We start from the raw sequence: 122,141 nt of genomic DNA, 5'->3' as shown, positions 1-122,141 counted from the left end.
GTGCTTGTGATTCCATATTTTGCTGCCAGTAGATCAGAACTTCCTATTTTGGACTTAAGCAAATGGGTAGATCCTTAGATAAAATGCGATTCTGAAAATCATCAGGTGTACGATAAAAAACAAAAAGATAACAGACGTGGAAATCTAATACTGCAGCTAGGGCGAGTGATTTAGAAACTCCCTCGTTCAAGGAAGGACTCCTGTTTTGTTTATCGTTTATCCAGGTATGCATCGCAGGGACTGGGACACATCAGGTACCCAATATTTGCTCACCGAGTCTGTGTTTTGCAATGTCTCCCTCACATACTCACATTCACTCACTCATTCATTCTTTCGTTCATTCATTTGTTCAACAGCTATTTTTTTTAAGTGCTGAGTGCTGGCTAGGACTATCACTCATTCCCTGGTCTAACTGACTTCCTTGTTCTCAATGTCAGATACTAACAAATCAAGGAGCCAAAACAGGGTGTAAAGAAATATTAAAACAGAAAAAAAAAAGAAATATTAAAACTAAAAAAAGAAAAGTTGATCTGTCATAGGTATTGATTGTCCCAGTGTGACCAGCTTGGAAAGAATAGGAGACTTTTGCAAGCAGCAAAGAGCCCTGGAGAAGGAAGTTGAGATTTCTGTATGAGAAATTATGGAGAAAAAAACAGAATGTTTTAATACCCAAAAAGTCATCTATAAGTTTCCAAATGGGGAATTTGTATTCAGCTAAGATCCAAATGAGTGATTTCAAGAAAAACAAGAAAGGTTAAATTTAACCCAGTTTCCTCCTGGAAGAAAGAAGAGGGGTAGTTCAGTACTGTGCAGAAAAGAGGATACCCTCCACAGATCTCTACTGAGGAGATAAATATATAATCCATAAGTATTGTAGCCTTCTAACTCGCTTTTGATATACCTATTCTTACAACACTTTTTTTTAAACGTTGAACAAAATATGAACCTTTTTTTTTTTTTGTGGCTGCACTGGGAGGCTTGTGGAATCTGTTCCTTGACCAGGAATCCAACCTGGGCCCCCAACGGTGAAAGCACAGAGTCCTAACCACTGGACAACCAGGGAATTCCCCAAATATGAATTTCTAACAAATGCCAGGCATTGCACTAGGTTCTGGGATATGATGGTGAGCAAGACATATGGAGTCTTGTTCTTATCAGGGCTTCAGAAGAAACACTAACCTAAATGTTCATCAACTGGTGAATGGATAAAGCAAATGTGATACATCCATACAATGGACTGTTATTCAGTCATTAAAAGAATGAAGTGCTGATACATGCTACCACATGAATGAATCTTGAAAACACTAAATAAAAGAAGTCAGTCACAAAAGACCATATATTTTCTGATTCCACTTGTATGAAATGTCCAGAATAGGCAAACTTGTTGACAGAAAGAAAGGTGGGGGGTGGGGGAAGAGAGGGAGGGGAGAATGGAGAATGACTGCTACTGGGTTTCTTTTTGGGGTGATGAAAATGTTCTGGAATTAGATAATGGTGATGGTTGTATAACCTTGTGCATATACAAAAAAAAAAAGCACTGAATTATACACTTAAAAGGGTAAATTTGACAATCTGTGAATTACAGTGCAATAACACACATACACATATATATATATGAGGTATCAACATAGGCAGTGACACTCCAGTGTGGTAGATAAGCCTAAAACAGTGCCTCAAGTAAGCAACACTCAATATATGTTTATGAAATGAATGAATAAGTGCTGTGAGAATTCAAGACCGTGTGCTGATGGAAGGAGACAGGCACAGACATAGTGATTCTAAGCCAAGGCCTAAAAGATGAGTTGGAGATTAGCCAGGGAAAGCAGGGTGGGGGTGGGGAATTAGCTGTGTTTCAGGAAGAGAAGAATGGCCCAAGCAAAGGGAACAGTATGTTCAAAGGAACTGAAAGATGCAGTTGAGCTGCAAAGAGAGGAAGTGGGAACCAAAGATGAAGCCGGTTCTCAGAGCTGACAAGAGAGTCCAGGGTAGCCATGAGCTGTATCCTGAGGGGATGGGGAGCTGTGGAAAGATTTATCAACATCTTTATGGTTAAAAATAGTAATGATTAATAAGGCCAAATGGTTAATGAGCCCTGAAGATGCCGCTGCTGCTGTTTAGCCACTAAGTCCTGTTCGACTCTTTGCAACCCCTTGAACTGCAGCCCGCCAGGCTCCTCTGTCCATGGGATTTTCCAGACAAGAATACTGGAGTGGGTTGCCATTTCATTCTCTAGGAGATCTTCCTGACCCAGGAAGATCCTGGGTCTTGCAATCCGTCTCCTGCATTGGTAGCCGGATTCTTTACTGGTGAGCCACCAGGGAAGTCCCAAGCACTGAAGATACCAACTTGAAAAATTAAGAAACTTATCCTCTTTAAAGTTGTCTGTATTTTTCTTAGCTTACATATCGATAAAGATATGAGTGGAAGACTGGATGGAAACATGAAACAACATAATGTAATCCTCTGGGGGGGTGGGAAGTAGGAACTGGAGAGCTTGGGTGATGAATGGGAAATGTTTCATTTCATTATATACTTTTTTGTATTTTAGTGTTTTAACAGCCTAAATAAAGAGAGGGAGGGGTATATGAAAAGTGTAAACTGCTGAAAGAAGCAAAACTGGACTTCTAAGCTTTACAGTGAACATGCTCATTAAGGCCTCTTTGGATGACAATTTCATTTTTTCTCTGTGCTTCCCAACGGGGTGAAAAAGATTAGATCTGCCTAATAACTGTATTTCTTTTTATATATAAATTATTTGCCCTTGAGGAATATATTCCAGTCTACTGGTTGTCCTGTCTCTCTCACATCTGGCACCACTGAATGGCTGAGAGTTTACTCTGCAAAGGTGAAGCCCCTGCTTTCTGCAATGTGACGACACTGAGCTTAAGTGGCCTGTGGGACCTTGAATGGCAGTCTTTCTCAGGCAATGTCCTTGTTATCTCCTCACACATTTATTCAGATGACAAATTTCCCCCTGAAATAAAAATATTAAGATATAGAGCAAGGAAAGTTCTTCATTCAGTAGCTTGATTCTGTCCTTTACATCTTAGAGAGAGTGACTCATGCCATAGCAACAGGCATCCACCAAAACCTGCAGCCTCAGATTAGTTTCATTTTGTCATTTGTTGCGTCAAGAATCCAGTATGTGTTTTGCTCCAAGTCCCTCCTGTGGGTTCTTGATTTACAGTTAATAGCTCTGCGGAGAGGTGGTAAGTCATTCTGGACACACTTGATGCAAGGATACCATATGCAAAAATGGCTCCAGCTAGACGAGAACCCTCTATTTTATTTTTTATCTTCACGTTCTCACTGACCCTGAGGGAACTGTTTCCTGGTTCTCTGCCAGCTGTGAACCAGGATTAATAAATCACTGACCCACCTACCGGAACAGTCAGGAGAAAGAGCTGACAAAATCAGCATTGCCTGTAATCAATATTTTATAATAACTATAAATGGAGTATAATTTTTAAAAATTGTGAATCACTATACTGTACACCTCAAACTTTTATAATATGTAAATCAACTATATCTCAATTTTTTTGGTTACAAATCAGCATTGTCAAAGCCATTTATTTGCCTTTGCAATGTGAGTATGTAACAGTGACGCAAAACCCCAGTTTGGAACATCACCTGGAAGAATGTAAGTCTGGGACTTGAAGGTTCAGAAAATAAAGGAAAAGTCTTGTTAGGGCCTATTCCTGGGGAGTAGCCAGGCTGGGGATGACCTCCCATGGCTTCTAGGAGACGACAAGTGTTTCCAAGTAAGAAACATCCTGTCAGCCCTCTCATAGCTCCTGGTTTTTTTTGTTTGTTTGTTTGTTATTGGCATTGTTTGTTTTATTTTGTTGGGGGTTTTTTTGGCCACACCCTGCAGCATGCAGGATCTTAGTTCCCAACCAGGGATGGAACCCACATCCCTCACACTGGAAGCCTGGAGACCTAACCACTGAACCGCCAGTTAAGTCCCGTCTCATAGCTCTTTAGTTTTTTAATCGTTTTACTTGAAAAGAGAAAACATAAAGAGAGAAAACCAGAATAATGACCAACCAAATGTATGTAGCAAGGAGCCAGAGCATGTGGGCACATCCACAAATATTTGTTGATTGATGAAGAGAGGAAAATTACTGGCAGACTTCAGGGCAGGTTTCCAAGCTTCCCAGATATAGAGAGTCTGAGGGGTCAGCTAACTCCACATTCTGCAGAAGGGGAAGCAGGGGACCGGAAAGATAAAGGATTGTGCTCAAACTTGCAAGGAGAGTTGCTGATAAGAGCCAGCCAGAGTCCTGGATTTCAGGGTTGGCCACATTATACCCTGCCTTCCTGTGGTGTGGCTAGCAAGTGACCTTCTGAAAAGACATTGTTTGGTGATAAGGGCCCTGCAGCCTGGTCAGCAAGTTGGGATCTGCCTAACAGGGGACTCCCAGTGCTCTTCCGTCTCTAACCCAGACTGGACCTTCAAATGCAGATCTCGGGGGAGCACAGTAGTGAAGAAGCAAGCAGAGAGCTCTGGACTTCTCTCCAGAGTCCCTACTCTTTCCTGGTGACACCATGGGTGGGAGGTGGAAAGAAGGCTTAAGGAGATAGCTAGGGAGGGGCTCACGGTCCCTCTCTAAAAATTCTTCCTGGACTTTTTCACTTTCAGGAAAGCAAACATTGGGAAAACAGAGCACCGAGGACTTGAAACCCAAAGTACTTTCTGTACCTAAAACCTATGACAAGCAGATTTTTAGAACTAGACAAAAATAAACTAAAGAGGTAGGAGTTGGGGAGGGTTTCAGAAATGCTTTGGCAGGGGCAGTCCTACTGGTTTTAGTGGGAAAGGAATTACCAAGTTACATGTTGACAGACAGACAGAGAAGTTCGGAATCTCTTTCTCTATCCACAATAAAACTTCAAAGTCTAAGCAGGTCCCTTCCTAATGAGCCCTTTTCAGCTTTTCTAGCTGTACTTTTTGTTACATCCTGCCATCTTCCCTAAGTTATAGCTATACCAGACTATTTGCTAATCACTTGTTCAGCGGACATCTACTTCTGCTTCATTGACTATGCTAAAGCCTTTCACTGTGTGGATCACAACAAACTGTGGAAAATGCTAAAAGAGATGGGAATACCAGACCACCTTACCAGCCTCCTGAGAAATCTGTATGCAAGTCAAGAAACAACAGTTAGAACCGAACAGGGCCTGGAGAAGGAAATGGCAACCCACTCCAATATTCTTGCCTGGAAAAGTCCATGGACAGAGGAGCCTGGCGGGCTGCAGTCCATGGGGTTGCATGACTGAGCATGTGTGCACGAGGGTGGAGGGAGATGGGTTGGTCCCAATAAAGTGGTAGAACTGAAAAAAAAAAAAAAGAACCAGACAGGGAACAACAGACTAGTTCGAAATCGGGAAAGGAGTATATTAAGGCTATATATTCTCAACCTTATTTAACTTATATGCCCAGTACATCACATGAAATGCCCAACTGGATGAAGCACAAGCTGGAATCAAGATTACTAGGAGAATTATTGCTAGGAGATGACACCACCCTTATGGCAGAAAGCGAAGAGGAACTAAAGAGCTTCTTGATGACAGTGAAAGAGGAGAGTGATAAAGCTAGCTTAAAACTCAACATTCAAAAAACAAAGATCATGGCATCAATTCATGGCAAATAGAAGTGGAAAAAATGGAAGCAGTGACAGATTTTATTTTCTTGGGCTTCAAAATCACTGCAGATGGTGACTGCTGCCATGAAATTAAAAGACACTTGCAAAAAATAAGTAAATAAATAAAAGACTCTCACTCCTTGGAAGAAAAGCTATGACAAACCTAGACAGTATATTAAAAAGTAGAGACAGAACTGCCAAAAAGGTCTATCTAATCAAAACTTTGGTTTTTCCAGCAGTCATGTTATGGGTGTGAAAGTTGGACCATAAAGAAGGCTGAGCACGGAAGAATTGATGCTTTTGAACTGTGGTGTTGGAGAAGACTCATGAGAGTCCCTTGGACAGCAAGGAGATCAAGCCAGTCAATCCTAAAGGAAATCAACCCTAAATATTCACTGAAAGTATTGATGCTGAAACTGAAACTTCAATACTTTGGTCACCTGATGGGAAGAGCCGACTCACTAGAAAAGACACTGATGCTGGGAAAGATTGAAGGCAGGAGGAGAAGGGGACAAAAAAGGGTGAGATGGTTGTGTAAACAGGAGGGAAAGGGGCAGGGCACAACTTCTGAAAGAATGACATAGCCTAAGGACACAACATAAACCAATTAGAATCAAATGGGACCAAGATTGCAGACAAGACTAGACCTTAATCCTCAATAAACAAGGGAAATGACACACCCAGAGGTGCCATGACAGTTCCATGGCACGGTTAAAAGATCAAGTGGTGGGCGGTGGCCCAAATCCTGGAAATCTCCATTTCAGTCAGTTTAGTCATTCAGTCATGTCCAACTCTTTGTGACCCCATGGACCATGCCAGGCTTCCCTGTCCATCACCAACTCCCGGAGCCTACTCAAACTCATGTCCATCGTGTCGGTAATGCTACCCAACCACCTCATCCTCTGTCTTCTCCTCCCGCCTTCAATCTTTCCCAGCATCAGGGTCTTTTCAAATGAGTCAGTTCATCAGGTAGCCAAAGTATTGGAGTTTCAGCTTCAGCATTAGTCCTTCCAATGAATATTCAGGACTGATTTCCTTTAGGATTGACTGGTTGGATCTCCTTGCAGTCAAAGGGACTCTCAAGAGTCTTCTCCAACACCAGAGTTCAAAAGCATCAATTCTTTGGCGCTCAGTTTTTTCTATAGTCCAACTCTCACATCCTACATGACTACTGGAAAAACCATAGCCTTGACTAGTTGGACCTTTGTTGGCAAAGTAATGTCTCTGCTTTTTAATATGCTGTCTAGGTAAGTCATAACTTTTCTTCCAAGGAGTAAGTATCTTTTAATTTCATGGCTGCAGTCACCATCTGCAGTGATTTTGGAGCCCCCAAAAATAAAGTCTGTCATTGTTTCCAGTGTTTACCCATCTATTTGCCATGAAGTGCTGGGACCAGATGCCCTGATCTTTGTTTTCAGAATGTTGAGTTTTAAGCCAACTCTTTCACTCTCCTCTTTCACTTTCATCAAGAGGCTTTTTAGTTCTTCACTTTCTTCCATAAGGGTGGTGTCATTTGCTGGTAGTTTGAACATTCTTTGGCATTGCCTTTCTTTGGAAATCTCCACCCCTTCCCCAAAATAGTTGCAATAATCCTCCCACTCATTAGCATATAAAATTACCCAGCCTATAAAAACTAACCACACCACATTTCGTGGCCACAGTTACCCTCTGCGATGGCCCACGCTGTCTGTGGAGTGTGCTTCTCTATCAGAATAAATCCACTTCTTAGCTATCACTTTGTCTCTCACTGAGTTCTTTCTGTGATGAGACATCAAGAACTTGAACTTCATTAGGTCATGAAACCAGGTACTGTGGGTTTTGGTTGGGTTTGAGTCCCAGCCACATGAGTTTAAGTCTCAAATTGGATTTGGGCTGGGTTCAGTACCAGCCGTGTGGGTTCGAGTACCAATCTGAGGTAAATGGTTTCAGCTGGTGACCCAGATGGGGCAGTGATAAGGTAAGAAAAGGTTGAGAGTCAGGTCTTGGTCCTAAGAGGTCCCTGGGACACTGTGAGCCACGTATACGAGGAAAATGCTCTGCTGTTGTCTGCTTATTTGTGACTGGCCAACAGTAGGTCCAAGACAGAATTATACAGTGTTCTTTGAATCTGAGGTTTTTCTCCTACAGTTTTTTCTTCTTGCTGATTTCTGTTATTTCTTCTGTTAACCCCAGAAGATTGCTTTTGTTCCCTGCCTCTAACCCTTACAAGTGTCTAAGCTTTATTCCCAATTTATAAACAACCTCCAGCTCATTGTCAACACCTTTGGGGAAGTCTTCATGCCGTCTTTGTGGCAACTTTTGGGCACTAACAACTGGTTGGGAGACTCCCTTGGAAGGGATAGCATCTAAAATCCAAAGTGCAAATCTTCACCAAATTGTGTGGTGGATTCTGACTTAAGGGTAAAATTTTGAATAGAACAGGAGTTACAGACATCATCTCTGGTTTGCGTCTGAAATGGGTCAGGAGGCATCAGTCCCAACCAATATTCCCCCTGGGTCTTATCCTCCAGGATTGGGAAAGATTTGGGCGACTGGGATTAAAAGCATAGAAACTTGTTAGGGTTTGTAATCACGATTGGCCACAACATGAGCTAGGAAGCCAAGAAAATTGGCCACTAAGTGAGTCCCAGTGTTATGATACTAAATTGCAGCTACATTTATATTGTAGAAGAAAATTTAAATGGAGTGAGCTTCCATATGTTCAAATTTTCATGGCCTTGTATTTAGACAATGAGACCCACAAAGGATTTAAGGTGTGAGTAGCTCAGAGGGATAAATGCAGTAAGGACACAAAAGACATTTTCACTGATCTACCCTATGGGGCCATCCAAAGGTTAAATCCTCTGCAAGGAGGAGCCAGAGCTGCTCCTGGCCTACTGGGAGGAACCATTGACTCAGGGAAGACACATCTGGGGATGAAAAGAGGCCCTGCCCCATATTCAGGAACCCCTTCTTTGTACCTTGAGTTACCCAAGGGGCCCATCCTTAGCTCAGCTAACACAGTCAATGATGCAGGTTACCAACCAACTGCCCCTACAGTTTTGCCTCAGAGAAGTTCCTGATGGAAATTGAGGAACAATGAGTCTCTGTACCTTTCTCAATGTCTGATCTAAGTTTGGCAGAGAACAAGATTGGAAGTTTTTTATGAAGATCCTGAAGGTTTTAGAAAACAATTTACCTGACTGGTGAGATCTTTTGATCTCATCTGGGAGGACTTACAGGCTTTACTATCCCATAGTTGCATCAAGGAAAAGCAGTGTGTAATACTGGCATGCAGTGCACCTTAAGGAGAATGATGCTGTCCCTGAGGCAAACCGCAATGGAATTACCAGCTGAATTCTATTGATAGAGATAGACAGGATCATTAACTGTCTAATAGAGGGTATGAAGGAATGTGGTTCACTGGAGAAGGGAATGGCAAACCACTTCAGTATTCTTGCCTTGAGAACCCCATGAACAGTATGAAAAGGCAAAATAATAGAATACTGAACGAGGAACTCCCCAGGTCAGTAGGTGCTCAATATGCTACTGGAGATCAGTGGAGAAATAACTCCAGAAAGAATGAAGGGATGGAGCCAAAGCAAAAACAATACCCAGTTGTGGATGTGACTGGTGATAGAAGCAAGGTCTGATGCTGTAAAGAGCAATATTACATAGGAACCTGGAATGTGAGGTCCATGAATCAAGGCAAAGTGGAAGTGGTCAAACAGGAGATGGCAAGAGTGAACATAGACATTCTAGGATTCAGCAAACTAAGATGGACTGGAATGGGTGAATTTAACTCAGATGACCATTATATCTACTACTGTGGGCAGGAATCCCTTAGAAGAAATGGAGTAGCCATCATAGTCAACAAAAGAGTCCGAAATGCAGTACTTGGATGCAATCTCAAAAATGACAGAATGATCTCTGTTTCCAAGGCAAACCATTCAATATCACAGTAATTCAAGCCTATGCCCCAACCAGTAATGCTGAAGAAGCTGAAGTTGAATGGTTCTATGAAGACCTACAAGACCTTTTAGAACTAACACCCAAAAAAGATGCCCTTTTCATTATAGGGGACTGGAATGCAAAAGTAGGAAATCAAGAAACACCTGGAGTAACAGGCAAATTTGGTCTTGGAGTACAGAATGAAGCAGGGCAAAGGCTAATAAGAGTTTTGCCAAGAGAATGCACTGGTCATAGCAAACACCCTCTTCCAACAACACAAGAGAAGACTCCACACATGGACATCACCAGATGGTCAACACCGAAATCAGATTGATTATATTCTTTGCAGCCAAAGATAGAGAAGTTCTATACAGTCAGCAAAAACAAGACTGGGAACTGACTATGGCTCAGATCATGAACTCCTTATTGCCAAATTCAGACTTAAACTGAAGAAAGTAGGGAAAACCACTAGACCATTCAGGTGTGACCTAAATCAAATCCCTTATGACTATACAGTGGAAGTGAGAAATAGATTTAAGGGACTAGATCTGATAGACAGCCTGATAAACTATGGACAGAGGTTAGTGACATTGTACAGGAGACAGTGATCAAGACCATCCCCATGGAAAAGAAATGCAAAAAAGCAAAATGTTATCTGAGGAGGCCTTACAAATAGCTGTGAAAAGAAGAGAAGCAAAAAGCAAAGGAGAAAAGGAAAGATATTCCCATTTGAATGCAGATTCCAAAGAGTAGCCAGGAGAGATAAGAAAGACTTCCTCAGCGATTAATGCAAAGAAATAGAGGAAAACAACAGAATGGGAAAGACTAGAGATCTCTTCAAGAAAATTAGAGATACCAAGGGAACATTTCATGCAAAGATGGGCTCAATAAAGGACAGAAATGGTATGGACCTAACAGAAGCAGAAGATATCAAGAAGAGGTGGCAAGAATACACAGAAGAACTGTACAAAAAGATCTTCACAATCCAGATAATCACGATGGTGTGATCACTCACCTAGAGCCAGACATCCTGGAATGTGAAGTCAAGTGGGCCTTAGAAAGCATCACTATGAACAAAGCTAGTGGAGGTGAAGGAATTCCCGTTGAGCTATTTCAAATCCTGAAAGATGATGCTGTGAAAGTGCTGCACTCAATATGCCGGCAAATTTGGAAAACTCAGCAGTGGCCACAGGACTGGAAAAGGTCCGTTTTCATTCCAGTCCCTAAGAAAGGCAATCCAAAAGAATGCTCAAACTACCGCACATTGCTCTCATCTCACACGCTAGTAAAGTAATGCTCAGAATTCTCCAAGCTAGGCTTCAGCAATACATGAACCATGAACTTCCAGATGTTCAAGCTGGTTTTAGAAAAGGCAGAGGAACCAGAGATCAAATTGCCAACATCCGCTGGATTATCAAAAAACCAAGAGAGTTCCAGAAAAACATCTATTTCTGCTTTATTGACTATGCCAAAGCCTTTGACTGTGTGGATCACAATAAACTGGGGAAAATTCTGAAAGAGATGGGAATACCAGATCACCTGACCTGCCTCTTGAGAAACCTGTATGCAGGTCAGGAAGCAACAGTTAGAACTGGACATGGAACAACAGATTGGTTCCCAATAGGAAAAGGAGTACATCAAGGCTATATATTGTCACCCTGCTTATTTAACTTATATGCAGAGTACATCATGAGAAACGCTGGGCTAGAAGAAGCACAAACTCGAATCAAGATTGCCAGGAGAAATATCAATAACCTCAGATATGCAGATGACACCACCCTTATGGCAGAAAGTGAAGAGGAACTAAAAAGCCTCTTGATGAAAGTGAAAGAGGAGAGTGAAAAAGTTGGCTTAAAGCTTAACATTCAGAAAACTATGATCATGGCATCTGGTCCCATCACTTCATGGGAAATAGATGGGGAGAGAGTGGAAACAGTGTCAGACTTTAATTTTTTGGGCTCCAAAATCACTGCCGATGGTGATTGCAGGCATGAAATTAAAAGTTGCCTACTCCTTGGAAGCAAAGTTATGACCAACCTAGACAGCATATTAAAAAGTAGAGACATTACTTTGCCAACAAAGGTCCATCTAGTCAAGGCTATGGTTTTTCCAGTGGTCGTGTATGGATGTGAGAGTTGGACTGTGAGGAAAACTGAGCACAGAACAATTGATGCTTTTGAACTCTGGTGTTGGAGAAGACTCTTGAGAGTCCCTTGGACTGCAAGGAGATCCAACCAGTACATCCTAAAGGGGATCAATCCTTGGTGTTCATTGGAAGGACTGATGCTGAAGCTGAAACTCCAGTACTTTGGCCACCTCATGCGATGTGTTGACTCATTGGAAAAGACACTGATGCTGGGAGGGATTGGGGGCAGGAGGAGAAGGGGACGACAGAGGATGAGATGGTTGGATGGTATCACCGACTCGATGGACATGGGTTTGAGTAAACTCTGGGAGTTGGTGATGGACAGGGAGGCCTGGCGTGCTGCAATTCATGGGGCTGCAAATAGTCGTACACGACTGAACAACTAAACTGAACTGATGAAGGAGCTTACTGTAAAACCTGTTAATTATGAAAAGGTGAAAGAGCTCCAACAGGGACAGGATGAAAATCCTGCAGTCTTCCAAAGGAGATTAGAGGAGGCTTTTAGGAAGTATACAAATGTGAATTCCTTCTCCCCTGAGGGACTGGCCCTCTTGGCTACACATTTCATAGTTCAGTCTGCCCGAGACATAAGCCACAAAAATCAGAGAGCAACTGCTGGCCCTTAGACTCCAATTAACAATTTGCTCCAGTTGGCTTATTCGGTTTTCAATAATAGGGATATGGCCAAAAATCCTGAGCACACCCAGAAAAATATGCAAGAGACCAAAATGATTGCAATGGCTTTGTCTGCTCAGAGACGACTAACTAGGAGGCTGCCCTTTCTGGGCCAATCTGGTACTAGCGGACCACAAGGCCCATGGGTACCCCTACAAGGCCAGTGTACCCTGTGTGGACAAATGGCACTGGAGGAAGGCCTGTGGTCAAGGTGTCCTTTGTAAACAGGCAGGGCGTTGGCAGAGGGAATTCTGCAGATGCCAGAGAGTGATGGGGGCCCCTCAGCCATTGATGGTTTTGCAATCAGAAGACTGTCAGGACCCAAGGCCAAAAGTAGATCTGCTAGAGACACTGTCTACATAACCAATGTCCAGCCTCAGGTGATCATTGATGTGGCTGGCCACTTTGTAGAATTTCTTATAGACACTTGTGCAACCTTCTCAGTCTTAACCCAAAGGATTGGAAACCTTAGCAATCATAAGGAATAGGTAATGGGGTTGTTAGGGAAGAAACAGGGATACACTTTCCTAGAGCCCATTTGTGCAATGCTAATGGCCAGTTGTTTTTACATTCATTTCTGTTTGTGCCTGATTGTCCTATCCCTTTAATAGGGAGAGATTTATTAACTAAGTTAGGGCCCACTCTGTTTCTGGAAGGGCAAAGGAACCACCCTCATCGCCAAATGATTTTAACAGAAAACAGAAAGTGACAAATTGAATCTGAAGTTGAAAACTTACTGGGCCCTGGAATGCAGAATATCGAAGTTCCAGATCTGGCCAAAGACATCCAGCCAGTGGTTACTAAACGAGATCCTCAAGAAATGGCTGTTCACTGTAGAGGACATCAGTCTCAGATTCCCAGGTCTGAAATTGGAAAAGGAAATCACCGAACTGACCAAGAAGCAAAGAAAGCAGCCTATATACCAACAGATAAAAACACAGGCAGTTTTAAAAGTCCTAGGAAATGCCACAGCCTTGCTATACCAAGGGAGAAAAGTGAAAGTGAAGTCTCTCAGTGGAGTCCGCCTCTTCGCAACCCCATGGACTGTAGCTCACCAGGCTCCTCCATCCAGGCAAGAGTACTAGAGTGGGTTGCCCTTTTGCTCTCCAGCGGATCTTCCCAACCCAGGGATAGAACCTGGGTCTCCCACATTGCAGGCAGACGCTTTACAGTCTGAGCACCAAGGAAGAAAACTGGGCTAAACATAGGGGTTAATAAGTCTAAAGGGATGGTGTGTGTTAGATGAAAAGATTATAATTTCACAACCTCAGCAATGGAAAGTAATCAAGGCTTTATATGAAACTACTCACTAACAATGTGAAGCTCTTTGGAAAGCTCTTTGGAATTTACTATAAAGATTGTTTGTGGAAAAAAAAAAAGAAAAAAAAGCTTGTTTGTGGGTAAAAGAATGAAAATGGTGGAGGCCCAGATTACCAAATCCTGTGACAGGTTACAAAATAATCCTAGAACAATGCCACGCCCTCCTGCATTATGTAGACCCAGTCAACACCAAGAAAATGTGGAAAACTGGCAAACTGATTTTACTCAGATGCTCAAGTCCAGAGGATACAAATATTTATTGGTAAAGGTAGACACAGTCACTGGATGGGTAGAGACTTTTCCCACATGGACAGAAAAGGAGTAACAAAGAACTCGATGAAGAAGATAATCCCATCGTTAAGATTACATCAATATATACAAATGATATTGAACCTCTCCTGGATTTAAGAATTATTTTGGAAAAATTGTTTGGGTTCTTAAGATCTCATGGCTGAAATTCTGGAATAGGTACTATGAGGTCTCTGTGTTACTGTGTTCATATGTGCCTATATGTGTTATAGATGTGTGAGATTTCCAAAAATTCATAAAAGAGCTCATTTAATTGACTTAAAGGAAATTAAATACTCATATAAATACTCAAAAATACAAAATAATCTGGCCAGAATGAGTTTCAGGCTCATGTTATCTGAAAAATGTTCAGGGTAAAACTGATATATGGTATTGAAAGTGGTTTAAACATTTTGGTGTGATTAATATAGGCAAAGAGTTACACATGATCATGATTTTCTAAGACTGGATTAAATTTAGTTGGGTAAATGGATTTTGTTAGGAATAGGCTAAGACAAGACTGGATTTGGTTTGTTTCTCAGAAGTATTCTTCAAATGCTAGGTTGACAAACAAATTGAGATGAGTTTCTCAGCCTGTAAGTGATTTATATTTGCTTTTGAGATCTTTAGGGAAAAAATCTTTAGGTTAGGGAATAAGTATTGTCTTCCAGTGACTTATGATCTTGTCTGACTAAAAACTAACTTTGGGATGTTTTAGAGGGCTCCTGAGGTATCTCAAAGAGAAGTATTTAACTAAGGTTATTTGGTATGTTATGTTAAATGTGATCATTTCTAATTCTGGTTATTGTAACCAAAGTTTATTGTACACTGTAATCAGATGTTTGACCATGTCTTTTGAGTTTTTTGTCATTTATAGATATTTCTTTACACTGGTGCTGATACAAAAATGCTTCATCATCAAAAAGATACATAGGAAAACTAAGGAACCAGTTACAACAGTTCTACATCAAGATGCTGGCTATGTAGGGATTTCAGCCCATGTGGACTAAAACAAGGGCCTCCAGGCAATTATAGAAGATGGACCTTTGCCCTTCTTCTTCCCATAAGAATATGGGAGTAAAATCTCTGAGGGGTGAATGTAACAGGAGAGAAAGGGGCAGGGCACAACTTTTGAAAGAATGACATAGCCCAAGGACACCACATAAACCGACTAGAGTAAAATGGGACCAAGATGGCAGACAAGACTAGACCTTAATCCTGAATCAGCAAGTGCAGTGACACACCCAAGGTGTGTGACAGTTCCAAGGCACTGTCAAAAGACCAAGGAGTGGGCAGTGCCCAAATCCTGGAAATCTCCACCCCTTCCCCAAAATAGTTGGAATAATCTTCCCACTCATTCATTAGCTTTGAAATTGCCCAGCCTATAATAACTAACTGGGTCTCTGCGATGGCCCACGCTGGCTCTGGAGTATGCTTCTCTATCAGAATCAATCCACTTCTTACCTACCACTTTGTCTCTCACTGAATTATTTCTGCCACGAGACATCAAGAACCTGAGCTTCATTAGATCCTGAAACCAGGTACTGTGGGTTTTGACTGGCTTTGAGTCCCGGCCACGTGGGTTTGAGTCCCAAACCCTGGTAAACGGTTTCAGTTGGATGGCATCACTGACTCAATGGACATTAGTTTGAGCAGCTTCCAGGAGATGGTGAAGGACAGGGAAGCCTGGCGTGCTGCAGTCCGTGGGATCGCAAAGAGTAGGACACGACTGAGTAGCTGAACTACATCCTAGGGCTTCTCAGATGGTAAAGAACCTGCCTGCCAAGCAGGAGATACAGGTTTAATCCCTGATTGGGAAGATTCCCTGGAGAAGGAAATGGAAACCCATTCCTGGGTTATCTTTCTGTCTCCTGCCCTTGACTCTGGCTTGCAGTTTTTCCCTTTCCTGGCTCTTTGAGCTGATACCCTTCTCTCCAGAGCACTCTTTAGCTTTTTTGATGGAGAATTGGGAAGTAACGGTAAGGTAGGAAGAAAGTCCAGTGCAGGAGTTTGGAGGCCAGGGCTGGAGGAGATATTTAAGGACTGGGTTGTGTGAGTTTGTCTGATATCGTGAATGAGAAAGAAAGCAAGGGATTTTAGGGAGCACTACTGGTGATTCTGTGTTACTTTCTGGGTGTAGGGAATTACAAGTAAGGACCTTGAATTGTTTTAGGAACTGTTTTTGCTTTCATAGAAGGCATCCTTTTGATGTAGACAGCACTGGGGAGCACGACATACACTTTTTACCTTTATTCATTGAACCAGTATTTATGGAGTGCCATGTGCTTGCTGTCACCATGCAAGGCTGAACAAAACAGACCTGGTCCCTGTCCTTCCAATGCTTGAAAATACTCAATAAAAAATAAATATTGCGTTACAAACTGATGTGTATATTGAAAGAAAGGAAGAAGCCACAGTGTTGTGTGTATTAATTGGGGAACTGTTTTATGTCTTTGGAACACATCCTGCTCTTCACACTTTATAATGCTGAAGTACCTTTTAAAATAGAGGACTCTATCAAAAATCCTAAAATTATACTGTAAAGCTCAAATGTTACTGTCTTCAGGGTGTTATGTCAGGTCTCCCACTTAAGCTGCTTTCTTCTGGCACATTGCTTTCATAAAAGACAGTTCTGCTACAAGTGGATACTGTTGTGTCCCTGTTTACCCACACTGTGCAGTTTCCAGGCATGAGTTGGTCTTCCTAACCCACTGACAAGTCCATTTTCCCATTAAATCCACACTCCAAGAGGGAAAGGAAGCCTTTCATCTCTATTCATGTCACAACTTGCATGTAGAAATAAATAGCTATAATTTTAACAACAATAATGATAGCTTACACTTTATTCACTATATTCCAGGCCCTGTACTTGCTTAACTCCTTACAAAAACCAAATGAATTTCTTCCTTCTATAGAGAAATTGTCCCAAAGAAAGGCAATGCCAAAGAATGCTCAAACTACTACACAACTGCACTCATCTCACACTAGCAAAGTAATGCTCAAAATTCTCCAAACCAGGCTTCAACAATATGTGAACCATGAACTTCCAAATGTTCAAGCTGGTTTTAGAAAAGGCAGAGGAACCAGAGATCAAATTGCCAACATCCGCTGGATCACCGAAAAAGCAAGACAGTTCCAGAAAATCATCTCTTTCTCCTTTATTGACTATGCCAAAGCCTTTGACTGTGTGGATCACAATAAACTGTGGAACATTCTGAAAGAGATGGAAATATGAGACCACCTGACCTACCTCTTGAGAAATCTGTATGCAGGTCAGGAAGCACCAGTTAGAACTGGACATGAAACAACAGACTGGTTCCCAATAGGAAAAGGAATATGCCAGGGCTGTATACTGTCACCCTGCTTATTTAACTTATATGCAGAGTACATCATTAGAAATGCTGGGCTGGATGAAGCACAAGCTGGAATCAAGATTGCCAGGAGAAATATCAATAATCTCAGACATGCAGATGTCACCACCCTTATGGCAGAAAGTGAAGAGGAACTAAAAAGCCTCTTGATGAAAGTGAAAGAGGAGAGTGAAAAAGCTGGCTTAAAACTCAACATTCAGAAAACTAAGATCATGGCATCTGGTCCCATCACTTCATGGCAAATAGATGGAGAAACAGTGGAAACAGTGGCAGACTTTATTTGGGGGGGGGGGGGGCTCCAAAATCACTGCAGATGGTGACTGCAGTCATGAAATAAAAAGACGCTTACTCCTTGAAGAAAAGTTATGACCAACCTAGACAGCATATTAAAAAGCAGAGACATTACTTTGCCAACAAAGGTCCGTCTAGTCAAGGCTATGGTTTTTCCAGTAGTCCTGTATGTATATATGTGAGAGTTGGACTATAAAGAAAGCTGAGCCCTGAAGAATCGATCCTTTTGAACTGTGGTGTTGGAGAAGACTCTTGAGAGTCCCTTGGACCGAAAGGATCCAACCAGTCCATCCTAAAGGAAATCAGTCCTGAATGTTCTTTGGAAGGACTGATGTTGAAGCTGAAACTCCAATACCTGATGCAAAGAGCTGACTCATTTGAAAGACTCTGATGCTGGGAAAGATTGAAGGCAGGAGGAGAAGGGGACGACAGAGGTGAGATGGTTGGATGGCATCACTGACTCAATGGACATGAGTTTGAGTAAGATCCCAGAATTGGTGATGGACAGGGAGTTCTGACGTGCTGCAGTCCATGGGGTCACAAGGACTCAGACACGACTGAGCAACTAAACTGAACTGAATTGAACTGATAGAGAAACTGAGGCTAAGACAGTTAAATCCAGGATTTGAAAGGCTGAGGCTGTAAAAGAGAACTTAATCACCATTCCCCATGCTAACACATTTTCTCCAACTTTTGGATCTCAAGACCCCTTTAGACTCTTAAAAAATTAATAATGACCCCCCATATCTTTTATGTGTGCTATATTTAGTACATCAGAAATTAAAACTGAGAACTTAAAAAAAATTATTTCATTTAAACATTAATGCATATTAACGTTGCTGTTGTTCAGTCGCTCAGTCAATATAAAATATTAACATTACTAACACATTATATAAGTGAAAAAAACCTTTATTTTTCAAAACAAAAAAGCTTTAGTGAGAAGAGTGGCAGATCTCCTTAATAACTGGCTTAATAGAAAAACCTCTGTATTTTCACATCTGCTTTGTTAAATGTGTTACAAATATGTATCATGTAGCCGTGGAAAACTCCACTGTACACTGTACACTTTCACCTGTACACTGGTGAAACACAGTAGAAAAGACAAATAACTTCTTAGGATCACTATGAAAATTGTTTTTGCCTTCGTAAGCACACTTCCCCCTCCGTCCTTGGATACTTTGGCAGGCACTGCTGTACTGAATGGACTTCCCTGGTGGCTCAAACGGTAAAGAGTCTGCCCGCAATGCGGGAGACCTGGGTTCAACCCCTGGGTTGGGAAGATTCCCTGGAGAAGGCCACAGCTATCCTCTCCAGAAACGAGTCGTGTGCGGGCGCTTTTCAATGCCTTTGTGGCAGGCCTCTGGGGAAGAAGTAACCATTGTCACTATTCAGTGGTTAAGCTGTGTCCCTCTCTTCGCGGCCCCATGGGCTGCAGCACGCCAGGCTTCCCTGTATTTCATTATCTCTCAGTTTGTCCTTTGTGTTGATGATGTCTCCCAACCATCTCATCCTTCGTCGCTCCCTTCCCCTGCTCCCTGTCTTTCCCTGTAGCTGGGTCTGGTAATCATTGGTCTGCACTAATGTCCGGCTTTGGTTATCCACGGCCTGGGCCTTGCCAAGGACCCAGGCCAGAGGAGAACATCTCCCTCCCCTGCGCCAAACCCTAACCTGCAAGCTCTGCCCTGGTTGCGGCTCAATCTTGGACTACAACTCCCGGCAGAACTTGCGGCAAGGGGGGGGGCGTGTCTTCTCAGCCCCGAGAAGCGAGGGTGGCCCGAGCCGAATGACGGAAGAAGGGCCCGCCTCGGGGCCTGCACGGAGCCGGAATTGGAGGAACCGAGAAGAGGGGGCGTACCCAGTGGTGTGTGAGCCAATGGCGTGTGACCAGACGGGCGTGGCGTGGCGGGGCGGACCTGAGGGCTGAGTGGGGCTTACTGAGCCCGGGAACGCGGGTGCAGGGGGTGGGAGTGCGTAGTCCTGTGGCCCCCGCGGCTGGGCGCTGGCGATGGCGGCGCGATGGAGCAGCGAGAATGTGGTGGTGGAATTCCGCGACTCCCAGGTGAGCTACGGGGCCAGTGGGGCCTTCCGAGCATGCGGCCTTCTTGGTTCCCCTCCCCCACGCGGCCGTGTCTGTCTCGGGGTCGTCGGGGCGACCCCCAGCCCGGCTAGGGAGGTGGGCAAGAGAGTGGCCAGGAGCTGTCAGACCCGAGCGGGCGAGGGGAGCTTGGATGACCGTTGGGGGTGGTTGGGGCTGCCATTGGCGGGGTTTCGGGATTCCCTTCCGGGATACAGGGAGTGGGGTCTGCCTGGGGACACCTAAGTGCTGAGATTGCGGGTTTGTGAGCGCTGAGCGGAGGTTTCCCAGGACCAGAGTGGTGAGCGAGGGGGTGTTTGCAGCCCCCGCGCCTGGTGATTTTGGGCTTGTCAGAGAACTTCTCTGAGCCTCAGATGCATGGATTTCCCTGCCTCACGGGACTTTGGAGTGGATTCGATTTAAAAAAAAAAGCAAACCAAAACTGCATGCAAAGTGCCTGTTTCAGCGTCTAAGCTTCTAAGTGTTCACTGATTCTAGAATAGTGGAAAATATCGTACAGCGAATAGGAGTATGCACTGCATGTATTAACGCGGGTTCGAATCCCGCCTCAGCTCTTAGCCAGTCCTCACCCTCTGCTCATGTTTTCTTACCTGTAAGAGGTACAAATCGTGCCTACCTCATAGAGCTGGTTTGAGAATTTTATGAGGTCATACATTTAGAATGTGGCACAGTGCTGGACACATGGTGAACCTAAAGGAAAGCTCCTACTTGGTAGAAATTTTTACCAGCTTTCTATATCCTTCCTTCCATATGCTGGGCTTTGTGCTAAGTGATTTATCTGCATTTTGTTTTAATAATGCATGAAAAATCAAATAAGGTTAGTAGATTTAACTTCTTTTTTTTCCCTTTGGGGAAGCTGTTCCTCATTTGGCTGATTCCAAGTAACTTGGCCGTGGCCTCCCATTATGTGATCCCACTGGGATTTGAGCACAGTCATCTGGCCCCAGGGCCTTGTTGGGCCCATTACACTACCCTGCTTCATACTGTGTGAGTCTATCATACAGTCATTTCAGGAGAAATATCATACCCCCCCCCCCGCCCCCACCCCACCACAGCACCTAGGACAGTGTCTGGTGTTTCTCTTCGTTCATCACACACTTATTTATTGAATACCTTCTCTGTGCCTGGCTTTCATGCACTCACTTGTTCAATAAAGGTTTACTGAACTTTTGCCACGTGCATGCTGTGCCAGGCACTGTCTTGGTGCCATTGTGATCTTTACTGAAGGGGAATCTGAATTTATGATAAGGGGATGATGTGGTTCCTTCTTTCTGAAACCCACTCCTTTTGCCATGAAAATGAAGGAGTGGAGAACCTCCCACCAGTTTGCTCTGTGGTGCCCTTGATACACAGCAACCGTAGGGAATTTGAGCAACCGCATTTGGATTAAAGGATCCTAAAAGCACTTTGCACTGTCAGCATGATGTCTCTGGAAGGAAGGAAGGTGCCAGACTCCCAGGGAAAAAGAACCATATTCCTGTTACCCTTCTTGTTAATTGCTTTCATTGGGGACCGAGTCATGTGTCCTACCTCTGAGCCTGCTAATTTGGAAGCTACTAATCTGCAAACCCTTTAATTTTCACAGAAACCCAGGTAGTCTCACCCCTACTTCTCTGCAGAGATGTAATTGGAAAGACCTGCAGAGAGGGTGCTGACACAGATATTAGGATGCTATGAAGTTGTATAGAATAATTAAGCCTAAACAGCAGTTGTCTTAGAGAACAAAGTAAATTGAGTAATCTAAGTGCCTTGTAGGAGTTTCTGTTTTTCTGTCTGATTTTTCTGTTCATTTGGAAGGGTATGTCTTAGTGTTAATTAGCATGGTTTTGTGATTGATTTTGGTGGTCTTTGGGAGGGATAGGGACCTACTGGGACTCATTTTATTAACTATTTAATTAATGTAGAAAGAAAAAGTTAACTCTTCATAATGCCTTTCTGCAGAGCAGAACAAGAAACTTTTCAAACACCCCACCACTTTAAAAAATCATTAAAAAGATTTAAAGCTCTTAAGGACTTTGCTGGTGGTCCAGTGGTTAAGAATCTGCCTTATAATTCAGGGGACATGAGTTCAATCCCTCGTCTGGGAACTGGGATCCCACATGTCATGGGGCAACTAAATCTGCCTGCCGCAACCCAGAGCAAGTGGAGAGCCAGCATGCGGCAACTAAGACTGGATGCAGCCAAATAAATAATTAATTTTAAAAAATGGAAAGCTTAGATTTTTCAGAGAAAATCCGGTAGTCTGAAAGATGAAACTCTTTTTTACATTTTATATGTGTTGTTTACTTTATAAAACATACATTACTTTTACCGATTACTAGTGAGGAACCTGTGCCGCTTGGCATCCACTCTGAAGTAGGCGCTAGAATCAATGAGATCAATAAATGTGAACACTAAGAAAGCTTAGTGATAGTTTGCTAGAGCAACACTATCCACTAGAACTTTCTGAGTTGATGGACATGTGGCTCTTCAACAATTTAAGTGGGTCTAGTGTCACAGAGTAGAGAAGGAAATGGCAATCCACTCCAGTAACCCTGCCTGGAGAATCCCAGGGGGATTCTATGGGGTCGCACAGAGTCGGACACGACTGACGCAACTTAGCAGCAGCAGCAGTGTGACAGAGATACCATATTTTAAAATTTAATTAGATTTTAATTAATTGCCATTAAATAGCCACTTGCGGCTAGTGGCTCTGGTATGGGAAGGTGCAGTTCAGGGAACTAGGAAGATGGAGATTAGTTTCTACTCTCAAAGAGAGGGTGTTGGTGGACTGTGCAGATAAGGATCTCTTAATTCAACAGTTAAGTACAAAAATACCAAAGAGCATGACTTTTGTTATGAAGATAAGAAGGGTGGACTCATAGCAGCTGTCTCTTTAATATCTCCACTTGGGCATTTGCAAAGTACTCAAACTTTCCCTGCACCCCAGCTTCTTGTCACCTTCCAATCCACCCTCCATACAAAGTGATTTAAAAGAAGTACAGGTTTATTAAGGTACACTTAATGTTCAGTAAAAATTCACCCTTTTGAACTTTCCTGGTGTTGTAGTGGATAAGAATCTGCCTGCTAATGCAGGGGATGTGGTTCAGTCGCTGGTCCCTGAAGATTCCACGTGCCTTGGAGCAACTAAGCCTGTGCGCTGCAACCACTGAAGCCAGTGTGCCCTAGGGCCTGTGCTTTGCAACAAGAGAAGCCACCGCAAAGAGAAGCCCTAGCACCGCAACTAGAGAAAGCCTGTGCAAAGCAATGAGGACCCAGCAGCATCTTAAAAAAAAAAAAAAGTTCTCTGTCTATGGTGTTTTGTTATAGCAGCTTGAATGGACTGATAATCAGAGAACAAAACAAGCAAAACATCCCTACCCACATCATACTTTCATCTCTACATCTGATTTTCACTTATCTAGTGCATATGAAATGGCCTATTATTTGGGGGTTTATTTTGTATTTCCCTGTGAAATACAAAAGTGAAGATGAATATCTTTTCACATTTTTTTTCCTATCAAATGCTTGTTCATGTCTTATACCCCCTTTTAAAAATTGAGTTGTCTCTTTCTCATAGATTGAATGTAAAATTTTTTCTGAATTCTAATCCTCTAGTTACGTAAGTTGCAAATATGTTCTTCCAGGTTGTGGCTTGCCTTTTCATTGTTCTAATGGTATTTTTAGATGGACAGAAGTTTAGGCTTAACGCAATTGAATTTATGGATTGTACCTTTTCAATCTTCTTAAGAAAAATCCATATCCTAGGTTCGTACAGATTTTCTTCATAATTTTTCATTTTTTTTCTTTTCTTGCTACTTTGAAATTGAGGAGGCATCTCGGGAGAAAGCTTGCTCTCTGCTGCCCCTGGTGGTTGATGACTTATTAGTCTCAACATTACTATGTTCTAGACAGAGGAAGACTGAGGACTGGTTTTTGCTGTAAAAAACCCAAAAAACAGTTCAGCAAATCCTTTAACTAAGGAGAAAATTATGAATAGTTTATAGTCCATACATTTCTGTCGAGCAATCCATCTTTGATCCCTGCTTTTCTAGATTTACTTTTTTTTTTTTTTTTTTAAATCATTTATTTATTTTTGACTGTGCTGGGGCTGCCTTGCTGTGTGGGTTTTTTTTTTTTTCCTCTAATTGCGGCAAGCAGGGCCGCTCCCTAGTTGCGGCACAAGGGCTTCTCACTGCAGCAGCCTCACTTGTTGCAAAGCACAGGCTCTAGGGTACTCGGGCCTCAGTAGTTGCTGCACGTGGGCTCAGTAGTTGGGGCTCAGTGGCTCTAGAGCACAGGCTCAGTGGTTGTGGCCCATGCACTTAGCTGCTCCATGGTATGTGGGATCCTCCCCGACCAGGGATCGAACCCGTGTGTCCTGCACTGGCAGGCGGATTCTTTATCACGGAGCCAGCAGGGAAGCCCTAGATTTACTTTTTGAGACCTAGAGGAATGGAAGGACTAGTTTTGGTGGAAGTGACTATATGATGTGAATGCTGCAGGTTGTTTTCTAGAAAACTTGATAGAAAACTGCAGTGGATAAGAGTCTGCCTCCCAGTGCAGGGGACATGAGTTCGATCCCTGGTCTGGGAAGATTCCACAGGCAGCTAAGCCTGTGTGCAACAACTATTGAGCCTGTGTTCCGGAGCCTACAAGTCACAACTGCTGAGCCTGTGTGTGATGACTGAAGCGCGTGTGCCCTGGAGCCTGTGCTCTGTAGCGAGAGAAGCTACCACCGTAAGAATGAGCACCGCAGCTGAGAGGAGTCCCCGCTTACCGCAGCTAGAGCAAGCCCGCACGCAGCAGTGAAGACCTAGCCCAGCCATAAACAAATATTTTTAAAATACTGTGAGGGAAGAGGGAAGAGCATAGTAGAGCCAAGAGGGTTTGGAGCTGGAGGCTCGGCATTGGGATCTGGGTTATACCACTTATTTGCCGTGTGATCTTAGGCAACTTATTTCCTTCCTAGGCTTCAATTTCTTCATTAAACTATGGTAACAGTACCTACCTGTGTCCAGGATTCCCCAGACCAGTCCCAAGTTTCACTGGGAGGACTCACACTTGTATCTGCCATTATGATTTATCAGAGCAAAAGACACAAAGCAACATCTCAGGGAAGAGGAGTGAAGCCTGGAGGAAACTGGGCCCGAGCTTTTGAGTCATCTCCCCGTGGGCTCACTCAGGACATGCTTAACTCCTCCAGCATCGAATTGTAACATCCATGAACTGATGTCTACCAGGGCAAGTCCCATGGGACACAGTGGCCAAGGTTTTTCTTTGGAGCTGGTCATGTAGGAGCCCTCTGGCTAGCACAGACCAAAATTCTGCATTCCCTGAAGCACAGCAGTGGCTCTGCATAAATCATGTTGTTTGTATGTACAGTTTAGACACAGTGAGCTCCTCTTATCAATTAGGGATATGGGACTCCCCCCACAACCCCGCCGCCTCAGGTCGGAGATAGCAGTCAGGAGTCAGCCTTGTAAGCCAGCCTTTGTAAGGTTAGCAGTCTCATGCCTGCTGGTAACTCTTCTCCAACTACCGAGTTCCATGTGGATTAAATGAGATAATGTACACAGAGCCCTTAGCAGGGGCCAGTGTCCATTAAATGCTTGATGCATGTTTATTACAATGGTGATATTAGAAAACTTGCCTGAGGAAGCAGCAAACTGGGCCAGACTCATGGGACTGAGAGGCCTTTGGGAGTCATCTCATCTCTCCTCTTATTTTACAAATGAGGAACCTGCGACTCAAAAAGTTTAGGTGATTTTTCTTGTGAAACCAGTTTGTACCATTTGAGTTGGTGGGGAAGTGAGGATGTTCTCATTTTAAAGGGAGAGACTTCACTTCAACAACCTAAGTGTCCAACAACAAATGAAGGGTTAGAGAATTTGTGGTACATTTATACAACGGAATATTACTCAACCATAAAAAGGAATGCAGTTGGGTCATGTGTAGAGACTTGGATGGACCTAGAGTCTCATACAGCATGAAGTAAGTTAGAGAAAAACAAGCATTTTATATTAATGCATATATATGGAATCTTGAAAAATGGTACAGATACATCTACGTTGAGGGCAGGAATAGAGACACAAATGTCGAGTGGACATGGGGACACAGGGGAAGGGGAGGGTGGGATGAATTGGGAGATTATAAATTAACTTATGTACACTAATGGGTAAAATAGATAGCTAGTGGGAACTGCTGTAAAGCACAAGGAGCTCAGCTTAGTGCTTTGTGATGACTTAGATGGCCGGGATGGGGGTGGTGGTGGGAGGAAGTCCAAGAGGGAGAAGATACATATGTATGTTGCTACTGCTAAGTCACTTCAGTCCTGTCCGACCCTGTGCGACCCCATGGACAGCAGCCCACCAGTCTCTCCTCTGTCCACAGAATTCTCCAGGCAAGAATACTGGAATGGGTTGCCATTTTCTTCTCCCATATATATATGTATATATGTGTACATATATCTGGGGCTTCCCAGGTGTCTCATTGGGTAAAGAATCTGCCTGCAGTGCAGGAGACTCGAGTTCCATCGGTGGTTTGAGAAGATCCCCTGCAGGAGGGCATGGGAGCCCACTCCAGTATTCTTGCCTGGAGAATCCCATGGACAGAGGAGCCTGGCGGGCTACTGTCCATAAAGTTGCAAAGAGTCGGACACAACTGAAGCGACCTAGCCCACACGCACATACGTAATAGCTTATTCACTTTGTTGTGCATTGGCGGCTAACACGACACAATGTTGTGAAGCAATTATACTCCAGTAAGAAATAATAAATAAAGAGGGAGACTTCCCAAGAAAGGCTCATTGTGCTGAGTGTGTAAGCAGACCTCTGATAGATAACCTCTCGTGACTCGTGAGCCTTAGGCAAGAGTGGTTTGAAAGCAGGCTTGGCAACAGTGTCTGTTCTAATTTAAAGCGATTGGATCTTGTCATGTTAAATGCTTTGATCCTTTTCTATCAGTGGGTTTCAGTTTGTGGAATTATTCTGTGGAGTTTGGTAATGCATACATTACAGTCTGTGCTTAGGCACATGACATCCTGATCTTAGGGGAACTGACCTAGCTCTGATTTGCATTGACTGAATGTTTCTACTTTGTATCGTTTAGAAGGATGGGTGGCAAAGCATTTCTGTTTTTTGGACAGCTCTTTCTAATTCAGCTGGGGTCTGAAGAGGAAGAGCTGATTTCTTTCCTAGACCCTTCAAAGAAACCAACCCTAGCTTTTGTTCTGCAGATAGCACAGGCCTCTAGGGAGGCTTTCCTTTGCATGGAATCAAGGCAGAAAGATAATCCTATGAATCAGTGTTACAGATTCTTCCCAGAGATCAACTTTCTAACAGAACCTTGTGTTTGTACCCAAATTTTACTGTAGACCCAAAGTGGATGTGTAATGCAATTCATCTCCAAATTCAGTGTCATTTGACTATTTTAAAGTCTCATACCTGTTATTTTTTAAAAGATGAAAGTGTTTTACCATAGCATTTTTGGGGTAACAGTTTTATTGAAATATTTTTCACATATCTTACAATTTACCTGTTTAAAATGTATACAATTCAGTGGGTTCTAGTGTATTCACAAAATGTGTAACTCTGACCACAGTAATTAAAAAAAATTTTTTTTGACCACAGTAATTTTTAGAACATTTTTGTCACCCCAAGAAGAAACCCTGTACCCTTTAGCCATCAGCCCCCTAGTACCCTGATACCCCAGCTCTAGGCAGCAGCTACTAGTCTAATTTCGGTTTGTATAGATTTGCCTATTCTGAGGATTTCATGCAAATGGAATTATACAATATATGGCCTTTGTGACATGCCATTGTATAGATATACCAGATTTTATTTGTCCATTCGTCTGTTGTTGGACATTGGGATTGTTTCCACTTTTTGGCTATTATGAATAATGCTGCCATGAACATTTATGTACAAGTTTTTGTATAGCATATAAGCTTTTATAAGACCTGTATTGTCTATAGTAGCTAGCATTCATGGAGTGTATACCATGGACCAGGCATTGTGCTAGCAAATTGATTTTTACCTTCAAGAAATTGCAGTGGAGACCCATCAGTAAGCAGATAATTACTGTAAAGCATGATAAGTGCTGTATAGGGACTTCTCGGCAGTCCAGTGGTTAGGACTCCCTGCTCCCACCGCAGGGGGCGCGGGTTCGATCCCTGGTCAGGGAACTAAGGTCCCACATGACAAGTGGCACAGCCCAAAGGAAAAACAAAGAGTAAATGCCATATAAAGGGAAGCCTTGGGTACTGTGAGCGCATTGGCGGGGCACTGAATGAGTGCAAGCGGGGAGGGTTCGGAGTAAATTAAAAGAGCCAGAACAGGAAGGAATGAGCCAGGTGGAGACTGGAGAGAAGGGTCTTCAAGGCAAAGGAAGCGGCTGGTGTGAGGCCAAAGAGGAGAGGGTGCTTGCCTGTGTTTGAGGACCTAGAAGGAATTCTTCTGAAGAATTCGCTTTGTCCTCCTGTCAGCCACTCATACATAGGAATTCCCTGGAGTGGATGGCTGGAGTGTTGGGATGGGGTTGGGAGGGAGAGGCGTGAGATGGGCTGAAGGAGGAGCAGAAGAGCGGTCTGCAGTGACCTTTAATATCATGCCCAGGCTGTGAGTGGAGTGGAAAGAGAAGAGGCTTGGAAGGGGGCCTTGAAAAGATAGGAGGGCTTTTTATTGTAAAATATGACACATAAATAATGTAAGCATGTAGGCTCATTTAGAGGAATAAAAATCTCTACCATTTAAACATTTTCTTTTTTTTTTTTTTTAAATATTTATTTATTCACGTATTTGGTTGCATTGGGTCTTAGTTGCGGCACATGGGCTTAGTCGCCTCACGGCATGTGGAATCTTCCTGCACCAGGGATTGAACCCATGTCCTTGCATTGCCAAGCAGATTCTTAACCCCTGGGCCACAGGGAAATCCCTAAACATTTTCATATACTTTTTTCCAGTGTTATTCAGGCTAAGTAGCCGATTTAAATTTTAGTTCATAATAGGGAATGAAATGTCACTTTCCCTCTGTAAGTAAAGTGCAAGCCTTTACTCATGGGGCTTACTTTACCGCAAGCCCTGTTCACAGGCTGGTGGGAGTTCTCTCTCCATTTCGGGGCTCCCTTCCTCTCCTGCAGTGGTATTGCACAAGAGCCCTGTGGCTCCTCACCCCCTGATGTCCAGACTTAGCATCTCAGCCGTTCCCTATCGAGAGAACTGACGGTGCTGAGGCCTTGCGGGGGGGCTCCTGTCCTGGATAAACACCGCCTTTTACTCCCGTCGGTTTGTCTCACATCCTGTCTCCATTCCCCCTTTGGAGCAGCCTAGCATAACCCTCCTTCATGTGCGCCTGCAAACATAATGTTGGCCTCTTTGTTGTGGGGGTGGATAGGGGTAGGGAAGTGTAAGTTAGGTGTGGGGCTTTTTTTTTGTTTTACTTCTTAAAAAATAACTTACTGTGACGAGGAGATATGGTGAGTTATGATAATCTAATTGTACGCTGGGTGCCTGCATTTTTCTGTGCCACCCTTTAATGCTTCTAGAATATTCCATTGTATTGATATCTGTAATTTACTTATAGATAACATGAATCCAACAACTCTGGGTATAAAAGTTTTGCTGTATTTTGAATAAATTCTGGAGGTGGAATTACTGAGTCAGAGGACATGACTTTGTTGGGTTTTTTTGGTATTATTATGGAATCATCCTTTGTTGTCTCTGTATCACAAACTTAACAGCTTGAAGTGGCACCCATTTATTAGCTTACAGTCTTGTAAGTCACAAAGGGTTGGACATGACTGAGCTCATGTGTGTGTCACGCACACACACATACACACTCTTTCTCTCTCTGTAGGTGAGAAGTCCAGGCTGCTTTCTCTGTTTGGTGTCTCATAGGCTGAAACCCAGGCATCACTTTACTGTGTCCTCATCTGGGGGCTCCGTTGACTTAGGGAAGAATCTGCTAACAAGCTCATTCAGGTTGTTGGAAGAATTCAGTTCCTGGGGGTTATGGGACTGAGGCCCCTGTTTTTTGCCAGTTGTTATTCAGGGATCTCTCTTGGTTTCTGCCATGTGGTCTGTCCATCTTCACAGCCGACAGCAGAGTCTTCTCCATGTTAAATCCCTCACCCTCCAAATCTCTGACTTCCTCTGGCTCTGACCTCTGGACCTGCCTTTATTTATTTATTTATTTTGGACCTGCCTTTAAAGGGCTGATATGCGATGGCTGATTCATGTCAATGTATGACAAAACCCACTGAAATGTTGTGAAGTAATTAGCCTCCAACTAATAAAAAAAAAAATTAAAAAAAAATAAAAGGGCTGATGTGGAGGTCTCTCTGTCTCTGTCCGCTCCTTCAATAACCATCCCAGATGGAAACTATGTACTCACTAAACCGTATCACCTTACCCCCCAGCCCCCTAGTCCCTGGCAACCTCTGTTGTACTCTCTGTATCTATGACTTGACCTTTACCTAGTCTGGACACCTCATAAAAGTGGAACAATGCAGTGCCTACCCTTTTTTTTCTGACTTACTTCACGTAGTGTAATGTTTTCAAGGTTCATTCACGCTGTAGCGCGTGTGCCATTGTGTGTGTGTACCATGCTCCGTTTGTCCATGCATCAGCTGGTGGGCATTTGGGTTGTTGGGGTTGTTTCAGGCCTCTTTATCTTAGGGTGAACTGATGTGGGACCTTAATACACCTCAAAGTACTTTTACTAGATTAGTACCTAGACTAATGGGGAGAATGTGTGTGGATAGCAAGGACCCGGAATCTTGGAGCCACCTTAGGATTCTTGCTACCACACACCCTCTAGAAAGATGGTACTGCTCCTGGTTGCAGATACCATCTTGCCCTCTTTCATATCCTTAGTGTATAAATTGTCCAGAAGAGTTTTGGAAATGGCATTTCATTTCAGAGCCTGTCTTTGCAGCTGGGCTTTTCTCTACTCACGACTCCAGTGAAATGAAGAATGCGTAATAATCCCCTTCTCAGCCTCCCATGAAAACAATCTGACATCTTGTCCCTAATATAACAAGTTTCTTGGGGGTATATGAGTGATAAACCCATTAAGAAGACCAATGAAACTGAGGAAGAGAATTTCTGTTTACCATTTGTGATTTGTGAGTGTAGCAGGATATATAAAATGCATTCTCTCTGGACTATCTCTTGGAAAGAGCTTAGAGCACTTAATAAGCAAACAACAGCACAGACTGTTTCATATAATGCCCTGGGAATGCAACAGGACTTGAATTTGTCCAAATAAGAGAATTTAGGGCTGTAACTGCCATGAGTAAAATTATTCTCATGCTCTAGCCTGCATGCAAATCTCCTTGATTCAGTGGATTTTTGGAAATTGGACATCGGCTCCTGAAAAGATGATGCTCCCTAGAAGTTGGGAGACTTGGGAAATGGAAACCAGTAAAATGTGCTGGAAATCTCAGATTAAATAGGAACTGAGCATCTCAAGGATATGACTGTAGAGTCAGCGGAAGTGGTGTTTGAAAATATTCAGTTGCCATTTAGCTTGGAGGAGAAGTCCATGCCTTTTGGAAAGGCGTGGAGTGTGTGTGTGTGTGTGTGTGTGTGTGTTTGGAAAGGCGTGGACGTGTGTGTGTGTGGCGGGGGGGGTGGGGGGGGGGTGGGGCGGTTAAAGAGTCCACTGTAGGGAACTGCCTGGGCCATGGGAAGAGGAAGACCCGCGGGTGCCTACCTGCCTGCCCTCCCCCACCTAAGCTGGTCTCCCCGGCAGGACTGAACGCCTCTTCTCTCTCCCAGGCGACCGCTATGTCCGTGGACTGCGTGGGGCAGCATGCAGTGCTTTCCGGGTGAGTGAGCTGGCGGAGTTCGTCGCCATGGTTTCCAGGAGTAAGTTGCAAACCCAGAGGCTTCTGGGAAATTGGACAGCGCTTCTTTCATGTAAGGATTACAGTCATTGGGTTTAGTTCCACTCTCCTCGTGACCTCAGAGGTCGTCACGGGGATTATTTGCGTCTCTGCCCTAACAGGTGAGCAATAAAATTGCTTTGAGATGTTAGTTCGTCACTGGCAGTTTTGGTCTTGAAATCGCCATTTTCTGTTTAACAGTTAACGTGGACTCTTCGGAAGATGCTGTCTGGTACAATCTAACAGGTAGTTGGTTCCTAGGTTTGAGAGGATCTGGGTTCCTTTGATTATGAGCCCCCCGATGTTTATTCAGTTGGCCTCCTTGGACTTCAGTTTGCTCATAAAGGAATTGGGTTTCATCATGAAGAAATTGAGTTATGTAATCTCTGTAGTGTCTGCTGGTTCAAAATTAAGATTCTGGCAAATGAAGTCCATCCCTGCATTTGATAACCACTCTAGCATTGTACCAGTGTGATGACATTTAATGGTCAGGGTCCCCGTTTCTGTTTCATGTTGCTCTAGATTACTACCTCTCAAATTCAGCTATATTTTCGTTAATTTGTGGTTTGTGGAGCCATTTATAAAATGAAGTGTTTTCTATTCATTAATTTATTTTGAAATCATGTTTTAGTTTACTTTTAAATAAAACCATTGCAAACATTAAGTAACTCAAAAGGATGTATCGTGGAAAGTAAGTTTCCCTTTTCCCTTTGAACCCCTCTCTCCAGGTACCACTTTCTTGTACTACACTGGATGCATAGATGAAGAAAATTTGCTGTCTCTTTCTCCCCTCCCGCCATCACTTTTTTAATAAAGAGCTTTATTGAGATATAATTCACATACCATACAGTTCACCCATTTCAGTGTACAGTTCAGTGGTTTTGGTGTGTATTATTAATTTCTGAATCAGTTATTTAAAATTTTTTATTGAAAATTTATTTTTTATTTTTTGGCTGTGCCATGCAGCATGTGGGATCTTAGGTCCCTGACCAGGGGTTGAACCCGCACCCCCAGCTTTGGAAGCACAGAGTCTTAACCACTGGACCACTAGAGAAGTCGCTCTTAATCAGTTTTTAAACCTTTTTTATTTTTCCCTTGTTAATGAATGAAATGCCTATACATGTTAAAAAAGTCAAATAGCATTCAGATCAGTTCAGTTCAGTCGCTCAGTCGTGTCCGACTCTGCGACTCCATGAATTGCAGCATGCCAGGCCTCCCTGTCCATCACCAGCTCCCGGAGTTTACTCAAACTCATGCCCATCGAGTTGGTGATGCCATCCAGCCATCTCATCCTCTGTTGTCCCCTTCTCCTCCTGCTCCCAATCCTTCTCAGCATCAGGGTCTTTTCCAATGAGTCAACTCTTCGCATGAGGTGGCCAAAGTATTGGAGTTTCAGCTTCAGCATCGGTCCTTCCAATGAACACCCAGGACTGATCTCCTTTAGGATGGACTGGTTGGATCTCCTTGGGACTCTCAAGAGTCTTCTCCAACACCATAGTTCAAAAGCATCAATTGAAAAAAAAAAAAGCATCAATTGTTTGGCGCTCAGCTTTCCTCACAGTCCAACTCTCACATGCATTGAAACTTTATATTGTCAGCAGAATCCCACCTCACCCTTTCCCCACCCCGATCTCTCTCCCCAGAGGCAACCACCTGAGCCTTTTTTTTTTAATTTGAAAAATAATTTATTTCACACTGTATTGATAATATATGAAAGTCTATTTCAACCTAATTTTTAAAATTGCCAAAGATTTAAATAGACATTTCATGAAAGAAAAAGTATCAATGGCCAACAAGTACATAAAAGATGATGAATATCTCTAGTCACTGGGAATAATGAGGTTCCACTATACATCCACTGAAATGTCTAAGATTTGAAAGTCTGAAAATGTTAATGCTGGCAAGCCCATTGACAAAAGTGGAGTGTTAATGTCCCCTACTATTACTGTGTTATTGTTGATCTCTCTTTTTACATCTGTTAATATCTCCTTTATGTATTTAGGTGCTCCCATATTCAGTACATGTATACTTAAAATTGTTAACACCTTGTTGGGTTGATCCCTTTACCACTGTGTAATGTCCTCTGTCCACTTGAGACTCTTTGTAGCTTTTTGTTTTTTGGATTGCCTCCAGTTTTCCAAGTGGTGTACTACATATTGGAGAAGAAGATGGCAACCCACTCCTGTATTCTTGCCTGGAGAATTCCATGGACAGAGGAGCTTGGCGAGTTAGAGTTCATGGGATCACAAAGAGTCGGACATAATTAAGCAGCTAATACACACATATTACATATACTGCTGTGTCTTGATTTATCCATCATCAATGTTCAAATTGACTTCTTATAATAGAAGATGAGAATTGAGTATTTTTATTTAGTCTGTGAGTCTCCTACATATACACCTGGCTTTCCCCCTCCTTGCAATATAGTCATATAACCATTGTTATGTTCATTCATATTTGGGGTTCTTTTTGTCAGTATTATTGTCAAGAGGTCCTATGCTATTTTGATTCTGGACTCTGTATGTGACCTATTTTTTCTCTTTGGAGAAATCCTATCTTTATCCCTAGTGTTATCTTTACCTCTTGTGTGTGTGAAATTTTCACCATGACTGATTGGGTATGTCTTTTTTCATTCATTTTGCTGGGCACTTACAGGGACCCACCTCCCCTTTCTGACATTATTACCTGCTTTATCTAAACAAAAAGAAAAATAGCATATACTTGGCAGTATGTAGCCATATTAACTGGAGAAGGAAATGGCAACCCACTGTAGTATTCTTGCCTGGAAAACCCCATGGACAGAGGAGCCTCGTGGGTTGTGTTCAAAGGATCGCAAAGAGCCGGACATGACTGAGAACTAAGCAGTCACAGCAGCCATATTAAAAGCCCGTGAGACACTTTCAGGTGCTGGAATGACTGTGTCTTAAACGTCAGACTTCTCAGTATTGACTGCTGGGGATGTTGTCGTTTGTAGCATTCTAGGAGAAAACGGGATTGTGTAACTGGACATCATGCAGGTGTTTCTGTTTTGGTGTTCTTAGACATGTATACATCCATGTTGTTTTTCAACATGATCTTAAAGTTCACCATTTCATTTTCTTATATTGAACTTTAAAATATGTATAGTAAGGTATAGCCTTAAGTGTACAGCTAGAATAAATTTACAAATATATACACTCATGTGATCACCAGAGTAAAATGCAGAATAATTTTTAGTAACATGGAGGGCCCTTTCAGTCTGGAAATCTGTGTCTTTTAGTTTGGAGAAAATTTCCTGCATTCCTTGATAATTTTCCCCATTCTTTCTGGAGCTCCTCTTAGGGCTTGTTGGCTATCCTTTATGGATTCTCTTCTGATCTTTTGGTCTTTTTATTTTGCATTTTGAGAGTTTATATGTTTATTTTTTTGGCCACACCATACAGCATATGAGATCTTAGTTCCCCAACCAGCGATTCGAACCCCTGTCCCTTGCATGGGAAGTGCAGAGTCTTAACCACTGGACCACAAGCGAAATCCCTCATTCTCGGAGTTTTTTGTCAAGTTTAACTTCCAATCCTTCTATCAGATTTAAAAATTTCAACTGTTATTTTAATTTCTCGGAGCTCTTGTTCTCTGTTCTTTACCTTGTCTCCTTTTATGTCTCTGAGACTGTTAAGTGTAGGCTTTCTTCTTCCCTCTGCGCTGCCTGTTTCCTTTTTTTATCCTTTTGGTTGTTCTGGTCTCTGTCTCCAGTTTCCTGCCGTGACTGATGCTCATGGGCTCTGTGTTAATATTAAAGAGTCAGTGCAGTCTCTGGTTACGTGTGTGATGGCGGAGTTCACTGTAGTTGAAAACCTTTTGTTGAAAAGTGCCAACAAAAGGTGTCTGGACGTTCTCGGTTCACGTACTGTTCAAGCCCAGCTTGAAGGACTTTGAGCATTACCTTGTTGGCATGTGAGAAGAGCACAATTGTGCAGTAGTTTGAGCTTTCTTTGGCATTGCCCTTCTTTGGGATTGAAATGAAAACTGACCTTTTCCAGTCCTTTGGCCACTGCTGAGTTTTCTAAATTTGCTGGCATATTGAGTGCAGCACTTTAACACCATCATCTTTAAGGATTTTAAATAGCTCAGCTGGACATCATCTTCAGGGCTTTGTTTTATTATTTGTTTGCTTTTGTTCTTTCTTGGGCTGGTCATTTCCCCGTCACCATCACTGTCTGGAGACTGAAAGCCACATGTGGTGAGTGCTGAACAGGGAAGGAGCCCCGAGGGTCCCACTCCCGCTTCCTGCCTTGTTCTGGGCGCAGCACCTCACACCCACCCCTCCTGTCCCAGCCCCGGCTCCTCTGCAGTAGTTTCTCTCCCCTCCAGCCCCTGCCAGCCTGGATTCCGCAGTGTGAATCACCTCGCCCTGCAGGCCCTTGGGTGCTGGCTGCCTTTCCTCTAGATCACTTACCATTTTTCTGCCTACTTTCCATTTTTTCCTCTCTAATTTTTTGTGTCTTTCTGGATTTCTGTCTTTTATATTTTCACCCTTACTCTAGTGGCTCTTCAGTGGGGGAATGAAGACAACCGGTATGTTCAGTCAGGCATGTTTATCTGGAAGTACCCACCTTCTGCTATTCTGCATTTTCCCCGTGCTGTCTCTGGGTTCTCCTATTGATACCCGCATCATTTGTATAGTGTCGGGCCTTTGCCCTGTTTTTGTTCTAATGAGAAGATGCTGGCCTGCCTGCCATACGATCAGGTGATTCCTTAGGAAGAGGTCAGAGGTTCTAGGCCTTTGTTCTGTACCAACTTTCTCAGAAGCCCCACAGACTCTCTTTTTGTCTTAACCTGTGTTCTCCTTCTCTCTTAACCTACTCCTCCTAGAGCTCCTGCTAGAGTTCAATCTGCCACTTTTACTTTGCAATTCCTGTCTCTTCTGAGCAGGGACAGTTCATCTTTGTCTTCATTGTCGAGCCCACCTGTCCTCGCTGATACCCTTGACACTCAGAGCACTCCCCAGCAATGAGCTGCTGATGGCTGCTGAGAGGTTGATCCACCCACCAAGGATTTTTTCCTTGGAAGGAAAATAGGTGAACACAGGACGTACCCATTTTCAGATCCTTCTTTTTGATTGGCACTGTGAACATTATTGGCACTTAATATGATTATTGTTTTCATCATTCTTTTATTTTTTGGTTGCTCTTCCCCCTTCCAATAGTGTTAATTTAGTTCCTGTCACCAGGTCGTCAACTTGCATGGGAATCTGAGGTTTTCTACAGAATGTTTGGCTAAGTGATAAGCGATGTGTTTGGTTTTACCCACACTTTCTGAATGCAAAGCACTGTGCCTAACAGCGAGGGAATATGAAGGTATTCAAGATGTGGTCCATACCCCAAAATGTTCAGCTGCTTTGGGACAAGAGCCTTTACAAGAGCAGGTCTGCTATGGAGATAGGTGCTGTAGTCGAAATGCAGACTGCGTAGTGGGGGTCTTGTGGAATCAGCTATGAACCTAGCTGGGGGAATGGGAACGCCTGAGGAGCTGAATCTGGTGGAGGAGGTCAGGATTCCGGGGATACAGGAGGGAGGACCATCTCTAGAGGCAGACCTTACAGGGGTACAGCAGCCACGAGTTACTCTGGTCACTTGTATGCCTTTCAGAGTCAATAAACATCATGTGCATCTGGGGATTATTTTTACGCACTGTATGTCATTCCAAATGTGCTTTTCTATCTTCATGCAAATGCTGTTCTGTTGTTAAAATGTTGATGTTGTTTTCCTAGCCGCCGATTCCTATACATCGTCAATCTAGATGCCCCTTTCGAAGGTCACCGGAAGATCTCACGCCAGAGCAAGTGGGACATTGGAGCAGTGCAGTGGAATCCTCATGACAGCTTCGCGCACTATTTTGCAGCCTCGGTGAGCTCATTTAACGAGTACTGAAAAAGGCTTTTAAATGTGAGACCTGGGCTGGTAGGTCTGTGTTCCAGTAGAGAAGAGAATGCAGTCCTCCTTTCTCAAATGGGAAAGAGGTGTGCATGCTGCTTAAAGGAAGGTGGAAGCAAATTACAGATTTAAGTTATATATGAAAAGAATCCAGGGACCCATCAGTATTTCTAAGGATCGAATCCAGATTTAGAAGGGCAAGCAGCTAGATACCTCCATGTCTGTTTATGATAAGAACCTGTTTTCATTTCAGGAGTGTAACTAGCCAGGGATTCAGAAAGACCTTCTAAGGAGGGACCTGGTGAGCTTGTCTGGGGGGGATTGTTGTTGCTTTCAGAGCGATCAGAAGATTCCAGGAACCTTTCCACTCAAAGGAAGGGATCCTTTTCTTGACTAGGATTCGTTAGATTTGTTTAACCCCCTGAAATTTTATGTACCTATTTATATGTGAATTCTTCCAGGGAAAAGATGCATACGTTTTAATAGATTTTCCACGGGATTCCAGACTCAAAAAAGACCTAGGCTTAGATCATTTCTAGTATCCCTGGCCAGATTTTTATCAGGATTTGTTCTCCTAGGACAATTAGAGATCTAAACCTCTGGCTTCTTTTGCACTGGGCAGGGAGGGCAGTATTTGAAGGAATCCTCATCCTCCAGGGAGTGTGACCATTTGCTGTGCGGTCTGGGTCTGTTCTTCAGGAATGACAGTATGTGAGAGGAAAGCATCTTACAAAAGAAAGAAGAGCAGTGTTGTCAGCTTTAGAAGGAACAAAAAGCTGCTCTTCCCTGTCGTTTCCAAAATAGAATCTGACTGACTGTCTTTAATGAGGGACAACGACTAGATTGGCAGTGGTTCCAGGGACTGTTGAAGGGTCAGGCTGGATCATTCTTCATGGCAGGGTCTGTCTTGGGCTTTGCAGGAAACCAGTAGCATCCCTGGCCCCTCCCCCACTAGATCTCAGTAGCATCCCCCCACCCCCATCTCGACAACCACAAATGTGTCTGGACATTGTCAATGTCCCCTGGGAAGCAAAATCTCTCCTGATTGGGGCTCACAGATTGAGGCTGAGCCCTTAGTAGTTGACCCAAGTGGACTAACACTGCTTGTGTTTAGGAGGGGCAAGACAGAGCCTTGTTGATTTTTTCAGACAGTCACTTAAGTGAACAGTTCAGTGTCCTTCACTACATTCTTTGTGTTATTTAGTCACCACCTCTATCTGATTCCCAAACATTTCCAATGCCCCACAGGAAACCCCACCACGAGTAAGCAGTTATTCCCTCCACCCACAGCCCCTGGTGACCTCTCTGTGTTCTGTCTCTGGGTTTAGCTCTTCTGGGCATTCTATATAGATGCAGTTAAATGATACACGACCTTTTGTGTCTGGCTTCTTTGTCCATGTTGTAGCATGTATCAAGACTTCTTTCCTTTTTTGTGGCTGAATAATATTCCTTCATATGGATACATCACGTATTGTCTGTTCATCCCCCAGTGGACCTTTGGTCTGGCTGTAAGCATTAGTGCCGATAAGCACATGTGTGTGCGTGTACTTTTTCGAGTATTCATCTTCACTTCTTTTGGTATATTCCTAGGAGTGATGGGAGGGCCAGTTGGTAAGTCTGTGTTTACTTTTTGTGGGACCATCAATCTGTTTTCTATAATGGCTGGACTGTTTTTCAGTCCTGTCAGCACTGCACAAGGATTCCAGTTTCTCCAGAGCCTCACTAAAATGTGTTATTTCCTGTTTTTGTAATTTAAAAATTCTAGTCATCTTAGTAGGTGTCACACCAGTGGTACCTTACCATGGTTTTGATTTGCATTTCCCTCATGATTAATCACGTTGAACATATTTTTGTGTGTTGGCTGGCCATTTTCATATCATGTTTCGGAGATTTGTCTATTCAGTTCCTTTGCCTGTTTTTGAATTGGGTTTTTTGTCTTTTTTTGATATTTAGTTGTAAGACTATAGACCCTTATCAGTGATCAGATCTGCAGGTATATTCTCCAGTTCTATAGATTGTCTTTTTAATTCCTTGATAATGTTTGTGACATTTCATTTTGATGAAGTTAGTTTTACTCATTTTTTTCCTTTCCTTCATTGCTTTTGGTTGGAAGGCAAACAGTTACAGGAGAAAGTGCTTTGGAATTAGGAAATCTGAGGTCAGGTCCCAGTTTTAATGCTCCCTGTTTTATCTTGAGCACCCACCCAACTTTTGGAGTCGTAGTTGCCTCATCTGTGATGTGGGTGATGTCATCTAGTGTGCAATGTGATAAGAAAAAGCAGAGGGCAGGTTTCTTAAAGTTTCTGTTCTGTAAACTGGTCCTAGCAGATCCTGGAAATGGCAGGGAATGTTATTATAAGATCAAGACGGTCTTTTTTTTCACTCCTATTCCCGCTGGAAGCATTTTGAATTCTAACCTTTTGACAGGAACCTTACCTATTTAGAATTGGAAACCGGCATTTCTGGGTAAAAATCTCAGAGCTTTGTACAAGTGTCTCTGAGCTAAAATGAAAACCAGTCTTCAGAAATGTTTAAATAGACTACTAACAGTACTAATAGTAGTTAGTGTATTAGTAATCTTTATCCACTGTCAGTGTGTTTCATGAACTCATGATATTTGGGGAGCATTTGCTGGCCTGTTGTTTCTTTAAGTGAAATGTAGTTTGATGGAAGCTTTTTCCCCTTGTTTCCTTCCAGAGCAACCAAAGGGTAGACCTGTACAAGTGGAAAGACGGCAGCGGGGAGGTCGGCACGACCCTGCACGGCCACACTCGCGTGGTCAGGTAAGCACTGCCCTCTGCTGCTCCGGCCTCTGTTGTTTGGTCCTGTTCCGGGAAATGAAGCAGAACCACCGTCCCCCTCCGGGCTGACCCTCTGGGTTTGCATTGACCCTGGGTGTCTGCTGAGTCCTTAGCAGTCCTGAAGTTTTGGCTTTCATGGCGAGGAACAACTGGAATTTGGGAACCCGCATCCCTGTAGCTATTAACCCTGGTCCCAGGAGATACCTAAACGGGTACAGCCCGCCCCAGAGTGAAGGGTTAGTGCGCCTTTGCTGCAGGAAGAGATGAAGCTGTGCCTGAGGAATCCCCGGGGCTCACGTCAGCGGTGGCCAGGAGCACGGAGATCTCAGGGTCCAGCCCCTGGCTCTGTGTCCAGCCGCCTTGGGCACCTCGTGGAGCGCCTGCCTCACGGGCCATTCCCAGACATGCAGTTTCTTCTCCCTGAGGACCTTCTGGCTGGCTTCTGGGTCACTGTCTCTGGGTGGGGACAGTTTGTTGCAGGAAGTAGCAGCAGGAAGCGGTGAAGGTGACGTGGGAGGTTGTGGGAAAGGCCAGACCACAGCCGGTGTTAACTCTGTGTGTAGTGAGTGCCTTTCGAGGAGGGCGGACGTTGGTAGGGAGCGCCAGAGGCCTCTTGCCCTCCTCGGAAGCTGTGTGGCAACATGGCACTTTGCCACTGCCTTGAAGATGTTGGATTTACTCAGGGTCCCTGTGGGTAAGTCTGACTTAAAAAGCAGTAATGTGTAACTCTATGGCTGATTCATGTCAATGTATGACAAAACCCACTGAAATGTTGTGAAGTAATTAGCCTCCAACTAATAATAAATAAATAAATAAATAAATAAATAAAACCACATATTAGCAATAGGGGAAAGAAACATTTAACCTAAACTAAGATTAAAATATGTGTTTTTCATTAAATTATATTGATTTAAATAAAACTGAAAAAACAAAAAAAACAACAAACAAACAAAAAAAGCAGTAAGTCAAAAATTCCTTTTTTTTTTTTCCCTTTGTTTTGTCTTATGTGCACACACGTGTATGTGTGCGTTTGTGTGTGTGCGTGTTTTAAGTTGAAGTGCTCCATTTCTTTGGGGGGAGCAGGTGGTAACCGGGGAAGGACCTGAAAGTTCCCTTCAGAGCTCAGCTAAGTCTTCTTTCCCAAGGAACTTGGGAGATACCAGCCTAAATACCCAGATACTCAGCCTAAACTGTGTTCGGGGCCCCTTCAGGGTGACTTTCTGAAGCCGCCAGAAGTGAACTCTGGCTGTGCTCTGGAACTGGACTCAGTGCTCTCTCGTCGTTGCTGCCTTCTTTCTCCCTTGTGTTTCCAGTGACTTGGACTGGGCGGTGTTTGAGCCTGATCTCCTGGTCACCAGCTCTGTGGACACCTACATCTACATCTGGGATATCAAGTAAGGACATGGAAGGGCGTAACCGCTCAGCTGCTACGGGGCCTTGGCTTTAGAGGTTGGGGGTCTTAGTTTGGTTCCCCCTCGCTGCAGACCCTGAGACAGGGAGACCCTGCAGGCGCCTTGTTTAGGAGGGGACAGAACTGCTAGGGAGGCAGGGAGGAGAGACAGGCTCAGGAGGGTGAGCGAGAGGGCGCATGGTCCTCCTGAGGACTAGGCTCCACCGGGGACGCTGGGTGCTGCTGCCCCACTCCCTCCACAGAGGTGTCCCATCCCCGGGGCTGAGGAAGCGGGCTGCCGTCTGCTGTCGGTCCCTGGTTGAAGGCTGTCCACAGGGACCTGGTTCCCTGGCAGTTCAGGCCCATCACAGAGGTTTGCAAAACGGGCTCCAGCAGCCTGAGAAAGTCCTGTTGGCAAAGAAACCCAGGTTCTGGCAACGGGAAGGCAGGCTGGAGTTTGCTGAAGTGGCAGATGACGGTGGGGGCATTTCACTGGGTGAATTCACTGTGTGCATTCACACACGGGTGCTGCAGCAGGCAGTGCCCCCAGACAGCTGCTCAGCTCTTGGTGCCGCTTCACTGCCCCTCGGAAAGGGGCCGAGAGCCAACTCGTAGGCCAGCTCTCCATGGAGCTAAGCGAGGAGGAGCACCTAGCCTCAGAGTTTGCACATCCTGAGTTCTTAATAAACAGCTGTTCCCCTCTCTCTTTGCAGAGCCGGTTCCCTTCCCCGTAACTCCTAGCTAGGGACTGCGTGGCCTGGGGGGTTCCCAGGACAGGACACCCCCTCCCCCACCACCGTCCCAAACGGCAGTGATTTTGTGACACTTTACAGTGAAAGGTAAACTGTAGGCAGAGGACAGGCCACATGTTGAGGTTTGCTGGAGCAGACAGGCCAGTGGGAGGGATTCCCAAGGAGTAAAGATGCGCATAGCTGACTTCACCAGCATCCCCTGCAGGTCCGCAGTCCCCTGCAGGTCTGCACCTCCGAGGTGATGGGTCTAAAGGCAGCGCCTGAGGAGAGAGAAGGAGCAGAAAACCCAGGGCAAGTGGACGAAGAGAGGCCCTCAGCAAACGAGCAGTCCCCCGGGAGCTCTGGGGCAAGATCCCTCATTTATATGAAGCAGTCGGTTTCATAGTTTAAAGATGGAAAGACACTGAACCAATTTGCCTTCTTGATAAGCCAGGGCTGCACCTTGTCTGGTCCTCCCAGCCCTATGTGGCTGCCCACTGACCATTGGCAGTGAACCATTGACCGTTTGAGTCTCCCACTGTATCCAGGAATAGTTGTTTTTTTTTTTTAAATGTGGTAAAAAAAAAAAAAAACACAAAATGAAATTTACTATCTTAATCGTTTTTAACTATGCATATTGGTTGTGTCAAGTATATTCACACTGTTGTACAACAAACCTCCAGAACTTTTTCATCCTGCAAAACTGAAAATCTGTACCCATTAAACAGCCCCCCGTTCCTGCTCCTTTCAGCCGCTGGCAGCCACCACTGTACTTTCTGTGAGTTTGACTGGTCCAGGTCCCATGTGTAAGTGGAATCATACAGTGTTCATCCTTTTGTGACTGACTTATTTCACTTAATGTAATGTCCTCCAGCTGCAGCCGTGTGGTAGCCTGTGACAGGATTTTCTTCCTCGGTTTTTTCTTTGTCCCTTCGGCGCAGCATGTGGGATCTTAGTTCTCTGACCAGGGATCAAACCCACGCCCCCTGCATTGGAAGGCAGAGTCTCAACCACTGGACCATTGGAGAAGCCCCGCCTTTGCTTCCTTTTTAAGGCCTGGAGACAATTCATTGTCTGAATAGACCATAGTTGTTCTATCTGTTCATCAGCAGGGGACACTTGAGTGGCTTCCACCTCTGGGCTGTTGGGAACATCCATAGTTTTTCACACCATCCTGGCTGTGCTGTTGGAAGGTTCTTGCACAATTGCGTCTCCGCAATTGTCCCCTTGTTCCGTAGGAGAAATGACCCAGGAAGGGACCTTTTGGCTCCCTGCACGTCCACCTCAGAGTCACTTAGGCTGCACTGTTATTGAATATTATAATTTGTTCTCTGTGGAGACAGCTATATGATTTGAAATTCAGATTCTGCCTCAGTTAAGGAGGTTGAGAAAGTTCATCTCCCTGGAGGGAGACAGGCTTCTCTTTACACCACTTATTACAGTCCTCGCATCCTCAGCGAAGCCCCAGCACCCCCTGAAAGGAAAGTGAAGAAACGCAAGCAGAGGGAGAGAGGCCCCAGGCGGGTGATGGCGGGTAGATGGGCGTTTGACTTCTGACTCTCGCGTTTCAGGGACACACGGAAGCCCACTGTCGCGCTGTCTGCTGTAGGTGAGTGACCGCCCACCTCCCTCCCCGGCAGCCTTCATTCCCCTCCTTCTACTGCTCCTACCCGAGCCCTGTGCCCTGCGCTCTGTCCACACTGCGTGGACCTTGACCCCGCTGCTCTCAGAAGTTCGAGTCAGGACTATAGAATGTGGTCAGGAACTTATGTCAGAGTTCAAGGGCAGGAACCACATGCTTTTCAAGCTATTTATTGTGGAAACTTTCAAAAGTGTGTAAAACAAGAAGAGAATGAATTGCCTTGTGTTCGTCATCCAGCTTAAACAACTGTCAACGTTCAGACAGTCTTCTGTCATCTTTCACCTCCACTCCCATCCCCTTCGGGATTATTTTTGAAGCAAATCCCAGGTGTCATATCATTTCATCAACAAATATTTCAGTGTTTTTTACAAGAGAGGACTCCTTTAAAAAAACACATAACCACAATACTATTAGCATACCTAAAAATATTAACAGTAGTTCTTTAATATCCTCAAGTATTTAAGCTGTATGTAAATTTTCTCAGTAGTTTCAGTAGATGTTGTTTGGTTTTTTGTTCTGCTTTTACAAAATTTTTGAATCAGAACCCAAATAAAGCTGGTGTTGGTAAAGTGGTTGATATATTTCTCATCTCTTTCAGTTGGTAGGTTTCTTCTCCCTTCCCCTTTTTTTGGTTTGTTTTTCTTTTCCTGCAGTTTCTTTATTGAGGAGACCAGGTGGTTTGTCCTGTGGTTTCCGCACAGTCTAGGTTATGCTGATTGTGTCCCGACAGTATCATTTAATATGGACTTGCTGAAACTTTGAAGTTGCCGTCTGATCTCCCCGTTTCCATCACCCTTTTGCAGTTGACTACTCTTGCAGTTCTGCACTGGGCTCGTTACAGAAGATTCTCACCACTTCCTGAGAGTTGAACTTGGGGATAGAAGTGTTTTACCTTGCTCCCCATGAAGAAGCCCAGTTATCAGGATTCTATTTTGATGTCCTTGATCAAAACAGATCATATCATCTGTCTCTTAAATCCTCCTTGTTTTGAATTTTCTTGGATCATTTGAATTTACATTTGATGTTTGCTCCAAAATGATTGCATGATTCTTTTTTTTTTCCCTACACCGCCACACCTCATCAGTTGAAGGCATTAAACATCACGAATCAATTAAGCAGTTGGTTTCTTCACTCTGTGAGGTTAGGGACCATGTTGTTCAGGGCTGCAGACCAGGGTCAACCTAAGTGCCTGCTTGGAGGAGATGCTCTGTGAGGGTTTGTTCCATGGATGTAGGACTCAAGCACCTGTGCCTCTGTGCTTAATGGTTTAATTGACCTGACTCCCACCCCCATGCATATACTTCTGATCTGAGGCGTATAATGACCCACAGACGTGGTGGCAGAGGACATCCAGCTGAAAGAAAGCACCAGCGGTCTGTGAATGTTCAGTCACCCATCCTTGAATTCGTTAGTTCTCCTGACAGATCTCTAAGTTAATTGGATTGTGGAGGACCTCTAAAAAGGAAGATTGTTCTTTTCTAAGTCCTTCTTAAGAAGCAGAGGTAGGAGACGTCTTTCCTTCCGGTACCTCAGTGAGGCTCCTCTGGTGGCGGAGCTGCCCTGGGGGGAAAGAGGCAAAGGCCTCTTGTGGACCTTTACCCAAAGCTGCTCTGGCTAACGTTCCCTGAGACGTGGAGCCGGAGGCTGCCGCTCCCTGGAGTCTGTGGTCCCCGTCTCTCTGTGAATGAATTGTTTCTGCCACGGAGCAGGAAGTCAGTAAGGGCATATCTGTGTGTCCTCCAGCGCCTTCTCTGATTCTGAGAGCTCCGGGGCCTTCATTTGATCTTGATGTCATGATCCTACAGGTTGAATTAGGAGATTCTCAGAATCCTTTGGGAGGCTTCATGTTCTGATAGACCACCTACTGGGAAAGGTATATTTTCTTGAAACTTGTTTTTTTTTTTTCTTTTAAAAATTTTTTCTTCTTTCTTTTCTTCCAGTTTTACTGAGATATAGTTGACACACAGCAGTGTATAAATTTAAGGTGTCCAGCATAATGATTTGACTTACAAAATAATGATCACAATAAATTTAATGCACATTCATCATCTCATATAGGCACAACATTAAAGAAATAGAAAAAAATTTTTTTCCTTGTGTCTTCAAACTCTTTGGTAACTCTGTCACACAGAAATGGAGCAGTCTTTTCTTATACTTCCTCCTCTAGCTGATACACTTTCTTGCAAAGAAACTGGGTCTCCTGAATAATATACCACCTTCCTCCAATTTTAGGGGTGTCCACCATTCATTCTTTTTTTTTTTCCCACCATTGATTCTTAGGTGACTTAAGGTGCCCTGTGTCTCAGGGAAAAAACACAACAAACAAAGAAGCAAACCAACAAATACTCTCACCAAAGCCAAGCAAGGCAAAAGTCTGGGCCTTACTCTATTTCCTGTTGGGTCCCAAGCCCTTGCTTTCTCTCTCATCCTTTCCAAATTCTTGGGTCAGGTTGCCTTCCAAAGCCCTGGATCCACTGTGGTGTCCCCAAGTGATAAACACCCACCCGAAGAGAGAGGGTGTCAAAGCAGAAATGTCATGTGTTGTCTGAGCAACAACAAGAAGAGGTGGAAAGAGTCATCATGTTGTTCTGGTTTAACGTAATTAATGTGATTATTTTAAGAGTTAGCTAGAAGTGCTGCTATGTCCCAGTTTTCCACCTGTCTCAGCCCCTTCTGGCATCTTCCAGTACCAGTATGCCCCCTCGCTTAAGTAGCTCTTTTGTCATTATTGTTCCCTCCGTGTATTGGCAGAGGACTGAGTTCCTGTCCCCACTCAGAGCCGCGTAATTGCTGATGGGGAGACAGGAGAAGGGGTGGGGAGCACGTAACTTTCTGAGGGCAGAATTGGGTAACACTGGGGCTCAGTCTTCAGCTGAGCTTCAGCTGGAGGCTGTGTTTTTCCAAGACTGCCCCTCCTCCCAAAACAAATACAGAATGAGAAGGTGCAGGCTTTGATCTGAGGCTCATGATCGCAAGCTTGGTGTTGGAGAGGATGAAGGGTGGGTTGTGCGATGAGTCAGTTACCATCCAACAGAGCTGGGCTGGACTGCTTAAGCAGCTACATTTCCTGGGCTTCCCTGGTGGTTCAGTGGCAAAGAATCTGCCTGCCAACCCAGGAGACATGGGTTTGATCCCTGGTCTGCGAAGATCCTGTATGTCATGGAGCAATGAAGCCTTTGCGCTGCAACTATTCAGCCTGTGCTCTAGGGCCCAGAAGTCACAACTTCTGAGCCCATGTACTACAACTACTGGGGCCTGGGCGTCCCAGCGCCTGCGCTCTGCCGTAAGAGAAGACACTGCCCCGAGAAGCCCACGCAGCAACGGAGACCCAAGCTTATGCTAAGTCGCTTCAGTTGTGTCTGACTCTCTTCAACCTTATGGACCATAACCCTCCAGGCTCCTCTGTCCGTGGGATTCTCCAGGCAAGAAAATTGGATTGGGTTAACATTTCCTCCTCCAGGGGACTTCCTGACCCAGGGATTGAACCCACGTCTCTTAGGTCTCCTGCACTGGGAGGCGGGTTCTTTACCACTAGCAACACCTGGGAAGCCCCCAGCATAGCCGAAAATAAAAATAAGTAAAATTTAAAAATAAATATTTAAAAGTAAGTTTTAAAAAAAAGGAACTACATTTCCCTATTGATTCTACTCAGGTAGCCTGAAGTTTTTTTTTTTCCTTAGTGAGATTATTTCCTCAATTAGGTGACTTCTGATCCTGTTCCCATGTGTTAAATCATTTATTTTTTTGGCTTCATTTTCTCTCTCATTGTGGAGCTGATGCAGTCATAGAAGCTTGAAAAGTTCTGTTCTTATTCATCCAGAACTCATTATCCAGCTCCCCTGGATAAGCTGAAGGCGTTGAGGGCAACAGCTTTCTTCCCTTGATTTTGCTTTGCAGCGGGTGCCTCACAGGTCAAATGGAATAAGAAAAACGCTAATTGCCTTGCCACCAGTCATGATGGGGATGTACGGATATGGGACAAGCGGGTAAGTGATCTCTTTTTCCCCCAGGAGAATATGAAGAGGATGTTGGGAGCAGCAGGACTTAACTTGAGAGTCCAGGGTACTTTGGGCAGCATAGTTAATTGCCATGTTAAGATCCTAGTACCAAATGACATTTGCTGCCTGACCAAATTGGTGTTGAAGCATGTAGGGGAGTGAGACATTGTGATCACAGGTTAAGAAAATGAACTTGGCCTGACCTAAGCCACAGTGCCATTTTGCTACCTCCTGATTATATCAGGCGAACCACAAACTTTTCCAAGCCTCAGTTTCCTTATCTTCGGAATAAAGTGGTAATAGTGGGTGTATCACTGAGGAGGTCAAGCCTGGGGAACCAGACACTGTTCTAGAATGGTCATTGTGCTTCTTATCCCTGCCACAGATTGCAGAGGGAAAATTCACTGTTGTAGAACACACACTATCCTGATTTGAGTCACTGGGGTGGGTACTGAGTATGCTCAAATCTTCCCTTAGGAGTCTAGCTGTTGGGACTTCCCTGGAAGTCCAGTGGTTAAGACTCTGCACTTCCACTGCAGGGGACACAGGTTCAATCCCTGGTCAGGGAACTAAGATCCCTGCTACGGTGGTGTGGGCAAAAATTAAAAAAGAGGTCTAGCTGTCCTGTCAGTCTAAAAAGAGAGCCTGCAGATCCCTGCAGCAGCTCACAGTTCTGGGAGGCATGAAAGAGGTGTAGGGCTCTGGGCGTCTGCTGTCATGGCAAGCCTGTCATGCTGGCATCACGGAGAGGGTCTCTTGCCTGTGTAACTGCCAGATGGTGGGGTAAAAATGCAGAGGGCAGTCGACTTACACATGATCTGGAATGTAGATTCTGCTTCCTGCTCTGTGAAACGGAAGGCCTAGAGCTCCTGCCTTTGTGGGGAGGACCGACTGTCAGTTTTCCCGAAATTTGTTCTGTGATTGTCCCAGCTGGGATGCTGAGTGTCCAGTCTCAGCATTGCTTTTTGCTGCCCTGCTCCCTTCCTGTGCCAGCAGGGAATAAAGTCAGATGGGTGGGAGAGGAGACGGGAGTGAAGCAGAGACGGGGAGGCTGCGGGCTTGGGTGCCAGGACTTGCTGGGGAGTGGTGTGCTGGTCAAAGCCCTCGCCTTGGATGGCTCTTCGGTGACGAGGTGATTTTATAAGGAGAAGGATGGTGCATCTTCTGTGTGTTGCTTTGATATCTATCTCTTTGCTTCCGTCTGGTAATAGCCATGCTTCATCCCTCTTTATTTCTTCATTGGCAGTTGGTTTTATCCATGTTTGTTGCTGGCATAGCATTTAAGGGCCTCCCCAGTGGCTCAGTAGTAAGGAGTCTGCCTGCAGTGCTGGAGATGCAGGTTCGATCCCTGGGTCAGGAAGATCCCTGGGAGGCAAATGGCAGCCCACTCCAGTATTTTTGCCTGGGAAATCTGGACAGAGGAGCCTGGCTATATAGTCCACGGGGTCGCAAAGAGTCAGATATGACTTAGCGACTGAACAACAACAACAAAAATAGCATTTGAATATAAAAAATGGTTTAAATAAAATGTTTGATTAATTTGTAGTACATGCATATTTATTTGCCTTAAACTGTTTTCAGAACTATAGGCAAAATAAACAATGTGGTATTTAGCCATGAATCCAGGACCTGTTTTCCAAAACAGTGGCTGTGTTCCTTATTTTGTAAAAGTACACTGCTAAGCTGTTCCTTTATAGGTTTCTCTTTGGTCCACTCATAACCCTGACTTCCCTCAGCAAGTCTGTTATCTATTTTGTTTTAAGAGATTTAGCTTTTTTTTTTTTGGCTATTAATACTCAGGATTTCTGTTCATATGGATTGTAAAACTTGTTCGTTGTAATTTCACTTCTCTGGCACTTTTCTTTTTTTTTTTTTTCTGGCACTTGTCTAGTACCAAGCAGGATGTTGGCAGCAAGCATCACAGGCTTTAAAATGTGCAGTATCAGTGGTGATGTTGGATTTTCACTCAAGACTCATGAATGCTTAGTAACACTGCTGTTTCTTAGTGTTTATTATGTGCAGGCATTGTTCTAAAAACTTTATGTGTATTGATTCATTTCTCTTTGCCTTTAAAGTGGTTACAATTATTACCCCCATTCTGCAGCTGAGTAAATTGAGGCACAGTTTGTTGCCAAGATTTAAACTCAGGGAGGCTGGTTCTGGAGATTGTACTCTTAACCTTATAGACTATTGCTGATGACAGAAAGTAATACAAAAGAGAATATAAAAATCATTCATAGTCCTATTAGCTAGAGTCAAATACTAACGTTTTGGTATTTTCTTTTCTTATGCTTTTTTAAAAACATGGTTTATCATATCTTACACTTAGTTATACATACTTTTTTCATTTAACATTAAAATAAATTCATTTCCTCTATTATAATAAGCTCTTTCTAAGTATAACTTTAGTGGCTACATGAAATTGTATCAGATAGCTGTACAATAATTGATTCTAACGTTTACTTAATCCCCACTTATCAATCATTACGTTCCTGGTTTCCTAGGTGTTCCATATAGCACCAAGATGAATATCTTTTGTGCCTAAAACTTTCTGTGAATTTAGAGTAGTCCCTTAAGAAAGGAAAAATTTTAAGCATCTTGATGAAAATTGTCAAATTTCTTTTTCCCAGAAAAGAGTATACTATTTCATATGTATACCAACAGTGACAAATGCTGCCTCACTACGTTGAATATCATTTCCAAGTATCTTCTAATTTGATTGCTTAAAAAATTCTTTTATGTGTTAATGTATATTTCTGAGGTTTCCTTCTGAATTTGTTTTGTATGTACTTGGTAATCACATACTGTTTTCTTTTGTGATGTGTACTCATTCTCTTTAGTAGGAGTCTTAGGGCTTGATCACTTTAAGCTTGGTGGTTTTCAGATAGAGTTTATCCCCTATGACAAGCTAGTGGTTACCACTGGGAGCAGGAAGGAGAGGAAGGGCAATTTAGGGGCAGGAGTTAAGAGGTACAAACTATTATGTATAAAATAAGCTATAATACTGTGTTATTGTGCAACATGGGAAATATAATGAATATTTTATAATAGCTGAAAATGGACTATAATCTTTAAAAGTTGTGAGTCACTATATTGTATACCTGTAACTTGTATAATATTGTACAACAACTATACTTCAATTAAAAAAAAAAGCTTGATGGTGTTACCCCAGGATGGGGGTGGGTCTGTTTGGACGTCACAGTTCACTCTGTGGGAGATTGTGAGAAGGGGAGCCAGAATCGCAGACCCTGGCACCGCAGGGATGACGCACCCCCTGCCTTCTTTAAGGCCATGCCTGGGCCCGGAGCAGAAGATGATTAGACTCACAGGCCGGTGTTCCGAGCATGTGTGAGGGAGAGCTGGCAAAGTCTTGTTGTTGTTTCATTTGTTTTAGACAAAGCAAAATGGAGTTTAAGAACAGAGATAGCCTCTGAGAATTGTTTTTTTTTTTTTTTTTTTGGCTGTGCTGTGCTGCATGTGGGATCTTAGTTCCCCGAGCAGGGTTCGAACCCCTCCTCCCTGCCGTGGAGGCATGGAGCCCTGGACCAGCAGGGAGTTCCTCTGGGAGTGTCTTTGTATCCCCCCCCAGGAGACCGGGATAGGCTGTGTCCAGCTCAGGTGGGCGCGCTGAGTCCTCTGTAAAGTGCTGACTCTGGTTGGTGGTCCTGTTGCAGAAACCCAGCACGGCGGTGGAGTACCTCGCGGCACACCTCTCTAAGATCCACGGCCTGGACTGGCACCCGGACAGCGAGCACATCCTTGCTACCTCCAGTCAAGACAACTCCGTCAAGGTGAGCGGTGCCCCTGGGGCAGGGTGGGGAGCGTGTTTGGGGGGCACCAGGGGTTTGCGAGCATTGCCTTCGGAAGGAAAGCTGCAGCCAGTTAGCATGACGTGTGTTTCAGGGGCGCCTGTTCTTCTCGGGGAGCTGGGCAGGTCCTCTGGTGATGTGGACCAGTGGAGTGATGTAGTAGCACATATCTGACTGGGTGCCTATGTTTGTTTGGAGGCTTTTCTTTCTGTTTGTGAAAGGAAGTCAGAGACAAAAACATTGAGAAAGGACAAGAAGTTTACTCGCCAAGATGTGGCCAGGAAGTCCCATTTCTGAAGGACTGGCTCATCAAAATAACACAACAGATACCCAAGTAAAGGAGAAAAACCCACACAGTCATTAAAGTTACCAAGTTGACCATTAGTCTGGGTGAAAAAACAGCAGTTTTCACACATGATTATCATATCTGCAAAAGTTAAGATGTTTTTGGTCATCCACATTGCACAAGTCAGGGATGGAGTTATTTTATTAGAAATTCTCTAACTAAAGGGTCCCCAGCCTCTGGGATCTAATGCCTGATGATTTGAGGTGGAGCTGATGTAATAATAATAGATATAAAGTGCACAACAAATATAATGCACTTGAATCATTTCAAAACTACCACCTCCAGGTTCATGGAAAAATTGTCTTCCATGAAACTGGTCCCTGGTGCCAAAAAGGTTGGGACTGCTACTCTAACTTGCAGGAAATGCTCAAGGACTTTCGTATGTCAATGAGCTTATTATTCTTGGTTTCTCTCAGAGTGCAGTGTTTCTTGTTTGTTCTCTGACTTTGGAATGTGATATGCACCCTTGTTCGAAAGGATGCAGGGCACGGAGTTTCTCCTTGTGGTCGGGTCTCTGCCTGGAAGGACAAAGATTTGACCGCAGATGTTTGCTTAGCAATTTTGTGATTCGCTTCAGCAATGTAATTCTTTATTTTATTTACACAGGCATGTACAACTTTTTGGTATGGTTAGCAAAGCTAGAGTCATACACTCAGCCTTAAAAGTTAACTTCCGTCTGGAGGTTTGTAAATCCCCTGGAGTTGTAATTTACATTTATGTGCCCAGAGTAGTTTTTTTATTTGTTTGTTTTGGGCTTAAGTTTTTGTCCCCATAACCTGATCAGCTTGTTTCCCAAGTTCAGGAACCAGAAACCAACTGATTCAACTCCTCCTCTTTATTTGAGGTCTCCAAATTTGTAAGTATTCACTGGCAGCTTTATCACTGTTGAGGCTGGGATGCCATAGGTAATAAAGCAGATAGCAGGCCACTTTCCACGTGTGAAACACAGTCCTTATTCCTTTTAGTGGGCTTGTTGTTGTTCAGTCACTCAGTTGTGTCTGACCGACTCTTTGCGACCCCATGGACTACAGCATGCCAGGCTTCCCTGTCCTTCACTATCTCCTGGAGTTTGCTTAAACTCTTGTCCATTGAGTGAGTGATGGTATCCAACCATCTCATCCTCTGTCACCCCCTTCTCCTCCTGCCCTCAATTTCATGCCAGCATCAGGGTCTTTACCAATGAGTTGGCTCTTTGCATCAGTTGGCCAAAGTATTGGAGCTTCAGCTTCAGCGTCAATCCTTCCAGTAAATATTCAGGGTTGATTTCCTTTAGGATGGACTGGTTTGATCTCCTTGCTGTCCAAGGGACTCTCAAGAGTCTTCTCTAACACCACAATTCGAAAGCATCAGTTCTTTGGTGCTCAGCCTTCTTTATGGTCCAGCTCTCACATCAACACATAACTACTGGAAAAACCATAGCTTTGGTTATAGAGACTTTTGTGATGTTTCTGCTTTTTTTTTTTTTTTTAATGTTTCTGCTTTTTAATACATGGTCTAGGTTTGTCATAGCTTTGCTTCCAAGGAGCAAGTGTCTTTTAATTTCATGACTGCAGTCACTGTCCGCAGTGATTTTGGAGCTCAGGGAAATAAAATCTGTCACTGTTTCAACTTTTCCCCCTTCTATTTGCCTTTAGCTTATGAATTAAATGAGATTTTTGGCATAGTATTTGATTTTTTCCATATATCCTGGTAGGAAAGACAGTTTTTACTGAATGTATATAAATAACAATTATAAAAAGTGAAGCAGTTTAGAAGTGCTTGTAATAGTCAACCATTGTTTTTAGTATTTTGTTGTTAAGGCTCAATACATGCCATTTTCTCCTACATAATCATTTACTTAGTTTACCTGACAGTTTATTAGTTTCTAATTTATATGAATTTTTATTCTATTTTTTTTGTTGTGCATTCTCAGGAGTCTACTGGAACAAGATACCGTTAAATGAGTTTCACTTCACTTTGTAGATTGTAAACAGTAAAACTGTTGAATTGAGGGTTAGAGCTAGGCCAAGAAGGAAAAAAGGGGATTGGAGAGGATGGGATTAGAAAGGGACGGTAGGAGGTAATTCTTGTTTCTTCTGACAACCCTTTTTGCCAAAATTAAGTCCCATATTCAAAATAATATTGTTAAGATGTCATTTCTGTCTAAACTGTTTTTGGGTTTCTCACATGGGCACAGGGAGGCTATACTTGCTCCCTCAACTTATAAGCAGTCAGCGGTCACTACACTTCAGCTCCTGTTAGCATTAGTGTAGTGTGAGTAGCTCACTTGTGTCCAGGTCTTTGCGACCCCATGGATTGCAGCCTGCCAGGCTCCTCTGTCCATGGAATTCTCCAGGCAAGGAGACTGGAGTGTGTTGCCATTCCCTTCTCCAGGGAATCTTCCCAACCCAGGAATTGAATCTGGGTCTCCTGCATTGCAGGCAGAATCTTTACAGTCTGAGCCACCAGGGAAGCCCATCAGTATTGGGTTGGCCTAAAAGTTTGTTCAGGTTTTTCCGTAAGATGTTATAGAAAAACTCGAATAAACTTTTTTTGCGAACCCAATAGTTAAATTCCTCCATGTGGTGTACAGTGATGCAGGATGAAACAGTTGTCGCTTTTACCTTCCAACTGTGAAGGGGGTTTAATAGGCAGACTGACAGTGATCTGCCTCGAGAACTGATCCTCATGAAGTCTGTGTTTCTCCTATGTTTGAAAAGGAGCTCCATGTCACAGGAGCATGGCCCTGGGGGCTGACTCAAATGCACTGCTGAATCTATCTAAGAGGACAGAAAGCAAGGAGTTCAAAGGCTATGCTTCTTTCAATAGTTGAGGTTTGTTTTTGTTTTTTTAATGGCATTTATTTCACAAATTATTCTGCTTTCTTTCTTCCAGTTCTGGGATTACCGCCAGCCTCGGAAATACCTCAACATTCTCCCTTGCCAGGTGCCTGTCTGGAAGGCCAGATACACTGTGAGTGAGATGCCCTTCCTCTTGCTTGGAAAAATTATCTCGGTGTTCTGCACACGAGGGGCCAGTGACATTTTCTCTTATTTTCTTTGTGAGGTGGTTTTCTCCTTCTGTCTTGGTTTAGGGGTGGGACAAAGGTGGTAATGACAGAGTAAGAGCTGTTATCTATTTAAAACTTTGCCTTGGAACATTGGGTGAGACTCTGTACTAGCAGTGCTGGACTACCTGGGCTGGGTGCTGGGCAGAGCAAAGGTGGTCAGTAAGGGCGAAGAGGAGGGTGAGCTAGAGGCCTGAGAGGCTGGAGGTCAGTGAATTGTGCTGGAAGGAACTCTGGCTTTAGATCCAGAAGACCTGGGTTTAGGGCCCAGCCATCCCATTTAATTTTTTTCCAGCTTTATTGAGATATAATTGACATATCACATGGTGTAAGTTCAAGTTAGGCAACACGTTGACATGTTATATTTGTGTATTGCCAAACAGTTATCACTATAATACCACTATATATAATATGCTATAATATAGCATTTATACTACTATGCTATATAAATGCTATACCACTATAGCATTTATTAACACTTCCATATCTTAACATAATTACCCTTTCTTTTCTGTGATAAGAACATTGAAGGTCATATTCTCTTGCACCTCTCAAGTATACCATGTGGTGTTATTGACCATAACCATCATGCTACATTAGATCCCCAGAGCTCATTCATCTTACAACCAGAAGTTTGTATCCTTTGACCAGCATCTCCCTGTTTCTTCCACTTCCCAGCCCTTGGTAACCACCATTCAACTCTCCGTCTCTCTGAGTTCTGCTTTTTAGATTCTCCACATAAATAATACCATGTAGTATTTGTCTTCTCTTTCTGGCTCGTTTAACTTAGCATAATGCCCTCAAGGTCTATCCGTGTTGTGACAAATGGCAGGATTTCCTTCTTTCTCATGGCTGAATAATATTCCACTGTGAACATACCCTGTTTTTATCCATTGACGAACAATAGGTTGTTTCTATATCTTGGCTTTTGTGAATAATGCTGCAATGAGCTGTTTAATATTTGTGTGGCTTTGGACAAGCCACTTGATGTTTTTTGAGTAATAACTTCCTTCTCTGTCAAATGTGAATAGTTTTTAATATGCCTTGCTCTTTTTTTTTTTTTTTAATTGTGATAAAATTCACTATTCTTTAGTGTCCAGTTCGGTGTCATTTACTACAAGTACAGTATGCTCTCTCTTTGAAAAAAGCCACGTATGAAAAAGTATAAACCATAGAATGCTGCAAATATAGTGTGTAGGCTCTTATCAAACTTCCATCTTTTTTGCCACATTGATTGCTGCTGATCAGAGATGATATATTTCCTTCAGTGTCAACTTGAAAGGGAGCCCAGGGGTGAGTAAAGGTTCCTTTATACATGAGACTGTTCCCTGGGGTGTCGTGGAGTGCAGAAGGTAATTGGGATATTAACTGACCTTCACATCTGGGAGCACTTGGGAAGAAGTCAGACGTTGTTCTCGTGAATTGAAATACTTCTCTGGATTAATACATTTGCTTTAAAAAATAAACAGGAAAGTTCAGAGTGCTGCCAGGAGAGCAGGCGAAGATAAATATGCTCTTAGGTGGCTGTGGTTTATTCCTTAAAGAACGGAGTCTGCATATCAACCAAATGGGCCTCTTAGCTACTGCACAGATTGGGTGTTGATAAGTGGGATGTGTTAGTTCTGAAACTGAAAGGTTTTCCTTTGAAATGGGTTTCTCTGGTAGCTCTGATGGTAAAGAATCTGCCTGCAGTGCAGGAGACCAGGGTCCGATCCCTGGGTTTGGAAGATCCCCTGGAAAAGGGAATGGCAACCCACTCCAGTATTCTTGCCTGGAGAATTCCATGGACAGAGGAGCCTGGCAGGCTGCAGCCCATGGGGTCGCAAAGAGCTGGACATGACCAAGCCATTGACCCTCAATTCTTTTGAAAAACTGTAGTCTTGGGGGCCGTGGGAAGGTGCTGCTTCACATGTACGGAGTGCTTCTGGTACATTTCCACAAGGCAGGGCTGTTTGCTGTCCGGAGTCACCTGCAGGGTGCCTTGTACCCTCATTCCAGGAAAGCACTCAGTAACTCTCAGGGGGTCTTGTGAGAGGAGCTAGGGTGTGAAACAGTGTGTTCCAGGGTGCAACCTCCAGAGCCATTTGCTTATTTTACATTAAAAAACATTAACTTTATCTTTTACTTGCTGTGGTCCTTTCCTTCAGTAAAGAAAGAAAAGAGAAGAAAAGCAAACGAAAAGTAGACATTAACTTACGGTATTTGGAAAAATGTTCCCCAGGTGGGTTGGGGCCTGCCATCATCTAATTTGTTTAAGTTAGGTGAGAACTCCAACTTGGGTAAGTCAAGACTCAGCGGATTCCCCCTGGAATGATGCCTGCTCTTCCCTTTCTTGTCGCAGCCTTTCAGCAATGGATTGGTGACTGTGATGGTTCCCCAACTGCGGAGGGAGAACAGCCTGCTTTTGTGGAATGTCTTTGACTTGAACACCCCGGTCCATACCTTCGTGGGCCACGATGACGTGGTGCTGGAGTTCCAATGGAGGAAACAGAAGGAAGGTGGGTGGGAGAGAGACCGCTGACCAGTTTCCTCCAGCTCTCGTCAGGGTGGGCTGCATGATCGAAGGGGAGGATGTGGAAACAGGGCTGGCTTCGGAGTGGGAGTCAGGGTTCCCCTGCCTTTAATTGTAGATGGGTGATAGGGTGTGGGGCTGCGATTCTGCCCCAGGCGCATCTTCTTCTTTTGTGTTCTGTGCAGTCTCTCTCCTGCCTGGAAGGGGCTTCTAAGAGGTTGGTAGCTTTGCTGTTGGGTTACTTCTAGAGCTGAAAAACCCCGGGGTCACCACACTCTGAAAACCCTGGCTGTTGCACCTTCCCCCTGTGTTGATGAGGGAGATGCAAAGTCATCATCAGTACCACCCACCACATATTTCCAGTTCCCTTCACAAACACAGAGGGCTGTTTCACCTCCCATCCCCTTGAAGACAGGTTTGGCCATGTGACCCGCTTGGCTCCTGAAACATGAACAGAAGTGATGCAATCTCTTCTGGGCAGAGGCAGTAACGGCCAGTGTGCAGTTACTCTCTTCTGCCTCTGCCGAGGCACGTGGTTAGTTTAGCTGCAGCCTCCCTTGTCTTGAGATCTACTGCCACGCTCTCTAAATGTTCTCCAGACAGGTAAATTTTGTGGTAAATTTCGTGGCCTTCCTGTGTCACAGAAGGAAAGCCCCAGGCAGTGGAGTGGTGTGACTTGTCCAGAGTCCAGGAGAGGTCTTTAGTGGACCTGGGATTAGAGCAGACATCTTATCCCAACTTGTTTGTGACCCTCACAAGCCTCTCCCAGGATTGTTTTTGAAAGGACTTTTTTGATGATCCTCTTGATTTTCCCATCTTCATTTCTATAAATCTCTCCTGCTTCTAGAAACGTGAGGCTGCTTGGTCTCTATCCCATCAATTTCCGTGCTTGACTTCAGCTTTCAACACATTCTCTTGCACTTTGCCATAGAAAAGAGATGAGAGTTTCCCCGTGATCTGACAGGGGGAGGTTGGCCTGTAGTTTTGGATTGCAATAAAAAGTATTTAACATCCCATTCTCAGTTGTCTGTGTCATCTATGAGTTGGCAGGGTGAATTGTATAAACTGGGGCTGTTCTAGCCAGTAGTGAAATTTTGAGTACAAGTTATAGGTTTTTTTTTAAACTCCTTTTATTGTGAGATAAATCATGTATAAAATTACATAAAATATGTACAGTTTATTAAGTGAAAATCTGAGTAACTACCACCAAGGTCAAGAAAGAGAACATTGTTAGAACTCAGAAACTTCCTGAGCACAATTCTTTCCCTTCCCTAGAGGTAAACACTGTCCTAACATTTACAATATGACTTCTGTTATCTTGTTTATAGTTTTACTACCCATTTCTGCATCCTTAAAAATAGTTTAGGTTTATTTGTTTTTGAACCTTTTATAAATGTAATCATCCTTCATGCATTCTTATATTTTCTTTCTTTCTCAACCTAATGATGTTCCATTTTATTTTTGTTGCCATATCCTCTTAGTCATTTTTTTATTGGCCCACCTCAGACTTTGATTTTGGTTTTCAATGTGGTCACGGAGCTCTCAGAGGTAGGAAGAGAATCAGGATGTTGTGGTCCACGGAAAAGGATGCTTCATGAAGGAAGCGGACGGAGGTCATTGGTTTCAGGTTCTGCTAAAGGATCTCCATGCAGAATAAGAAAGAAGCACCTAGTTGTGTAAGTAGGTATAAATAGGAAGCCATATATGAGCATTAAGAGAACAGTTCCAAAGGCACATTGAAGAGGGAAGCCTGATTATAAGACAGCAGGAACAGAGGCAGCAGGAACTGCTTTTGTGAATGAGGTTGCCTCAGAAGCAAGGAGTAGACTAAGCTCACTGGCAGAGACTGCTTCCTTCTTGATATGAAGGCAAGGGGAAGATGAAAAAAGGGAGTATATAGGAAAGCAAAGGTCTTTTGAAAATGGGAGGGAATAGGGCCAAAGGCCCAAGTAGAAGAATTGGATTTAGAAAGGAATTAGGCATAACTTTTCTTCAAAATCAGAGACATGAAAAGAGACTGGAGAGGACCTCCCTGGGGCTCCAGTAGTTAAGACCGTGCTTCCAAAGCAGGGGGCTCAAGTTCAGTCCCTGGTCAGGGAACTAAGATCCCACATGCCTCGCGGCTTGCCCAGAAAAAAAGAAAAGAGGCTGGATGTAGAGTCAGAAAATTGTTGCTATGAACATGGGGTGGATGGTGGGAGTTAGGACAGGCAGTAGCTCAGAATACTTGCTGTCTTGCTTGTTGAGCACAGGAATGTATTAAAACATTGAGTGAAGGCTTGGGTGAAGGCAGTGACAAAGAGAAGGCACTTTTTTTGGTAAACTTTTATTTTTGTATTGAAGTATACCTGATTAACAATGTTGTAACAGTTTCAGGAGGACAGCAAAGGGACATACATATACAAGTATCTGTTCTCCGTTAAACTCCTCTCCCACCCAGGCTGGATTTGAGCAGAGTTCTCTCTCCGTTAAACTCCTCTCCCACCCAGGCTGGATTTGAGCAGAGTTCTCTGTGCTATACGACAGGTCCTGTTGGTCACTCGTCTCAAATACAGCAGTGTGTGCATGTCATCCCAAACTCCCTAACCATCCCTTCCCCGCACCCCAGAGAAGGAACTCACTGTTCTCTGTTGCCTCTGTTTCCCCATGCATTCCCCAAAATGAGGGAATCGGATGAAATTATTTCTAGGTTGTTTACTCTCTGAAGATGACCATAAAGAAGATTCTGGATACTACAGAATTACCTAGAAATGTCCTGATCTTTCATAAAGCTCTTTCAGAAATCACCTTGAACCTTATTAGAGTAATTTCCCTTTGACTATCCCTGTTGTATGGAAATACAATTCAGTTGAGAAATGGCAACCCACTCCAATACCCTTGCCTGAAAAATCCCATGGACGGAGAAGCCTGGTAGGCTACAGTCCATGGGGTCGCAAAGAGTCAGACATGACTGAGCAACTTCACTTTAAGACTATTAGAGATCGATTATTCCTTTTATAACGAGATGTGTCTTTACCAAAAAATTCTTTTAAACAGAAAGATGTCATAATTCATTTGAAGCAATAGATTTTACAGACAGCCTACTCATCCCCAGCTCCTCTGGAACAGAAAAGGAAGAACATTTGTGGAGGTGAAAGTTCAGTGAGACATTAAATTCTAGCATCACTCTTCACCTGCTAATTTGCCAGCTTTTATTTCACTTCATTTAAGGTTCTGCTCAAATGTGACTTCCTAGGAGAAGTCCTGTCTGAAAATAGCTCCCCTGTCAGCCTCTATCCATTTATCCCACAGTGTTTTTTTAACAACACTATCACTACCGGACATGCTATTGTATGTTTGTCTATTTCCACCATTGGAATGTGAGATCTGTAAAGACAGAGATTCTTGATTCATATTGTAGTCCTAGTACTTAGAACAGTGCCTGGCATATAGGAGGTGTTCCATAAGTATTTGTTAAATGGATGAATGAATGAATGAATGAATCGCCCTCCCTCTCAACCTGTAACAAATTTGATGTTGAATGCATAAACAACAGGATTCTTATCTGGTGATTTCCAGGGTCCAAGGACTACCAGCTGGTTACGTGGTCACGGGATCAGACCTTGAGAATGTGGCGGGTGGATTCCCAGATGCAAAGGGTATGTATTCAATGCTGTTGTGAAAGAACGTTAACTGGATACGCCAGAAACTTAAAAGATTGGGTAGTTGCAGAAGTTAGAGGATACGTGATAGACATTTAATATGTACTGGCTGGTTGGCCAGGTGGCTGGGGTTTGCTACACTGAGGCTTTGAGGTCTTCAGGAGCCAACTTCAGTATCAGATCTTCAAGGATGCAAAGCCGCTGAATGTTTTTCCTCTTGCCCTGGTCTAAGATAGTGTGGGTTAGAGTACTGAGAAGGTGGTCTGGGGGCATTGTTTCTTTCTCTCACAAATGGGCTAGGAAATCTGCCCTGGCACAGGGCAGAGTCCTCAACATTCATCAGCAACACCTGTTATGTGGAGCCCTTTCCATTTGTGCCCCATAAATTGTATCTGTGCTTATATGAAGCACCGTGGTCCCAGTTGTAAACTGCTTTCGTGTCCATCACTTTGCTCTGCCCCATTATGGGGTCCTGTCTTCTCATCCAGTGGCAAAATTCCTTGAAGGTGGTAATGGTGTCTCACTTATATCGCATCTCACACAGTGCTCTGTACACAGTGGATAGAAAATGCCGAGACAGATTTGCTAAACTGCTTAGTACCAAGTCACTCTTGAGCATTTTGGTCAAACATCATCACCGTACTGCTGTTTAATTTTTTTTTCCTCCAGAAAGTACCATTTGCTTCAAATGCTTTTAAGTTATATTTTTGCTCTTGGCTGGTTTGATAACTCCATCAAAGCTTGAAGTTTAAAAGGTTTTCTGAGATTTTCAAAAACTATGAACCTGATAAAACATTTTCTGGGGTAGAATAATAGTCTGTTTTCCTGTGTGTTTAAGTCAGGGAGAGTTGGGGATGGGCAAAACCCATTTTGATTATATCCGTTTGACATTTTCCCCTTTGTGATTTTCGTTTTTGGAGTCAGAACTCAGCCAAACACGATGATCCTTTCTACTGGCTTCTCTAGACCCAGATCCTCTCCCCTCTGTTGCAGCTTTGTGCCAATGACATCTTAGATGGTGTTGATGAATTCATTGACAGCATTGCCCTTCTCCCGGAACCAGAGAAGATCCTTCACACTCAGGACACAGACCACCAGCACAACTCCAGCCATGGGGAGGAAGAAGGTAATTGTTCACACTGATGTTCTAGGTATGGTGCCCCTGTCTGCATCTCTGAGTTGTGGTAGATACCCCAGAACTGCTCTCTGAATCCATTTCAGAAATGTTTTCCAACAAGTGACCCTGTCTCTCCTGCTAGTCTTAAAGGAAGACCCCCTAAGCAGTCTCCTGGAGGAGAAGAAATCAGAGCAGCTGGGCCTGCCTCAGACTCTGCAGCAGGAGTTCTCTCTGATCAACGTGCAGATCCGCAATGTGAACGTGGAGGTGCTCAGGTTTTGTGTCTCTCACACTTGCGGTTGGTGGCCGAGGGGACTGTTTCAGCCATGATTTGGGCTAGCAAATGGCTTTTCTGCTTTAACAGGGAAGTCTCTGTCCTTGCTTACTTGTTTCCTAGGTTTTGTAAAGAAATAATTAACTGTTAACTGTTAGTTGTTCGGTTGTGTCTGACTCTTAGCAACCCCGTGGACTGTAGCTCACCAGACTTCTGTGTCCATGGAATTTTCCAGGCAAGAATACTGGAGTGGGTTGCCATTTCCTAGTCCAGGGGATCTTCCCAACCCAGGGATCGAACCCCCGTCTCTTGTGTCTGCTGCATTGGCAGGTGGATTCTTTACCACTAGCGCCACCAGGGAAGCCATTCCCATCTATTCTAAAGAAAGAAATATTTTAGAAATACAAGTTTTTTTTCCCCTTTACGCTGTTGTTCTCTCATAAGATGAACTAAGGGATAAACGGATGCTCATATGTCTTAAAATCTCCTTAGACGCTCCAGCACTTCATTTGACCCTTTGTGAAGGTGCTCAGATCCAGGAAGGTTTAGTGTTTTGGTGGAGGCTGCTGGTGAAGTTAATGGCAGGGCTGAGTTTGGAAACCAGCCTCCTTATTCTCCAAGGTTCTTTGTGCTTGCCTTATCAGTTGCTTATTTCCTTGGTGGTTTAGATTCATAGTAAGAAGGTGAACCAGCCTCTTTGTTCATTTAACTTGGAGAGGTTTATTTACATTTTTCCTTTAGGGCAGGTATACACTTGGCTTCAGAGAATTGAATCTCTGTGAGGGAGTTTTAAAACTTAATGAGTTTTGCTTTTGCCCAGATTCCATTAACAGTAGCCCTGGGTCTGCGCACTTACATAGTTGTCTCCTTTGGCCTTTAAAACAGCTCTAAAGTAAGTGGTCTTACCCCCATTTTACAGACGAGGAAACAGAGACACTAAGAAATGAAATAACTTGTCCGAGGTGAGCAGGTATTTGAACCTGAGTCTCCAGGTTCCCCGCACGTGTGACTCTTTTCACTGTCCCCCAGTTGCCGTCTCTGTTTGGCACTACAAGAAATCAAAAGAGGTAACGGACTCCTTGGTTGATTGGTTATCTCTGTCAACTCAGTTTCTGTCCCCTCTGTCCCAGCTGAGAACAGTTGGGCTATCCAGTGATCTAGTCCAAGAAGGAGATTTTGATTCCTTTCCCAGGACTGCTTTTTAAAAGTTATTGGAAGTGACTTCCCTGGTGGCCTAGTGGTTAAGACCCTGTGCTTCTGCCGTGATGGGCACAGGTTCGATCCCTGGTTGGGGAACTAAGATCCCACATGCTGCAAGGCACAGCCATAGAAGAATATAAAATAAAACAGAATAAAATCACATACCACAAAATTCACCCTTTTAAAGTGTATAATTTAGTGGTTCTTTGTACATTTACAAACCCATGATTTACAAATCATTACCACTGCTACTTTCAGAGCATTTTTCATCATCGTCAGAGAAATCCTACATCCCTTAGCATCTTCCTGTTTCCTTTCTCCCCAGCGCCTGCCTGATAAGACACTCATCTTTTTTCAGTCTCTATGGATTTTCCCAGGAGTGCTTTTAACTTGAGTCAGGTTTTTAATATCTTCCTGCTTTATTTTCCCATCTCAAAATAAATATAACACGTTTCAGCCTATCTCACAGCTTCCAGATAAAGCTTTTCTAAGTCAAAACACTTTGAGCTTATTAAATCAGTGCTAAAATTAAAAATCCATTTTGAAAATGAGTTGTCCACATCTTCGCTATTCATTTGTCTTGAGAGACTCTCTCCCTTGATTCTGTTACCAGCAACCTAGAGCACTCCGTTGCCTTATTTAAACCTGTTTGCCTCTGCAGCCCCTTTGCAGTTCCTGTCTAAAGCAGCTCTTGACTTGTACCCCACAGATGGACGCAGCAGACAGGAGCTGCACAGTGTCCGTGCACTGTAGCAGCCACCGCGTCAAGATGCTGGTGAAGTTCCCCGCGCAGTACCCAAACCACGCAGCCCCCTCCTTCCAGTTCATCAACCCCACCACCATCACATCCACCATGAAAGCGAAGCTGCTCAAGGTGGGCCTCTGTGTTTGCAAGTTCTCCTTGATGCCATCAGGGTCTGAGTTGAGTAGTAAAGTTGAATGAAAACACCTTTGTTAAGATTTGGTCGTCATCTGTCCTTCCTCATGTCAGTGTTAACAGTTGTGTTCGTTTTGTGTAGAAAATCCCAAGTGCTGTTTCTTAATCTCTTTGGGTCATGGAACTACCCCCCTTTGGAAGTCTGATGAAAATCATAGACCCTTTTGCAGAAAAACTGGCACAGATGTTACATGTAACTTCAGAAACAGTGCATGTAAATAATAGGCAGTTCTGTAATTGCATATAATCTGCTCACAGATCTCATTAAACCTATGAGATCCCAGGTTAATATGATACGACTTCATTTATTTGGAAACTATAGGCAAAATGTATTCTGAAGCTACAAGATAATTTCTAATCAGAAGAAAAAGTATTTAAGGTCATTAAAAAAATCTGTTCCATAAGAGGAGAGGTGGCCACGTAAAGTGAGGCTGACTTGCTGGACAAGTTGGGACAAGTTAGGTGGGGTATATGATATGACTGTGGTGCCTGAATGAAGGGGAATAGCCTTGTTGCAGTAGGGGGGACCCCTTCCAGGGCCTGAAACCGGGCTCTTGTCTAACGCTCGGAAATGAATTGTCCGAGGAGACACGTGCTGACAAAGCAAGAGGTTTTATTGGGAAGGGACACCCGGGCGGAGAGCAGGAAGATAAGGGAACCCAGGAAAACTGCTCTGCTACATGACTTGCAGTCTTGGTTTTATGGTGATGGGATTCGTTTCTGGGTTGTCTTTAGCCAATCGTTCTGACTCAGAGTCCTTCCTGGTGGTGCCTGCCTTGTTCAGCCAAGATGGATGCAGCGAGAAGGATTCTGGGAGGTGGTCGGACATGTGGTGTCTCCTTTTGACCTTTCTTGCACTCTTCCAGTTGCCGGTGGCTTATTAGTTCCGTGTTCCTTACCAGGACCTCCTGTCATAAAACTAATAAAAATAAATGAAAAAAAAAAAACCTTAAAAAAAAATAATAAAGTAAAAGGTTTAATTCTGAAAAAAAAAAAGGAAAAAAAAAAAAACAGCTCATGCAAATGGTTACTATGGTGCCTGACTGGGGTGGGCAGTTTCAGTCCGTGTGCTTCCCCCAACAGCCTGGCATTTCATCTTGACTGGGATAGGTTCAGAAACTTGATATGTCCGTGTGCTTCCCCTAACAGCCTGACATTTCATCTTGACCGGGATAGGTTCAGAAACTTGATGTGTCTGTGTGCTTCTCCTAACAGCCTGGCATTTCATCTTGACCAGGATAGGTTCAGAAACTTGATGTGTCCGTGTGCTTCTCCTAACAGCCTGGCATTTCATCTTGACCAGGATAGGTTCAGAAACTTGATGTGTCAGTTCACACAGAGCTGATCAAGTGGAATCCTCATAAAAATGCCCCTCAAGCTAGGATGATATGCTTTCTTCGATCTGAGCAGCATCATTATGTGAAATCAGTGAAATTGTCCTAATGACACCAGCTTGATCTGACTGCTGTTCATTTTTTGCCTAGTTCGTATTATACTCACTTGATTGTTCCATCTTCTTGGGGTATGATAGGTAACCAGGAAACTTTTTAAGCTTCGTAAGAGTCTCTGATATGCTAATTACTCAGGTTTTGTGATACTTGACATCTTGTCCTTGGAATCTGAATATTTTGTTGCCTCATTTGAACATATAAAAAAGAGATTTTTCTATTGGTATAAAAATGATAGGATAAGGAAGTGTTTTAAAGGTCTAGTTTGGTGGTATCCAATAGAAATGAATGTAGACTGCGTGTAATTTTCAATTTTCTAGTAGCCATCCTAAAAAAAGTAATAGGTAAATTAATTTCAATAATATTTTTATTTAATCTAGTATATCCAAGGTGTTATCATATCAGCATGTAAGCAATATAAAAATTATTGGGATAGCTTTCTTTTTTTTTCCTTTCTTATACTAAGTCTGCAGCTTTTTTGGTGTGAGTTTTGTGTTTGCGGCACATCTTGATCCAGACTGGCCAAGCACACTTCATGTGCTTTAGCCCCATGTGGGTAATGACTTCTGTGTTAGACAGTCCAGGTCCAATTTACATGCCTGTTTTCAGTATGTGTATGTCAATTTATACCTGTAACTGCTGCTAATTCGCTTCAGTTGTGTCAGACTCTCTGTGACCCCATAGACGGCAACCCACCAGACTCTGCCATCCCTGGGATTCTCCAGGCAAGAACACTGGAGTGGGTTGCCTTTTCCTTCTCCAATGCATGAAAGTGAAAAATGAAAGTGAAGTCGCTCAGTCGTGTCCGACTCTTAGCGACCCTGGACTGCAGCCTACCAGGCTCCTCCGATACCTATATCCTTCTCCGATACCTATAGCATGTACTTTAAAATGTTAGAGTTTATATTTTTAAAGGATCAAAAAAAAAGGTACTTTCTAATATTCACTAAAGTGACATCTGGGAATTCACTGGCAGTCGAATGGTTAGGACTCCATGCTATCACTGCCAAGGGCCTGGGTTCAGTCCCTGATTGGGGAACTAAATCCCACAAGCGGCAAGTGCAGCCAAAAAAAACCCCAAAAAAGATGGAATCTATTCCCTCTGTCATGTAGGTATCACTTTGAACAGTTTTCAGTTCATACTGAAGGATGTTACTTCTAAGTGGTACTAAGATTTCTCATGGAGGAGGGTGGGGTGGGGGAGAACCAAGGAGTAGAATTCACTATTAAGGAAGAATGGTCATTCTAATACAAGAAATGTGCCATCCCAAAGTCAGCCTGTGTGTGTGCCCTGGCAAAGGAAAGGGCTTCTGAAGGAGCACTCACAAAGGAGTCTTCTCTCTGAGCCTCTTAGACAGGTGGAAAGCAGCGTGTTGTGTTGGCAGCCTCAGACACAGCCACATTCTGGTCACCGAGCATCATCGGCTGCTTCCAGTGCTTCTCACAATAAAAGCAAATCAGGAGGAAGAATGTTGCTCTTCTTAACTGTGTATTGTGCCTTTTCTAGATCCTGAAAGACACCTCCCTGCAAAAAGTGAAACGCAACCAGAGCTGTTTGGAGCCCTGCCTGCGCCAGCTCGTCTCCTGCCTCGAGTCTTTTGTGGTGGGATCCTTGTTACCTAACCTCTGCCTGGGGCTTTTGTTTCCTTTCTCCTTCCTAAAGTCGTGGGCTCCCTGATCTTGTAATAATGCATCCTATTTTGTAATTCATCTTGAAGACCGATTATGGTTTTTAGTCTCTTTGACTTTCAAATTTCAGAACCAAGAAGACAGTGCTTCCAGCAACCCCTTCGCGCTCCCGAACTCTGTCACGCCGCCCCTACCAACATTTGCCCGGGTAACCACCGCCTACGGGTCCTACCAGGATGCCAATATTCCCTTTCCCAGGACGTCGGGGGCCAGGTTCTGTGGGGCAGGTAGCTCTTTTTTGGTTCTCTGATTCTAGATTTTGAGAGAAAGAATGTCTATATAAAAATTTCCATCAGAAAATTTTTCTTAATTTTCTGAGAACTCAAAAGATTTCCATCATAGTGTTATCTGAGCTGGATTGGCATTTGTAGACATATTCTAAGAATGTCTAGCAGAGTTATGGTCTTAACTTTTTTCCTTCTGATGAGTGTGTATTTGTGTCATGACTCAGAATATTGAGAATATATGTAGGAAATATAAAGCACCTGTAAAGACTTTTCCAAACCACGTACATCCTTGTCTCTCCTGGATCCTAGAGATTCTTTTGTGGGGGGTGGGGGGCGCTGCACTGGGTTTTCGTTGGAGTGCACTGGTGCTCTGGTTGTGGTGCCTGGGCTTAGCTGCCCCAAGGCATGTGGGATCTTAGTTCTCCAACCACCCACATCCCTTGCATTGGAAGGCAGGTTCTAACCCCTGGACCACTAGGAAAGGCCTGATCCTGGAGATTCTGATCTTTGTCTTAAGTACAGCTGCAGTCATGAGCCCATGCAACTTAAAATACTAAGTATTATCCTTCAAGTATGTTGAAGTAGACAAAAGATTAACCAGTACTCTCTTAGGATTTCCCACAATCAGCTTCATGGCCTTGATGTGCATGTGTGATGTCTCCTTACAGGGTACCTGGTGTATTTCACAAGGCCCATGACAATGCACCGAGCAGTCTCTCCTACTGAGCCTACCCCGAGGTGAGTGGGGGATGCAGGCATAAGCTTCATTCATGGGCCAGAAGTGAGCAGACATGTGGGAATTTGCTTTTGGACAGTTTGTGTTAGTTATCAGCAAGTGCTCATTATAAAATTTATTCCCAGAAGATTAAGGTTCATTAAACTGCACCTAAGATGAGATTTCTACTATTAAGTTACTACTGGGAGGAATTGCTTGATAAAAGCTGATAAAAGTGTGCTTGTCAAAACAAGGCAAATGCTGTTTTAGTGTGTTGTCCCCCTATTGCTAAAGTATTATCTGAACGTTAAATAATACTAGAAAAATAGCGAAAAAGATCATTTATGGTCCCATAACACTAATAGGGTAAAGTGTACCGTCTGGTGGCTCAGATGGTAAAGAATCTGTCTGCAGTGCAGGAGACCTGGGTCAATCCCTGGGTCAGGAAGATCCCCTGAAGAAGGAAATGAATGGTTACTCACTCCAGTATTCTTTTTTTTTTTTTTTTTTTTCACTCCAGTATTCTTGCCTGGAGAATTCTGTGGACAGAGGAGCCTGGTGGATATAGTCCATTGGGTCGAAAAGAATTGTACATGACTGAGCAGCTAACATTTTCACAGTTTTCTTTCAACTTTAATTGATCATTCCTAACATTACCACACATGTGTAGTGGATGTGCAGCCAGCCATCCCTAAAGTCAATCTATAACCTTGTCATTATACCAGAAAGAAACTTTGAATTCCTTAGGGGTCACCCTAGTTCCCAAGTCCCCCATTCCTCTAGCCTTGGGCAAACGCTTATCTACTTTCTCTCTATAAATTTGCCTAACTCTGGACAGTTCATATATATGGAATTATATATGTGTTCCTTTGTTACTGACTCTTTTTACTTCGTATATTTTTAAGGATCATACATGTTGTAACCTGTATCAGTTATTTCTTTTTATTGCCAAATAATATTCCATCACAGGTGTATATACCATATTGTATTTATACACTCAGACCAGTCAACAGACATTGGCATTGTTTCCACTGTTTGGCCATTACAAATAATGCTGCATGAACATTCTGTACAGATTTTTGTGTGGATATGTATTTTTTCATTTTTCTTAGATACATACTTGAGAGTTGAATGACTGTATCATATTGTAAATTTTTTTCTTAATTAATACACTTTATCTTTTAGAGCAGTTTTAGGTTCATAGCAAAGTTGAATGTAGAGAACACATACCTCTGACCCCATGCATTTACAACCACCCCCATACTAGTGGTTTTTTAACTTAATTATTATGCTGAAGTCTTTTGTTTCTGCAGTCTGATGGCCAGAATAACTTGGAAACACTCTTGCTACAAACACCTGGTTATACTGTATATGATATAATTAGCAAACTTAATAATGAATAGCTAAGCTAACAAGAAAGAAAGTTCATGAGCAGATGATACTGCTGTCCTGGGAGTTTGCCTGTCTCTGCAGTAACCCAGGCAGATGAGAAATTGGCCCCACAAGAACTGGGAGTTAAATGCCAGAGAAGCCCCTCCATGACACTAGGTTCGTTATTCCAAAGGTTGGACTAGAAAACAAGTGCCTACTCTTAAAGGGAAACCACAAATATCTGTATCTGAACTTTGGGTCAGCGGGAAAATGTTCCAATTAGAACGTTTTTTCCTACTAACAGATTTTTGCTGAGGTATAATTTAGGGTACACAAATGTGAAGTCTGTGCCTTGATGACCAGCATCCAGATCAATATATAGCATTGCCCTCACCTCTCCCCAAAAGTTCTCTTGTCCCTTTACCTAGAGGAAACGACTTTTCTGCTTTCATCACTGAAGTTTAGTTTTGCCTGTGCTTGAACTTCATCTGTATAGAATCATGCAGCATATAATATTTTATGTCTGGCTTCTTTTGCTCAACTTAATATTTTTAAAATTGATTTCCATATTATTGTGTGTATCAGTAGTTCCATTGTATGAAAATAATATAATTTGTTTATTCATACTCCTGTTGATGGACATTTGGATTATTTCCAGTTTTTATTTTTATTGTATGTAGACCTACACATACAAGTCTTTTAATGTACATGTGTAATAATTTCTCTATCCAAGAAGTAGATCTCTAGGTCATAGGATACATGCCTGTTTAATTTCATTAGAATTGTCAAAAAGTCTGTTCCTAGTGGTTGTGCCATTTTATACTCTTCGAGCAGTGTTTCAGAATTCTGGCTATTCACATCCTCTCCACAACTTGGTGTTTTTAGCCTTTTCAACTTTAGCCATTGTGGTGGTGTATAGTAGTATCTCATTGTACCTTTAACTTGTGCTTCCGTGATAATGACTAATTGTAATAGAGTTGCAACTCTTAATATGCTGCCTTGGTGCAAGCTGTAACCCCCCTCCTTGGTTACCTTGTGAAGGTTCCTGTGGGCCCATTAGTGGTCCTACTCAGCCGTTGGTTAGTGCCATATTGGGCCCCTCCTCCAAGCGACCAACTGTCAGTGAGTGACTGTTGGTGGTCCTGCTCAGCCATTGGTTGGTACAGCAGTGGGCCCCTCCCCCAAGCGACCAACTGTCAATGAGTGACCGTTGGTGGTCCTGCTCAGCCATTGGTTGGCACAGCAGTGGGCCCCTCCCCCAAGCGACCAGCTGTCAGTGAGTGACCGTTGGTGGTCCTGCTCAGCCATTGGTTGGTCAGTGGGCCCCTCCCCCAAGAGACCAACTGTCATTGAGCGACTGTCAGTTGGTTCATTCAGTCAACAGTCAGCAGAGTGGTGGTCGTCAGGCTGAGTGAGGTCAGAGGCAGATCCCAGTCTTCTCCCCGGAGCCCTTCAGCTCACCCACTGGCGTCCAGCCCAGGCCTTGAGGTGGCAGTGAACCTCTCCACCATTACTGCCTCTGTGACCTAATGTCAGCCACAGTCCAGTAACCTGGCCCCACCATTTGGGCGGCCTGAGGAGCCTGAGGGCCTGTCGGGTCCTGGGACCTGACTCCCTCAGCAATGACAGCTGGGGACCTGGCCCCGAGAGAGCCACCAACTGAATATACCTCCTCTTAGACAGGACCTGGACCTTAGACAGTGAAAGTTTTGCCGAGAGACTGTGCTCCTTCTTATCAGAACAGAGAATAATGTTTGTCTAGTAGAGATTTACAGGAATGTCATTACCCAACCTTAAGAACACAGGATCTGACACCAAGAAGTTTGCAGCAACTGACCCCTCCCCTCCCTCGCTTTTCCTGTCCAAGGGCTTCGCTGAGAACTCTTGGGGAGTTTGGGGCTTTTAAGGGATGAGCCATCCATCTCCTTGCAGGACCCTCAGCAAACCTTTCTGTGTTCCAAACTCCAACATTTTGATATTGCTTGACCTCGCTGTGCATCGGGCACATGGACTTGCATTTCAATAACATAATGGTTTGTGGTTGTTGTTTAGTTGCCAAGTTGTGTCTGATGCTTTACGACTCTATAGACTGTAGCCTACCAGGCTCCTCTGTCCATGGGATTTTCTAGGCAAGAATACTAGAGTGGGTTGCCATTTCCTTCTCCAGGGGATCTTCCCAACCCAGGAATCAAACACATATCTCCTGCATTGGCGGGTAGATTCTTTGCCACCGAACCACCCGGGAAGCCAACATAGTCATGGTGAACAGCTTTTGTGTGCTAATTGACCACTTGGTTATCTTCTTTTGTGATGTGCCTGTTATAGTATTTTGTATAGTTTTTTTTAGATTATGTTTCTTATTATTTGTTTGTGGTTCTTTATCCATTCTGATTGCAAATCCTTTCCTGGGTGTATATGTTGATTTTCTCCTAATTTGTGACTTGTCTTTCTCCCTCTTTAATGATTTTCATTTATTAGCAGTGTTTAATTTTACTGCAATTCAGTTTATCACTTTTTAAGTGTTAGGGTTGGTGCTTCTGTGTCTTGTCTAAAAAAAAATGTCTGCCTACCCCAAGGTCATAGAAATACTGTGTGTTCCCTCTTAAAAATTTATAGATTTAAATTCTTTATTTAAGATCTGTAATTAATCTCGAGTTAATTTTTGTGTATGTGAGGTGGGGGGAGTCAAAGGTTTTTTTTTTGTTTTGTTTTCAGTAGAGATAGATAGTTGTTTTATATATATAAGTAGCACCATTTATGGAAGACATTTTGGTCTTTTCAAATTTGCATTGATACCTTTGTTGAAAATCAGTTAACCATATGTTTTGAATTTATTTCTGGACTGTATTTTCTCTTTGATTTGCTGGTTTCTCCTTAGGCCAACACTACACTGTTAATGTAGGTTTGTATAGTAAGTCTTCAAATCTGGTAGTTAGGTTCCCTAACTTTATTATTCTTGTATAGGATTGTATAATTTCTGTAAAAATAGGAATCAGCTTACTGGTTTCTACAAAAAAAGTTTGCTCATGTTTTGCTTGAAATTGCATTAATTCTGTAGATCAGTTTGGAGAAAATCAACACTTGAACAACATGAAATCTTCTGGTCTATTAACACAATGTATTTCTCTGTTGTTTTCAGTCTTCTTTAACTTCTCTCAGCAATATTTGTATTTTCAATGCACCTCTTTAAGTGTGTCCCTAGGCGTTTAATGTGTTTTGATGCTATTGTAAATGCAATTTTAAAAATGTTTATTTTCCAAATGTTTGATATAAAGAAGTACTATAGATTATTGTAGATTGACCTTGTATTAAAATACACTTACTAGCTTAAGTAGTTTACAGATTTCTTTGACTTTTCTGTGTATATAGTCATAGAAACATTCTCTGCTTCTGCAGATAAAGCATTTTTCAGTTCTAAAATTGCTATTTGGCTCCTTTTTGGAGTTTCCATCATCCCCGCCCTGTTATATCCATCTTTTCCTCCTGACTTCATCAAGTACTAAGAATGGCATCACTTAGAACCATGAAAAGATTGAAGAAGCCAGTATAGATAACCTTGCCTTTTCAACCACAGATCTCTTTCGGCCTTGTCTGCCTATCACACTGGCTTGATTGCGCCCATGAAGATCCGCACAGAGGCCCCTGGGAACCTCCGTTTGTACAGTGGGAGCCCCACGCGCAGTGAGAAGGAGCAGGTCTCCATCAGCTCCTTCTACTACAAGGAGCGGGTAAGCAGCTGAGCTGTGGCCTTTGATACTTATCCTTTCCCTAGACTCTTGTTCTTGGCCTCCCTACCTACCACGTGCAGCACCTATTAATAAATTAGTGATCCCCCTGTGGTCTTTCCCTTTCATACTTAGTATGTTAGAGAAAGACTATTGCTTTCTTCCTTTCAGTTGGTTTTAGCTACTGTAAATTGTATGGGTGTGGGAGAGTGTGTGACTGGTTGTTATAATCCATACTCTTCCCTCCCTTTAACCTTGTCTTTGTGATCCCCATTCATGAAGTCAATGCCCATCCTCTCAGAATCATGTAGCTTCAGGTCTTTCTGGGTATTCTGATGTTTGTTAGTAAATTTCGGGATGCTTCAGTAGGCTTGGTATCCTAATATATTTGGAACTTCATGGTTGTGGGAAGTTTTAAAGTTGACCTCTAAGAGATTTTATACTTTTAGTAAGTCTGCACTGAAGTACCCCTTTGAATGGACCACTTTATACAAAAATCACCTGAAACTGTCTCTTTCTGTTCCTGCTTCTTAAGGAACTCATTGTCCATAAAGTAGCTATTAAGCTGTCAGAAACCTTTGATGACTAGAGTGTAGAGAATGTCAGCAGAGCTTGGGAATGATTCTGAGGACTTTTTGTGTTGTCAGGTTGAGTCTGGCTTAAACCGGCTTTTAACTGACATGTATTATTTGGTTACCACCGAGTTACTCAAAAACTCAGTCCTTAGTAATACATTGTTGCTTTCTCCTGCTAATTGAGAAATAATAGATTGACTATAATTAAAATTTGCATTTTTTGAATTACTTAAAATAAAACCCCAATTTCCAGCAAGTGTTAGAGGTGTCTTCACTTCAGTTGCAGTGTAGTGTCTCACCTTCTTGGTTTGCAAGATAGTTGGCTGTCTCTGACTTGATCAGGTCTTAGGGTTGTATGTGACAAGTGAGTGGCAGGAACTGATGCCTTGAGACATGACTAGAATTGGGCAAAACCTTCAGTCAAATAGGGAAAATGATTTTTTGTTGCCTTTCTGGCCAACTCCATAGTCCCCTTCTTTGCATCACTGATGGAGTTATCTACCCTCCCCCCACAACCCAATCCCCACAACTGTTCACAGACCTTCTTAGAACACTTCTGTCTTCCTAGGTGCTTTACATTCAAAGAAATTTTTTTTCTTTTTCTGCAAGCTAGCAGGTAACTGGTGAGATGCTTTAATAAATAAATTGGAACTAAGGCATTTTATTATTGATGTAATAGCCAAACAAACTCACAGTTGGATAAGTATGGGAATTTTCTTTAGTGTCAGAGCCAGGTTGAGGAGATCTTTTAGTCAAAAAGGCAGTTCTGAATTCTGTTTCAAATCACAGCATGCATTACTCATACTTGGGTTCAAATTGGGCAGCACAGATGGACCAGCACTTTTGACCTGTGATAGTATGTAAAGGTTGTGTTTCATCAAGATAACTCCAGTTCCAAGAAGGGGCCTCTCCTAATGCAGAAGCATTTGTAAAGCCTACATATATGTTTTTGATGGTCTGGCCTCTTTTACGACAAAAGCTGTAATCATGAAGAGGGAATAAAGTCCTGTAGATAACTAATTACCTCTTGTTAGACAGGATCTGAATTGTGACATTTCAGATTGGGGTGTTCCCAGTGTGGTACTTCTTCCTAGAAACTGGGCCATTGTAGTCCTCTAGGATGACACAGTAAGTGGTTTGTGAATTATATTTCAGACAGTGGCCAAATAAAATAGGGAGAAACAGTTTTACTGTAATTTCATATGAAACTATGGTATTGATGTATGGCATGTACAGAAAAGTTTGCAAATCATTGGTATGTATTTCAGTGAATTAGTAATCATACAGGCCAAGAAATAGACTATTCTAGGAACTCTAGAAGCTCTGGGGGAGGAAGGCACATTTTAGTGGATGACATATAGTAATTATTAGGAAATTGCTGATATTTAAGCATTTTTTACCTTAAGAAAAGGTTTCATGTGGTTCAACTTAGTAAGTTAAAATCAGTTAGTAATAACTGGTCAGGCAGTTATTTTGTGATGAATCTGAAATAAATTCATAAATTCCCCTTTGAAACTTGTTCACGTCCATCCCATTTACATGGGGCATAGGGGAGGAATTAAAGGTACAAAACATAGGCCATCTTATCGTCTTCACAGAGGACGATAATGGTTTTATCCCTCAAGGAGTATTTTCTGATTCTCGGTGTCTAGTTTCAAATGTCAAATCATATCACTTTTATTAGTTTTGTCCTGAAAACAATCCTAGTTTACTAAATTTTCTGTGCTTGTCTTCATTTTTAGCTCAAATTTTATCTCATACATACTTTTATTCTTATTTAGATCACTACACCTGAAAACTTTAAATGAGTAAGAATAAAGGAATATAACTGCATTAAAGTATAGCATTGAAGGAATTATAGAGTATTTTGGAGATTGAAGAAAAAAAAAAAATCTCTTAAAGCTGTTGGGGACTAGTATTCATTTCACTTGTTTTTGTGTGTTTTTAACCTTCCCTACTTAGGTCATCTTGTTTTTATCACCGAAAGGTTCTCCAGATGGAATTCCAATGTTCACTCTTAAAATTTTTTTTAATGTGAGAGAGGTTTTAAAAAAAGGACACATTAAATTTTGTAAGAAGTTAGAAAGCACAGAGAGATACTAACTTTCATTTGGTAACTGGACCATCAGTTGATGTCACTAAAATAGCTTTAATGTAAACAACTGAGGAGGTCCTGGTTCATGGAATAATTTCTGATTTCCAGAAGCAGTGTTGTGTGCTCCCAGTTTCACACTGATGCTTGAGTTGTTAGCAAGAGCCTTCCTTTCCCATAGGCTCTCACTTCCTCGTGGCACCCCTCTGAGGATGGTCCTGGAGCCCCAAGATTGAAACTCCAGTCTCCCCAGTGGACCCCAGCCACACCAAAAACAGTTTAGTGTTGAGTCTGTTGAGGAACTTCTTCCTGTTTAGGAATGAGAATCTTCTTGCGCATACATGTACTCTTGAAGGGGAAGCAGAGTTCTCCACCTATTCTTATGATCTTAATTCTTATAGGAGAACCACACAGGTCTCCATTGTTGTTCCTCTGTCAGAGCTGTATGGACATCAGCCTCCTGATATCTTGAAATATGTTTCGGACTAAAGGACAATGACATTGAAGCTGTGTTTGGAATGTGATGGGTTGGGGGGTGGTTGAGGGCTTCAGGTACTACTGTTCTGAGGTTCATGTTTTTCTGTTGTTCCCAGCTGGAGTTTGCAGTATATTATGGTACCTTTGAATCCATCAGATGTGTGGGAAGCTTTCATTTTATTCTATATATTTTCCCTTTTAATTTTCTTGGTGTTTTTCTTCCCTCCTCCTGGGTGTAACGTTTTCATGCACAGATGTCTCCTCGCTCTGCCCGGCGACGTTGGTCCATACAAGCAATTAACGACTTCCCGGTACTGTGCGTTGTCAAATGCTCTTCTTAACTAATCTTGTCTCTGCCCAAAGGCCCAAGAATAAAATGCCACCTGCCTGGCTTTGAGGAACCTGAAATGACAGTCTGGCTGGTCTTTAGGATCAGCATAATCAATTTCTCACTCTTAGGAGTCAGGCCCCAGGGACTGTCCCCTGGTTCTATCAGTTTCAAATAGTTGAATACTGATATCACTAAGGATTATGCATAGACTTCTTTGAAAATGAAGCTAAATGCTAGATTTCTTGGAAAGAACCCTGATGATAAGCCTTTAGTTCACCTGATTTCACTTGGAGTATTTGTATAATTTCATAGAACTTTTAAAAGCCCACGTTTGGCATGGCGGGGCAGCAGAGGAAGATGTAAGAGGCTTCTGCCATTCTGTCTGTTTTTATCATCTTGTTTATCTAGTTCAAAGAGGGAAGTGCCCACCTGCTTCCTTGGCGTGATACTGAAGCTAGATTTTAATCCTTCGGGAATTTCCTGGAACAAATTTTTTTCCTTGCCATCAATATTTTTGCATTGACAGTAGAACTTCTGCAATGGACATCTTCTTTTCCCTTTCTCTTGCTGACTCTTTCCTCTTCTGTCTTCCTCTCCCACCCGCTTCATGTTTCAGTTGTGCCATAGAAACCTCAGGCTGTGCAAGGCAGCACTCTTGAGGCTTTTGTGTAAATTTCCTTATAGGGGGATCGTCCCGTAGCCTTTTCATATAAAAGCCAGTTGAAATCAGGAAGCCTGATTAGCAAGTGCCGCTGCTGCCCAACACCTTGGAGGTGGAGCCATCTCTCTGGCCACCTTTCCTCAGAGAGCCTGTCCTACCAACCCAGCTGCTGTGTTTCCACTGATTTTCCAGGAGTCCCTGCTCTCACTGCTATTTACACAGGAACTCATTTTGACTCACTTCCCACTCTGCTGATTATTATGCATTGTTGATGGGGTTGCTGCGAAGCAGTTGGTGGCTTATTCTTGGGCTGTTTTACATTTAACCCATTTATTGGCATCAATGTTGCCTCCGATTGTAGCAGTAACACTGGTGGTTCAGTCGCAAGCTGGCTATTGGTTGTCATTCAGTGCTCTCTGCACCAGTGCCTCCCTCCTTGCCCCTCTCTCCCCACCCTAGTCCTCGCTGTCCTCTTTCCTCTAATTCCATGAACACCTTCTTGGTCTGTTCAGAGGAGCATCCCGGTCTCATGGTGTGTTTACTTGTCTGTCTTGCTTTGTCTCTCCTCCCTTGACCCCTGCTCATGGAATCTGTGGGGAAGGGGTGTTTTCTATTGATGGGGCATTGAGATGACCTAAGAGAAGTGCAGAGTCCTTTGCCTCCCAGAGGTACTGATTTTACTGCACAGAAAAGTATCCACATTTAAGCCCATCAGAGTGGGACTGGAGCAATGCAGGAGGTTTAGGGGATTTTGGGGCCCCAGTACCCTTATCTTACCTGGAAAGGCCAGCCATACCTCATCCCAGTGATCATGGTTGTCATCACCTGATAGTGACTCAGACCAGATAGATTATCCTAAAATCACCAGCAAGATACTAGGGCAAAGAAGTCATGGGGAGGTGTGGATAAGATATGAACCATTTTTGTTGCCAAAGCACTGGAGGAAACACCCTTAAACACTGTTCATGCTTGTTAGGGAGCAACAGGGACCTAGGCCCTGACACCTGATTTGAGATCTACTGCATCTTCATTTAGGCAGCCTTGTTGGATCTGAATCCCTAGAATAACTGACCCAAGACAGGATTACTGAGTGGCCTTGTAGCCTTAATGGGAGATAGCTCATATTTAAAAACCATCAACCCCACCCAAAATTAAAACAAAAAAAAATTTTGTGACACCTCCCCTTTAAAGATTTTTCAATAATGTTTTCTGGTTATTCTTGCTGGATTAAATGAACAAAAAGAGCTGTCCCTTTATTGTCTCTGCAGTTTGATTCTTGGTGGCAGCTGTCATTAGGATGATCCTATGTTAGGGACTCTCCTTCTATTATAGGCTCAAAGGCATCTTATGTAAAGCAGTCCTTGTACATTAGTATAGATCAAGCAGAGAAGCACCTGGAAGCCTTTCAAGAAATTGATAGGGAAGTCCCAGGAAATACAGACAGTGATTTCTGTAATTCAGTTAAGGGTAGTTGCAGAAAGTTGCCCAGACCACTGTCTTTGCATTTTCATCAAGGACTAATTGATGACTCACATGAACCTGTTTCTACCTATTTTAACCAAGACTGCAAATGGGAGAAGAGCCCTGAAGCATCTCTTTGGACCCTGAGTTTTCTTCTCTCTGAATGTGTCCAATCCTAACAAATCCATAAAGGAAATTAAACAGCTTGAGGTACAGGCTTGTGAGCCCAGCCTGGAACACAGCAACTTTGTCTGAGCCCGGTGTGTGAAGCCCGATAGCCTCAGGAGCAGTTTGCCTCTGCCCGTCTCCAGCACACTGCTCTGACTCCACAGAGCTCAAGCCAGTGCTTGGCAGAGAAGTGTCTTTACACGTGCATAATTAGAAGACGGTATGTTGAACAGGCCTCACTAGAATCAGTTATTGATCTCCTTATATGCAGAAATGGATCCATTTTTATATGGACCAAAACTGTTTATGTATTAACAGATAGCTTAGGACTTAATCCCCCCCTCCTCCGCCTTTAAAATCATACTTTTAAAAGTGGTTAACAAGTATGGGCTTAGCAACCTGACACCTCTGTTCAAATCTCAACTCTAGGAGTACAGCCTTGAGTAAGCTCATGTCCTCATTAGTCAAGTCTGGGACTCTCTCATTTCCCAGGTACCGGGTCCTCTATGTCCGTTTTAGGGAAGGCTCTGGGGAAACAGGACAGTTGCTTGTGGTCTATCACTCAGGTCCCTCTGCTCAAATATTTTTGACATTCTGAAATTGATTTTTTGCTTAGAAAACATTCTTATATGAACTAGTCTATTTGCAAATGAACCACTTTGGGCACATGGACCTTAATTATTATTATGTTTTCATTAGGTTTGGTTAAAAAGTCAAGAAATTGTGGATGTTTCAGTGTGGTCTGAACGCTGCAGACCCCATCCCTCATGAATCCTCCATTGACTTCCACTGTTCAGTTAAATGGAGCTGGCATAAAATTCTCAGTTGTTGAAGGGCTTCTTCTTTGCTCTTTGTAATAAGGAGCCAGAATCAATGCCTTGAAAGCAGTGCTAGAAGCCTTTCGACCAACCCAGAAGACCCAATTAGATGGATCGTATTTGGCTCCAGATTGAAACTGTTGAGTGTAAATGTTTTTTGGGTTTTTTTCTCTCTTAAAAAAAAATCCAGTACCCTAAATATCACTGGAGATGACTGATTGTGTGGAATCTTGCGGGTGTGTCATTTCCTGGGATTTTTAAACTCCCAGAAACCTGGATAAAAGTCACACTGAAGTGAGTTTGTGGACTTATCCCCTCCCCGCTCCAGTTAACCGAGTTGTTTGTCCTGTCACTGCTGAGTTGGTGGACATCGAGTGTCCCTCCCAAAAACCAGTCCTAGTGCTCAGGGCGCTCGCAACTGCATGGTCTCGTGTCAGTGAATGCTGCCTGGCTCCAGCCCATCCTGACAAGCTCTTTGGTCATTAGCACAATCACCCCTTACTTACACCCACATCAGTATTCTTTAGAAAATAAGCTGGGCCAGCAAAGAATTGAAGGGCTACCTGCTAATAATAGTTGTAGCTTCTTGTATTGAAGAATAGTGACTTGTATATGGATACACAGTATTATTAACTGAACTGCTTCTAAAACCAAATGGGTTAAGGTTGATAGCACGTATGTTTATATATATGTATCCAAATTGATAGCATATATGTTTACAAATTACTATGAACAATTCAGATACTTCAGCTAAAGGTCTGCTTTTACCTGTCATGCACTGACTCTAGGTTTCCTAGATATAGTAGGTTCCATGCCACTTACTAATCCTATAGAAAATTACAGGCATTGGACAACTTTAGGGATTAGATGGGACATCAGTGGTTAGAAATACCTGAATATAGACCATGACTGATTTATGGGAGAGTGATTGTATCAGAATCACTGGTGGAAAAGGAATTTATCTGTGAGTCATCTAAGTAATTATCTAACCTACATGCCCGAGAGTTTACGGACATTTATAAAAATTAGAGATTTTTAAATTGCACCTTTCCAGGTGATACTTTGCACCCTCACCTTTTCATTGTCTGTTGATTAACCTTGTGAGATTGAAACCACAGAGCTTGTCCTGAGGCCAGAGTTACCAAGTGAGTGAAGAGAGAGTGACCAGAGCCTGCATCCACCACAAAAAAGAAACGTGCTGGGGGTCACACCGAGCCAGGGCCTGCGGCAATAAGACCAGTAAACCTTGCTCTGGTAGTATAACCAGGCCCTTTCATGAGCTCCTTTTGCCTTCTTTGTTAATAAATATGTCACTTCCCTCCTGAGTTGACTCACTTAGTTGACCCCCTTTCTAACTTCTGGAAATAAAATAAAATAAAATAGAATATTGTTCCCTTGACTGGTCGTCATTTTGCAGATGCCAGATGGGGCTACACTCTCATAATTCTCATTCTCTAAGATATCTCTCATTTCCCAAATACAAACTTCTCTGCAGGCCTTTGTAGGGAAGGCTCTGGGGAAATAGGATAATTGCTCCTGATCTTCCATGTTCATTACCTAGGTCCCTCTGCTCAGGTATTTTTGACATTCTAAATGATCGCTTTTAGAAATAACTCAGATCTGCTAGGAAAAACAGGGCAATTCTCCTTGAACCACTAAGTTACTGTGTCTGCCTCCCATAGATGAAGGTTTGCAGATCCTACACTACTGTGTCTGAATTAAATTTCAACAAACTTGATTAAAGCTATCTGAAAAGGAATTAAAAAAAAACTTTGATAATTTAAAGCAAGAATTTTGAACCTAGGACTGAACCCAACCTTAAAAGTTGCTCTTAAAAAAAAAAAAAAGTTGCTCTTCTCCCACATTTTTGTGGTCTTATACTAACGTATTTACCTGCTGTTCTTTCTTTCTTTTTTAAATTTTGGCTTCAAGGTATTTATTTTTGAGCACCTGCAGAATGTATATAGCATTGCAGTAGGTGCTTATTTTACTGTTAGGATTTTGGACCATGAGCTCAATGCCCTTTGTCATCCTTTTTATTTCCTACAGATGCTGATTCATTTAATTGTGGGCATGATGTGATGCAAAGTCTCTGCAAATTACCAATGACCCAACAATGATGTGCTCTGCAAGTGTAGGTTTCCATTCATCAAAGTCCCTATTAGTTATATCTTGTCATCTCCCCCAGAAATCAAGGAGATGGAAAAGTAAGCGTGAAGGATCAGACTCTGGCAATCGACCAATCAAGGCTGCTGGGAAAGTGATCATTCAGGATATTGCTTGCCTTCTTCCGGTTCACAAGTCATTGGGAGAACTATACATGTAAGTTCAGAATTTCAACTGTGCTGTGCTTCTCACTTAGTCATGAGTATCAGAGTTGCTCATTTTATTTTTTGGCTGCTCTGCGGCTTGCGGGATCTCGGTTCTCTGACCAGGGATTGAACCCAGGCCACCGCAGTGAAAGCCCAGAATCCTAACCATTAGGCTGCCAGGGAGCTCCCTATTTGTTTTTTGAGATATTGGAATCTTTTCTTCAAGAGCAGTTTTAGGAGAAGTCCAGTGCATTATTAGCTTTCTTCTGCTGGATAGCGAAATTACCACACAGACCTAGCATTTAAATAACACGCATTTATTATCTCACAGTTCCCCTGGGTCAGGAGTCTGGGTTTGGCTTACCGCGGTCCTTGCTCTTATCTCCCCAAACTAAAGTCACAGAGTTGCCGGGTGGCAGTTTTAGCCAGTGCTCAAGGTCCTCTTCCAAACCCATGGAGGTTGTTAGCAGGATTCAGTTCCTTGCAGCCAAAGAACTCAGGGAATTTCATCTGTTCAGAGACTAGCAAGAGTGTCTCATTATGCTTTAGCTTCTTTCTAAGGTCTTATCTGTTTAGGTCAGGCCCATCCAGGAGAATCTCCCTTTTGACAATTATGGGAGTGATATCCCATCAGTATTTACTGGTCTCACCCCTATTTAAAGAGATGAGAGATCTGCTTTATACAAGGCACATACAGCAATCTTGGGTACAGTCTTAGAATTCTGCCTCCTGCACTCAGTATGTAAAACATTTCATAGCAAAGCCACTTTGGTTGAAGGGAGGTGGGAGGTGAGTGACAGGCACACAGACCTTGCTGGCCTGTGGTTCCCCATCTTCCAGAACTTGAATGCATAACAAAAAATATTTCTTTTGTTGTATGTACAGAGCACATTACCCCTTTTGTTAGAAACTACAGTCGGTATTACACACATTTAAATCAAGTTTTATTCAACCCTTAAGCCTAGGGAACTCCCCAGGAAAGCTGGCTGGCAAATTGGTCTTTGAGTCTGGCCTCTTTTCCTGACTTCAAAGAGGTGAGCAATTTCACCTTCCCCAAACCTGAACTCAGGAGTGTAACATCAGCTGTGATGTTGGGTAAGGTAAGCTTTTACTGCATATTATGTAGAAAAGGAGCTTAAGGCCAATACAAATAAAACATTTTGAGTGACAACCTAAAGAGACAGTTTTTAGTTTGTTAAGCTGGAAGTAGTTGATTTAGAAGTCAGCTAGAAAGCAGCTTTTTAATTCTTTTTAAATTTCAGATTGAATGTGAATGATATTCAAGAAACATGTCAGAAGAATGCCGCTTCTGCCTTGCTTGTTGGAAGGAAGGATCTTGTCCAGGTATTTTCCATCGCTTTTGTTGGAATTCTGGATTTTTCTTTTGGAGCAATTTCTATTCACTTTATGGTTGTGGTTTAGTGACATTTTAAGGTGTGCCTCCTATTTTGTAAATTTTTTTCCATTTTCTTTGCCAAACTGTAGGGCTGTTGCAACTGTCTAAATTCCTTGGATATTTCTCTTATTAGTGCTTAGTTGAGAAAGTCCTAAAGCATTTACAAAGTATTTTTGTAACAACTCTTTTCTAGTGTTTGGTGATGGTTAATAAATTTGGATATCTTAATCTTTGCCATTTGCACCCTCAGTTCTGTTTCATTTTTACTTTTAAAAGTGTATCATTTCATACAAGGTTTACAAAGGCAGTCCTTAAGATGGAGATACGTTGAGTCCTAAAATATGATGTTATATTACAAAATTTAAATTTCCTTCATTTCTGCAGGAACACATTAGTGCATTAAGCATGTTACACCTATGTTGGTGGACTTTTTTGTTGTTGTTGTTTTCCTTTCCTTTTTTTTGGCCACATTGCACAACTTGTGATCTTAGTTTCCCACCAGGGATCGAACCCATGCCCTCGGCACAGAAAGTACAGAGTACTAACTGCTGGACCGCAAGGGAATTCTCAGTGTCATTATTTTTTTTAAATAGTTTTATTGAGATTGTAGTCCAGAGCCCATGCAATTCACTCATTTAAGAGGTACCATTCAGTGGCCTTAGTATATTCACAGCATTTTGCAGTCATTGCCACAAGCAATTTTGGAACATTTCCATTACCAATAAAGGCTCACTCTTCCATCCAGCTCTTTCCAGCCCCTAGTTTACCTTCTGTTCCACTCTTTGTCCTGCAGTGCAGATTAGACTGAGCAGTGGGAACTGCTAGCTGTTGTCCTGTCTCCTTAGTTTTCTCCTTGTAACCTTCCAAATGACCCAGGACTAAGGCCTTCCCTTGATTTTTTTAAGTTTCTTTTTTTTTTTCCTTCCAGTATTTCTTCTTTTTTTTTTTTTTTTTAATGTGGACCATTTTTAAAGTCTTCATTGAATTTGTTACAATATTGTTTCTGTTTTCTGTTTTGTTTTTTTGGCCCCAGGGCAGGTGGGGTCTTAGCTCCACGACCAGGGATGGAACCAGCACCCCCTGTGGGGAAAGGCAAAGTCTTAACCACCAAACTGCCATGGAAAACCCTTTCCCTTGATTTTTATCTGATCGAAAAATCTCTTAAGATTTTCTTTTGTCTCCTACTAAACACCATCAAGTCTCTGCTTCAGACCCTTTTAAGTAAAACTTTCAGTCATGAATTTAATCTGTCTCTTTTAAGAACCAAGCCACCTAAAATTCTGCAAACATTGAGAAGGCAAAACAAAGTACTGGAACTAGTGGGGAGTTTCTAACAGCGAGTGTCAGCCCAACTCTGCTCCCTCGTGGTGTAACCGTGGGCAAAGGATTTCAGATTCTCTCAGCCACTGTGTGTATTTGTAAAAATGAGACCCACAAGAATAATTACCTCATAGGGTTGATGAGAAGATTGGTTTCCTCAGATATTCTCTGAGGAAAAATTACTTCCTACAGTGTTTTGTTTGTTTTTTTCACTTTTTCTTTTAAATTTTCAGTACTTTTATGGCAGAGTTGATTTGGAAGGTCAGGCTAGTCCAAGTGAAGTGAAGCGGGAAGACCCTTTCCTAGGGCTCAGACACACCTGGGTTTACATCTGGGCTCTGTCCCTTTCATGTTGTGTGATCCTAGGCAGCTTTCTAATCATTTTGAACTTCATTTCCTCAACTCTAAAATAGAAACAATACTTCTGCTTCTGAGGTCCTTATGAGAACTCAATAAGGTAATATATATACAATGTCCATACCTGTATCTCATAGGTGTAAATATCCAATATGTGGCAAATGATTGCTGCTATTCTTGCAGTTCTAGTCATCACTGTGGTATGGTCTTGCTTTTTTTTTTTGTGGTATGGTCTTCCCTTTAAGGGCTGATAATGACATCAGTGCTAATAATGCTTGGAGAGTTTTTTTAATTCTTTATTCACATGTTGAAGATGATGTGTCACCTGCTTTGCAAGAAAGATTTGCAGAAATAAACCTAAGTATCAACTATTTCTGTTGAAGGCACTTAGGAAACATGTATTATAAATGAGAAAATAATGGGCCCAAGTTGTCAGCCAGGATAGTAAAAGTCCTTTCTTATCCCAGAAACCTCTTCTAGCAACCATCCAGCTGGGCCACTGATAATAGAAATGAATGTTTTTCATTTGAACCAATACTCATGGGTGTTATTGGAGCCACACGATTAGTTGATTTTTTTTTTTTACATATCTGATGTGTTTCTGTTCCTGTTTTTCAGTGTTTTTATTTGCTTATTTTTTTCTTCTGTTTTAAACTCCTGATTAAAAGTCTGTATCTTTTTCCTTTTGAGTTTCTCTCAGAGTCTAGTAGTGTTTTCCAGTTAGTGGGCATATAATACTAAGAAAAAATTTCCAAAAATATATTCCATTTTTATAGGTATGGAGGGGATGGGGACTCTGTTGATGGTGTGATGTATTTGTATTTAGGGTGTGCCAAATCTTGGATTTAATAGACACCTTATGGACTTTGAGGTGTCTTGATGAGTCCAAGCCCTGTGAGATTTCAAATTTGGAGATATTCCTCACATTTGATGTCAACAAAAAGAAAGCTAGGTCTTGGTCTGTTTTTCTGTAGCTTCAGAGAGTGTACTGAAACTTTCATAATGAAAAGTTTTTCATTATTTGAAGAAAGGACAGATCTTCAGTGTGATAATGAATGTATTTTTTTTCCCCTGCCAATTCACTAATGAAGCAGCAGAAAAAGATACATGAGTCATTGGTTGAATAGATGACCCATGGAAGTTACTGTATAGTGTCTTTCTCTGAGGTCTGCTTCATAAAAGTTTTTAAGGCTAGTTTTTCTCAGATGGGGATACAGGTTCCCTGAGAATCTTGCAGAAATGCAAATTCTGATTTCAGTAGGTCTGGCTAACTCTGCATTTCAATAAGCTCCCAGCTTTGACCACCCCCAGAGTGGCAAGGCTTTAGGCTGTGTATGGAGGTGGGGGGGTGGTTCCTCCTGCTTCCTGGTCCTCTGCTCGTCAGTCTGAGTGTGGCTGTTTCTCTTTGATCTGTCCAGGTTTGGTCGCTGGCCACAGTAGCCACGGATCTTTGCCTTGGTCCGAAGTCTGACCCAGATTTGGAAACACCCTGGGCTCGACATCCATTTGGGCGACAACTGCTGGAGTCCCTGTAGGTTTTGAGAGCTAAAAGTGAGGAAAATGAGTGGTGTCACTTTTAGGTCTGTAAATGCTTTCAGTGTTATTGTCTGAAGTACAAAGCCCTGAGGCATGAGAAGAGGAAGTGAGACCTTTCCTTTTAAAGTTGCAGTAATTTCTGTGCAGAACTGATTTCTTAGAACAGGAGGAACTATACAATATTTGTCATTTATAACGAGGATGTTAGACTCAGGTATCCTTGAGAGAGTTATGCTTCGTCCCAGAAGTCGTATCTGCCTGAACACAGAGCTCCTGAGGTAGAAAGTTTGTTGAGGTGCTGGAGAACCTCGGCCCTGGGAGCAGGTTAGAGAACTGTATGTTGGCTTTGTGTTGTGTTCATCCTACTAGACAGTTTATGAAAATACTGAGTTTGATTTATTGCACTACAGTATGACTAACAGGTAATACAACATGCAAAATGATTTACAGCCAGGAAAAATCACTGGAGCCTCCACGACAGGGAGGCCCAGATCCTGAAGAGAGATGGAGAAGCTCTCCTTCCTTCAGGTGGAGGCTCACTTTACCTGCTTGAGGCGAGATCTGGGATGCTTGCTCACTCTTCAAGTGCCTCATGGTAACACAGGATAGTGATGTTTGTTCTACCTACTTCCTAGGAGGCTCATGAGAAAGTGTGACAGCACCTTAAAACTATTAGACTTTGCTTGTTAGGAAAGTATCGATACTATTCCATTGCAAAGGCCAAGTTTCTGGGATCTCTACCTCACGTTCTGGGGCAGTTGTCCTGAAAGGAGCAAAGGGGAAGTGAGGACCTAAGAGGTAATAAAACTGTTCCCTGTTGTTCTTATTTAATAGCTCAGACTCATAATGCCACCTCTGGAGTCTGACCTGCTCCCCATTTCACTGAGCACTTTCATGTAGCCTTAGGCTATATGAATGGAGGACTAGGAAACCCCCAGAAAGCAGTGTGATGCCTCCTTGGAGTTGGGGAGGCCTCATTCAGATGTGAGTTGAGTCTCCCTGATTTTTAGAGAAACTTCATTCAAGTCTCACCCCAGGCCTGGATGCCTACCAGGAGTTTTCAGATGGGTTATCTAGGTCATGTGGGATACTCTGATAGGTGTTATTCCAAAACAAGTCAATTAAGCTGCTGGGTCTGTAGAAAGCTCTTGTTCCTGATGGTGGCTTTTGAGGCGGAATCAAGAATTCTTCCTTCTTTTATGGTTTATCATAGGGCACTGAATATAGTTCACTGTGCTATACAGTAAGGCCCTTGTTGTTTATCCATTCCATATAAACTCTAATGGAAAGGCATATGAGAAAGGATGTATATTTATGTATAACTGAAGCACTTTGCAGTAGAGTAGAAATTAACACAATGCTGTAAGTCAACCACACGTTAATAAAGTTAATTTTTGAAGCAGCTCTGCCTATCTTCCCCGGTGGGAGTAGCCCGCCGCAGCCGTAGCCGTGGCAGCCACCACTCCCCGTGCCTGCTCACGGCTGCCCTCGCGCCCCTCTCTCCGCAGACTGGCCCATTACTGCCGGCTCCGGGATGTGCAGACACTGGCCATGCTCTGTAGCGTGTTCGAGGCCCAGTCTCGGCCGCAGGGGGCGCCAAACCCTTTCGGGCCCTTTCCCAGCCGCTCAGCTAACCTTGTGGTGTCCCACAGTCGATATGTAAGCTGGGGGTTTCCTGGTCTGAATCTGGCTTTTTGCAAAGGTCAGCTGTCATGGGAAGCGGCCCTCTCATGCTGCTCCTGCTTTCATTGCAGCCCAGCTTTACGTCCTCAGGTTCCTGCTCAAGCTTGTCGGACCCGGGGTTCAACACTGGTGGCTGGAACATAGGTCAGTATGGAACTGCCTTAGCCCATGCTGAGGTTTTATACTTTCAATGATTTAATATGTGATCTTTAGCTGATGGATATTCTTCATATTTTCCCTTGTTTCTCATTGCCTTGTATGTATTTATTTACTTTTTTATTTTTGGCTGTACTGTGCACCTTATAGGGTCTCAGTCTCCCAACCAGGAATTGAGCCCCAGCCCCAGCAGTGAAAGTGCCAAGTCTAACCCCTGGACTGCCAGGGAGTCCCTCACTGACCTTTAAATTGAGTATGGTGGAGATACCATAGTCAGCAAGGACTGAAACATGGGCTTTTGTGTCTGAGCAGGCTGGTTTCTGCTGTCTCTCTGCCTTGCTTGGTTACTTTCAATCCTATAACCTCGAGAAACTGACAGTGGAACTTTTCCATTGTCCATCGCCAAGCCCCAACCCTTATCCTTTATGCTGCACAAGCCCCTTCCCTGATCATCTGCCACTTCCTGTTATCTTCCTCTCCCCATGAACCTCCTTTAGGATAGAGAAGCAAAGCTGAGCCCGGTCCCACTTGGCCGTAAAGGTCTATTTAACCAGTAGGTGTATATGTGTTTTCTGGATTTTTAAATTTTCTTTTTAAAAGTGATTTTAATTTTGTTGATTACAGAAGTACTATTTGCCCAGTGAAGAAAACAAATGTTGGTGGAGAAAATACTAATAGTTGATTTCCCTGCCTAGAAATTAATAACGTCTGTTAACATTTCAGGACATTTCCTTCCAGTCTTTGTGTGTGTGTGTGTGTGTTGGGGGCTGGGGTTGGAGGGCAGATCTTTCTATATTTGTGATTTTATCTTCTATTTTTTATTTTATCATGAGCATTTTCTCATGCCATTTAAAGAGTTTTTTTTTTTTTTTTTTTTTTTTTTTAAAGAGTTTTTTAAAATAAGTAATGCCTACCTAATAATCTATATAACACTTATAATTTGCTTAATCATTGTGTGTGTACCTAATTATCAAATTACATTAATAGTAAATACATAGACAGAAAGGTAAGGCTAGGAAAGTGTTCTCTTTAGTTCTAGGACTTCTCAGAATCTTCAACTTAGCTTATTTTCCTTCCAGGAAGTAAATAGGACACATACGCATCATGAGAGTTTTCAGGTTATTTCCCATGCCTTCTCTGATTTCTATCTTCCCTTCCCATTTGATTTTCTTCAGTGGGAAGAGAAACAGAACACCTATCTTCACCTTGGGGAGAGTCCTCACCAGAAGAAATCCGCTTTGGGAGTCTAACCTACAGTGATCCTCGTGAGCGAGAGCGTGATCAGCATGATAAAAATAAAAGGTAATGACCTTCCCAGCCAGGAGCTATAGTTCTGTGACGCTTAGATTCTTCCCACACTGGGACTCTTGCCTTTAAGAAAGGTATTTGCTGTACTTAGTCATTCAGTCGTGTCCGACCTTCTGCGACCCCATGGACTGCAGCCCGCCAGGCTCCTCTGTCCATGAGGATTCTCTAGGCAAGAATACTAGAGTGGGTTGCCATGCCCTTCTCCAGGGAATCTTCCCAATCCAGGGACTGAACCCAGGTCTCCCGCATTGCAGGCGGAGTCTTTATTATCTGAGCCACCAGAGAAACCCTAAGAAAGGTATATTAAGTACCATTTGGCATCAAGCTTGTTTCTCTTAAAGGAACTGACCAGATGTGCTTTGAATTTGATCCAGGCTTCTGGACCCTGCTAATACCCAGCAATTTGATGACTTTAAGAAATGCTATGGAGAAATCCTCTACCGTTGGGGTCTGAGGGAGAAACGAGCTGAAGTGCTGAAGTTTGTTTCCTGTCCTCCTGATCCTCACAAAGGCATTGGTAAATATGAATTTCTTTCTGTTCTCATCACTCTCTGAAAGGTTCTATAATTTAATGTGTCCATAACATAATCCTTGAAATGAAGTTCGAGTGTCTCATTTATAAGTGGAAATTTCTGAAGTATTTGAGTCTGTTTTAAGTTATTGAAAACCCTGGCATTTCATGAGACAATTGCATTTTCATTGTAAAGGAAGAAGTTGTCTGTACAATCCTCAGATATTGATCAGCAGTAGGGATATTTATTCAGTTACTCAGCTAACGTTTGTCAGACTCCTCTTAGTCACAGTGCTAGCACACTCCTTTGTGGCAGCTCCTAGGCCAGTGGGGGAGAAAAATAATTACAAGCTGTGATCAGTATATTTTTTATATATAAAATATATATATTTTTAGTAGGCAAATGCTCACTTTAATCATAAGTCTGAATTACTTATTTTTGTGATCAGTATTTATAAGCAAGCAAAAAGGATGTTGGGTCAGGGGAGCAGGGAGGGAGAATTTTAGCAGACATTTTGAGCTGCATTCGGAAGTCTGTCTGAGGAGCCGAGGTCTGCAGGACAGGAGGTAGCCACCTGTGCAGCGTGCAGCAAGAGAGTTGCATGAAGGGCATCCCACCCAGGAGCGGCCCTGTAGGGGAAACAGCTTGTTAGTTTGAACAAGTGAAGGAAGACCAGTGTGCTAGAACACAGTGAGTGAGAAGAGTGCTGAAAAACTAGACCACAGGATAGTCAGGGACTTGAAAGTCATGGTAAAGAACTTGGATTGTATTCTAAGTCCAGTGATGAGTTTCAAAGGACATTAAGAAGTAAGTGATATGACTCTCCTAACAGTCCAGCGGTCAGGACTCTGTTTCTTCACTGTTGTGGGTCTGGGTTCAATCCCTGGTCAGGGAACTAAAATCTTGCAAGCTGTGTGTTGTACCAAGAAAACAGGAGTAGTAAGGCCAAACTACCAGGGAGGGAGCATAGCTCCACCCAGCAGCAGACAGCTGGAACAAGTGGTATACTTCAGTTTCCACTGCAAGAGGATTTCTTTGGTTATTCTAGGAAGAAAGGATTGGAGGAGGACAGAAGTAGAGGCGGAAAGGGCATTTGAAGACTGTTAAGATGGTCAGAGAGAGAAGGACGGCCTGGTCTCAGGTGTTAACAGGGGTGGTGGACAGAGATGGATGAAGTAAAAATGCATGTCAGAGGTAGACTCAATATCCATATGTCTTACTGACAAGTTGGATGTGGACTTGAGGACGAGACAAAGCTTAGATGATCCTAAATTTCCAGCTTAAACTAGAAATGGCGATGCCATATTCTAAGATTAGAAAAGATTGGAAGAAAATTGAAAACTCAGTTTGGAATAGTAGGAAATGTTGAAGTTCAAACTGTAGAAATCATGTAGACAGTTGGATATGAGTTTGGAGCTTAAAGGAGAGTTTAGGGCTAAAACTAGGAATGTGGGAATATTTAGCATGTTGATGGTATTCATGCTGTGAGCATTGAGTGCATTTACCTGGGAACTGTGGGGTGGAATGGGCTCTCAAATAAGAGAGCTCACTGATTCTGGGCCTTGAGAGAAACCAGTAGTTGGAGCTTGAGTCTTGGAGAAAGAACCAGAAACAGACTTTGAATGAGATACTAGTGTGTTTTGAGGAAAAGCAAGACTATGATAGGAAAGAAGCTAAGAGAAGAGATGTTTTCTAAAGAGTGATACAAGAGAAACATAAAGAATAGACTGAACACATATTGATTTCCTTTCTCCCCCAGACCCTGCTGTGAAGTGTCTACATAGAGCTTTTATGAAAAGACATAGCTGTGCAACGAAAAGTAATATTGGCAATAAAATTTGGGACCTGGGTTACAGATAGTTAGTGGTAGCTGATTTTACAGAGAAGGAGCTGAATGCTGAACTAGCAGGCAGGAAAACAATAACACACATGGATAACCCCATGTAACTAATGCCGCGGACTGTAGCTTGTCAGGCTCCTTTGTCCATGGAATTCTCCAGGCAAGAATACTAGAATAGGTTGCCATTTCTTTCTCCAGGGGATCTTCCTGACCTAAGGATCAAACTCGGGTCTCCTGCATTGCCAGCAGATTCTTTACCGTCTGAGGCACCAGGGAAGCCCAACACACATGGTAGAACCCCCAAATATTTCAGGAATTACAAGTGCCCAGAACTTCTGCAAGTAGCAGGAAGGTGAGGTCAGAAACAGGAGCCTGTATGACGGCCTTTATAGGGTTCCCAGATCCCCACTCCTATTTTGCAAAGCAGTTTTCACCCTTCCCCTCCCCCAGCAGAAAACTGGAAGTTCACTGTCTAGAAAAGGTATACACATTTCCCGATAAAGGGGCTGCTACGTAGCTAGTATATGAATGAAGAAGGACCCGGGGATCTAGAGAAGAGCCTAGAAGTTTCCAGAGGGAAATAAGTTGCCTGCAAAGGATGAGAATACGTATAGCATCACACTTCTTGGGAGCCCTGAACTAGATCCTGAAGCTGGACAACAACAGTGCAGCAGTGCCTTCCCTGGCCTCAAAAAAATGATCCTCTTAGAATCCCTTAGAATCTAACCTAGAGTTCTGTACCCAGGTCATCCTTTAAGTGTTAGAGTAAACCTTCAGCCTATCTAAGGAGGAGGAATAGATGCAAAGCCAGGAAGCCAGGGCGTCAGGACGATGATGAAGGGAGATGTACGTGACAGACCTGGAGACACACCAGTCCAGGTTGGAGCTTCAGAGTGTTGTCCCCGAGAAAAAATACCTAGCGTGTTTCAGTATTCAGTGTATTTCTAAAAGATTCAGATGTTTGGAGATAAATTGTCAATAAGTACATGATTAAGCAAAGGAAAAAACAACACTAACTCTAGGAAAAACAAAATGTGCAAGAAAGAAAGGAAGTCATCATGGTATGTGATTTGACTTAAAACTTACCTAGAGAAATAATGTAAAACAATATTAATCCAACCAAATGATAATAGAGCTGTGTGGGGAAGAAGAGGAACAAGTGGTCCATGAGTCTGGTTGTGGAAATTGGGGAGTGAAAGAACTTCCACTGGGGAAGGTGGGACAGTGCTTAAATATGACAATTAAGAAATAACTAGGGAGGGGACATATGTATACCTGTGGCTTATTCCTGTTGATGTATGGCAGAAACCAACACAATATTTTAAAGCAATTATCCTTCAACTGAAAATAAATAAATTTTTAAAAAAAGAAATAATTTTATAAACATGTGTAGAGATAGGGAGATAAAAAGAGAAGAAATAGTTAAATGGGTTGGAAGAATTTCCTTTAGGGAGTGATGGGTGTGGGAGTGGAAAGGAATGCTGGTTTTGATAATACAATGTATAGAATAATTTGATTCTTTAAGTTGTGTGAATATAGTTTCAGTTAAATAAAAACAAACCAAAATAATACATAGATTTAAATGTTGAATAAAAGGATTATTTTAATATGGATTATCTTGGTGCATGTACATGAAGAAGTATAGACACAAAATGCTAATTGGGTAATCTATAATATTTTTCAGAGCATCTAAAGGCATTCAGGTATATCAGGGAAAGATTAGTGATGGCCTCCTGCACTTTGTCTTTTAAATTAGTTTTCAGGTAAATAAATGAATCACAGAGATATGTAGCTGATGTATCAGCCCATCAATCAGCTAGACTTTTTGACATCTCCTGTTTGAAAGGTTGTGTTGGGTTCCTTGGACTGGACAAAGGACTTTAAGATCTGGTTTGGGGTTGAAGTTGTTCAGGAACTCTTTAATCCGTACTCCTTTGATTACAAATCAGGGTGTCTGATCCCCTCCAGTTCCATTTTTTCTTTCTCAGGATTGCTTTGGCTATTCAGGGTCTTTTGTGTTTGCGTATAAATTAAACAATTTTTTGTTCTAGTTCTGTGAAAAATGTCATTGGTAATTTGATAGGGATTGCATTGAAAGTGTAGAATGGGTAGTATTGTCATTTTGACAATACTGATTCTTCCAATTCAAGAATATGTTATATCTTTCCATCTATGTGATCTTTGATTTCTTTCATGAGTGTCTTATAGTTTTCAGAGAACAGGTCTTTTGTCTCCTTGGGTAAGTTTATTCCTAGGTATTTTATTCTGGCACAAAAACAGAAATATAGACCAATGTAACAGATTAGAAAACTCAGCAATAAACCTGTGCACCTATGGCCAATTAATCTGTGACAAAGAAGGCAAGAATATATAGTGGAGAAAAGACAGCCTCTTCAATAAGTAGTGCTGGGTAGTAAACTGGACAGCTACCTGTAAAAGAATGACATTAAAACATTCTGTAACAGCATACACAGAAATAAACTCAAAGTGGATTTTAACCTAAATGTAAGCCTGGATGGTATAAAAGTCTTTAGAGGAAAACACAGGCACAACACTCTTTGACATAGATTGTAGCAATATCTTTTTGGATCCACATCCTAGAGTAATGAAAACAAAAATAAGCAAATAGGACCTAATTAAACTTAAAAGCTTTTGTATAGCAAAGGAAACTGTAAATGAAATGAGAAAGTAACCCACAGAATGGGAGAAAATATTTGCAAACAAAGCAACCAACAAAGGATTAACCTCCAAAATCTACAAAGAGTTCCTGCAGCTCAGTATTAAAAAAACTAACAACCCAATCGAAAAATGGACAGAGGATCTAAATAGATATTTCTCCAGAGAGGACATACAGATTGCCAGAAAGCACATGAAAAGATGCTCAACTTTGCTAATTATTAGAGAAATGCAAATCAAAACCCTAATGAGGTATCACCTCACATCAGTCAGAATGGCCATCATGAAAATAATAAATGTTGGAGAGTGTGTAGAGAAAAGGGAACCCTCTTACACTGTTGGTGAGAATGTAAATTGATGCAACTGCTGTGGAGAACAATGTGGAGGTTTCTTAAAAAACTAAAAATAGAACTAGTATATGATTCAACAGTCCCATTCCTGGGCATGTATCCGGAGAGAATCCTAATTTGAAAAAATACAAACACCCCAGTGTTCATAGCAGTGCTGTTTACAGTAACCAGGACATGGAAGCAACTTAAGTGTCCATCGACAGATGAATGGATAAAGAAGATGTAGTGTGTGTGTGTATATATATATGTGTGTGTGTGTGTATATACATATATATGTATATATATACACACTGGAATATTACTCAACCATAAAAAAGAATGAAATAATACTTTTGTATCATCACGGATGGACCTAGAGATTATCATACTAAAGAAGTAAGTCAGACAAGAGAAACACAAATATAATATCACTCATATGTGGATCATAATTTTTTTAAAAAATACTTATTTACCAAGCAGAAACAAACTTACAATTATTGAAACAAACTTATGGTTATGGAAGGGGAAGCACGGGGAGGAGGGATAAGTCAGAAGCTTGAGATTAACATACATACACTATATATATAAGGTAGGTAACCAGAATGCCCTACTGTATGGCACAGGGAACTCTACTCATTATTATAACCCATATGAGAAAAGAGTCTGAAGAAGTATGAATATATGTGTAACTGAATCACTTTGTTGTACACCTGAAACTAACAACTTGTAAAACAACTATACTTGTAAAACAACTTTTCTTAAGTTGTGTTTAAGAAAACATAGCTATTTTTAATCAAAATTTTCAAACCAGTTTATCTCAGGATTTACCTTAACTAGGAACTACCATGAAATGTTTTCTTTAATTACTGTGTATGTAATGTCTCTATTGGTCCATTTTTATGACTGCCTGTGGTTTTGAAGCAGAGGAGTTGGTTTTTTTTTGTTTTTTTTTTTGAGGAGTTGGTTCTGATAGAAGAAAGACCAGGACCCTTCCTCTACTGTAAGGGGTGAAAGAAGTGGGAGATGTGAAGATTTGTGGGTGTTGAGATGAAAAGAGCCCCCAGTGAAAGGCTTCTGTTTCCTTAGGGAAGGGAAAGAAGAGAGGCCGTCAGGGGTTCAGCCATTTAAAAAAATTGAACAGCAGTGGTTTAATAAGATCCTACAGAGCCCTCCTGAATGAATGCATCTTTATTACTCACGATGCCCAGTTCTCGTTGCAGAACCCATCTCACCATGTCTCTCTTTTGGCCACCTCCGCCCTCCTCCAGAGTTCGGCGTGTACTGCAGCCACTGCCGGAGTGAGGTCCGGGGCACGCAGTGCGCCATCTGCAAAGGCTTCACGTTCCAATGTGCCATCTGCCACGTGGCTGTGCGAGGCTCGTCCAACTTCTGCCTGACCTGCGGACACGGGGGGCACACCAGCCACATGATGGAGTGGTTTTGGACTCAGGAGGTGTGTCCCACCGGGTGTGGGTGCCACTGCCTGCTTGAAAGCACTTTCTGAACTTACAGCCCTTGGGAGTTGTGGGAAGTCCTAGAGGACCCATCAATGCTGGGTGACAAGCTCTCTGCCAGGAGCGAGGCTCCAGAGCCCACCTCCACCTAGACCAGGATGCATTCCCCTCAAAGACTAACATGATGTGGGCTGTTCCTGAGCCTTTGCCTTCTCAACTCTTGGCTGTTTGTTGGTGGCGTGGATGTCGGTGGAAGAGGACTCAGGCAGGTGGAAACACCTGCCTCCAGAGCTGTGTTTACCTTTCAGATGTTGACCTCAAACCATTGACAGCATCCTTTCTGATGCCAGTCACAGAGATCAAGGTCAGATGCAAAGGACAGTCTCTTGAGCCAAAGGACAGTAGACATTACTTCAGGTGACAAATGGACCTGTGACATAAGTTGGTGCATTTAATGAACTGATGGACTATGGCCTTTTAAAATACAATACTTAAATTATAAATATGTAATGTACTTAAGGATCCTTAAGATGCATTTTTCTGTTTGCTATTTTCTCTTCCAGCTGCTTTCCCTTGGCTAATAAAATTCTAGTAATCATCTGGGGAAAAAAGAGGTGATATTTTAGTGAATCTTTTTTAAATTCTAATTGAAATTAACTCTTTGGGTTAACTCTCAAAGTCAGTGCTCAGATTTTCAAAGGGACACTGAGTTGCTTTTGTCATCTAGGAAGGGAAAATAGAACTTGACATTTAAGGTTCTTCCCAAATTGAAGAGTTTTTTTTTTTTTAATCATTTCTACTAGCAAAAGGAAACTCAGATTACATGGCAGCATTGCTGTGAGAGGCTCCCGTTGCTGTTGTGCAGGTTGGCTGAGTTTCCATAGATGCTTTCCCTCTTCTTTTGGGCTGCTTCACAGGCTTCCACCCGTGTTTATCTGCATCCACCAGTTCTTCAGAATGTGCTGACAGCTCAGTTGGTAAAGAATCTGCCTGCAATGGAGGAGACCCCGGTTTGATTCCTGGGTCAGGAAGATCCCCTGGAGAAGGGATAGGCTACCCACTCCAGTTTTCTTAGGCTTCCCTTGTGGTTCTTTACCCAGCTGGTAAAGAATCCTCCTGCAATGCGGGAGACCTGGGTTTGATCCCTGGGTTGGGAAGATCCCCTAGTGAAGGGAAATGCTACCCACTTCTTCTGGCCTGGAGATTTCCATTGACTGTATAGTCCATGGGATTGCAAAGAGTCAGACACGACTGAGTGACTTTCACTTCACTTTTGCTTCAGGAAAGAGAAATGCTTTTCAATATTGCTACTGAAATTTATATTTATTTCTTAGAATTTTACAATTCCAGATTGATTAGCTTAAGAAATATAACTCCATATCTCAAAATATGACAATCTTGTACATCACTGTAACTACAGGTCAGGACTCATTTATAGACTGTGAAATCAATGTAGTGGATAAAAACCACAATTTTAAAAAAATGAAAGTAGAAGAGACATCAGAATGTACCAGTTAGGGTAAACATTGTTTTGTGTAACTTGTTTACAAGTATATACATACACACTTGCGCATGTGTATAAAGGATCACAATATATAAATTCATTTTTTATAAATGAATTTATAAATATAAATTCATTTCTTACTGAGGATTTTGTTCAAAACATTTTCAGAACACGTTTAGGTGAGGCTTATGTGATGGTCATTCCTCTGTTACTGGATATGAAAGATGACATGAGAAAAGCCTGGATCCAGTGCAGTGAAAGCAGAGGTTTAACCCTGGACTTGGAATCGAGGTAAGATGTCAGTCCCTCTGCTGAGTGGGCTGAATAAGGAGGTGCAGTAGGTACATGGAGGCAGATAAAAGAGGAGGCCAAGAAAATCCGAATTTGTTCACTGTCTTCTGTTCATTTGTTTGTATCAATGCTGCTGTAACGGCACCACGGGATTTGTAGTAATTTGGCTAATTTGTATTAAGATAAAGATTCTATCATGTTCCTCAATGGAATCATGTCATTTGCAGAGAACAATCTTTTCCTGTTTCCCCTCTACTCAAACTAATGTCAGAATATAGTTTCTCATTCCAGTTTTAGTCCTTTGACTCCTTCCCTTATGGTGGTTATCAGTATTTTCCAGTAAGACTTGTGATTGAAAAGCACTTAAAACTTTCAAGAATAGATGATGAATGTGAAGTCAACCATCACTTTGAAATACAACTAAAGACTCTTACTCCTTGGAAGGAAAGTTATGACCAACCTAGATAGCATATTAAAAAGCAGAGACATTACTTTGCCAACAAAGGTCTGTCTCATTAAGGCTATGGTTTTTCCAATAGTAACGTGTAGATGTGAGAGTTGGACTATAAAGAAAGCTGAGCACCGAAGAATTGATGCTTTTGAACTGTGGTGTTGGAGAAGACTCTTGAGAGTCCCCTGGACTGCAGGGAGATCCATCCAGTCCATCCTAAAGGAGATCAGTCCTGAGTGTTCATTGGAAGGACTGATGCTGAAGCGGAAACTCCAATACTTTGGCCACCTGATGCAAAGAGCTGACTCGTCTGAAAAGACTCTGATGCTGGGAAGGATTGAAGGCAGGAGGAGAAGGGGACAACAGAGGATGAGATGGTTGGATGGCATCACCGACTCAATGGAGATGAGTTTGAGTAAGCTCCAGGATTGGATGATGGACAGGGAAGCCTGGCATGCTGGAGTCCATGGGGTCGCAAAGAGTCGGACACGACTGAACTGAACTGAACTGAATCCTGGGAGACTGGCATTACCTCCTAAACCAGATAGGAGAAATCCCCAGTGCTGCCACCAGGGGGGAAATGCCTGTTAGTGTTTGGGAAGTCGTGTATGGGAAAGCCTATGGATAAATTCATTCAGATTGGACTAACAAAAAAGGCAAGAAAAGCACAGACAGGAGTATCCCGCTTTTCCTTCTATCATAAAAATATTCTTACAGTAACATCCCGGGAGAAGGAAATGGCAACCCACTTCAGTATTTTTGCCTGGAGAATCCCATGGATCCAGGAACCTGACATGCTATAGTCCATGGGGTCGCAGAGAGTCAGACACGGCTGAGCGACTAACACTACCTTAATGTAACTCTTTTAACAATCTCTCTCTTTTTAATTATTTTTTAAAAGACTTACTAATTTGTTTGGCCATACTGGGGCTTAGTTGCAGCATGTGGGATCTAGTTCCCTGACCAGAGATCGAATCCCACTCCTTTACATTGGGAGCGTGCAGTCTTAGCCACTGGACCACCAGGGAAGTCCCACATAACAATCTCTTATTTGGCTTCCTTTATTTGGCTACCCAGATGCAGTATAAAGGATGAGAAGACAGTTAGACAGAAGTGATGTCTCTTTCCTCTGAGCTCAGCTCTTTGGTCTCTTGGCCATGGATTCCCAGGCAGGAAAGCTCACACTCGCTGTCTGTGCTTTCAGAAGATTGACAGTTTGGCTGCCACCACCAGCTCAGCCTCCCTGCTAAATACTTCTGTGTCCAAACTGAGACTAACCCTAGTTTAAAGGCCCGGGGCCAGGTCAGACATCACTGTCTTCTGTCACTATCTTAATTTAGAGAGAATTGTTGATGGGAGCACCCCAAAACTGTCTCTGTATTTTCTTTTCCTAATAGAGTTCAGAAATGAAAGAAAGGGAGAAAAAGTATCTAACATTGGTATCCAAAAAACCGTCCCCAGCAAAAGATTGCTGGCTTTAAGAGGTTTGGGCCAATCTGTATCATTATCAAATGGTTTTCCTTCTGTAAACAGTTTGGACACATTAGATGCAACAGAGTGTAAATATTTTTGCAGTACAAATAGAGGATATACTCTTTCTTGTTTTACCACAAAAGGCTTTGTTAGAGTTGGGAATCCTGAAATAGAAATGATCAAAGGAGCTGCAGGTGAAATTTTTTCGGAGTACAGAGCTTCCTGAGTACAGAGCTTCCTGTTTTTACCTTTTTTAAGCTGAGAAGTTAACACTAGGTGGCAGCAGAGACCCAGATTTGGTGAATCTGATCGCTTCCTAAGACTTCCTTTGAGTTTGCGGATAAAGGTTCAACCAGACGACCTATTTCTCCAGTTGTGAAAGGAAGATCTGCTCCATTCATCTGGATTCATCCACCCAGGGACTGAACAGACTTATGCCATTGGAAAAGAACAGCTATTTGAAGTCCTGCCCATCACCTCCTATGTTTCTTACACATCATGGCGCTCTCTCTACCTGCCTCATTATGTCCTTTCAGTCAAAGATCAACTTTGGGTTGGCAAACGTTTACTCCATCTCAATACATTAATACTTAAATAACAGATTTTTTTTTTAAAGACCTGGTTCTGTTTTTCCATCCATCCACTTCACAAGTATCTGTTTGGTTTCAGACACTGTGCTACCTTTTGTAGAAACACACTTGGTCATGAGACGTGATTCCCTCTGTTTCATGATCTTACGTGTAGTGTGCACTATGCTTATTGTAATGAGGGTTTTCTGAGTTAGAAATTTGGAGTGGCGGGAATGGCGGCTGTGAATCTCAAGACCTGTGTTCCCACTGCAGCTTTTTTAAAAAAATATTTATTTTTAATTGGAGAATAATTGCTTTACAATATTATGTTGGTTTCTGCCACACATCAACATGAATCAGCCATAAATATACCTATGCCCCCTCCCTCTTGAACTTTATCCCACTCATCTAGATTGTCACAGAGCACCTTATTGAGCTCTCTGCGTCATAGAGCAAATCTCCACTGGCTATCTAATTTTGCATATGTTTCACTGCTACTCTCTCAACTCATCCCACCCTCTCCTTAACAGAAGAGGCTCGTAACAGAAATATGTGAAGCAAATGAGTGTTAGGATTTGCTTTATGAAGACAATTTCATGAAATTCTCTAGAAAGACATTTTGCATATGAAGCACATTGGACTGTTCCCTTACACAAAGAACTGTCTTCTCTCTCAATTATTTTTTCTTGAACCCCTCAGCCTTCTAGAGCTTCACTTTATCTTCCCTTGTCAGTAGAGTCACAGTGTAAGGGGTTTGATTTAGTCACAGCTGACTCTACCACAACTGGAAGTGATCAGTGAATCTAAGAGGGCTGGAAATCGGGCTTGGGGGCCGTGCAGCCATGGGGAGTGTTAAAATACAGATGCCCAGGTGAATTTGAACTTCACTTGGAAGATATAAGCTGTTTATCTGAGGTTCAAAAAATTTTTTTAATTTTGTTTATTTGGCTGCTCTGGGTTATAGCAATTGGGATCTAGCTCCCTGAGCGGGCATCGAACCTGGGCCCCCTGCACTGGGAGCTCAGAGTCTTAGCCACTGGACCACCAGGGAAGTCCCTGAGGTTCAAATTTAAGTGGAGATCTTGTATTTTTGTTTGCTGAATCTGGTGATCCTTGTGTAGGGTCACGCTTGAATTATACCCTGAATTATTCCCAGCTGCTGGCTCTAGCGGGCCTCTGACTCTGGGGTGGGATGCCATCCTTCCAGATCTCTGCCAGCTCTGACTCTGGGGCCTCACCTGGAATCTGTTCCTCATGGCTTCTTCTTTGTATCACCTGTCCATAGTGAGGTCTTGAAGTCCAGTAGCCAATATACCAAAGGAAAGATATCTAGTGTCTCACTAGTTGTCTGGGAAATCCAAGTTAAGATGGATTTGGTGAGACGGTACACAGTGGTAAGAGCCTGTGCCTTGTGGCCAGATTGCATGGATTGCATCTCAGCTTGCCTGTATCCTTGGCACTGTGCCTCAGTTTCTTCCTCGTAAAGTATGAGTAGCAGTACTTACTCCAGTGGGGTTATTTTGAACAACGTGCTTCTAAATTTCCAGTATTGCTTCAGAGTTCATTACACTCCGGCATAGAGTTCTTTCTGCTCTTCTGGCAGGGTCTCCTGAAGAATTAGGGGACTCCTGTGCTGTGTGTGCCTAGGTGCTCAGTTGTATCCGACTGTTTGCAACCCCATGGACTGTATCCTGCCTGGCTTCTCTGTCCATGGGGATTCTCCAGGTGAGAATACTGAAGTGTGTAGCCATTCCCTCCTCCAGGGGATCTTCCCAACCCAGGGATCGAACCCAGGTCTCTCACGTTGCAGGCGGATTCATTACTATCTGAGCCACCAGGGAACCCTTGGCTCCCTAATAATCAGCTTTCCCACCACAGTTTACTTTGAAACCCTCAGGACTCAATTCGTTTTGTTCTATGGCCTTGTTTATGCCAACACAGAAAGTTAATAAATGCATTTCACTCAGTCAGATGATCAAGGTGAACAGCGACAGTGATGAGTCATGTTGACAGTGTGATATGATAATGTGAGGAATTTTACCTGTATGGCCATCCTCTCCCAAATCCATATCCCCAGTCTCGTTATGAGAAAAACATCAGACAGACCCCAGCTGAGGAACATCCTATGAAATACCTGGCCAGGACTCCTCAAAATTGTCAAGGTCGTCAAACGCAAGGAAATTGAAAAACTGTCACAGCCCAGAGAAGCCCAAGGAGATGTGATGACAAAGTATAACTGTAACTTGGGATTCTGGGTGGGAGCCTGAAATAGAAAAAGGACATTTGGGAAAAACTAAGGAGATCTGAGTAAAGTATGGACTTTAGTTAATAATAATGTGTCAGTCAGTACTGGTTTATTCATTGTGACAACTGTGCCATATTAATGTGTGGTGTTAACAAATAAGGAAACTGTGTGTGGGGTGTATGGGACCATCTGTAGTAACTTGGCAATTTTTCTGTAAGTCTAAGTCTCTTCTAAAATAAAGAGGTTATTTAGGGACTTTCGTGGCCATCCACTGGTTAAGACTCTGCATTTCCAATGCAAGAGATGTGCGTTCAATCCCTAGTCAGGGAAGTAAGATCCCACATGCTTTGTAGCCACAAAAAAGAAAAAAATATGATCTAAAATAAAAATGTTATTTAAATGATTTCTGTAAGGAATTTTAAATTTCTGTTAGTGGGAGTAATAACTTTCCTCCAAAACTATTCATAAGACGTAAGACACAGTTTGAAGATGTACTGTACTCCCTTTTCTACCAGTCTCTTCTTGAGACTGCCTGTTTTACATGCACATACAATACACATTGTCATCATCATGATTTCAAATGGCGTGTGCTGACATTTCTAAATAATTGAATTAATTCCTTAAGTAATCTTGATCGTTCCCTCAATTCTTAGTTTGACGTTTTAAGATCAAAGAATCATCAGAAGAGAATTCTCTAATGGTCCAGTAGTTAGGACTCCTCACTGAGGGGGTGGGTTCAATCCCTGGTTGGGGAACTAATATCCTGCAAGCTACATGGCATGGCCTAAAAGTAAAATAAAAAATAAACATATTGAAAAAGAGTAGTCAGAAAGTAACTTCCAAGGACTGTTTAGTATATAGTCTCAGTATATATTAATAATTAATCTTTCTAATGTAGGCTGCAGAGTCAATTAATCACTCTTAGAAATAAGGATAAATTTTTGAAATATCCCTGTTACTACCATGATTATATTTAATTGAGTCACTGAATTCAGAAATGGCAGAACCTTGCACTCATGGTGGACTGGCATACACACAAACACACAGGAAATATTTTTCCACCTATCAGACTGGCAAAGATAAAACGTTGAAAAAAAAACCCAATGTTGGCTAGCATGTGAGAAAGCATGCAGCATTATATAACATGAATGGGAGTGGCAATTTGTGCAGTCTAATTAGAAAACAATTTGTCAGTAGCTTTCAAACTGTTCGCTCCCCAACCCTTATACTCAATTTCATTTTTAGGAATTTATTCCACAGATACAGTTACACAAATGCATGAAAATGCTTGTATGAGAATGTTTATTTTCACATTGTTTATTATAGTGGAAAGAAATTAGACAACCTAAATACTCATCAATAAGGGACTGATTAAATTGCACTGTGTTCATACGGTGTAATATGCCACCACTGGAAAAATGGGTGTATCTTTCCTTTTCTCCTTTGCTTTTCACTTCTCTTCTTTTCATAACTATTTGTAAGGCCTCCTCAGACAGCCATTTTGCTTTTTTGCATCTCTTTTTTCTTGGGGATGGTCTTGATCCCTGTCTCCTGTACAATGTCATAAGCCTCCGTCCATAGTTCATCAGCCACTCTATCAGATCTTGTCCCTTAAATCTATTTCTCACTTCTACGGCACAATCATAAGGGATTTGATTTAGGTCACACCTCAATGGTCCACTGGTTTTCCCCACTTTCTTCAATTTAAGTCTGAATTTCGCAAAAAGAAGTTCATGATCTGAGCCACAGTCAGTTCCCAGTCTTGTTTGTGCTGACTGTATAGAGCTTCTCCATCTTTGGCTGCAAAGAATATAATCAATCTGATTTCGGTGTTGACCATCTGGTGATGTCCATGTGTAGAGTCTTCCCTTGTGTTGTTGGAAGAGGGTATTTGCTATGACCAGTGTGTTCTCTTATTAGCCTTTGCCCTGCTTCATTCTGTACTCCAAGGCCAAATTTGCCTGTTACTCCAGGTGTTTCTTAACTTCCTACTTTTGCATTCCAGTCCCCTATAATGAAAAAGACATGTTTTTTTGGGTGTTAGTTCTAAAAGATCTTGTAGGTCTTCATAGAACCTTTCAACTTCAGCTTCTTCAGCATTACTGGTTGGGGCATAGACTTGGATTACTGTGATATTGAATGGTTTGCCTTGGAAACGAATGGAAATCATTCTGTCATTTTTGAGATTGCATCCAAGTACTGCATTTCAGGCTCTTTTGTTGACTATGATGACTACTCCATTTCTTCTAAGGGATTCTTGCCCACAGTAGTAGATACAATGGTCATCTGAGTTGAATTCACCCATTCCAGTCCATCTTAGTTCGCTGATTCCTGGAATGTCAACATTCACTCTTGCCATCTCCTGTTTGACCACTTCCAATTTGCCTTGATTTCTAACATTTCAGGTTCCTATGCAATATTGCTGTTTACAGCATTGGACCTTGCTTCTATCACCAGTCCACAACTGGGTATTGTTTTTGCTTTAGTTCCATCCCTTCATTCTTTCTGGAGTTATTTCTCCACTGATCTCCAGTAGCATATTGGGCACCTACCAACCTGGGGAGTTCATCTTTCAGTGTCCTATCTTTTTGCCATTTCATACTATTTATGGGGTTCTCAAGGCAAGAATACTGAAGTGGTTTGCCATTCCCTTCACCAGTGGACCACATTCATTCTGTCAGACCTCTTCACCATGACCCGTCCATCTTGGGTGGCCCCACATGACATGGCTTAGTTTCATTGAGTTAGACAAGGCTGTGGTCCGTGTGATCAGATTGGCTAGTTGTCTGTGATTGTGGATTCAGTCTGTCTGCCCTCTGATGCCCTCACTCAGTGCCTGCTGTCTTACTTGGGTTTCTCTTACCTTGGACATGGGGTATCTCTTCAGGGCTGCTCAAGCAAAGCGCAGCAACAGCTTCTTTCTTTGGACGTGCGGTAGCTCCTCTAGGCCACTCCTGTATCACGCCGCCGCGCTCCTGTGGAAACATATTCCCATTTGAATGCAGAATTCCAAAGAATATCAAGAAGAGATAAGAAAGCCTTCCTCAGCAATCAATGCAAAACAATAGAGGAAAACAATAGAATGGGAAATACTAGAGATCTCTTCAAGAAAATTAGAGATACCAAGGGAACATTTCATGCAAAGATGGGCTCAATAAAGGACAGAAATGGTATGGATCTAACAGAAGCAGAAGATATTAAGAAGAGGTGGCAAGAATACACAGAAGAACTGTACAAAAAAGATCTTCACGATCCAGATAATCACGATGGTGTGATCACTCACCTAGAGCCAGACATCCTGGAATGTGAAGTCAAGTGGGCCTTAGGAAACATCACTACAAAGCTAGTGGAGGTGATGGAATTCCAATTGAGCTATTTCAAATCCTAAAAGATGATGCTGTGAAAGTGCTGCACTCAATATGCCAGCAAATTTGGAAAACTTAGCAGTGGCCACAGGACTGGAAAAGGTCAGTTTTCATTCCAATCCCAAAGAAAGGCAATGCCAAAGAATGCCCAAACTACTACACAATTGCACCTCATCTCACACGCTAGTAAAGTAATGCTCAGAATTCTCCAAGCCAGGCTTCAGCAATACATGAACCGTGAACTTTCAGATGTTTAAGCTGGTTTTAGAAAAGGCAAATTGCCAACATCCAATGGATCATCGAAAATGCAAGAGAGTTCCAGAAAAACATCTACTTCTGCTTTATTGACTATGCCAAAGCCTTTGACTGTGAGGATCACAATAAACTGTGGAAAATTCTGAAAGAGATGGAACTACCAGACCACCCTGCCTCTTGAGAAACCTGTATGCAGGTCAGGAAGCAACAGTTAGAACTGGACATGGAACAACAGACTGGTTCCAAATTGGGCAAGGAGTACGTCAAGGCTGTATATTGTCACCGTGCTTGTTTAACTTCTATGCAGAGTACATCATGAGAAATGCTGGGCTGGAAGAAGCACAAACTGGAATCAAGATTTCCAGGAGAAATATCAATAACCTCAGATATGCAGATGACACCACCCTTATGGCAGAAAGTGAATAAGAGCTAAAGAGCCTCTTGATGAAAGTGAAAGAGGAGAGTGAAAAAGTTGACTTAAAGCTCAGCATTCAGAAAACTAAGATCATGGCATCCAGTCCCATAACTTCATGGGAAATAGATGGGGAAACAATGGAAACAGTGACAGACTTTATTTTTCTGGGCTCCAAATTCACTGCAGATGGTGATTGCAGCCATGAAATTAAAAGATGCTTGCTCCTTGGAAGAAAAACTATGACCAACCTAGACAGTATATTAAAAAGTAGAGACATTACTTTGCCAATAAAGGTCCGTCTGGTCAAGGCTATGGTTTTTCCAGTGGTCATGTATGGATGTGAGAGTTGGACTATGAAGAAAGCTGAGCGCTGAAGAATTGATGCTTTTAAACTGTGGAGTTGGAGAAGACTCTTGAGAGTCCCTTGGACTGCAAGGAGATCTAACCAGTCCATCCTAAAGGAGATCAGTCCTGGGTATTCATTGGAAGGACTGATGTTGAAGCGAAAACTCCAATACTTTGGCCAGCTGATGCGAAGAGCTGACTCATTGGAAAAGACTCGGATGCTGGGAAAGATTGAGGGCAGGAGAAGAAGGGGACGACAGAAGATGAGATGGTTGGATGGCATCACCGACTCAATGGACATGAGTTTGTGTAAACTCCGAGAGTTGGTGATGGACAGGGAGGCCTGGCATGCTTTGGTTCATGGGATTGCAAAGAGCAGACATGACCGAGAGACTGAACTGAGCTGAACTGGAAAAATATAGATGCAGATTGTATGTGCTACTGTACATATTACTAAGTGAAAGAACATACTGACAAACTATGTATTGAATGTGGTCCTATTTCTGTTTTTTTTTTTTTCTGGAAGGATACACTTTTGTTTTTTATGCAAGGCTATTTACTGAATATTTGTGAGGGTGAAATAGAAAAATTAATTTATATTTAATAGAAGAATGTACCAACATACTTTGATAGAACCTTTGAAAATGAAATTTTGAAAGAATATAGAAAAATATCACAATAGGGCAACTGACTATAATTTTTAAAGTTATGAGAATAATAGGATGTCAAGTAAATATTATGTAGTATGTGATACATACACGAAGTGCATATTAGTTTTTTAGCATCATTAGAGCTGTATGTTGAGACTGTGAGGTCCGTATTCTCCTTTCTCTCTGTAAACTCTTTATTCTATATTGGAGCACAGAGGATGAGCAGTGCTGTGGTGGTTTCAGGTGAGCAGCAAGGGACTCAGTCATGTGTGTGTCCACTCCTGGGTGGTGCTGGTGGTAAAGCAGCCACCCGGCAATGCAGGAGGCGTGATCCCTGGGTCAGGAAGATCCCCTGGAGGAGGACACGGCAACCCTCTCCAGTGTTCTTGCCTGGAGAATCCCATGAACAGAGGATCCTGCTGGGCCACCATCCATAGCGTCACAAAGAAGTGGACAGGACTGAAGCGACTTAGCAGCAGCAGCATTCTCCCCCAAACTCCCCTCCCATGCAGGCTGCCACAGAATTGGGCAGAGTTCTGTGTGCTGTATACAGTAGGTCCTTATTGGTTATCCATTTTAAATACAGCAGTGTGTATGTCTGTTCCAAACTCATTAGGGGTCTTTTCCTCCCATCTGGAAGGATACACTATTAGAAGGAATGTTCTCTAGAGAATAGGCCAGGAGTGGCTTGGAATGGAAAATAATTTTACTTTTTATTTTTAGTTTTTTGGACTATTTGATTTTTTTATGTTACTTTGACTTTTTAATGTACCAAAAAACAAGTTAAATATTATAAAGCTTCCCTGTCAAAAACAAAACAAGCAACTTTTTTAAATATAAAAGAGAAGTTTTTGTTGGCAGCTTTATGCTTGAGAAGAATTTTGTGTATTGGAGACAGCTGGCAGCAAACGACTTTAGTTCCTCAATTTTGTTTTAAACAAGATCAAATCTCTCTTTCCTCTTACTCTTTATAATTGTCTTTCGAGACTATTTGGGAAAAAGAGTCAGGTTTTCTTCAGCAGCATGATCATTTCAAGAATTGTAACATACATGATGCCAAAACTCTCTAGGGAAGGACTTTCAAAATCTGACTTTAGTCAGACTAGCTATATCTGGGGGAAAATGTTTACACAGCTCAGAAAGGTACATGCTCAAAGAATAGATATGTACATTGCAAGCGTTCTATTGAGCAGATTTATTACTAGGTAAATTCTGTGGGTGTGTTTCACGTTTCAGATGCGGTATCAGTTTGTTCTCAGTAATTGGCCTGAAGTAATTAACTTGAAGGTTAATAACTTTATTAATAGGCAGTGACTACTAAAGTCAGGTTTTGAAAGTCCTTCCCTAGAGAGTTTTGGCATCATGTATGTTACAATTCTTGAAATGATCATGCTGCTGAAGAAAACTTGACTCTTCTTCCCAAATAGTCTGGAAAGACAATCATAAAGAGTAAGAGGAAAGAGAGATTTGATCTCAGACAGGCTAGCTGAAATTTGAATTCAAGAAGTTTGGAGCAATTTGGAGCCAATAATGATAATATATTAAGTATAAAAGACATGATCAAGAGCTTACATTTATGGCAGTATTCTAATTTTGTAAAACAAAACAAAAAAAGCACATATACACATTTAAAATCGTGGACTACAATTCCATTTCCCACCCCAGTCCCTCTGCCTTCGGGCTGCTGGGTGTAGTGAGGACTCGGGTCTCCAGCCTTGGGGAGGTGCTTGGCAGCAGCCCCGCCGGCTCCCTGGCCCCGAGAGAGGATAGGGTTAGGGGATGAGCAGGTAGGCTGGGTGGGTGTGCGTGCTCCCTCACTCGTGCCAACTGTGTGTCTCCATGGACTCACCAGGCTCCTCTGTCCATGGGAGTCTCTAGGCAAGAATACTGAAGTGGGTTGCCATTTCCTCCTCCAGGGGATCTTCCCAACCCAGGGATCAAATCCACATCTCTTGAGTCTCCTACATCGGCAGACAGATTCTTTACTGCTGCACCACCTAAGCTGAGTGGGGGCATTTACCTAAAAGAGTGATTAGTAGTGGTTACCAAAAGCAAGGGGAAGTAGAGATTGGAGGGGCAACCACTAAATCCACTCACTGTGGGAAGCAGTCATGAATGAGGGTTGACCTACGAGTATGTATTTGGGTGCAGGAGCCTTTGTTTTTATTTTTTTTTAAATAAGGAAATGTTTTTAAGTTGTGATTCTTTTTTGAAAAATATTTATTTTTATCTATTTATTTGGCTATACCACCTTAGTTGGATTTCCTTGGTGGCTCAGATAGTAAAGAATCTGCCTGCATCCTTGGCAATGTTGTTGAAAATCAATACTGTAAATGTGAAACTTATTTCTGAATTTTCAGTTCTTTTCCATTAATCTCATTTCTGTCTTTTTGTGTAAACCTCTGCCACTGCCTTGAGATTTCACTGTAGACCTATAATAAATCTTGAAATCAGTTATTAAGTTCTCCAACTTTTCTCTTTTTAAATCTTGTTATTCCGGGTCATTTGCATTTCCATGTAAATTTTAGAATTAGCTTGTCTATTGTTTTTAAGAATAAGCTTGATGGGATTTTGATTTGGATTGTATTTAATATATAGATCATAGCAGCCTTTGTTGTAACAGCCCCAGACTGGACAATACACAAATGTCTATTCTATCCAAAGATTAATGAATAAACAAATGTGATATATCCATATGGTGGAATACAGCTTAACAAGAAATAGAAATAAGCTTTTGAGACATGCATGCAAAAACGGCTGAATCTCAAAATCATTAAGATGAATAAAAGAATTCAGACCAAAAAAAAAAAGAATCTGCCTGCAATGTAGGACACTTGGGTTCAAACCGTGGGTTGGGAAGATTCCCTGGAGTAGGAAATGGCAACCCACTCCAGTATTCTTGCCTGGAGAATTCCATGAACAGAGGTGCCTGGTATGTTACAGTCCATGGGATCCGCAGAGTCGGACACAATGGAGCAACTAACTCTTTCTTTCAGAGCTTAGTTGCAGCATACAGGTTCTTTAGTTGTGTCATGTAGGATTTGGCTCCCCGACCAGGGATAGAACCCATGCCCCCTGCGCTGGAAGTGCAGAATCTTAGCCACTGGACCACCAGGGAAGTCCCAGGATCCATTGCTTTTAAAGGTCGTTGTTTTTTTTCTAGTTTTATATTGAGATATAATTGACTCTATGTGTTTAAGGTGACCAGCCTAATGATTTGACTTACATACATCATGAAATTATCATTACAGTAAGTTGAGTATCAATCTCATTCAGATACAAAATCAAATAATAGAAAAATTTTTTTTCTTGTAATGAGAACCCAGGATTTACTCTCTTAACTTGCATATATAACCTTCAGTTCAGTTCAGTTGCTCAGTTGTGTCCGACTCTTTGTTATACATAGCATGTAACTGTTAATTATTTTTGTCATGTTGTACATTACATCCCTGGTACTTGTTTGCCTTGGGGCTTCGCTGGTGGTTCAGTGGTAAAGAAGCCACCTGCCAGGGCAGGGGATGCAGGCTCAGTCCTTGGGCTGGGAAGATCCTGTGCAGAGGAGCGTGGCAACCTACTTCAGTATTCCTGCCTGTGAGACCCCATGGACAGAGCAGCCTGGTGGGCTGCAGGGATCACTTGGGGTCCCAAAGAGTCGGACATGACTTAGCGCTAAACAACAACAGCTTATTTGTCTTATATCTGGTTTTAAAGTTTTAAAGAAAACCCCTATCTGTACTGTTCAGCTGAAGATCATCAAAACCACACTTGTAGGTGAACACGCTGGGATTATTTTCTTGCAGAGAGGGAGACTTCTCACCCTGGGTCCTGGGGCGTCTTGGTGGCAGGCTGCTCCAAGGACGCTCTTACAGGATTTGCACTTGTGTTACGTGATTTTGATGTGAGTTCATGGAAGTGGAGGTTTGCTCTTGGTTGGGTGTTTTGTTCCTGTCAAAAGCAAGGATAATTCTATGATTTGATACATTAATAAAATGTAATGAGAGGAAGGAGAGGCCAGAGTGAGGCTATACCTGGTAAAGAAGCAGCCATCACTCATATTGGCTGGGAGAGGGTGATGATTAGTATTTTGGGGCTTGGATGGTGTTCAAGTTTTATCTGTGTTCAGACACAATTCCTGGGTGATCTTGTTTTCATCTTGCTCTACATGGTCGCACAGTGGCCCTGTCCAGTTTTAATGTGACATTGTTGGTGTTCACCAAGAGAACAAGACCCCTATCGAGTCAGATCAACCTTTGGCTGTAAGGAACTGTTTTCCTCTGTCTCACTCACAATTACAATAAATTTTGTCAGACTGAGGCCTGCCCCACCCCCTTTCCCCCCATCCTTTTCTTGGGCACGCTGTGCAGCGTGTGGAATCTTAGTTCCCTGACAAGAGGTTGAACCTACGCCCCCTGCATTTGAAGTGTGGAATCTTAACCACTGGGCATGCAAGAAAGTCCCTAATGCCACTTTCAAAGTAACCAAGATTTTATCTACTCAGTCAAATCCTTAGCAACTTGGTAGCTTTTCTTATTCTCAAGAGGTTTTTTTTAGTTTTTTGTTTTTTTTAACTAATGGTATATAAAAGGGCCACAGGGCAAAATGTTTTCCGTCAGTATCTTAATGATCCCTCAAACTTTAATCAAGGGTCATATAATAATCAGATGACAGCAAGAAAGGAACACAAGAAAAACAAAAACACATTATGATGCTATGCATTTTCTGTGTTACATGTATATATCTATAAATGCATCGAGGACTTTCTGGAAGGACACACATTAAACCAATACCTATGGTTACCTTGAAACAGCAGGGAGACCAAGACTGGCAGTGATAATCACAGGGAACCTCACTTTTTAAAAAGGAGACTGTTTTTAGTCTCCAGTTCACAGCATAGTTGAGTGGGACGTACAGAAATTTCCCATATGCCTACTTTGCCACACGGACATTACCAGCGTCCCCCACCAGAGTGATGCATTTACTACAATGAACCTACACTGACAACATGTTATTGTGAAGGCATGCAAATTTATATTCTATTGAGTCATAATTAATATTCTATTTGTTACATGTTCATGCCTCAGTTTTTCTTAAATACCTCCCTTTAAAAACGTTTTTAAAATTTTTCAAATATTTACAAAGGTAGGATAGTATAATGAACTCTCACATACTCCTCACCAGCTTTCACAATTGTCAACACCCACTTATCCCATTTTTATCTCTATTCTTGACATCCTACCCCTCCCACCTTGCCACAGGGTTGAAGCCAATCTCAGACATCATATTGTTTCATCAATAACACTTCAGTATGTATCTTTAAAAGATAAAAATTCTCTTGTGTAAGCCAGCCATGGTACTTAAAACTTCTAACACTGATTCCTAAATATTTAGTTAGTTTTCAGATTTCCTGAATTTTGTCACAGATGTTTATTCAAATCAGGATCCAAACATTATTGCTGTGTCTCTTAGGTCTCCTGTAATCTGACAGGATCTGTAGGTTTCCTCCCTTTTTCATCCTTGCAATTTTTCTGTCAGAGAACAAATTGTAAAAAAAAAAAAAAGAAAAAACAAATTGTTTTTTATTCCAATCATCAAATGAAGTATTGTCTCTTTGCAAATTATCTGTAGAAGGACATATATCCTAGAGAGTTTTCTACATTCTAGATTTTGCCAATTGTATTTATTCTATTTCTTGTGAGCTGGTAGTTAGATTTAGAGTAGGGTTTCTGGATAAAATACAGGAAAGTGAAGTCGCTCAGTCATATCTGACTCTTTGCAGCCCCGTGGACTATAGCCTACTAGACTTCTCCATCCATGGGATTCTCCAGGCAAGAATACTGGAGGGGGTTGCCATTTCCTTCTCCAGGGGATCTTCCCGACCCAGGGATTGAACCTGGGTCTCCCACATTTCAGGCAGTTGCTTTACCCTTAACTAAACAATATTTTTTAGTGTAAAAGTGCTCAGTTGTGCAATATTTTATCATTTTGTATTTTTATTTACTAAATTTGACAACCATAATGTAGAGTTACCACATTTAGGCTTGGATTTTTGGCAAGAATACATTCAATTTAGTGTTGGGTATTTCTATTAGGAGACACATAAGATCTGGTTGTTTCTCTTTTTGTGATGTGAGAAATGATGCAGGGGTTCATATTTATATTACCATTTATATTAAAACTATTTCTCACCATAGTCAGTTGGATGCATCCCTTGTTAAGACAGCCCCTCAGCTTTTTACCTGATGATTTTAGGCAACTAATGATCACTGCCGAAAATAATTTATTAGGGCTTGCAGAATATTTATTCCAGGTCTATCATTCCTTCTGCATTCATAAACTGGTATTATTCTGTAAAGAACTTACTCTTCTGTACAGTTTATGTAGGAAAGTTAAGCTTTTTCCTTACGGCAGAATTTTGCAAGCATCTTCAAGAGAGCCTTACAAATCTAACAATAAAATCTTGCTAAGGATTTAGATAACTCTTACAGATCCAGTAAATCAAAATATACATTCAGTAAGGTAAAATTTTTTAAGCATTTCTAGATGTTAAAAATCAAACATATACCTTTAGAAAATCAGAACTCTTCAGCATTTGAATGTTGACAGCACACTTAAATTAGTTAAATCTTCCTAAGGATTACAATTAAAGATTTTAAATTGTCTAGTATATCAGATTATCTGAAATGGTTGAAACCACTGAAAAGTGAATAAAGATTCTAAAAAGAAGCACAATAGTTATACAACTTTTCACACCATATTTGACACAGTTTATATTAAAACTATTTCTCACCATCTATATGTTTATTACTTATGGCTTTCTAGAATTGCAGACTCATCACTTAAGGGGATCTGAGTAAGCATTGTCAGCTTCCTGTCACAGCTGAGAGTGGTTCAGGGCAACCGGCCAGGAAAGGCAGACGGAACTTCCAAGGGTGGGAGCTTGGATCCACCAAACCCCATATGGCCAAGCCCAGGCCTGTGTCTGGCTCTCAAGTCCACATCTTCAAATTGCAGTTAATTATAAATTTGTTAATCCAGAGCCTCATACATTCTTGGCCATCTGTCAAATTTCATCATCGCAAATCTACTTTCTGAGGTAGGTAGATGGAATTTGGCAACACTTCCCATCCTCCCCCTGTGAGCTATAGCCAGTTTTCCTGCTGCCTGTTAAGAACTCATTGGATTCTGCACTTTTTGCTTCTATATCCACCCATCAGCACCCATTTCATGGTTTGTTAACAGGTCAACCTTAGAACTCTAGATGAAATGTGAAAAATGTCCCCAGGTCAAGTATCTCATCCTTAATAATATTTTTCAGGTAAAGAAATAACCACTGAGAAATTTTTTAAACTAATTTATCTATTTGGCTGTGTCGAGTCTTAGTTGCAGCACTGGGTATCTTTGGTCCTCATTGCAACATGTGGGTTCTTGAGTTGTAGCACGTGAACTCTTAGTTGCAGCATGTGGGATCTAGTTTCCTGACTGGGGTCAAACCTGGGTCCCCTATGTTGGGAGCGGGAGTCTTAGCCACTGGACCCCCAGGAATGTCCCCACCACTGAGAAAGTAAGCAGTTGTTTCTTGTGAAACTTGTTTCAAGTTTTCAGCTGAGAGGACAGGACTATAATTCAGGACTACTTTTCCACTGTTACTAGGTTAGGCGTAGGCACTCTGTGACCTAGATACTGTTGTTGGTTGTTCATCTTAATTGTCTCAGACTCTATCTAGCCCCCATCTCACCTTTTATTCTTCCATTTCTTCATGTCTATGGGTAAAAGATCACTGAAAACACATGAGCTCGTTTACAAAGATACTGTGATGCAACAGATTGTTTGTGACATCTGCATACCTTGAACACAGAAAATCTCTTTTTAGGCATTGTTCACTCAGTTATATAAAATGCTGACATCCACTGACCTTGGATATTGGATGGCTTTGAGACATTCAGGTAAAGATATTGTTTAAAGTAACCTGTATTATTCCCCTTGCTATTAAGCAACAAATTTCCAATCTAAAGATGGAAATTACTACTGTCTCTCAACTCTCCTACCCCATTTCTGTTGTTGATTTGTCCTTGTTTTATAGAACATTTGCAGTTTCTATTGCATTTGAAACAGTAGTCTGTTCTGGAGACTCCTAAGTGTAAAATAATTTTATATACTTACCTAATTCTATATTAACTAGCTTTAAAAATTAAATATACTTATTTGAAAGCAGAATGAAAGGGAATTCCCTGGCCGTCCAAGGGTAGGACTGCCAGGGCCTCAGTTTCATCCCCAGTGAGGAACCTAAGAACTCACAAGCCACACAGCCAAAAAAATAAATAAATAAATAAATAAATATAAAGGGCAGAATGGGAGGTAGAATCTACATAAAGGCATTTTAGCTTGGGGTATTTATTATTTTCACAGGGGTGACTTTAAAAGGGTTTTTTTTTAATCTTTATGATTGTAAAAGCTTCCTTTACCTCATGGACTATGTTCTTTTTTTAAGACTTTGTCATTAGGAGTGTTGTGTAATCTTGAGAGTATAGTTGGAAATATTTCAAAGGATGAAATCATCCATACCTTGGCTAGTTCATAGGGCAGAGAGGTCATAAGCAACCAGTGTCTCTAGCCCTATCAAGTGATAGTTACACATCTCAACCCTGGAGGGATTTTGAAAACCCTCAGAGGTTCCCATGGTTGGTTAGCTCTGGCTACTTGAATGCCATATTGGGCAACAAATTCTCACCTAGTAAAATCAAGACCAAAACTAAAATTCCATTTTGTATTCATTTTTAAGGGCTTCCCTGGCAACTCAGTGGTAAAGAATCTGCCTGCCAATTCAGGAGACATGGGTTTAATCCCTGGTTTGGAAAGATCCCCTGGAGAAAGAAATGGTAACCCACTCCAGTATTCTTGGTTGGGAAATCCCATGGCCAGAGGGCTACCATCCATGGAGTTGCAAAGAGTCCAACCTAACAACCTATAGTTGCAAACTTACTGACTCAAAAACAACAACACATTCATTTGTAGAAGCATTATTACAGGCAACTTATAGTATAATATCTTACTGTTAGGCTGAATTATGCCCCCACCCTCCGCCCAAGATATACATATCCTCATCCTCCATTTTTATCACCTAATCACCTTCTAAACTCCCATCGCCTAATACCATCCCATTGGGGATTTCAACCTATGAATTTCGGGAAGGGACACAGACATTCAGTCTACGGTATATGGTACAAGAGACTTTGGAGATGTTATTAAATCAAGGATCTTGGATAGATTATTCTGGATTAACCAGTTGAGTCCAAGGTAAACACAGGAGTCCTTAGAGAGGCAGTAGGGTCAGAACAGAGAAGAGGTGTGAAGCTGGAATCAGATGTTGGAGTGATATGCTTTCCAGATGGAGGAAGAGACCACAAGCCAAGAAAGACAGGCGGCCTCTAGAAGCTGGAAAAGGCAAGGAAACAGATTCTCATGTAAAGTCTGCTGAATAAGTAGGGCTCTGCCAAAACATTTTTAGCCACGAAGATCCATTCTTGGACTTTTGACCTCCAGATTTACATGTTAATAAATTTGTGTTATGTTAAGATAAATGAATATTTTTTAAAATAAGTAAAATTAAAAGCATTGTTGCAAGTTTTTCCCCTGACCCAGAAAATAAAGGATGAGGTCACTGAAGCAAGGGCAAGTGGGCATAAGAGCCCCAAAGGTGAACGACCCTTAGCCTGACCAGCTCTTAAAAGGAGGAATTAATGACCAAGGACATTGAAAACAAGGAAGAGTTTTCAAAAGTTAGAGCTTTAGCCAGGATCCCTGGTTGTGCAGCTAAGCAGTTGGTACTGATAAGGTGAAAGTGACTCTTGCTGCCTTAGAAAAATGATGGTTGTTACTCAAGGTTTACTTTCTTGGGTGGAATAAATCTTCATGATTCTTTCTCTAAGTCTGTATAACTCTTTTAAATGTTCCAGTACTTTTTAAGTCAGTTCTTTATCTAAATATGTGTGTGTGTGAAGTCACTCATTCGTGTCCGACTCTTTGCGATCCCGTGGACTGTAGCCTACCAGGCTCCTCCATCCATGGAATTTTCCAGGTAAGAGTACTGGAGTGGGTTGCCATTTCCTTCTCCAGAGGATCTTCCCCACCCAGGGATTGAACCTGGGTCTCCTACATTGTAGGCAGACACTTTACCGTCTGAGCTACCAGGGAAGATAATATAAGAAGGTTTAAATAAATCGACTATGAGAACTTCTGATAAGGGTGAAAGAGGAGAGTGAAAAAGCTGGCTTAAAACTCAACATTCAAAAAACTAAGATCATGGCATCTGGTCCCATCACTTCATGGCAAACAGAAATGGAAAAACTGGAAGCAGTGACAGATTTTCTTTTCTTGGGCTCCAAAATCACGCCATGAAATTAAAAGATGCTTGCTCATTGGAAGGAAAGCTATGACAAACCCAGACAGCATATTAAAAAGCAGAGGTATCACTTTGCTATCAGCAGTCCATATTGTCAAAGCTATGGTTTTTCCTGTAATCATGTACGAGTTGGATGTGATAGTTGAACCATAAAGAAGGCTAAGCGCTGAAGAGTTGATGCTTTTGAATTATGGTGCTGGAGAAGACTCTTGAGAGTCCTCTGGACAGCACGGTGATCCAACCAGTCAGTCCTAAAGGAAATCAACCCTGAATATTCATTGGAAGGACTGATGCTGAAGCTCCAACACTTTGGGCCACCTGATGTGAAGAGCAACTCATTGGAAAAGACCCTGGTGCTGGGAAAGATTGAGGGCAGGAGGAGAAGGGAGTGGCAGAGGATGAGATGCTTAGATAGCATCACTGACTTGATGGACATGAGTTTGGGCAAACTCTGAGAGATGGTGAAGGACAGGGGAGCCTGGTGTGCTGCGGTCCACGGGGTTGTAAAGTGTCAGACACGAGTGAGCAACCGAATGACAACAGCAGCTATGAGAAGCCATAAAATAAATGAAGTTGTAATCTTTGAATGCAGTTAAGGACAAATCCTGGACTATTGCCACTCCACGTGCAAGCAAAACACCCTTGTAAGGCATTATATGGGTCAGTTCTGTTAGATTCTGATAGTTCTAACTAGAAATGCTTTTCAAAAAGAATAAATTTAGAAGAGAGTCTTTGTAGGAAAAATCTGTCGTCTTTTAAATTACACAAATTGTCAAGATCTCAGAAAACAAGACAAGATTGATCCATGTTTGGGTTCAATATCCAGGTTCTAAGTGGGTGCATTTATTGAGTGTTTATTGTTGATGATTAACAACATTATTAGTATTATTATTAGTGTAATTCCTATAATACATATGTAATAGATAATTAACAAGGTTATTATTAATAAGGTAAACATTTCATTAGTAGGAAATTTGTCTTTAACTATATCTCTGCTTTAATTAATTTATTTTTTTATTATTTTATTTTTTCCATTTATTTTTGTTATTTGGAGGCTAATTACTTTACAGTATTGTGGTGGTTTTTGCCATACATTGACATGAATCAGCCATGGATTTACATGTGTTTCCCATCTGGATCCCCCCTCCCTCCTCCCTCCCCATCCCGTCCCTCTGGATCTTCCCAGTGCACCAGCCCTGAGCACTTGTCTCATGCGTCCAACCTGGGCTGGTGATCTGTTTCACCCTTGATAGTATACTTGTTTCAATGCTGTTCCCTTGACACATCCCAGCCTTGCCTTCTCCCACAGAGTCCAAAAGTCTGTTTTGTACATCTGTCTCTTTTTCTGTCTTGGATATAGTGTTGTCATTACCATCTTTTTAAATCCCATATATATGCGTTAGTATACTGTATTGGTCTTTATCTTTCTGGCTTACTTCACTCTGTATAATGGGCTCCAGTTTCATCCATCTCATTAGAACTGATTCAAATGAATTCTTTTTAATGGCTGAGTAATATTCCATAGTGTATATGTACCATAGCTTCCTTATCCATTCGTCTGTTGATGGGCATCTAGGTTGCTTCCATGTCCTTGCTGTTATAAACAGTGATGCGATGAACATTGGGGTACACATGTCTCTTTCAGATCTGGTTTCCTCGGTGTGTATGCCCAGAAGTGGGATTGCTGGGTCATAAGGTAGTTGTATTTCCAGTTTTTTAAGGAATCTCCATAGTTCTCCATAGTGGCTGTACTAGTTTGCATTCCCATCAACAGTGTAAGAGGGTTCCCTTTTCTCCACACCCTCTCCAGCATTTATTGCTTGTAGACTTTTGGATAGCAGCCATTCTGACTGGCGTGTAATGGTACCTCACTGCGGTTTTGATTTGCATTCCTCTGATAATGGGTGATGTTGAGCATCTTTTCATGTGTTTGTTAGCCATGTGTATGTCTTCTTTGGAGAAATGTCTGTTTAGATCTTTGGCCCATTTTTTAATTGGGTCATTTATTTTTCTGGAATTGAGCTGCAGGAGTTGCTTGTATATTTTTGAGATTAATCCTTTGTCTGTTTCTTCATTTGCTACTATTTTCTCCCATTCTGAAGGCTGTCTTTTCACCTTGCTTATAGTTTCCTTTGTTGTGCAAAAGCTTTTAAGTTTAATTAGGTCCCATTTATTTATTTTTGCTTTTATTTCCAATATTCTGGGAGGTGGGTCATAGAGGATCTTGCTGTGATTTATGTTAGAGTGTGTTTTGCCTATGTTCTCCTCTAGGAGTTTTATAGTTTCTGGTCTTACATTTAGATCTTTAATCCATTTTTGAGTTTATTTTTGTGTATGGTGTTAGAAAGTGTTCGAGTTTCATTCTTTCACAAGTGGTTGACTAGTTTTCCCAGCACGACTTGTTAAAGAGATTGTCTTTTCTCCATTATATATTCTTGCCTCCTTTGTTGAAGATAAGGTGTCTGTAGGTACGTGGATTTATCTCTGGGCTTTCTATTTTGTTCCATTGATCTATATTTCTGTCTTTGTGTCAGTACCATACTGTCTTGATGACTGTGG

General features: G+C 42.3%; 1 protein-coding gene and 2 non-coding genes across 6 annotated transcripts; 2 read left to right on the top strand and 1 right to left on the bottom strand.

Annotated features, from left to right (window-relative positions):
* The first annotated feature begins 19,600 nt into the window (after positions 1–19,600).
* WDR59 (WD repeat domain 59) lies at positions 19,601–98,231 on the top strand. 4 transcript variants are annotated; one of them, XM_065925009.1, is made up of 26 exons: positions 19,601–19,725; positions 31,521–31,570; positions 37,377–37,512; positions 40,237–40,322; positions 41,654–41,734; positions 44,033–44,070; positions 48,001–48,089; positions 51,776–51,892; positions 55,131–55,208; positions 57,644–57,800; positions 61,373–61,452; positions 62,449–62,581; positions 62,715–62,839; positions 64,756–64,920; positions 67,939–68,034; positions 68,191–68,347; positions 69,016–69,085; positions 74,008–74,161; positions 82,930–83,063; positions 84,316–84,397; positions 87,545–87,657; positions 89,171–89,321; positions 89,417–89,489; positions 90,677–90,803; positions 91,184–91,326; positions 97,435–98,231. In XM_065925009.1, exons 1-26 carry the CDS (start codon positions 19,672–19,674, stop codon positions 97,668–97,670), a joined length of 2,925 nt encoding a protein of 974 aa, XP_065781081.1. In that variant the 5' UTR covers positions 19,601–19,671; the 3' UTR covers positions 97,671–98,231. The 4 variants fall into 4 exon arrangements, with proteins under 4 accessions (XP_065781081.1, XP_065781080.1, XP_065781079.1 ...); XM_065925008.1 differs by having other exon boundaries at positions 97,387–98,231; XM_065925007.1 differs by having other exon boundaries at positions 97,375–98,231.
* On the top strand, positions 48,598–48,670 carry TRNAG-UCC (transfer RNA glycine (anticodon UCC)). Its single transcript has one exon. It is a non-coding gene; the product is annotated as a tRNA-Gly (tRNA).
* A 21,071-nt stretch (positions 98,232–119,302) lies between the features above and the next one.
* On the bottom strand, positions 119,303–119,374 carry TRNAC-ACA (transfer RNA cysteine (anticodon ACA)). The gene has a single exon. It is a non-coding gene; the product is annotated as a tRNA-Cys (tRNA).
* Positions 119,375–122,141: the final 2,767 nt, after the last annotated feature.

Source organism: Muntiacus reevesi, chromosome 2 (genome assembly GCF_963930625.1).
Source record: "Muntiacus reevesi chromosome 2, mMunRee1.1, whole genome shotgun sequence".
Taxonomy (NCBI): domain Eukaryota; kingdom Metazoa; phylum Chordata; class Mammalia; order Artiodactyla; family Cervidae; genus Muntiacus; species Muntiacus reevesi.
The sequence above is the reverse complement of the archived record's forward strand: the minus strand, read 5'-3'. Positions and strand labels throughout refer to the sequence as shown.

Coding starts and splice junctions, on each gene's coding strand:
- WDR59 (XM_065925007.1), top strand. CDS start 19,672: ATGGCGGCGCGATGGAGCAGCGAGAATGTGGTGGTGGAATTCCGCGAC. Junction 51,893..55,130: donor GTCAAGACAACTCCGTCAAG/GTGAGCGGTGCC, acceptor TCTTTCTTCCAG/TTCTGGGATTACCGCCAGCC. Junction 68,348..69,015: donor GGCCAGGTTCTGTGGGGCAG/GTAGCTCTTTTT, acceptor GTCTCCTTACAG/GGTACCTGGTGTATTTCACA.